The 144179-nt window shown below is 35.7% G+C and overlaps 6 protein-coding genes, 2 long non-coding RNA genes, 1 other non-coding gene and 2 pseudogenes across 13 annotated transcripts; 8 read left to right on the forward strand and 3 right to left on the reverse strand.

Moving 5' to 3' along the window:
- Positions 1-3229: 3229 nt before the first annotated feature.
- Positions 3230-5003, reverse strand: LOC107604868 (uncharacterized). Of its 3 annotated transcripts, none has more exons than XR_015885821.1 (2): positions 4605-5003; positions 3230-3681 (listed from the first exon to the last, which is right to left on the reverse strand). It is a non-coding gene; the product is annotated as an uncharacterized LOC107604868 (long non-coding RNA). The 3 variants fall into 3 exon arrangements; XR_015885822.1 differs by having other exon boundaries at positions 3260-3675; XR_001612413.3 differs by having other exon boundaries at positions 3260-3709.
- A 5187-nt stretch (positions 5004-10190) lies between these two features.
- On the reverse strand, positions 10191-13525 carry LOC110263505 (uncharacterized). The gene is made up of 3 exons (XR_002349283.2): positions 12842-13525; positions 12180-12569; positions 10191-10325 (listed from the first exon to the last, which is right to left on the reverse strand). It is a non-coding gene; the product is annotated as an uncharacterized LOC110263505 (long non-coding RNA).
- A 16594-nt stretch (positions 13526-30119) lies between these two features.
- Positions 30120-35076, forward strand: LOC107604867 (centromere protein C). Of its 3 annotated transcripts, none has more exons than XR_015885968.1 (11): positions 30120-30389; positions 30754-30962; positions 31048-31136; positions 31223-31334; positions 31442-31602; positions 31749-32716; positions 32797-32869; positions 33471-33556; positions 33947-34055; positions 34137-34605; positions 34691-35076. XR_015885968.1 is itself a non-coding variant. In XM_021104856.2 (11 exons), exons 1-11 carry the CDS (start codon positions 30387-30389, stop codon positions 34813-34815), a joined length of 2082 nt encoding a protein of 693 aa, XP_020960515.1. In that variant the 5' UTR covers positions 30120-30386; the 3' UTR covers positions 34816-35076. The 3 variants fall into 3 exon arrangements, 2 of the variants coding, with proteins under 2 accessions (XP_020960515.1, XP_016162059.1); XM_021104856.2 differs by having other exon boundaries at positions 34137-34283; XM_016306573.3 differs by having other exon boundaries at positions 34137-34244.
- A 3695-nt stretch (positions 35077-38771) lies between these two features.
- Positions 38772-39575, forward strand: LOC148562756 (uncharacterized). Its single transcript, XM_088490985.1, has one exon. The coding sequence runs from the start codon at positions 38772-38774 to the stop codon at positions 39573-39575; it is 804 nt and encodes a 267-aa protein (XP_088347111.1).
- A 577-nt stretch (positions 39576-40152) lies between these two features.
- On the forward strand, positions 40153-41379 carry LOC107647312 (uncharacterized). The gene has a single exon (XM_016351397.1). It carries the CDS (start codon positions 40153-40155, stop codon positions 41377-41379), a length of 1227 nt encoding a protein of 408 aa, XP_016206883.1.
- An 8749-nt stretch (positions 41380-50128) lies between these two features.
- Positions 50129-51016, forward strand: LOC148562757 (uncharacterized). The gene has a single exon (XM_088489624.1). The coding sequence runs from the start codon at positions 50129-50131 to the stop codon at positions 51014-51016; it is 888 nt and encodes a 295-aa protein (XP_088345750.1).
- A 578-nt stretch (positions 51017-51594) lies between these two features.
- Positions 51595-52246, forward strand: LOC148562758 (uncharacterized). Its single transcript, XM_088489625.1, has 2 exons — positions 51595-51768; positions 51851-52246. The coding sequence occupies exons 1-2, from the start codon at positions 51679-51681 to the stop codon at positions 52244-52246; spliced, it is 486 nt and encodes a 161-aa protein (XP_088345751.1). The 5' UTR covers positions 51595-51678.
- Positions 52247-55872: 3626 nt separating this feature from the next.
- Positions 55873-61011, forward strand: LOC107604866 (U4/U6 small nuclear ribonucleoprotein Prp31 homolog). The gene is made up of 8 exons (XM_016306571.3): positions 55873-56079; positions 56191-56256; positions 56365-56502; positions 56815-57707; positions 57812-57882; positions 58668-58770; positions 58915-58990; positions 60512-61011. The coding sequence occupies exons 1-8, from the start codon at positions 56077-56079 to the stop codon at positions 60617-60619; spliced, it is 1458 nt and encodes a 485-aa protein (XP_016162057.1). The 5' UTR covers positions 55873-56076; the 3' UTR covers positions 60620-61011.
- A 26421-nt stretch (positions 61012-87432) lies between these two features.
- On the forward strand, positions 87433-90187 carry LOC148562759 (uncharacterized; annotated as a pseudogene).
- A 10967-nt stretch (positions 90188-101154) lies between these two features.
- Positions 101155-101755, forward strand: LOC107647306 (N-alpha-acetyltransferase MAK3 pseudogene; annotated as a pseudogene).
- Positions 101756-107399: 5644 nt separating this feature from the next.
- Positions 107400-107507, reverse strand: LOC148562760 (small nucleolar RNA R71). Its single transcript, XR_015886829.1, has one exon. It is a non-coding gene; the product is annotated as a small nucleolar RNA R71 (small nucleolar RNA).
- Positions 107508-144179: the final 36672 nt, after the last annotated feature.

Genomic DNA, 144179 nt, shown 5'->3' on the forward strand with positions numbered 1-144179 from the left:
AAAGCCCACTAATTCCTCAAGCTAATTTGACCTTAAAACATCAAAATAACTAAAACACCCAACACATAGAAGTCCTTTGCAGGTACCATTCCCATCCTCACTCAAAGACATTGGACGGCCTTGTCACACTAGAGGAGACATCGGACCCAACACCTTAAGGAGTCTGTACCTCACATTCAGACCCAAATTAGCAGTTTCAGGTTACCCCTGAAACAATAATTTATACAAATTCTCTTCTTTTTTAACTGTGTGACACTCAACTTTTTTCAAATAGCTCTTACAGTTGGTTTAATTAGTATATTTTAAATAGTAATTCTTTGAAAAGATACCACAACCCGCTCATAGCCCCATCGGCATAGCCATCAAGACTATAAATTGGGCCTAGTCTATCGTCCCCTTCGATATTGCCATCACAGTCGAAAAGCTAGAAAGTAAAATATTATTAATAAACAAATTATTAATTACAATCAAATCTACAATTTTCTGTTGTCGCATATTTCTACATTATTTTTTATAAACCTAGCTAAGTCATCTATTAAGCTATTATAATGCCATGAAATCAAAGAAAACTAGCTAATAATTAATTCAAACTAAATATATTATCCTACTATATATTCAACCTAAAAAAAATCTTCAATCCATTTAAGTGTTCGTCTTGCTCGATAGTCTCGTTTAAGCAAATCTTCCGTCTATTAAAAAACTCAAATGACGGCACAATTCTTACATAAAAAAATAATTATAATAGTGTAATTACCGTGCATAAATAATTTAAAGAGTTTAAAATAATCAATTATATATTTTCTAATTTGCTGGAGATTGAATTATACTAACTAATTAAGAGTGATAAGATGACTTACTATGATCTATCATAAATATTTTTTTTCTGTTTCCTTCGGCTAATTTCTTTAGATATTTTTGTGCATGGCTAGCAACTTGTCTAGTCATTCTTGTTTTGACATAATCTTTCGAAATTCTTTACTACTTGGGTTTATAACCTAATTCTTTATGCCCTTTAAGAAATAACCCGTCAAGACACATTTTTTAAAATAATTATTAACAAAATTTATTAAAAAAAATTACAATTGTATATAATATTTTTAGATATCAAATAACTTTTTTTTATTTATGTTTTTTAGTTTTTCAATCCAACAAGAAACATTACGTCAACCCTTGTTAAAATAAAATATAAATTTAGTAATCAACAAAATTACTCCCCATTCACAATTACTCTAAAGCTCTCTCAAATGTGTTGTGGAGTTATTAATCCATTTTTTACTGTATTAAGCAACTGAAAAGGTAATTAATTTTAGAATGATGTTACATGTACAAGTCTTTTTGGCAACCAAGTCCAATAAAATTGGCCCAATTACAATAAAAACCACTCTCAAAATAAAACGCGTGACACGCGCTCCAGTGCTCCACTAGCGCACAAATCAAAGAGCTTGCACTACATGTATAAACCTTTCTACACTTTCTGCAGCACATAAATTTCGAAGCATAACACACAAATTTTTGAAGTATAGCACATAAAAATTGGAACGTAACACAAATTTATCGATATAGCACATAATTTTTTGCACATAATACACAAATTTTTGAAGCACATTATACAAATTTTGCTACACCAAAATTTATGTGTATATTCTTTTATTGAGTTCATTACATCATACCACATCACATGTGTAAATCAAACAAAGAGAAACAACACACACCTCTCATTTTCATAGCACACAAGTAATCAAAGCTAATAACTTTGGTAGCTCACACTAATTTGACAGATAGTATTAAATAAATTCTGATTTATCATAGCACACAAATATTTAAGCATAGCACACATTTTTATTTAACATAACACACAAATTCACACATATAGCACACAAATATTGAGCATAGAAAAACAATATAAAAGGCATTCATGCCTTTTCAATTTCACTCAATAAAAGGTATTCCGCTTTTTCTCTCTCACGGACCTGGTATCCTCTATCAATTTACCTTATTTGCTTGTTAATTTTGTGAAGTTCAAAGTTGATTATTCGGTATAGCATTTGTGAATCCCTTATTTTCTGATTTGTGAATCCCTCATTTTCTAATTTGGCCTCATATGGATGAAAATATGTAAATCCCTCATTTTCTGATTTGTAATTTGCCCTGATTTGCTTAAAATTGCTGATTTGTGATTCATCAATTGTTGAAAATTTCTGAAGTTGTGATTGCTGATTTCTAATTTGCCCTCATTTGCTTTATATTTCTTATTTTTGTTTCATCTTTCTTTTTAAGATTTGTGAATTTGTGATTGCTGATTTCATCATTCGTTAGCTTTGTGATTGTTAATTTTATAAATTTATTTTTTATCATTACTATATAGAAAAACAAAGAAGAAGACTTGAGAACTATTTATCATAATTATGTTCTTATTATCACTCTTTTTCCTTATCACCACATATTCTTTTGAACAAAAAACAGTATAAGTTATAAATAGAAATAGGATATAGACCTAATTAGTGCACACTTATTATGGTATGTTATCTTGAATTATTGGGGTTGTATACTTTTCTCATACACCTATGAATTATGGGGTTGTATACTTTTCTCATACACTTATCTTGATCGCTGTTTTGATTTTTGCTTACTCTTAATTATATAGCAACCTAGTTAACAATGGCTTCTACAAATAGAAGATATACAAGTGGTTCATACGGCAACGGTAGTTCTAACGTAATGGGCGAACGATTTTGCGTGTCCTATAAGACGGTGTATTGCCAACCCGGGTAGAAAGTATATGCGTGTCCTGGAACGTGTCCTAGAAGACGATGCTGATGGTTTAGATGGGCAGGTCCGTCTAATCAATGTCCAACTATCCGACATTCTGAAAAAGTTTTTGATGATTGCTCTCGCGATTTTAGTTCTAATTTGAAGTTGATCGAACGAGTTGAAAAAAAACTACAGAATGAAATTTTATTTCTGAAATTGTTAGCGTTCTTTCAAATTTTGTTTTGTAGTTTGTATTGTTCTGATCATAGTATTATTTTTTTAAGTTCTAGTATATAATTTGGATTGAAACATGCATATGGACAAATTGTATAAATTAGTTTTGCTTCAATGAAATGCTCTTTCCTTCTTACTATTGCAAATTTCATCATCCTATTTAGCATAGAAGTAGGATAGCAATTCATGAAATAGCCACAAGAATTAGGAAACTGTCACAGAGTTATAAAAAATATAACCCAAATCATGAAACAGCCAGACTAATTCTCACCCCTTTTCCAATACACAAGCAACTGAATTAATGTAATAATTTTCATGCACATATAATACAAACTAAAACAGTTTTGACACCATAGAAGGAAAGAAAGATCATTAACAAAGCCCCCTTAAATTGAAATATTTTTTGCTAAATAACACGAATAGTACCATACATATTGTATTAAGCATTACATCACCTACTCAATACATGCCAAAAGACAAGCAACGATAGCATCAGCAAGTAGTTTGGCATTCTTCCTTTGCTCAGATGAGGATTGCTGGATATGGTCAGTCATCCTCTCTAAAACATCAAATTGCTACCTCTTCTTCCCATAACGCCTTGTGCTTCCTCCACTTGCACCGGCTTCAGAGTGCGAGGCATGTCCTTTCGCTGTTTGACCTCCACTTGCATTATGGAGCAAAAGTGAAGAACTGAAGCTTAATTTTGATGAATCCAAATCAAAGACTAAAACGAGTACAACACGTTAATAATTTAATATATACACAACTTCCAAAGTCATTGAAAATGTGATGACAACAAAAATATAATTTTTATTATGTTAGCAACAAAGGAGTACAGGTTAGTTATGATCTCAAAATAGGGGAGTACTTGGCAATAAAAAAGAAGTACCAAAAAGAAGAATAAACTGAAAAAAAAACATGTCACTTTATTCACTTCTTAAGTCAATTTTAGTTTCAATTGGTTTGACAAAATCAATAAACAAACCGAAATTCAAAACAAATAAATAGCAAAATTGCATAGCAACACAACAAAACCAGAATCATCCCAAACCAAAACAGAAAACGAAAGAGAAAACAACAAAATTTTATGTGTGTATATGTTCTAGAGCATTAGGATTTTAACATTTAACAATTAGTCATAGAAACAAAACGGAATAACAAATTTCTAACTTTTTGTAATTCCTACTTTTTGTAATCTATTTAGAAAAAGATTTTCACAAAATCAATTCTCCAGGGCCTTGGATAATTAAAGTTTATACTAACCACCCTTTCTCCTAATGTCAATGGAAGCACCTAATTAATTGGTTATGATTAGTTCAATTTTTGGGATTAAACCCTGCAAGTGGTATTCTCAGACTTACCTTCCAACAAATAACATAAAAAAAATTGATTTACATCACATTCTTATATTGTTTCTAGTCATTATAGAGGATTTGTAGAAAAAATTGCAGCACTCATCAAATTATTATTAAAAAACGTATGAAACTCACAATCAATCCATAGTTGCAATTGAATTACAAACTAATCTATATATTAGAACAAACAATGAAATCCACAAAAGCTGGGTCACGACTAAAATAAACGAATAAAATCAGTAACAAAATTTGGGTACAACTAACCTACGGCACAGAAGCTATGATGACAACAAGTTGGTGGTTGACTTCGACAGCAACATGGCAGAGGCTGCAGCTGGGTTTCTCGAACATTGCCCTATGTAGGAGAAAATGAGGAGATGAGAACACATGGACTAGGAAGATGAACTTTGACGGCGACTCATCTACCTAGAGGTGGCTACGACAGAGGCGACGAGGTGGTTGTTCGGCACTGGTGATGTAGAGCCTGCAATGAAGTCTTCCATGCTACCTTGAGAAGATGAATAAGTGAGGGCTGCTAACTGAAGCCCTAATTTGATTGATTTGAAGAAAGGGTAAAGTTGAAATTTTATAATTAGAATGGAGGTATTTTAGGTATAAAATGTTAATAAAGTTTCTGTCTCCATCCCCAAAAATTTCTATCTCCAGTGTCCCCACTATTTAGAGGTACTGAAATACTGAAATTTTGGGGACGGAAACGAAAATTTTAGTACTAGTCTCTAGGCCAATGATGCACCACTATTTTATGGTACATCTTGTACTTAATTGAGTAGATTTTATCCACTATTTTCACACTTATTCATAGAAATCGCATGTTATACATTTTTCTTCCTGATTTTGTGCTATGATTGAAAACATGTTTCTTTGGCCTTAAATTTGCTATGTTTAAATCCTCTCTTATTACCATTCGATGTCGTGATATGTGTGTTAAGTGATTTCAAGGATTACAGGATAGGAATGGCTTGGAGAATGGAAAGGAAGCATGCAAAAGTGGAAGGAATACAAGAAGTTGAAGAAATTGCTAAGATGTCCAACCTGACCTACTGGTACTAAATTGACCATAACTTGAGCTACAAAGATTCAAATGAGGCAGTTCCAGTTGCGTTGGAAAGCTAACATTCGGGGCTTCGCAACGATATATAATTTGCCATATCTGCCACGCTGTTAGGCAACGCGCACGCGTGGATGACGCACACGCGTGACCTGGCAAAAATTCAATCCACGCGTACGCGTGGACGACGCGTACGCGTGAGTTTGCCGCATGCTGGACGTATCAGAAATCGCTGGGGGCGATTTCTAGGCTGTTTTTGACCCAGTTTTCGGCCCAGAAAACACATATTAGAGGCTATAAAGTGGGGGAATCGATTCATTCATAGATACAACATTCAAATTCACAATTTTAAGTTTTAGATGTAGTTTCTAGAGAGGGAGGCTCTCTCCTCTCTCTAGGTTTTAGGATTTATGATTTCTCTTAAGGTTAGGATTTCTTCTTCTTCCCAATTCCAGGCTCAATGTTCCTTTAATTTTAAGTTTTCTCTTCTACTTTTATCTATTCTAGTACTTTGGTTTATCTATTTCACTTGTTAATTACTTATTTTTCCAATTTGGTTTATGAACCTTCCAATGTTAGATTTGATTTTATATTTAATACAATTTGAGGTTTTTCAGATTTATATTTTTAATTTAGCTTTTTACATTCTTAGCTTTAATTGATGAATTGAGTAATTGGTGACACTTGAGTTATCAAACGTTGTTGATTGAAAATTGGAATTTACTGATTGATTTTGATCCCTCTAAAGCTAGTCTTTCCATAGGAGTTGACTAGGACTTGAGGAATCCCATTGATTGGTCCACTTGACTTTCCTTTATTTAGTAAGGGTTAACTAAGTGGGAGCAATAAACAATTCTCATCACAATTGATAAGGATAACTAGGATGGAATTTCTTCCAGTTCTCATACCTTGCAATGGTTTTTATGATAATTAATTTACTTTCCTGCCAATTTATTTTCTTGTTTCCTATTTCAAAAACTCAAAAAGATACTTTTCCATAACCAATAATAAATCATACTTCCCTGCAATTCCTTGAGAGACGACCCGAGGTTTAAATACTTCGGTTATAAATTTTATTGGGTTTGCTTTAGTGACAAACAAGTTTTTGTACGAAAGGATTCTTTGTTAGTTTAGAAACTATATTTACAACGAGAATTTATTTGCAAAATTCTTTACTAGCAGAAAAACTGATCGTCAGCCAACAAACATGATACTGCGTTTCAGTCCTCCAGTCTCTGTCCCAGTACAAGAAAACAAACGCTACCTAATATTCAACTAGATAATAAATAAATAAATAAATAAAATGGAAAAAAAGAAGCAATATAATAATAAATACTCATGCTCATGTTTAGTCCAATGAACTGTTTTCCTTTTAGTAATCATAGGTAAATGGTTGTGGTTGATTATGTTGTTGTTGGCAAGTTGGTTTTGTTCTCTTATTTTGTTGTTGGCAAGTTGGTTTTGTTCTCTTATTACTGTTGCCATGGCTGATGATGATAACATAATCTCCATTGGCACTGCCTTGTTCGCTATGGCCGCCACTACTTCCGTCCTACCATAATAAAAAGTAAAATGTATAGTTTCTTATTGTCATTTCAAAATATTTTATTTATTCAGAAATAAATCAAAGGTTCATTATTGTTTATACGTTTGTTCATAAAACTTATGAAAGAAAATTTTTAAAAAAAAATTATGAGAAGATGAAGAGTCATTTTTGTATAAGTTGTATATATCCATAACAGAAAATCATACAAAACATGTAATCAATGTGCTGAAAACTGAACTGATCATTGAACCGCTCTAATTACTGGTTTATTGATCTAACCGGTTCAAACGTGATTGAATTGAAAAAATCATTTTATAATAGAATAATAAATAAATTATAAATAAACACTAAATTATAATTATAATGTAATATAAAATTTAAAATGTCATTCAAAGTAAAAGTACTGCATCAATCAAAATGTTATAACCTCATCTAAGTATAATTTTAAAACTTAAAAGTCAAATAACAAAAAAAAATCAAAATAATATTTGTCATTGAAATATCAAAATATTAAATTTTAATATAATATTTATTAATTTAACGATATTTTTAGTTTTAATTTTTTCTTAACATAAATATTTTTTTAGTATATAAATGCCTTTTTTAGAAGTAAATAAATATTAAAAAAATTTGATGAAGGTTGAAAAAAAAATGCAGCCCAAACACTAGGCCCAATATTAAGTGTGAAGCAAATGTATCTAACCTAATGCACTCATCATGACCAAAAATAAAAAAACCTAATGTACTCATATATAATAATTGGGAAGACACTACATGTGTATTGTATGTGCAGCACATTATCAAATGTGACACAGTGACGGCAGTAAAGAGAAAACAACAACAATCCAAAGACCGTGGGTGACGTAACGGTGAGAAGAATGGCGACTCAACAGACGGACAACAATCTAGACCAGGCAAAGAAGTTTGTGGTGCGATGCGAAGAAGCCGACGAAGAACAACGACACGACGGCGGTGAGAAGAACGGAGGCGGTAATGGAGGCTAAGGTTACCGTTTTCACCTTTTCTCTTTCTTTGAGAGAGGGAGCTTGACACTAAACTTTGAAGGTCAGAGAAGGAGAAAGCAGGTCTCGAGGAGCTTCTTTCTTGTTTTCAGTTTCTGTTTTTTTTTTTTTTTTAATTCAAGCGACACCGTTTCTAGAGAACTAGTCAGGTTCTAGTTCGCTCTAAATGACCGATTCCAGGCCGGTTTAACGGTTTTTCTCCACTTTTTGATCGCCAGTTATTTCTCATTTCTCACAGACCGAACCGTTAATGTCGTCGGTTCCCGATCAGACCGATCGGATCGGTCGGTCCAGTCTAATTTTCAGAACCTTGCATGTAACCCATATATATATATACCGACAAAAAATTAAAAAAAAAAAAAGAGAATAAAAATATTTAGAGTATCGACCTGTGATGTTGATGATCAATCCAATAAAGTGGTGGTGGTGGTGTTGGATAGAGAGTGGATTGTGTTCCAATGTGGTGGCAGGTGCAACCATCATCATGGTCATGTTCTCAGGTGCAGCAAATGCAATGGAGGTGTCATGCACATTCCAAGGAGGATATATGTAATATAAGAGTTATGGATGAGATTGATGTCGTTCATCAGCTTCTGAAAGCGCTCTTGTATCTGCGTGGGGGTCTTCCTGGGGAGACAAGCAGCCACAACTTCCCACCAGTTCTGCAAAGCTTTCGGAAGACATTCAGTAATAACCATCTCAAACTATTTGTTCTCATCCCCAATCTAGACTGGCTGACGCTGAGAGTCATTGATTACCACCCACATTAGCAACAAAAATGTTGTTTTCTCGTCCCTTGTCCAGACCGACTGATGCAAAAGCAGAGAGTGAAACTGAGGTGGTTGATTACTACCTGCGTCGGCGGTAAATAGCTCTGCCTTTGTCAATGGAGGTAGAGATTGAAACTAAAGTGGTTGATTACCACACATGATGTCAGCATACAGCTCTGCCTCTATCAATAGAGGTAGAGACTAAAACTGAGGCGGTTGATTACCACCCACATCGTTGGCAAATAGCTTTGCCTCTGTCAATAAGGCATAGATTAAAATTGAGGTAGTTGATTACCACCCACGTGGTTAAACAGCTCTCTGTCTTAGTCAACTTATATAGAGACTGAGATTGAGGTGGTTGATTAACACACACATTGTTGACAGACAGGTCTATCATCTCTCACGGATTCAAAATTGGGAAAGTATCTGATTCCTCCACACTCATTCTTGAATTATTTACATTGTCTTCTTCACTCATTCTTCTTCTTCTTCTTAGATTCTTGCTTAGTTTCCTATTCTTAAGTGCAGAATTTATATAAGCTTTACTTTCTAGGATAGATTTTTAAGTATAGTTTACATTATGGGTTAATCAAGAAAGATTTCATTTTCAATATTTCATTCTAAGATCTTTGATTTTTCGTAGTATATAAATTTATAAAATATTAAGTAAAACAAAATATTCTCATAACACATAAAAAATTATTTAATTTTGTTGTTTTAAAAACATGTTTTGAATGTACAAACAAAATTTAAAATCCTGAGACATTATTGTGGATGCATGAGGTTGGTATGAATACACTAAAACATAATCTTGAACTCCTAAAACCAAAGCGTGAACATAGACGTAGAAAATCTTGTGTGGTACAAAATCTCAAGAGAAATGAACAACCGTAATAGAAATAGAAACAGTTCCTCAACACAGAAATCCACAACCGTAACAAACTACAAAAACCTGCATTATTGCAATGCAAACAAATAAGATAATATCTTTACAGAATTACAGCCTTACTAGTTCTCATTCTTTTATAAGTACTATTCCTCACATACATTGCACAAATACATATACAAGTAATCAATACAATTTAATAAAATACATAAATACGAGAATTTTATGAAAAAATCAATCACGAATTTAAGAAATTTTCAACATCAAGACAGAAGTAAAAAATAAATTATGTGAGCTTATTTGTCATCACATTCTTGCATATTGTGCGTCCCTGAGCCTTTGTACATGTTCCTTTCAGCTCTGATGAATGTTTTGGTGCCGCATAATTTTTCAGCAAAGAGTTCACCTTCGTAGGTAACTTTGACAGCCACAAAAACCCTCCCCACTCCCTGCTGCACATGCAACCATCTGACCAGAGGTATTTTCTGGCACCATCAACTACGCTTCCGGTTAGCATTCTGGCGTAAAGGTCGCTATTGGGAGCGATTTGACTACACAACTCTAACTGGAGTGTGTGAAGGTGACGTCCAGTGTCACGCGTCATGACTATGACAATGCTTGCGGTGGCCGGTACAGCGGCAGAACTACCACGAGCTCGATAAAGTCATTTCCTTCTTCATTATCTTTTTCATCTAATTTATTCAAAAAACAAATCAAAGGGAAAAAAGGTTCAATATTATTTATATGTTTGTTCATAAAACTTATGAGAAAAAAGAAAAATGGATATTAAAAAAAGAAAAAAGATAGAAAGAAATATTACAAGAAGACAAAAGAGTCATTTTTGTACAAGTTGTAGATATCCATAATAGAAATCATGCAAAACACAAAACCCATATATATGTACCGCCAATAAATCAATAAAGAAATAAAAAGAGAATGAAAATATTTAGGGTAGCGTCCTGTGATGTTGATGATTAGTCCAATAAGGTGGTGGTGGCGGTGTTGTTGTTCCATTGATGATGGGACGGAGAGTGGATTGCATTCCAATGTGGTGGCAAGCGCAGCCATCATCACGGTCATGTTCTTAGGTGCAGCTTCTGGAATATAAGAGTTATCGATGAGATTCATGTCATTCAATTCATTAACTTTTGGATGCATTCCTGTATCTGCGTAGGGGTCTTCCCAGGGAGACAAGCAACCACAGCCTTCCACCGGTTCTGCAAAGCTTCCTGAAGACATTTAGCAATAACCATCTCAAACTGTTTGTTCTCATCCCCGGTCCAAATTAGCCAAGGTTGAGGTTGAGGATGGGGCTGAGGTCATTGATTACCAACCACATTGGCAGTAAAATTGTTGTTTTCATCCCCAGTCTAAACTGAATGATGTAGAGGCAAAGACTAAAACTGATGTGGTTGATTACTAGCCATGTTGGCGGCAAACAGCTCTGCCTCTGTCAATGGAGGCAGAGATTGAAACTGAGGTGGTTGATTACCGCGCACGTGTTCGACAAATAGCTTTACCTCTATCTATGGAGGCAGAGACTAAAACTGAGATAGTTGATTACCACCCACGTTATTGGCAGACAGCTCTGCCTCTGTCAATGGAGGTAGAGATTGAAACTGAAGTAGCTTAGCTTATTACCACCCAAGTGGTCAAATAGATTTGCCTCTGGCAACTGATGCAGAGACTGAGATTGAGGTGGTTGATTACCATACACATTGTTGACAGACAGGTCTATTATCTCCCACGGATTCATCATTGGAAAAGTATATGATTTCTCTTTACTCATTCTTGCATTATTTATGTTTTCTTCACCCATTCTTCTTTTTCTTAGATTCTTGTTTAATTTCATATTCTTAAGTACAGAATTTATATAAGTTTCACTTTCTAGGATAGATTATTCAGTGTAGATTATATTATGGGTAAATCTAAAGAGATTTCATTTTCAATATTTCATTCTACGATCTTCGATTTTTTCGTATTATGTAAATTTAGAAAGTAGTAAGTAAAACAAAATATTCTTGCTGTAACACATAAAAAATTATTTAAATTTGTTGTTTTAAAAATATGTTTTTGAATGTATAAATAAAATTCAAAATCCTGAAACATTATTGTGGATGCATGAGGTTGGTTTGAATGCACTAAAATACAATCTTGAACCCCTAAAACCAAAGCGTGAACTTAGACATAGGAAATCTTGTGTGGATCAAAATCTCAAGAGAAATGCACAACCATAACAGAAATAGAAATAGTTTCTCAACACAGAAATCCACAACCATAACAAACCAACAATTACCAAAACCTACATTGTTACAATGTAAACAAATAAGATAATAGCTTTGCAGAATTACAGCTTTACTAGTTCCCATTCTTTCATAAGTACCTTCCCTCCCTTACATTACACAAATACATATACGAGTAATCAATATGATTTAATATAATACTTAAATATGACAATTTTATGAAAAACTAAATCACGAATTTAAGAAATTTTCAACTTCAAGATAGAAGTAAAAAATGAATCATGTCAGCTTATTTGTCCTTACCTTCTTGCAAATTGTGCGTCCAGGAGCATTTGTACGTGTCCCCAACAGCTCCAACAAATGTTCTGGTGCCGTGCATTTTTTCGGCGAAGAATTCATTATCATAGGTTGCTTTGACGGCCACGAAAACCCTCCTCACTCCCCTCCGCACATGCAACCATCTGACCAGAGGTATTTTTTGGCGCCGTCGACTACACTTCTAGTTAGCGTTCCAACGTAGAGGTCTCCGTCGGGAGTGATCTGACTGCAGAACTCTAACCAAAGTCTATGAAGGTGACGTCAGATGTCATGCGTTGTGACCTGACAAAGCTCGCGGTGCCCGGTACGGCGGCAGAACCATCACGAGCTCTATGACGTCATTTCCTCCTCCTCCTCCTCCTCCTTTTTCTTCTTCTAATTTATTCAAAAAAACAAATCAAATGGTAAAAAGGTTCATTATAGTTTATACGTTTCATAAAATTTATGAGAGAAAAGAAAAATGGAACAAGTAATTTAAAAAAAAGAAAAATAAAGAAAAAAAAGATTTCGAGAAGACGAAGAGTCATTTTTGTACAAGTTGTATATATTCATAATATAAAATTAAGCAAAACATGAAATCTATATATATGTACCGCCAAAAATAAAAAAAGAAATAAAAAGATAATAAAAATATTTAGAGTACCAACCTGTGATGTCAATGATCACTCCAATAAGGTGGTGGCGGTGGTGGTGTTATTCCATTGATTATGGGACAGGGAGTTGGTTGCGTTCTAATGTGCTGGTAGGGTAGCCATTATCACGGTCATGTTTTTAGGTGCAGCTTATCGCATATAACAGTTATTTATGAGAATGATGTTGTTCATCAATTTCTGAAAGTGTTCTTGTATTTGCGTGGGGTTTTCTCGGGAAGACAAGCAGTCACAACCTCCTACCGGTTCTGCAGAGTTTCCGAAAGACATTCAGCAATAACTATCTCAAATTGTTTGTTCTCAACCCCAGTCCAAACTGGCTTATGTTGAGGCTGGGGCTGGGGTTGAGGTTGCTGATTACCACCCATATGATGGCAAAAATGCTGTTTTGGTCCCAAGTCCAGACCGACTAATATAGAGGCAAAGACTAAAACTGAGTTGGTTGATTACCACCCACGTCATCGGCAAACAGCTCTGCCTCTATCAATGGAGGTAGAGATTGAAATTGAGGTGATTGATTACCATATACATGGTCAACAAACAGCTCTACCTCTGTCAATGGAGGCAAAGACTAAAATTGAGGCGGTTGATTACCACCCACGTCGTTGGCAAGCAGCTCTGCGTCTGTCAATGAGGCAGAGATTGAAATTAAGGTAGTTGATTACCACCCACGTGGTCAAACAGCTATGCACCTGTCAACTAATACAAAGACTGAGATTGAGGTGGTTGATTACCACACACATCGTTGATAGACAGGTCTATCATCTCCTGCAGATTTATCATTGGGAAGGTATTTGGTTTCTCTTCACTCATTCTTGCATTATCTGGTTTCTTAGATTCTTGCTTAGTATCCTATTCTTAAGTACAGAATTTATATATGCTTCACTTTCTAAGATAGATTATTCAGTATATATTAGATTATAGGTAAATCCAGAAAGATTTTATTTTCAAGATTTCATGTTAGGATCTTTGATTTTTTGTATTATGTAAATTTAGAAAGTATTAAGTAAAACAAAATATTCTCATAACACATAAAAAATGATTTAAATTTGTTTGGAAAATTTGTTTTTGAATGTACAAAAAAAAATTCAAAAGCCTAAAACAGTATTGTAGATGCATGAGGTTGGTATGAATACATTAAAACACAATCTGCACCCCTAAAAGCAAAGCGTGAACTTAGACGCAGAAAATCTTGTGTGGATCAAAATCTCAAGAGAAATGCACAACCGTAACAGAAATAAAAAAAAATAGCTTCTCAACACAGAAATCCACAATCATAAGAATCCAACAATTACCAAAACCAAATTTTCAACTTCAAGATAGAAGTAAAAAATAAATTATGTGAGCTTATTTGTTCTCACCTTCTTGCAAATTGTGTGTCCATGAGCCTTTGTACGTGTCCTTGTTAGCTCCAGCGAATGTTCCGACGCCGTGCATTTTTCTGACAAGGAACTCACCTCGTAGGTTGCTCTGACGGCCACAAAAACCCTCTCCACACCCCTCCACACATGCAACCATCCGACCGAAGATATTTTCTGGCACTATCGACTACGCTTCCGGTTAGTGTTCCGACGTAAAGGTCACCCTTGGCAGCGATCTGACTACATAATTCTCACCGGAGTCTGTGAAGGTGACGTCCAGTGTCACGTGTCGTGACCCAAGCAGTGCTCACACCGGCGAAACCACCACGAGATTGATGACATCATTTCCTTCTTCATTATCTTCTTCTGATTTATTCAAAAAAATAAATCAAATGAAAAAAGGTTCATTATTATTTATACCTTTGTTCATAAAACTTATCAAAAAAAAAAAAAGAAAAATTGAACAAGTAATTTTAAAAAAATAAAAAATAAAGAAGGAAAGATTACAAGAATATGAAGAGTCATTTTTGTACAAGTTGTATATATCCATAATAGAAAATCATGCAAAACACGAAACCGATATATTTGTATCGCCAAAAAATCAATAAAGAAATAAAAAGAGAATTAAAAAGTATTTAGAGTACTGACCTGTGATGTTGATGATCAGTCCAATAAGGTGGTGGTGGTGTTGTTATTCTATTGATGATGGGACGGAGAGTGGGTTGCATTCTAATATGGTGGCAAGTGCAGCCATCATCACGGTCATGTTCTTGAGTGCAACTTCTCGAATATAAGAGTTATGTATGAGATTGACATCGTTTATAAACTTTTGGAAGCATTCCAGTATCTGTCTGGGGGATTTCCTCGGCGAGACAGGCAGCCATATCCTCCCACCAGTTCTACAGAGCTTTCGGAAGACATTCAGCAGTAACCATTTGAAACTGTTTGTTCTCATCCCCAGTCCAGACTAGCTTATGTTGAAGCTGAGGTTGCGACTGAGGTCGTTGATTATCACCCACATTGGCGGCAAAAATGTTGTTTTCATCCCAAGTCCAGACCAACTGATGCAAAGGCAGAGACTGAAACTGAGGTGGTTGATTACCACTCACGTCGGTGGCAAATAGTTCTGCCTCTGTCAATAGAGGCAGGATTGAAATTGAGGTGGTTGATTACCACATACATAGATGGCAAACAACTTTTCCTCGATCAATGGAGGTAGAGATTGAAACTAAAGCAGTTTGTTACCACCCACGATGCCGGCAAACAACTCTATCTCTGTCAATGGAGGCAGAGATTGAAACTGAGATAATTGATTATCACTCACTTAGTCAAACAGCTATGCCTCTATCAACTGATACAGAGACTGGAATTGAGGTGTTTGATTACCACACACGTCGTTGACAGACAAGCCTATCATGTCCCACAAATTTATTATTAGAAAAGTATATGATTCTTCTTCACTCATTCTTGCACTATTTATGTCATTTTAACTCATTCTTCTTCTTCTTCTTAGATTCTTGCTTAGTTTCCTATTTTTAAGTGCATAATTTATAAAAGCTTCACTTTCTGGGATAAATTATTTAGTGTAGGTTAGATTATGGGTAAATCTAGAAACATTTCATTCTCAAGATTTCATTCTAGGATCTTTGATTTTTTTTGTATTATGTAAATTTAGAAAGTTATAAGTAAAAAAATGTTCTCATAACACATAAAAATTTATTTAAATTTGTTGTATTAAAAATATGTTTTTTGAAAGTACAAACAAAATTCAAAAGCCTGAAACATTATTGTGGACGTATCGGATTGGTATGAATGCACTAAAACACAATCTTGAACCCCTAAAACCAAAGCTTGAAAATAAGATAATATCGTTATAGAATTACATCTTTACCAGTTCTCATTCTTCCATAAGTACTTTCCCTCACCTACATTGCACAAATACATATATGAGTAATCAATATTCAATATAATACTTAAACACAACAATTTTATGAAAAAATTCAATCACGAATTTAAGAAATTTTCAAATTTAAGATAGATGTAAAAAATGAATTATGTGACCTTATTTGTTCTCACCTTCTTGCAAATTGTGCATCCATTAGCCTTTGTATGTGTATCCATCAATTCGAATGAATGTTTCGGTGTCATGCATTTTACTGGTAGAGAACACACCTTCCTAGGTTGCTCCGACGGCCACGAGTGTCCTGCCCACTCCCCATTCCCCACTCCCCCTCCCACACATGCAACTATCTGACTGGAGGAATTTTTTAGCACCGTTGACTACGCTTCTAGTTAGCGTTCTAGCATGGAGGTCACCGTTGCGAGCAATTTGACTATAGAACTCTAACCGGAGCCTGTGAAGATGACATTCGGTGTCACGGATCGTGACACTGGCAATGCTTGCAGTGGCCAGTATGATGGTAGAACCACCAAAAGCTCGATGACAACATTTCCTTCTTTATTATCTTTTTTTTCTTCTTCTAATTTATTCAAAAAAACAAATCAAAGGAAAAAAGGTTCATTATTTATTATATGTTTGTTCATAAAACTTATGAGAAAAAGAAAAATGGAACAAGTAATTTAAAAAAAACAAGAAAAAAAAGAAAGAATGAAAGATTACGAGAAGACGAAGAGTTGTTTTTGTACATGTTGTACATATCCAAAACAAAAAATCATGCAAAACACGAAAGACATATATCTGTACCGACAAACAATCAATAAAGAAATAAAAGAGAATGAAAATATTTAAAGTACCGACCCATGATGTCGATGATTGTCCAATAAGGTGGTGGTAGTGGTGGTGGTGTTGTTCCATTGATGATGGGACGAAGAGTGGGTTGCGTTTCAACGTGGTGGCAAGCGCAACCATCATAATAGTCATATTCTTAGGTGCAGCTTATAGAATATAAGAGTTATGGATGGGATTAATATCGTTCATCAGCTTCTGGAATCGATCCTGAATCTGCGTAGGGGTCTTTCTGGGGAGACAAGCAGCCACAGCCTCCCACCGGTTTTGTATAGCTTCCAAAAGACGTTCAGCAATAACCATCTCAAACTATTTGTTCTCATCCCCAGTCTAGACTGGCTAAGGTTGAGGCTGAGGTTGGGGCTAAGATTGTTGATTACCACCCACATTGGCGGCAAAAATGTTATTTTTGTCCCCGGTCCAGACAGACTGATGCAAAGGCAGATACTGAAACTGAGGTGGTTGATTACCGCACACGTCAACGGCAAACAGCTCTAGCTCTGTCAATGGAGGCAGAGATTGAAACTGAGGTGGTTGATTACCACACACGTGATAGGCAAACAGCTCTACCTCTGTCAACGGAGGCAGAGACTGAAATTGAGGTAGTTGATTACCACCCACGTCGTTGGCAAACAGCTCTGCCTCTATCAATGGAGATAGAGATTGAAACTAATGTAGTTGATTACCACCCACGCTGTCAAACAGCTCTACCTCTGTCAACGGAGGTAGAGATTGAGATTGAGGTGATTGATTACCACACATGTCGTTGACAAAGAGGTCTATCATCTCCCACAGATTCATTATTGGGAAAGTATCTAATTCCTCTTCGCTCATTCTTGCATTATTTACATCTTCTTCACTCTTTTTTCTTCATTTTTTTCTTAGATTGTTGCTTAGTTTTCTTTTTTAAGTGCAAAATTTATATAAGATTTACTTTCTAGGATAAATTATTCAGTATAGATTATATTATGGGTAAATTTAGAAACGTTTCAATTTCAAGATTTCAATATAGGATCTTTGATTTTTTTTTCGTATTTTGTAAATTTAGAAAGTTTTAAGTATACAAGATATTCTCATAACATAAAAAATTAATTTAAATTTGTAGTATTAACAATATGTTTTTAAATGTACAAACAAAATTCAAAATCCTGAAACATTATTGTGGATGCATCAGATTGGTATGAATGCACTAAAATACAATCTTGAACTTTAAAACCAAAGCGTGAACTTAGACGCAGTAAATCTTGTGTAGATCAAAATCTCAAAAAAAAAAAATATATATATATATATATAAACGTAATAGAAATAGAAACAGTTCCTCAACCCAGAAATCCACAACCGTAACAAACCAATAATTACAAAAACCTGCATTATTGTAATGCAAACAAATAAGATAATATCTCTATAAAATCAAAGCTTTAGTAGTTTCCGTTCTTCCATAAGTACCTTCCTTCACCTACATTGCACAAATACATATACAAGTAATCAATACGATTCAATATAATACTTAAATAAAACATTTTATGAAAAAATCAATCATGAATTTATAAAATTTTCAAATTCAAGACGTAAAAAAATGAATTACGTGTGCTTCTTTGTCCTCACCTTATTGCAAATTGTGCATCCATGAGCCTTTGTTCATTTCCTCATCAGCTCCAACAAATGTTCTGGCGCCGTGCATTATTTTAGCGGAGAACTCATCTTCGCATGTTGCTCTGACGGCCACGAGAACCCTCCCCACTCCCCTCTGAAGTTGTAACCATCCAACCGGTGGTATTTTCCAGTGCCGTTGACTACGCTTTCGGTTAGCATTCCATTGTGGAGGTCACCGTTGGGAGTGATCTGACTACAAACTCTAACCGGAGTCTGTGAAGGTGACATCTGGCATCACGTGTCATGACCCTAGCAGTGGTCACGGCAGCCAGTACGAAGGCAAAACCACCATGAATTTGATGACATCATTTCCTTCTTCATTATCTTCTTCTTCTTCTTTCAAAAAACAAATCAAAGGGAAAAAATGTTCATTATTGTTTATACGTTTGATCATAAAACTTATGAGAAAAAAAGAAAAAATGGGACAAGTAATTTTAAAAAAATGATAGAAAGAAAGATTACGAGAAGACGAAGAGTCATTTTTGTACAAGTTGTATATATCCATAATAGAAATTCATGCAAAACACAAAACCCATATATCTGTAACGGCAAAAAATCAATAAAAAAATAAAAGAGAATGAAAATATTTAGAGTACTAACCTATGATGTTGATGATCAGTCCAATAAGGTGGTGGTGTTTCATTGATGATGGGATAGAGAATGGGTTGCGTTCCAATGTGGTGGCAGGCGCAGCCATCATCATAATCATGTTTTTAGGTGCAGCTTCTGGAATATAAGAGTTATGGATGTGATTGATGTTGTTCATCAACTTCTGGAAGCGTTCTTGTATTTGCGTGGGGGTCTTTACGGGGAGACAAGCAACCACAACCTCCCACTAGTTCAGCATAGCTTCTAGAAGATGTTCAGCAATAACCATCTCAAACTGTTTGTTCTCATCCTCAGTCCAGACTAGTTGAGGTTGATTCTGAGGTTGGCGCTGAGGTCGTTGATTACCATCCACATTGGGAGAAAAAATGTTGTTTTCATTCCCAGTCCAGATCAACTGATGCATAGGCAAAGACTAAAACTGATGTGGTTGATTACCGCCCATGTCGGCGGCAAATAGCTCTTGCTTTGTCAATGGAGGCACAGATCAAAACTGAGGTGATTGATTACCACACACATGGTTGGCAAACAGCTCTGCCTCTATCAATAGAGATAGAGACTGAAACTAAGGCAGTTAAATACCACCCACTTGGTCAAACAGCTCTGCCTCTGTTAATTGATACAGAGATTGAGATTAAGGTTGTTGATTACCACACACGTTATTGACAAATGGGTCTATCATCTCCCATAGAGTCATCATTGGGAAAGTATATGATTCCTCTTTACTCATTCTTCTTCTTCATCTTAGATTCTTGCTTAGTTTCCTATTTTTTTAAGTGCAGAATTTATATAAGCTTCACTTTCTAGGATAAATTATTCACTGTAGATTAGATTATGGGTAAATCTAAAAACATTTCATTTTCTAGATTTCATTCTAGGACCTTTGATTTTTTTTTTTTTTTTTTTTTGCATTATGCTCATAACATAAAAAATTGATTTAAATTTATTGTATTAAAAATATGTTTTTGAATGTACAAACAAAATTTAAAAACCTGAAACATTATTCTAATGCATGAGGTTGGTATGAATGCACTAAAACATAATCTTGAACCCCTAAAACCAAAGTGTAAACTTAGACGCAGGAAATCTTGTGTGGATCAAAATTGCAATCGAAATGCACAATCGTAATAGAAACAGAAACAATTCCTCAACACAGAAATCCACAATCGTAACAAACCAACAATTACCAAAATGTGCATTATTGCAAGGCAAACAAGTAACATAATATCTTAACAAAATTACAACTTTACTAGTTCCCATTCTTTCATAAGTACCTTCCCTTACCTACATTGCACAAATACATACACGAGTAATCAATACAATTCAATACAATACTTAAATACTACAATTTTATAAAAAAAAAATCAATCACAAATTTAAGAAATTTTCAAATACAAGATAGACGTAAAAAATGAATTATGTGAGATTCTTTGTCCTCACCTTCTTGCAACTTGTGCATCCATGAACCTTTGTACGTGTCCTCATCAGCTCCAACAAATGTTCCGGTGCCGTGCATCTTTTCGGTGGAGAAGTCACCTTCGTAGGTTGCTTCGATGGCCATGAGAACTCTCCCTATTTCCCTTCGCACATGAAACCATTTGATCAGAGGTATTTTCCGGCGCTATCTATGCTTCTGGTTAGCGTTCTCGCGTAGAGGTCACCGTAACTACAAAACTCTAACCGGAGTCTGTGAAAGTGATGTTTAGTGTAACGCGTCGTGACCCTGGCGGTGCTCGCGATAGCCAGTACGGCGGTAGAACCACCACGAGCTCGATGATGTCATTTCCTTCTCTATTATCTTTTTCTTATTCTGATTTTTTCTTCTCGATAGTATGAAGCTGTTTAGAGTCAGACAAAGTGAGAAGTGTTTCCTGCATTTTCTGTTCTTTTTTTAGTTTCAGATTTCTTCCTTTCTATGTTTGTTTTTTGAGTGTTCACCGGCGTTGGAGTAGGACCGCCACAGATCAAATTGGAGGCAACAATTTCCGGCGGTATTTTCTTTTAAGTAGTGTGTGTATGGGAACAATGATGTTGCTGTTGTTTTTTCTTGTTTTGTTTGTTGTTTTGGCGATATATATATATATATATATACAGAGAGAGAGAGAGAGAGAGAGAAAATGAAAAATAATGCAGATATATCTTCAATCTCACTCGCTCACTCTCACACTCTCACTCTCACTCGTACTCGCACTCACAGTTAGACACTGTCTCTCTTGTTAGGATTTGGTTGAATTAGTCCCACATTGCTTAGGATAGCAAATGGAGTGGGTGGCTTAGGCTATAAATATGAGGCTAAGTTCTCCATTTATTTTTGCACCAGTCAAAAACACTTTAAGCTTGTATCTGATTTTTCTTTTCCTCTGTACTCTTTGATTAGAGAGCGTTGTGAGGTGTAGTTAGATATTTGCTTTGAGAGAGTGTGGGTGTACTGGGGTGCCGGTGTTAGAGAGAAATAAGTCTATGTGTTGTAACAATTTTCACATAGTGATATTCTCTGGTTGTCATTTGACAACGGCCGTGGTTTTTTCTCCGGTAATTGGAGTTTCCACGTTAAATTCTTGTGTTGTGATTGTGTCTATTTTATTTCTCTGTCAAAGGTGTTTTCTCAAGGGGAAATGGTGTCTTATTCCCAACAAGTGGTATCAGAGCTTCGGTTCGGTGGGATTTATTCTTAGTATGCTCTGTGGTTGCAGCCTAGTCTGACCTTCCACATCAGAAAAGAATTTTGTCCTGTGGCTTGAGGTTGATCTTTGGTTGCTGTTGTTGTTGCTGGAAGGCAGTATGACACTGTGAGAGTGCAGTTTGGAAAGGTTCTGGCTAAGGAAAGACCTGGTATTTAAGTGTGTCTATTGTGACCCACCTCTCTTTCCTGGGGACCCTTCCTAGTGCACAGTCTACAGTTGAGTTATACTATTCCAGTATACGGTTGCAACAATGTCAGGATATTCAAGTGCTGTGAAGCTTGAAATAGAGAAATTTGATGGAAGAATCAATTTTGGCTTGTGGCAAATACAAGTCAAGGATGTGTTGATACAATCAGGTTTGCACAAGGCGTTGAAGGAGAAGATCTCTGGTTGCTCTCTCTAAGAGAGAAGATGATGTTCTCTAGAAGACAAGAAGTATCCTCATGGTATTACCGCACTGCCATGGATAAGGATAAGTTGTGGCAATCGGGTCCACAATTGCACACGGGCATTGGTTGGCGTTGAGATGCAAGGTGTGTGGCGGAGTTAGGTCGATGACTGAAAAACTTCCAGGAAAAGCCAATTTGGAAGTTGCACCATGAATTTTCAGTAAGGTTTCGATCTGTACCAAGGCGAAATGATTGGAGTGGTCTAATTCCAAGTGAGTATACTTTCATGGTGGAGTATGATAGTTCTCTGAACTATGATTGTTGGTATAGACAATGGCAGCAAAGAATTGTCGGTGTTGACAATGGAAGCTGAAGATGTGTGACTATTTCAATCAAGGTGGAGATTGTTAGGATTTGGTTGAATTAGTCCCACATTGCTTAGGATAGCAAATGGAGTGGGTGGCCTAGGCTATAAATATGAGGCTAAGTTCTCCATTTGTTTTTGCACCAGTTAGAAACACTTTAAGCTTGTTTCTGATTTTTCTTTTCCTCTGTACTCTTTGATTAGAGAGTGTTGTGAGGTGTAGTTAGATATTTGCTTTGAGAAAGTGTGGGTGTACTGGGGTGCCGGTGTTAGAGAGAAATAAGTCTATGTGCTGTAACAATTTTCACATAGTGATATTCTCTGGTTGTCATTTGACAACGGCCGTGGTTTTTTCTCCGGTAATTGGAGTTTCCACGTTAAATTCTTGTGTTGTGATTGTGTCTATTTTATTTCTCTGTCAAAGGTGTTTTCTCAAGGGGGAATGGTGTCTTATTCCCAACATCTCTCTCTCTCTCTTTCTTTCTTTGTTCAGTGCATACTCCATCCCTCGCTTAGTCCTCGTCACTGTCTTCTTTGTCATTCATCAGCATCTTCTCCTTCTCATTGGTCTTCTCTGTTTGAGTTCGAGTTTGTGTTATGCTTCTCTTCGCCAGCTTTTCTTGGAATCTCTCATAAAAGTTTGAGTTATCTTTCATGACTTGCATCATAGTGTACTAATTTCTGTAACAAACTGTGCTCATTTGATTTAATCTTGTTAGTTATTAGTGTGTTGTGATTGTTTTGCGATGGTTACTGTTGCATTTTGTGGGGTCTTTATTGGTTTGTTTTGACTTGTATATTCCGGAGTCTTAGTTTCTGTTTTGCAGGGTTCCCTAATTGCTTGAAGAGGAGTGCTAGGGGCCAGCAATTTTTGTGTTTTGTAACCATTAATTAGCCATCAATAGTGATTTTAATGGTGTGAGATTACATCCAATGGTAGGAGATCACTCACTTTTCTTTTGATGATTAAGTGCTGGCCACAAAACACAAAAGTTGCTGCCCCCTAAACTTCCTCTTGCCTGAAATAGGGCCTCGTGAGTGGTAACGTATCGAAAAGAACTGCTAATTTGATTTCTTTTTTCCACTTGGTTTCTTATGTATTCTCTATGGTTATGTTGGATGCAAACAAAGTGTTCGATGATTTTTCTCAATGAAGAGATTAAGCTTACGCTTCAAATTATTTATTTAATGTTACTTGATTAATGTTTCTCCTATGTATATTAGTTTTATTTTAAGTTCATGTGGCATCACATACATTACTGATAATTGTATTTTTATTTTAAGCTTATGAAAAATTTGATGACAACATTAATTACACAATTGACAGAGAAACTTATGTTTAATCTTTTGTTCTCCTTGCTTATAGTTTGTGGCCGAAGAACTTGAATTGAATCATGGATGCTTTTTAATGTACTAGTCACCTGTGAATTTAAATTACAAGTGGTTGTTTTAAGTTCTTTTCTTACAAATCATATACTTTTTTTTTTTTTAAGAAATGTAAATGTTGCTGGGTTTGTGTTTATCAAGTGATATTTAATGTTTATTTTAATCTAGTATTTTGAGTATACTAATTGAATTAAACTCTATCTTCTCTGATTTTGTTGTGAAAAATATAATGCAGTTTTCATTAAATTAAAACTATATTTTACGTGTATACATGTACCTGCACCTTTTAGAGTTATTTTTTTTTTGGTGACTGCATTATGAAAATAAAGAATATATCTCCTCTAATGTGAGTTTGCCACAAAAGTTAAAAAAAGTAAGGGTGTATCCACCTTTAAATACAATAGATTTTTTCATGCACTTAAACCACTATTTGATCCTTTTGTTATGATACTCAAATAAAAAAAAAATATTACTGGATTCGTTTCAGATATTCCTAATATGTTTTCTTTTTTTCTTTATTGGTTGCCATTGTTGCCTCTGTGTTTGACTTTTTTTTTTTTTTAACATTGATGTTCATACTTTTTGCTTTATGAGCTTCCTTTATGGTTTTAGTTAATTACCCATTAAATATATATTTGTCATCTTTATCAAGAATTTTCATCTTATAAGCCTTCATATTTATGAGAAATTAATTTGTAAAATGACTCATGGCTTTAATTTTTTTTTGTTTGTGTTAAGCATTTCTTTAGTAAATAATAGAACTTTAGTAGTATAAAAAAAAAAAAGCTAAAAGATCAATATCATGATTTTTTTTGAAGTTTAGTTCCACCGAGGCATGGACGTCCTCTATCTTTACACACATTTTTTTTGTTTGGTAAATGCTACATCAAGTTATTAGCGAATAATATGGCCGTCGTTAGTTGGGTCATGGGTGGTGCTAGCTTTTAGACTTCTGATAATTGAGGTAAAATTTTGTAAAAGATAAATTGATATTTTCATGCATGTGCAGAAGGACCCTGTAATTTGTCCGTCGTTCATGTCTTGATCAATGGCAGAATGGAAGATAACTATAGCATAGCCAACAGCAACAAAAGAGAGTGTATACGTGGGTAGCATTTTATTCTTTATGGTATAGAGGGGGAGTGGAAACATTTTTTTTTTGGACATGAGTGGAAACATTATTAGGAATTTATATATGGAATCATGGGCTAAGTATCCAAGCTTTTTTGGTTTTTTTTTTTTAATTCCATATGGGAGCCCATTGTTTATGTATGTATTCTTCATTTGTTAAATATAAAATTTTTTAATGAACGTAAGTTGATTGAGTGATTAGTTTAATAAGTTGTCTAAATAAATATTAAATATTCGATTTATACTTGGCCATTTTTCTATTATAAATAATTTTACAAAAGTACTAGGTGTTTAAGTCTTTTGAGTAATCAAGTTTAATCAAGTTGTTAAAATTTAAAAATCACCCACGCGTCACATTTTTTCTCCTTTAATGATCATTCTTCCACCTTATTCTTCTTCTTCTTCTTCTTTCTTCAACGTCATCGCGTCGCTGCAGCCACCGTTGTCGCCATCGTTGCTATCGCCACCGCAGTCGTCTTTTTGATGATGATGTTATTGTTATTTTTTTTTCTTTATTTTTTTCTCATCCTCTTTTATTATCATTATCATCATGATCATCATATTCATCATTATCATCTTCTTCTCCTATAAATGTTAGAAGATTAGAACACATAAATTTTGATGCACAATACATAAATTTTGGTGTACAGCACACAAATTTTAGTATACAACACAAAAATTTTTGGAATATATGCTTAAAACATTGACACCCAACCAATGAAATACGAACAATACATTAATTTTGGTGTATAATACATAAATTTTTATGTGTAGCACATAAATTTTGGAGAACTACATATCCAAAACATTGACTCACCTAACAAACGAAATACATTCGCAGCAAAAATTTGTATGTTATAGGTAAAATTTTGTGTTATGTGCAAAAATTTGTGTTATATGCAAAAATTTTGTGTCATAGTGTACTCATAAATGTTATTATGTTATTGTTATTTAATTTTTTTTTCTATTTTTTTTTTACTCATCCTCTTTTATTATCGTTATCATCATCATCATACTCATCATCTTCATCTTCTTCTTCTCCTATAAATGTTCAAAAGACTAGAGCATAGAAATTTTGATGCACAACACATAAATTTTGGTTTACAACACACAAATTTTAATATACAACACACAAAAATTTGAAAGAGCATATGCATAAAACATTGACACCCAACCAATGAAATACACACAATACATTAATTTTGGTGTATAATATAAAAATTTTGGTGCATAAATAAATTTTTATGTGTAACACAGAAATTTTTGAAGAACTACATATTTAGAACATTGACTCACTCAACTAACAAAATATATTCGCAACAAAAATTTTGTATGTTATATATAAAATTTTGTGTGTTATGTACAAAAGTTTGTGTACTATAGGTAAAAATTTGTATACTATATCTAGAGATGTTCAAAAAAATCAGGTTAACTAATTCTTACTTTCTTAGTATAAATGATTAAAAGTCTTGTGTCACATTATACTCATAAATGTACAATTTCAGTATGATCATCAATTCATGACCATATTAGAATGAAAGATTATATAAGGAAGATAATAAATAAGAAATCTTTATATCAAAGTAAAAAAATAAAGATAAAAAAAGAAAAAATAAATTAAAGAAAAGATAAATAATGATAGAGTGAGAAAAAATAGAGGTTGAGAGAGGGGAGAGAGAAGAGAAATGTAGAGAGAGAAAAAAAAGGAAAAATCGATTAAATATGATTTTTTATATATTAAAAACTAGGTTTAGCATATAAATTAGTTTAAATTGGTTTTATTTTTATGAATTGGTTTAAACTGGGGTGTTGCTAGGGGTGGCAAACGGGCTTAAATATGTCAAGCCGGATTAGAAAATTGGGACTGCCAAATAGTAAAAGCTCGCCTAACCCGCATTGCTTAAACCGTGGGATTTGGTGGGGTGGACTTTCTCACCAGACTTAGTATTTTTTTGGCAAGGGGGTATTTTTGTAATTTTTTCGCCAAAACCCAACTTTTCCCAACCCAACTTACAAGATAATAAAGATGAAAATTGAGTGTTTTGGATTATGTTTATTTTGTTTTGGAGACAATATTTATAATTATATTTTGGATGAAAACTTGGTTTATAATTATGTTTATTAGATATTCATAATTACGAAGACTTTAATATTTGTGAATATAAAAAATATAATTTTTTATACCTTTAGAAATTATAAATTTATTAAAATGATTGTGAAATTGTATATATTATTTAATAGTTAATAGTAAAAAAAAAAAGAGAAGATTTGGCGGGCTTAACCCGCCAGCCCGTAGTTAGGCGGGTGGGGTGGGATTTTAGGACCGCCTCACTAGGCAGGGCAGGGCGGCTTCCCCGCTTGCCACCCCTAGGTGTGCTACACATTCAAGTATTTTTTCATCCAAGTTCATTCAAGTAGGGCCAACAAAAACCACTCTCATTAAAAGAGCACGATTATACGCGCAGCTTCTTCTTCTTCTTCTTCTTCTTCTCATGCTCGTTTACGCACAGAGCGTCTTCTGCTTCTTCACCTTCTTCTTCGCGTTCTTCCTCCTCCTCCTCCTCCTTCTTTTTTGCGTTCCTTCTTCTTCACGTGTTTTCTCCTTATCGTCATTCTTTTTTTTATTGTTGCTACTGTATTTTTTTTCTTTTCCTCCTTCTCTCCCTGGTGAAGAAGCAGTAGAATGAAGGTGAGGAGGAAGAGTTTTGAATTGTACAGAACAGAAATGAATCAAAATTATATTTAGAATGAACCAAAATTATATTCAAAATGAACTGAAAATTAAATTCATAATGTAAACTCATTTCAAACACAAGCACAGACTAAATGTACCTTATTTAAATCCAGAATGAATCGAAATTACTTAATGATTGCGACACACAAACTTAATTTGAAAACAAACACACAAATAAAATTGAATCATGAACAAAAACACATCCAAATCCATCAAGTGATTTTGCAGCATTATGTGTTTCTTTTTCTTTATTTGATTAGATGAACAAGATAAGAAAAGAAGAATATGATGAGAAGTTTTCAGGATTTTTTTTCTTCTTATTTCTTCTTTTTTGTTTGATTTTTCTTCTTTTTCCCATCTTCTTCTTTGTTATTGTAATCACCAACAACACCAACATTTTGCTAACAAAAACCAACATTTTGAATTGAATTTGAATTTATATAATGGACAGTGTTCGGTTCATTTATTATTATACAGTGGTTTCGCTTTGATAATATTTTCGGTTCATTCTAGACGCAGATGTTTCTGAATTCGAATTTATATAATGGACAAATATTCGGTTTATTTAGTATTATACAATGGTTTTGCTTTAATAATATTTTCGGTTTATTTGTAGTCCAGGTGCGTTGTTGATGAATAATTTGTCCCAATGGTTGGAATGGCTTTCAAGACAAATTGAATGGAATGGAATAAAATATAATATAATTGAATAAATTGATAATAAATAATTTCATTCTTTTTTGCTTAAAAAAGACTCAATCATTAACAAAAACTCATCGAAATTACTTAAGGAATATAAATTTTGGTCAATACTTATCAGCAACATCAAATAAATCTCAATTAACACACAAATGAACCAAAATAAATTAAGAAATGAACCGAAATTATTTAATGATGGAAACAGAGAAAATCAGAACTAATAAAAAATTAACACACAAATGAACCAAAATAAATTAAGAAATGAACTGAAATTATTTAATGATGGCAGCAGAGAAAATCAGAACTAATAAAGATGTTTGCAAAATGTTGGTATTATTGGTGATGACGATAACGGAGAAGAAGAAGAAGAAGAACGTACGTGAATTTGAAAGAAGAAGAAGAAGCGCGGGGGAGAAAAAACAGAAAAGAGAAGTGCGTGACTCTAAATTATTTGGATAAATTTAGATGCTAAAATTACTTGGATGTGGAGAATAATTCATAAACTGGTGCACTACATTATAAACTGATTTAAAACTAGTTTCTATGTGAAAAATGAACCATGAACATCCCTAATCATATCGATAAGTTTGTGCAAAAATTTGTGTGCTATACTTTAAAAATTTGTGTGCTACATTTCGAAAATTTGTATGTTATGTGAAAAAAATTGTGGGCTATATCAATAAATTTGTATTATGTGCAAAATTTAATGTGCTATGCTTCGAAAATTTGTGTGCTATGCTTTGAAATTTGTGTCCTCTCCAAAAAAAAATTTGCGTGCTGCAGAAAGTAAGAAAAATACAATACACATTCTAATTAGGCGCCAGTGGAGCACATATATACGCTTGTTAGAGTATATTTTATTGTTAATGAGCTAACTTGATTGGACTTAGTTACTAAAATGTCTTGTACATTAAATCTATTTGACGTAATTAAATTTTTAAATTTTTAAACTAGTTTTCTAATCGGTTCATTTACCGGTCTGTTTTTCTTATTCTTGCTCAATAGTCTACTCTTTTGAATTTGAATAAATGGTCAAATTAGTTCCTGAAAGATTTTTTTAATCAAATTCGTCTTTTAAAGATTTTACATTAGTTATATTAATCCTTCTGTCATATTTTTTTGTTAATACGGTCAAAATTTGCTAATGTAACATATTAAGTGACGCCCTAATATATACCTAAGAATCTTAATTGACTATTAAATAAGTTTATGAAATTAAATCAAATCAAAACCTAATTGGAGAGAGAACTTGAGGTATTGGAATCTCTTAGTTTGGAGTTGATTTTATCTAATTTCGTAAACTAATCGTGTTAATAATCAATTAAAATTTTTAAGTGTATTTGGGTGTTACATTCTTATATTAACAAATTTTGACACTATCAATAAATAAATAAATAAAGTGACAGAAAAACTAATATAATTAATTTAAAATTTTTAAAAGACAATTTAATTAAAAAAATTTCAACAACCAATTTAGACCACAAGTAATTTTTCAGACAAATTTGACTCTCTTGAATTTTGTGTGTTTGTGAGTTGTGACAGTGTGTTTCGCGCTAACTTGCTATCCCAAATCGATCAAATTTTGTCTTTATGAAAGGAAAGAATGAATGAAAATGGAGAAAGAAGGTTCCGTGTGTGAAGTGGAGGATCCTGTTGCTAACTATTGGGGTCTCTGAGTCTCTCCCTCTTTCCGCAAACAACGTCATCTTCTACTGTCACTGCTCCTTCCCCTTCGAAGCCCTACGATCCTAATCACGTTCTTGACTCCATCCACAACCACCTCCGATCCATGGTAAAATTCCACTTCAACTCCTTTCAGCTCCTTTTCATGTTTTTTTTTTTTTTTTTTATAATTCTTTTTCGCAAGTTTGGAACTTATTAACTAGGATTGCTTTACTTCCATCTTTTGCTTCTATTGTGTGGTTTTGTTCCAGCTAAGAGTGGCATTTTAGGTGTTTGAGTAAATCCCCAAAGTGCATTGCATGTAGGCAATTTTTTTTGGGCACCTATTTGAAGCATAAATACGGGGTGATGCATAGGCGTCAAATTTTGAGTTCATTGTTTGATTTGAGTCATGTGATAAAAAAAGGAGGGAATTAGAGTAGTTGTAACGGTTTTGCAACAATATTTTTAATTGTTATCCATGCCTCTCACAGGAAATGCAAAATCCTGCTAAACTTGAGGGCAAGTTGGCTGTGATATCTGAAGTTCCTGGACTGTTTGACTCTGAAATCTTGAGTGATATAGCATTTGATGAGGAGAATGACGTTGCTGCTGCTTCTGGAGAGGCTGTAGAGTTTCCTCGAAAACGGAGACCTGCTTTAGGCCTGAAGCGAGCTCGTTTTTCTTTAAAGCCAACTAAAACGTAAATTACCTTTTTCATTCTCCCCCAAATCCTTTTCCTTGCATTTTTTACACTGATTTCTATTTATATATCTTTTTTTTTATAGTCAATCTGTTGAGAGTTTGATTCCAACTCTGGACCTTGATAAACTGAAAGATCCAGTGGAATTCTTCTTGGCCCATGATCGGCTAGAAAGTAAGTCCCCTTATTTCTGTTCCTGTGTACACATTGGATGATGTTTATAAGGTTTGCTCTTATTGGTGTTGCATTTGAATGGATAGATGCGAAAAGAGAGATACAGAAGCAGACAGGTGAGTTTCTTGAGTCAAATCTGTCAGATACTACCACTAAGATGCGACAACGTCGACCAGGACTTTCAGGGAATAATGAGCGGTACAATGCTAATTCTTGAATAATCAGCCTCCATTGCTTTGTTTATGATGTTTGTCATTCTTTTATTTTTCGGTTAGCTAACATTCATCAAATATCATATGGCTCAGGCGGGTCAGATACAAGCATCGTTATCCTAAAGAAACTTTTGACAATAATGATTATGTTCTACCCTCTCAAAAGGCAAGTGAATCTGTCGATCTTGGCCCTGTTGGTGAGAGCACAGATGAAGGTGGAGCTTCTCTTACACCACTGGAAAATGAAGTAACTGGTAAATCAATGATACTCTGTAGGGCACGAGTTGTTTTCTTTTTAATCCCTCTTAAGTTGAGTTTTGGCTTTCCCTCCTAGCAGTAGTCCCTTTCCATTTCTCTTGTTTTCCAGACTTCAGACATTCGTAGATGTATTTTACTGCAGATTCACCTGCTATTGAAGAGAACAAGATCAATGAAATACTGGATGGATTGCTTCAATGCAATTCTGAAGATCTAGAAGGGGATGAAGCAGTGACTCTTTTGCAGGAGAAGTTACATATCAAACCAATTGTTCTGGAGAAATTATCTATTCCTGACTTCCCAAATAATAACCAAGTTATTGGTATGAAATCTTTGCATGGGAACTCGTCAAATCCAAGGAAGTGGAAACCTTTATCCATCCTTGATAATTTGTTGAAAGGATTTAATAGTAGAACACCTATTAGACAGGGCATAGGATGCCAATTGCAGCAATCAGCTTCACCCACCCCACCAAGAAGTCCATTTGCTCCACTATCTTCCTTGCTGCTTCACCTTTCACACCCAAAGCCATCGGTGGATCCATTTGCAGCTGATGGAATTGATCATTTATCCACAAGAAAGAATTCCCCAATTCCTCTGATAAACCAGGAGCACAAACTTGCTGCTTCTGGGAATCCATCAAATGAACCCTCTGCAAATGTAATTGATGATGGTATTGCCATTAATAAGACAAGTTCACCAGGTGACACTGTCAGGAATGGCTCCTATTCTTCTGGAAAATCCAAGGAAGATTTAATTGGAAATAGTGAGACACATTCAGTGGAAGACACAGTCAGAGATTGTGCTTGTACACCCCAAAAGTCTGTGGAGGATAATCCAGGGCAACCTGAGTCTGATGCTAATATTGAGTCAAATGGACCTCGTGTTGTCATGGACGTGAATACTGGAGCCAGTGGGATGGAAGGTATCATTAGAGATTGTGCTTGTACACCCCAAAAGTCTGTGGAGGATAATCCAAGGCTTCCTGAGTTTGATGTTAATATTGAGTCAAATGGTCCTCATATTGACATGGATGTGGATATTGGAGACAGTGGTATGAATGACATAGTAGGGAGGCCAAATATTGTAACAAATAGAGTTGAGAATGAAGTATGTTTATATTTCAATCTTGATCATCTTGAATTGCTGGCAAATTTTGTAGCTCTGAATTAATCTATCTTATGATACAGGCAGAAAATTTGCAGGCACATGCGGCTGTTGGGCCATCAGATGATTCTAATATTAACATGGCGAATCAACCAGGTATGCATGTTTATTCCATCAGGTTCTTGATATGCAAGCACAATGGCTGGTTAATTCTTGGCTGATCCCAAGCTATCTCTATAATGTTTCCCTATTGTTATTTTAGTAAAAGCAATATTTGTGTTGTTATTTTCTTCCGATGAGATCTCTTTGCATTAGTAATTTAATCAATTCACTTTAAATGAATGCACTTTATATTTTCTTTTCAGCAGTTTGGTACACTAAGCCAATTTTATCTTAAATGCATAAACTTCTTTAGTGATCCCTTGTTTGCTGCATAAAAGATTGTTATGCTTCATCACCATTTAACCTGTGCCTTTTTAGTTTCTTTCTTCTAAAGATCCATAGACTTACCTATTGTTGCCAAATTATTGCTTAATTACCTATTTTTAATTAATGGAAGCTATTTTCAATAAAACTGCTGCCGTTGAATTTAATCAACGTAGTTGATCTTAGGGGGGATAAGTTATGACTTTTGATTATTTTTGTTGCTTACACTACCCTGATAAATTGTTTTGATTTGAAATCAAGGGAGGACATCATTTAGTATTACCTTTAGCTTTACTGTTGATAGTGCTAAGTCTATTGTATGGTTTAGCAGATCATTCAGACCCTGCTGGGTTTCAAGCCAATGATCATGATAAAGATTCCAGAAGATCAGACGATGGTCCAGAACAGTGTTTACAGGTTAACAACTTCGCTGCTTTCCATTTAGTTCCCCTGAAGTCTTAGTATTTGAATCTCATTTTAATTATCCTTTATATCAGGTATTAGCAAGGGTAGATAGTAGCCAGTATTCAAACAGTTTCTTGTCTTGAACTAATAATAGGTTGGGCTTTTTTTTTTCATTTCCTTGCAAAGCCAAATTGTACTATACAATGAAGACTGTTAATAGACGGTGTGAAATTGAAAAATAATTGCAAAAGTTATGGTTTTGAATTGGTTCCCAAGTTAGCATTTGTTGAAAATTAGAATGTACTAGTAGCACTTTTTCTTCATTTTGTTTTGGATTAGGCATAATCTGCATCTTTGTGCGGCTGGCTGCTTGTGGAACTGAATGTCTGTCCCTGTTTACAGGAAATGACAGATGGTAATTCTGTTTTGCCTGATTATGGACAAAGGAGAGTTAGGCGATCGAAAAGACAACATAAAGATAAAAGTCTTTCTCGGAGGCAGAGCCTTGCAGGTTTCTACTACTTGTTGAACTCATCCATTCATTTGCTATAATATTTTGTTATAGTTAATAACTTACGTTTTATCTTCCCAGCTGCCGGTACATCATGGGAGGCTGGACTAAGGAGGAGCACCAGGATCAGGACAAGGCCTTTGGAATTTTGGAGAGGGGAAAAAATGGTGTATGGTCGTGTACATGATAGTGAGTACAATACTAATACTTATCACGGGAACACACTAGGTGAAATTATAATAAAAGCTTCATCCTTTGTTTATTGACGGTGGAAATGTTGCTGTTTTCTGCCGTTACTATTTTGCATTCAAGCCAACAACGTAGTACTCTAAAAATATTTTTCAGTTACAAATGTAACCACTGAACTGGATTGTTTGCTCACTTTCAAACATCTATTTTAAAATTAATGTAAAATGGCATATTGCTTAACATTTTAGTATGCTACTAAATATAGTGATTAGTGATGAGCAAATGGGTCAAAGATTCTGCAGCTAAATATAAGTGAAGAGCTGAGAACTTATTGGATCTATCAATTAGCTTTGATTGTGAGGTGAAGTTGTGAAAATTAGTGTTATATATGTTCTTGACATGTCCTTGCCATTGTACATTGGGTTGACAGGAATTTCTCTTTGCAGGTTTGGCCACTGTCATTGGTATTAAGTGCATTTCACCGGGAACTGATGGGAAACCCACTATGAAGGTGAAATCTTATGTATCCGATGAATACAAAGAGCTTTTGGAGCTGGCATCTCTATGTTGAAAGTATATGAGTTTAACCCATTTATGTTCTTGAACTTCCTAATTTTGCTGTGCTTTTGGAACAAAGTGGAGCATGTATACTAAATTTACCCTGCTATTGAAAGAAAGACTTCCCCTTCTCAGGTTCCCCCGCCCCTTCCTTCCCCCTATTAAAACACTCACTGGGAAAACGGTGTGGTTGCTTTAACGAGTGTACATGTATAAATGGATCTAAACTTTTTCTTTCATTGTGGATATCGTTATTTAACACTTTTCCTCCTTATTCTTCCGTTCGGCAACATAACAACTTAAGCATAATTACTTTTTAGACCACCAAACGGATATGCAGCGTGATCTTGCTGCTTTGTTTTTCTTCGTTTGACAGTGATATATCCATGGCCTTCTTGATACTCCTAACAAGAAGTTATTATAAAGTTGTCTTTATCAATTATCACAATTATTTGTCAAGAATACATGAGCAGCGAATTATTGTGAAAAAGGATTTTTTGATTAAATATATTTACTTTAGAATGAATGAAGGGGAATATTACCTTTTGCAAACCAATCAATATTATAAGATTATGGGTAGAGGAAATTTAAACTGCTATTTTGATGCATTTTTTTAGTTCAGTTATCAAAATTGTGTTTTTGGTTCATGAATGGCTTATCGTTAACTACAATGACTAATTTCTTGTTAGAGTTTCAAATGTGTGTGTGCGATATATATATATATATATATTATGTTTTTTGCACTAAACTCCCGATGAAATTGAAAGCTAAATCAAAAGTGAGTTAGTATTAATGGGATTTATGTTTGGTAATTTTTATTTAAAATGGATTATAGAAAATTAAATATTGTTTAGATTATATTATTCAAAATTACTTTTAGATAAAAAATTATAGAAAAGGACATGAATTTAAATAATTATTTTATTTTAGATATTTAAATAAATTTTAATTTTTTTTAACACTTTCAATACTCTTTAGTACTCTAATAGGATTAATAGAATCATAATACAAAGCAAAAAAATATTTCACAAAAAAAAAAACAATATCAGTAAAAAAAATCATATAAAGAAAAAATAATAAGTCACAAAAAAAAAAACAAAAAATAATAGAAGTTTTATAAAAAATAATAATATGCATAAGAGAGTATTGAAAAAAAATATTATAAAAAAAACAACAAATAAATGAATAATAAAGGACACAATTGGTATATAGAAAATAAATTTCAGCACGTACAACGGGAAAGAGTGAACGCAAAAGTTAGTAATTTTTAGTAAATGTGAGTTGAAGGGTAGAAAGCGTTTAAGAGACTCAAACGCGCTTCTCTCTTCCCCCAAGACAAAACCAAACCCACCCTTCTTCATGAGATAAAAGTTATCACATCTATAATTTCGCCTATGTTAGATAGTTGGTTCTAAGTTAGGACAAAGACCAAGGATTGTGTTAGACCCTTGACTGTTAGCATAAATTTTTGTCAAATCCTTTTGGAATAGACCAAATACGGCACTAAAGTTAGGTCATTGTCCAGAAACAACAAGCTATATTACTCGAGCATAGTGTTAAATGAGCAAAAATCGATGCATCAGTGTTTGAATGTAGTACAAAATAAGCAAAGATTTTCACGTTTTTGTGAATAGACAAGGATAAATAAATTAATTATTGCTTAAGAAAAGATAAATGTAAATACATCAGCAACAAAAAGTTCCGGTTTGGAATATGAAAACATAGGAAAATCTATAAAAGTGTTGGATATCATACCATGAGAAAGAAAGAATAAAATTTGTATGCAAGAAACAAAGTGATGAGAGGTGAAGGTTGTATCAAATTGAATTTTACAACTTGATTTTGATTAAAAGTTGTTACGGCCTGGTCCAGACAGAACGCGGATCGACCCGACCCGCAAGCCACCCGACCCGAACGGTCGGGTGCAAGCAGCCCAACCACCGACCCGGACACGCGTCCTTGACGGCTCTCCACTGCAGCTGTATGAGGAAGCTTCGAGGAAGGTTGGTCTGCTCTTGTGAGATCCACTACTGACACAGTATATATGGGAAGGGTCCTACCCCTCCCCCAAGGTACGTCACACATCATTCTCCCACTTTTCGCCTGCACACTTGACTGACTAGAGCGTCGGAGTGTCTTTGCAGGTGACACCCCCCTTTTCCACACGAAGAGCTCGGGAAGTCGGCTACACCTCCTCCGATCCAGCAACCCAAGACTAGGCGACTCCCCCCCCCTTTTTTTACCAACCAGAGTATCAACCCGAACCGTCCGGTACCCGACCTACTGAACATTGCCGCTGTCTGTGGGACGCCTGAATGGACGTTGTACTGGACCCAGGAGGAACAGGCCGTGAGACCGACCGCAGAGGAGAAGCCTCTGTGGCTTCCTCCCGGGAGCGCACGAGGTTCCCTCCACGACGAACCTCACGATCTCAAGAAAGGCGCCCCTTCGGGGGAACTGGCGACAACAGCGCCAGAATAATGCAGGAACTGCGTCACAGGATGCAGGACCTGGAGCGCCGGTTGGCAGATCGGGAACATCGCCAACAAACTCCCGAATCAAGCTACTCCCGTTCCCCTCTGAGAAGCCACTTCCGGAAAACTGCTAGCCCACGATCTGAGCCCGAGAGCGCCAGGGAGGAAGGACGCACAAGGAGGCACCGTGACCCCATCATCTACACCAGGCGCGAAAGGAGACGCACCACAGATAGAGACCGGGAAGACGCTCGACGGGAAGACGGCGAGGAAAGAACAAGGAGAACGTGGGGACCAGTGATAATAGGCGCAACCCCATTTTATCGTTCCATCCTCGAAGTCCGGCTGCCAAAGCACTTTGACAAGCTAACAGACATGAGGTACGATGGAACCCAAGACCCGCAGGAGCACCTTACGGCCTTCGAGTCCAGGATGAACCTGGAGGGAGTGGGAGACGAAGTAAGGTGCCGCGCTTTCCCGGTAACTCTCGCGGGACCTGCAATACGGTGGTTTAATAGCCTCCCGACGGGCTCGGTGGCTAGGTTTTTGGATATTAGCCATGCGTTCCTAGCCCAATTTACTACCAGAATCGCAAAGGCAAAGCACCCGATCAATCTGCTCGGGGTGACGCAGAGGTCTGGCGAACCGACCAGGAAATATCTAGACGGTTCAACGACGAGTGCTTGGAGATCGACGGGCTGACTGATTCGGTTGCTAGCCTATGCCTGACGAATGGACTTCTAAACGAGGACTTCAGAAAGCACCTCACCACGAAGCCGGTGTGGACAAAGCAGGAGATCCAAAGTGTAGCCAGGGAATACATTAACGATGAAGAAGTCAGCCAGGTCGTAGCTGCCAACAAATGGGAAATGGCAGCCCTTCTACAATCAGACATGGCAGCACGGAAGCGGAGAAAGACAGAAGGAACACGCCAGAGACGGCGGTCCGAGCAAGACACCCAGGCCGTTTCCTCGAGTCGGGAAGTTCACCAAATACACCCCCTCACCGTCCCCATCATAGAAGTTTATCAACAGATAGCAGAGAAGGGAATTTTGTCGAAGCTCCGACCTCTGAAGGACCGGACCGGGGGAAACAAGAGCCTCTATTGTGATTATCACAAAGACTATGGACACAAGACACAGGATTGCTTCGACTTGAAGGACGCGTTGGAACAAGCAATCCGGGACGGGAAACTGGCTGAATTCTCTCATCTCATCAGGGAGCCCAGAAGACGAGATCGCGACCGAGAGGCAGAGGACAAAACTCGCATGGCAAAGTGACGTCACGACCAGGGCGACAGCGAACAAGGTCTCACCATAGTGAACGTCGTGACGGCGAGAGACGCACCCCCAAGGTCGAAGTCGGCACACAAGAAAGACGCCAAAGTCCTGGCGATTTCTTCATCATCTGCACAAAACCCCGAGAGGTCGAGGTCGCCATCCATCTCATTCGGCCTGGAGGACCAGTGGTTTGATGAGGTCGCGAAAAGCCCCCAATGGTCATCACGGCCAGAGTGGGAACTGGCCTCATCAAGCGCATCCTCATAGACACCGGTGCTGACTCAAATATCATGTTCCGCAATGTGTTCGATGCTTTAGGACTATGGGATGCCGACCTGAAAACCCACCAGCACGGTGTTGTAAGGTTAGGTGACTACTTCATCAAGCTAGACGGGATAATCGCCCTGCCGATATCAGTAGGACACGGGCAGGGACGAGGCTCGACAATAGCCGAGTTCGTGGTTCTGCGCGACTCCACAGCCTACAATATCATCCTGGGGAGGAAGACCATCAACGATCTCGGGGCAGTAATCAGCACAAAAATGCTGGTAATGAAATTCGTGGCTGACGACGGGTCCGTGGGATCCATAAAAGGAGATTTGGAAACGGTAGTCGCCTGCGACAATGCCAGTCTCTCCTTAAGGAAGAAGTCCAAGGAAGCAGCGGGAGTGTTCCTTTCCGACCTAGACGCTAGAGTCGAAGACAAACCCAGACCCGAGCCGGAAGGGAACTTGGAGAAATTCAGAGTCGGCGACACAGAGGAGAAGTTCACCTTCGTGAACAGAAACCTACCACACGACCTGAAGGGGCCCCTAATAGAAATGATCAGGGCTAACGGCGACCTATTTACATGGACGCCAACCGACATGCCGGGAATAGACCCCCAACTCATGTCACATCACTTGGCCGTGATGGCGGAGGCCAGACCGGTAGCTCAAAGAAGGAGGAAAATATCGCAAGAGCGAGCGGAGGAGGTGTCCAGGCAGACGGCTAGCCTCCTCGAAGCAGGATTTATTTGAGAACTTGACTACTCGACATGGCTGTCGAATGTAGTTTTAGTGAAAAAGCACAATGGGAAATGGAGGATGTGTGTGGATTACTCTGATCTCAACAAAGCATGCCCCAAGGACTGCTTCCCCTGCCCAACATTGATGCACTCGTCGACGCTGCGGCGGGATATCGGTAGCTAAGCTTTATGGGCGCCTACTCTGGTTATAACCAGATACCGATGCACCGGCCTGACGAAGAGAAAACGGCGTTCATAACGCCAAGAGGGATATATTGCTACAAGGTAATACCGTTCGGCCTGAAGAACGCTGGGGCCACGTACCAGAGGATAATGAACAAGATATTCAATGATCTCATAGGCAAAACGGTGGAGGTGTATGTAGATGATATCCTTGCGAAGACCACCCGACCCGAGGACCTCATAAGTGACCTGGGAAATGTGTTCGCCTCCCTCCGAAAACACGGCATGAGGCTCAACCCACTCAAATGTGCCTTTGCTATGGAGGCAGGAAAGTTCCTAGGGTTCATGATAACCCAAAAGGGGGGGGGGTCGAGGCCAACCCGGAAAAGTGCCAAGCAATGCTCCAAATGAAGAGTCCGGGCTGCATCAAGGATGTTCAGAGGTTATCAGGTAGACTCACCGCCCTATCCCGTTTCCTCGGGGCATCGGCCGTTAGGGCGCTGCCATTTTTCAATATTATGAAAAAAGGAATAGTGTTTGAATGGACCCCAGCGTGTGAGGAAGCATTTAAACATTTCAAAGAGATCCTCGCCAAACCACCCGTGCTCGAGAAGCCCAAAGTCGGAGAACTGCTCTACCTATACCTGGCCATAACGGATGAAGCGCTGTCAGCAGTTTTGGTACGGGAAGAAGGGAAAGTTCAACAACCAATTTACTTCGTGAATAGAGCACTGCAAGGAGCAGAATTGAGATACAGCAAACTAGAGAAGCTGGCCCTAGCACTGCTAACCTCCTCCCGAAGACTACGACAGTACTTCCAGGGTCACCAAGTGGTCGTGAGAACGGATCAGGGAATCCGCCAAGTGCTCCAAAAACCTGACTTAGCGGGAAGAATGATGACTTGGGCCATCGAGCTATCTCAGTATGATTTGCGATACGAGCCCCGACATGCGATCAAGGCACAAGCAATGGCAGACTTCTTGGTAGAAGTAGCGGGGGACCCGACCGAGGAAGCGGGCATACGGTGGAGGCTCCATGTGGACGGAGCCTTCAACCAAACGTCCGGGGGTGCCGGGATCATCTTGGAAAGTTCTGCCGGGGTCATATACGAACAATCAATCAGGTTCGAGTTTCCCGTATCAAACAACCAAGCAGAATATGAGGACCTTCTAGGCGGCTTAATCTTAGCTCGGGAAGTCGGGGCTACGAGTCTGGAAGTATGCAGCGACTCACAGGTTGTGACCTCGCAAGTAAATGGAAGCTACCAAGCCAGAGACTCGCTATTACAAAAGTACTTGGAGAAGGTCAAAGAGCTGAGCAAACAGTTTGAGGAGGTCACGGTCCAACACGTTCCAAGGGAAAGGAACACACGTGCGTACCTCCTATCCAAGCTAGCGAGTACGAAACCAGGAGCCGGCAACCGGTCCCTCATTCAAGGCATGACAAAAGAACCAGCAGTTGCCCTCCACCTGACAAAGATAAGTCCCTCCTGGATGGACCCCATCACTGATTACTTAGAAAACGGCAAACTCCCTGAAGATGAGAAGAAAGCTAAAATGTTGAGAGGGAGGCAGCCAAATATGCGATCATACAAGGCCAACTGTTCAAAAAGGGACTCAGCCAGCCCTTGCTGAAATGCCTGCATCCCGACCAAACGGACTACGTACTCAGGGAAGTCCACGAGGGGTGTTGTGGTCACCACATCGGGGACAAAGCCCTAGCAAGAAAGCTCATCCGAGCTGGATATTACTGGCCATCGATGATGGAGGACTCCAAAGAATTCGTGAAGAAGTGTGTCAAGTGCCAAGAGAATGCCAACTTCCACAAAGCACCGGCTACCGAACCGAGCTTACTAACGTCCTCCTGACCTTTCGCACAGTGGGGGGTCGACCTCTTGGGACCTTTTCCGGTTGGTCCGGGGCAAGTCAAATATCTCATAGTTGCCTTCGACTACTACATCAAATGGATAGAGGCTGAACCGCTGGCCAGTATATCCTCATCCAATTGTCAAAAGTTCATGTGGAGACAGGTGATAACCCGATACGGCATCCCGGAAGTCGTTATCTCGGATAACGGGACGCAGTTCACCGATAAAAAGTTTGTGGAGTTCCTCACCGGTCTGGGCATAAAACAGAAATTCTCTTCGGTGGAGCATCCCCAGACGAACGGGCAAGTCGAGGCTGCAAATAAGGTCATCTTGCTGGGCCTCAAGAAGTTGCTGGATAATAAAAAAGGTGCATGGGCCGACGAACTCGCCTCAGTCCTCTGGTCTTACCGTACAACCAAGCAGTCCTCCACGGGAGAAACCCTTTCCGCCTGACGTACGGGGTGGACGCAATGATACCCATAGAGATCGGCGAGCCGAGCCCACGACTACTTCTGAACAGAGTGGAAGAAGCTGTAGAGAAGGACCTAGTAGACGAGGCAAGGGAGATGGCCCATTTGTCAGAAGTAGCACTAATGCAAAGAATGGCCCTACGCTATAACACCAAAGTGCTCAGGAGAGAGTTTGAACAAAACGACCTCGTCCTACGGCGCAATGACATCGGTCTCCCGACTCAGGAGGAAGGCAAGCTCGCGGCAAACTGGGAAGGCCTCTACAAGGTCAAAGAGGTAATTGGCAAAGGCGTCTACAAGTTGGAGAAGCTCAACGGCAAGGAAATCCCGAGAACCTGGAATGCAGGTAACCTAAGAAGGTTCTATTCTTAGCTCAAACACGCCGACTAGGCAATCTGACGAGCTCAGTAATTTACTTTCTTGAATACTTGTCATGGCAATAAACTTGTTTACCTGTCGACTAATGTTTACTTGTCAAAATTAATGTTTATTCGTCAAAATTACTTTCCCATCTACTTTTGCCCATTTATGCATCCCACGACAACATGTTCCTTATAATGCATGGTAAACGGGACAACGACACGGTGCCCCGGGACTGATCACCCCGGGAGCCAACTATGTTAAAGCCATAACAAACGGCTATAGCAATAACAAAGCCACGACCTGGCTTTGCCGAGTTACCAACATAACGGTAAACGAACACGAGTGACAAGCCTACACCGGCAAAACAGTAACAAAAAAAATGAAAATGCTACCAGATAAGCGAAGAAAAATGATAATCACAAGTCGACCGAGCGACTATTAGAGTATAACAAAAGTAAGTTCCACAAAGTTCTACAACATAATCACAAATCCATACAATAAGTACAAAGAGATCACATTTTGGGCATGTCGACAATCTTGCCATCCTTGATTGTTTTAAATACCCCAATCGCCGACGTGTCGAAATCAGGAGCCACGATCTTCACCTGGGCCTTAAGAGCCTCCTCGGTCATCAGGATCGCGCTCTTTCCCTGTTTCACGGTCTCTTTATGTTAAGCCCTTCAACCTCAGCTTGAGCAGCCTCAGCCGACGAGACGGCCACATCACGTTCCTTCTCCAATGCGACCACCCGACCTTGCGCGGCATTGAGTAGGCTCTCCAAAGTCATCTCCCGCTCGGTTAGACGGGACACGGTGGCATCAGAAGTCTTCAGCAGACTCGGCCTTCTCCTCGGCAGCTTTAAGCTTCTCCTCCGTCTTGGACAGTTGCTCCTGAAGCATCTCAACTTGAGTCTTGAATTCATTATTGGTCTTGACAGCAGATTCGAGCTTCCTGCGCAGCGACTGCATCCCCGACAACTCGAATTCAGCCTTCCGAGCTATTGCAGCACCGCGGAAAAGGGTACGGTACATCCACCTTGCCTGCCCCGCAAGCTCGGTGCCAAGGAAGTGATCCTCAGTGCCGGGAAGCAACTGCGAGTCTATGAAGGTCCTGACGTCGAAGTTCCACTCCATCACGGTGAGAACTCCTTCAGGGCTGGAGGATGCCCTCTGCCTTTTGGGGGTGGGGATAAGCTTCAAATCATCATCCTCTTGCTGAGCGGAGGACGAGTGCCCGGTGCCGGCTGTCTCTTCACGAATAGGAGAAACGCGCGTCCCGTCAGAGTTTTTGTCCGACATCTCGGTGTCACGGGGTGACGGCACCGCCTGATCCTTTTTGTCCTCAGGAGGGTTCTCCGGCTTTCCGTCAGCCTTCTCGTCAGCCTTCTCCTCATCGCTGTCCGCCAAGAAAGTCTTGAACAAACCCTCAAGCCCTGTCATTGAAGCAGACATCTCCACTGCAACAAATAAGTAAACAAGTTAGTCGTGAAATCGGCATGACCAATCAAAGCAACAATAATACAGGAAGCATCAAAATTACTCACAAATATAATTTCTGGCGACCTCCCGGTCACCCATCAAAAGGTGGGGATTCACATGATTCCTCCCAAAAATAGCCAACAACACGTCGGCAACCTTTCTGTCCACAACGGACATCCCCTTATAAGTCACCTTAATAAAAGTATTAGATCCCTCCCCGAAGCTCCAGTACGTCGGGATGAGGCATTCCCCTTCTAACGACAGCCAGAAGGGATGATGACCTTTGACTGGACGCACCTTAAAATATTTATCCTTGTACCCATGATAAGAGTATTCAAACAAGCCAAAAATCCTTCGACCCTGGGCAGATCGGAAGGACATGAACCCTTTCCTCGCTTTCCCTTCCTTGGAAGGATTCGTGAGGTTGTAAAAATAAAGAAAAATGTCTACGGACACCGGCAGCTCCAGGTATTCACACACCATCTCAAAACAGTGGATGGAGGCCCAACTGTTCGGATGCAGCTGCGACGGTGCCACGGAGATCCGGTTGAGGAGCGCCATTTGAAAGGCAGAAAAAGGAATACGGACCCCTACTTGGGTAAACATGGACTTATAAAACCAAATCCAATCGGGAACCCGGGGGGAGTGGAAGTTGAGCTTGTATAGCCACTCATTGGGGGCAGGGACGAAAACGTCATAGTTGGCCTCCTCGTCGGTTCCCCCGCACAAGTACTCGGCCTGGCGGAACTCGGTAAGCTCCTCCTCGCCCATCTGGTTCAGGGATTCTTTCACATCGAAAGTCACCCAAGCGTACGGGTCGTAACCCACGGTGGAGGACGAAGCTCATGAGACGATGCGAGGTATACCTACAGTGGGGGTACCACTCGGTTAGTCTATGAGGTCGGGAGCTCGGAAAAATCCCAGAAACTACGTTAAGCCGCTTCAGTAACTAGAATTAAACATGGCTAAAGCAGAATCCAAGCAAAAGCCTAAAAAGCTAATACCCTGGAATGGTAACCCCCCCTAACACACCTATTCAACACTAAGGTCACCTAGCATACAATTCAGACAAGCAGCATACATACAAAAGAACTAATGATGAAGGTAAGATGAACATGAAGAAGGGAGCAAGGGAATGAATGCTTACCTGGAATAATTGCAAAAATTCGAAAGAAGGGAAAAGAGTGACGGCACTGAGATGCAGAAATGAAGCTCTGGGAAATTCAAGGGAGAAGAAGATGGAGATAGAAGGAGTGAAGAAATGAGATGAAAACCAAAAGCAAAACTGGTTAAAACTGCCAGACTCGAGAAGCGCGAAAGACCAAGGGGTAAAATAGTCTTTACGCACGGGATTTTGAAATAACCCATTATGATCATTTAATGCTCAGCGCGAGGAACGAGGCGACAAACGGTTATCCCCAGCAACGAACAAACACGCGCTTAAGAGGCACGTCCTCTCCACGAGCGGCCGACCTGGCGACAACGCACGAAAGAAGAGATAACACGCCACTAACGACCCTCCCGATCGTCACTGGCGCGTTGGGACACTGTTACGGCCTGGCCCAGACAGAACGTGGGCCGACCCGACCCGCAAGCCACCCGACCCGAACGGTCGGGTGCAAGCAGCCCAACCACCGACCCAGACACGCACCATTGACAGCTCTCCACTGCAGCTGTATGAGGAAGCTTCGAGGAAGGTTGGTCTGCTCTTGTGGGACTCACTACTGACACAGTATATATGGGGAGGGTCCTACCCCTCCCCCAAGGTACATCACACATCATTCTCCCACTTTTCGCCTGCACACTTGACTGACTAGAGCGTCGGAGTGTCTTTGCAGGTGACACCTCTCTTTTCCAGACGAAAAGCTCGGGAAGTCGGTTACACCTCCTCCGATCCAGCAACCCAAGACTAGGCGACTCCCCCCCCCCCCCTTTTTTACCAACCAGAGTATCAACCTGAACCATCCGATACCCGACCTACCGAACAAAAGTGAATTGGTGTTAACGTGATTTATTTTTGACAGTTTTATATAAAAATAAATTGTAGTAAAATGAATGTTGTTTGGATTATATTATTCAAAATTATGTTTAGATAAAAATTATTAGAAAAACATGAATTTATATTACTCAAAATCACACTTTTTTCAATACTCTTTTGGTTATAATTTTTTTTGAAAAAATTTAAATTTATGTGTTGAAATTTAATACTCTTTTGGTCATAATTTTTCAGTATTTTTTATTTAATTTAGTCTTCTTAATAAAGTCAATGATTTATATTATAAAAAAATAACAATAGTAAACAAAATACATATTAATTCAAGAATTCGCACTGAAAATTATACAAAGCCAAACAAAAAAAAAAAACAAAGAAAACAATAAGTACTAAAAATTTTATAAAAAAAATTATGCATAAGCAGAAAAGAAATCAATTTTTTAATTACTTCTTCAATCACAACAATTGAATGCAACCATTTGTTAGCTTTTAGTGAATGGGAGTTAGAACATAGAATTCCATTTGCGTTTAGAGAAAAAAAATAGCCAAACAAAAGCTAAGACATTTAAGCAGATTGAACCTGTTTTCTGTTATTCAAATGCTAAACCAAACATACTCTTAATCTTTGGTATACAAAAAAGATGAAGAATAAAAATTAGATAGCTATTGTTACGGATAAGTAGTGGAAGACAAATGTAATAAATATCAATGGACAATTAAATCATGCTATTAAACTCGTGGTATGATGGAGTAATTTTTTGTGGTAGAGATTTAAATCGTGTATGTAAGAAAATAGACAAAGTACTCATGAAAATGAAGTCGCTCACAAGAGTATCTATGAATGAAGAAAATAACCCACATATCCACACAAAATCAATTTTGTGTACAAAAATAAACAAACGTGATCCAGTCTTAATTGAGTGTCTTACGTAGAGAAGGCAAATATTTTGAATGGAAGATGTTATTATGGTGGAAATGTTGTGTTGTTAGAGTTTTTGACAGTTATCAACCCAAGAAGATGGTTCATTCGCTGCCGGTTCTAGAACGTATGGAACTTAAGCTACAAGTTTCATAGTCAGGGTTTACAGGTCTTTTCCAACTCTAATTCTTCTTTTTTTTTGTTTCTATAGAATTGAGACTGCAATTATCTTGTATGGGTTGATGAAATTGATGGTGGGTGGTAAGATTTGACAAGGGGTTTGATCAGAAGACTCAATGAACATAAATGTAGTGCTTCTAATAAGAATTTGAAGAATGTTCTAGGATACAACATAAAAAAAATATATAAACATAGTTATGAATATTAAGAAGATTGAAGATGAAACCAAAGTTATGGGAGTCTGGCTTGTAGCTCTGTCATTAGAGTTGTTGCTGTAATTTACATTTCTTTTGTGTGTTTATAATGGTGATATATAGGGGAGTAGTAGTTTGAGTGTAGGATTTAGGCATAGGTTGGATGCAAATTGAGACATTATATGCTAGTGAACATTAATGTAATAATAAAGCTCTACATCCAAGCAAAATACTTAACTAAGTCTAACCAAGTTGTAACCTCCTCTTCTTTTCCTTCTCCTCCTCCTCCTTCTCCTTCTAAATTCGCGCACGCAGGTTCTTCTTCTTCTTCTTCTCCAATGTTGCACCTTCTTTTTTTCTTTTTCTTTTTCTTTTTCTTTTTCTTTTTCGTTATCATCATCACCAATAACACTAACATTTTGCAATCATCTTTATTAGTTTTGATTTTCTCTGCTGCCATCATTAAATAATTTCGATTCATTTCTTAATTTATTTCAGTTCATTTGTGTGTTAATTGATGTTCACTTGATGCTATTGATGAGTATTGACCAAATTTTTTATTCCTTAATTAATTTCGGTTTATTTCTTAGTTTAATTGAGGTTCATTTGGATCCATAAATGAATTCGATGTGTTTTTATTAATGATTGAGTCTTTTTGACTGATTATTCAAATCTAAACTAATTTCGGTTCATTTGTGTGCTAATTGAGGTTCACTTGATGCAGCTGATAAGTATTGACCAAATTTTTTATTTCTTAAGTAATTTCGGTTCATTTCTTAGTTTAATTGAGGTTCATTTGGATCCAAAAATGAATTTGATATGTTTTTGTTGATGATTGAGTTTTTTTACTGTTTGTTCAAATCTGAACTAATTGAATGGAATAGAGTGGAATCTAATGCAATTGAATAAAGTGATAGTGAATAGTTTCATTCTTCTTTACTAAAAAAATTGGTCAATACTTATCAACAGCATCAAGTGAACCTCAATTAACACAAACACATCGAATTCATTTCTAGATCCAAATGAACCTCAAATAAACTAAAAAAGAACCGAAATTACTTAAGGAATAAAAAATTTTGTCAATACTTATCAGCAGTATCAGGTGAACCTCAATTAACATACAAATAAACTGAAATTAATTCACAAATGAACCGAAGTAAACTAAAAAATGAATCGAAATTATAATGATGGCACTAGAGAAAATCAGAACCAATAAAGATATTAGTAAAATGTTGGTATTGTTGGTGATGACGATAACGAAAGAGAAAGAACATGCGTGCGCGAAGAAGAAGAAGGAGGAGGAAAGAAAAAGAACTTACGTGCGTGAATTTGAAAGAAGGAGGAGGAGAAGGAGAAGGAGGAAACGGAGAAGGAGAAAGAGAAGATGAAGATGAAGAAGGATATGTTTTGCGTTATTGGAACGCGCGTGTGTACACACTAGTGTGCTAAACGAGGTTTTTGATGAGTTTTGACCAACTTAGTTGAATTTAGTTGCAAAAAAGATTTAAATGTGTAGTTAGACTGTTAATATAAATAATGTTCAAATGGAATGAATTGTTAACATATTATTTCATCTTTATTTAATCTAATTATGAATAATTGCTATATTTGGTTATCAAATTAAGCACCCGAGCTCCCAATTCAAACTCAATACACATTAGCTTAGCAATATGTGGAAGAAAATTGTCCACGTAAGACACTCCGTTAAGGCTAGATTACATGGGTACTCTTGTCAACGATTCCATCTTTTATGAGTATTTTTTGTGGTTTTGTCCAAAAATATCTTTCGAGAAGAACTAAAAAAATTAATACAAGATATGTTCAGACCTTTGGCAGAAATTTAAATCGTTAAAAAAGTAAATGCTAATATAGTACAAAATTATCTCAAACCTTTGTCAATTTTTCATTTTCTTAGGGTAAACTATAAAAAATGCACTCGAATAATTTTGTTGCTGACAAAAATGCACTCGAATTTTCTTATCGATAAAAATACCCTCAAATAATTTAAAAACACGACAAAAATACACAACACTAAATATGTATTCTCAAAAAACACTTTAGAGATTGAATTTTATTGTAGTTTTTTGCAAGCATTATTACAAAAATCAGATATTTTTATCCTTAAAATTTGGTGATTTTTCGTTAAATATATATTTTTTTTGTATTTTTTTGTCAACAACCAATAATACTTTTAAAAAATAAAAAAAGAATAATTGACCATTTGTACCCATGATAGTTTAGAACGCTGACAAATGTACTCATCGTAGAAGGAAACTGACTTTGTAACCATGAGAGATGGGCTCCGTGTGACAAAAATAGCCTGGCTTGGGTTGGCACCTGCTTCGGATTTGTATAGTCCTACATGGCAATCCAAACCTCCCAAAGCCCAATCCACGTGGAATTTAACATTAAACAATTTAACATTGAAGAGAAATTCGCGGGACGTTGACTATGCCCTAGCAGAGAACGTCCTTTTGTTTCCTAGCCGGAGAAGACGTCGGGAACACTCCGAAACCATCACCCTGAAGCTACGGCTTTCAACGTTGTCATTCGGAAGTTGGAAAAGGCATTTGGAGCAGTACAGAGCCATCAAAACGAGAACGTGGTAGAGAAACTTGCAAGGAATAGGCAGCGGAGCTCGAACCCTGGGATTTCGTCGCCGACGGTGTAGAGGTCACCCCCTTTGCTCGGCAGAGAGCTGAGGTATGTCATTGCCAGTGTTAATTTATTTCAAATGTCACTGAGACTAGTTGGACAGATTACATTACCATATGAAATCGTGGCTGAGAGTTGCTAAATTAGTTGATTAATTGATTTAGGGTTTCTGTTAGGTGCTGAAGTAGTTGATTTATGGTTTGTGTTAGGTGTAGTAACATGCACTGTTATCTTAGAATGTGTTGGTTTATTTCAGTTTCAGGAATGGCCACCATCCATATAACACTGTGTATTAATCATAGAGGACGGTTTGAGAGAGGGCCGTCTGGGAAGCTTACTTATGTTGATGGTGAAGTTACAGAGATAGAGAGGGTTAATGTTGATACCTTGAATGGTTTTTTCGTATATGATTTGGTGAAGGACATAAGATATACATTTGTTTCTAAATTTTTTTGGCTGGAACCTGGGAAAGGGCTTGATGATGGGTTGAGGGACCTCAAGGTTGACATGGATATAGTTAGGATGTATGAGGCAGCTGTGAAGAACAGTAACAGAGTAAATGTATATACAGAGCATCCGGTGGATGAGCCCGTGTTAGTAGAGAAGAACAACATGACTCCATCAAAGAGGAGAGTAAAGCGGTGTGCTAAAAGGGTTCCAACTCCGAAAAAGAGTCCCAAAAGGAGGTTGATAGTAGTGGAAGATGAGGATGATGCTAATATTGTAAGTAATCTGCAAGTTGGGATGGATGACCGAAAAAGGAGTGAGGCCCAGAACAGGGAAGGGGCCTATGAAGCACATACACAGGCTGGTTTGGATGCCCAAAAAGAGGACAATATCACTATGGAAGAGGAGACAGCAGACCCACAACTCTCAGGATCTGTTGAGGCAGGACAGGTTTCTCAGCCTCCCCCAACGCCTGGCATACCAGATAAACCACCATCAAGTCAGTCCCAACCTTTCCAGCCACCTATTGAACAAGATCAGCAACCAACACACACTGCTTGTTCAGAATCAGTCCCTGCTTCTGAACCCAATGTCTCTACACCTCTTGAACCAGAACAACTAACCCAATACACCCCTCATCCATATGGGAATCCACTCTCACAATCAATCCCTCAGACAGTCCCACCCTCTGACACCAATAGATGACGCAGGGAAAAGCGAGAGAGCAACAAATGGATGCCTCTGCCTAATGGAGATGACGCAGGGAATGTGTATGAGGTGCATTGTTTGCCAACGAAGGTAAATGTGGATCTTGGCAAAGGTACATGCAGCTGTCGACTATGGCAAATCACAGGTTTACCATATAGACATGCCTGTGCTGTACTGGCTTACCAGAACAGGAGGCCAGAAGAATATGCCCACAACTGGCTCACCATGGGTGCATACAACGCAACCTATTAGATTACTATGCGTCCAGTTCCAAGCCAGGAGTACTGGAAGCATGATGTTGATACCCTCCCCATTCTGCCACCACGGTATAGAAAACCAATTGGTCGACCTACACTTAAGAGAGACAAGAGAAATGATGGCCCTAAGGAGAAGAGTGACCCTCATAGAACATCGAGGAGGATTGGGATTATTATCTGCAAGTATTGCCTCCAGGTATGGTTAACCAATTATAGTTGAGATTCTGTCCTGTTCTATAGTTATTGATAAATGTGATTACTAGTTCAAATTATGACTAATACGTTTATCATTAGGCTGGTCACAATAAGAGAAGTTGTAAAAAGCAGAAGGAAGCTGCAGGTGAAGGGAGTTCTGCCCCACAAGCACCAGCAGATGATGAGGATGAGGATTTACTGGCTGAAATGTACTATGAAGAGACCTTAGAATCTGCACAGGCTGAACAGGAGGCCACTGAAGAAGGAAACGAATCTGCAAGAACCAACACTCAACAAGTAAGTGCATTGTTTTAATCATTTAAATAAGCTGCCTAGCAAACCTTGTGTGATAATAACTGACTTGTTCTATGGTTTGCAGCAGCCTCACCCAATGCCTCCCCCACCAACTGCACAACCACAGCCACAGCCAACCAATGCAACAACCAGAAAACAGGTTACAAGGAGAAGTGTTAAACGCCCGCCTCCGACCGGACAAAGACAGCAGCCAAGTACACCAGCTACCAACCAGCCAGCAACAACTCCCTCCACACACAACTCTCAAACTACACCACATCCACTGCAAGGTGCTAGTGCAGGAACAAGCACCCGGTTCATGCTGTTCATGCCCACACCTGGAGTTGTGACTCCAACAGCTACAGGAGGCACATCTGATAGAGCGAGAGGTCAAGGTAGAGGTCGAGGCAGGATACGGGGATCAAGCGGAGGAAAAAATGGTTTATCAAGCGGGAGCAGTAACTCGACCCCAATATCATAGACTAATACTGCAAAATTTGGAATCTGGCTTTTTGTTGTTTTTAGGTTACACTTGTGAGATACATAACTCTTATGTTTTCTGATGGATTTTCATCCTATTGCTTAGTTCTGACTTAGTAAGGCTTTTTTTGAGGGTGTAAATTCAGTGGCCAGTACTTGACTTTTTTTTTCTAATATCAGAATGTTTGAAACCTCCAGCATCCATATATATATAATGAACAATTTACTTGTTAAGGCAATTATATACTTGCCATCTTTTGCCTCTTTTTGATATCACTATTGTTATTGTTACAACATTTTCGTCTTCTAATTTGTTCCTTACTCATATATTGAACAGCAAAATTATCAGGTTGCTAATTTCCAGCTTACTGTTTGATCCTTAATGTTATCAGAATCATTTTAGATTGCAGCAACAAGTTCAAACATTGTGTATCTACATCAATGTATCACATGAAAAGCAAACCAGTATAGATTAGGAACAATCCATATCATTCAAAAATTTTAACTATGACAGAACAAAGACCTCTCTTTTTACAAGTCTTATGATTTCATAACCAAATACAACTCACAAAACAGACAAAATGCTACCCCCAGTGCAACAGTAATAATCATCACTCTAATTCCCCTAATTTCACCCCTAATTTCAACCCTAAATTTGTCTATCTTCTTAGCCATAATTGAGGATGTTTGCAGATTTTCCCCCCTGAATTCAGAGTCAATCCATCATCAGGCGTTGCATAACAATGCTCGAACTTCCTCTTGGCTAAACATCTTGCCACGCCCTCCCATCCTTGTTCGAGTTCATCCATCCAAACAAAGTATCTGCAATCTCTTGTCTAAGAGAAAAAAAAAATCCCAAATTTGTCAACTAAAACTCAGAAATCATTGTCTAACCTCAACAACAACAGCAGCTGTCCCTTACCGCCCATAGAGGACATCTGATGAACCATCTGTTAGGGTTCGTAATCGTTCCAGACTCCATCAACACAACATCTCTCCCACAGAAACATTTGCCGTCGAGCTTCTTCTCCTTCATCTTCTTCGAACTTGAAGAACTGCTGCGAGTTCCAAAATTTCCATCTGAGTTAAATATGCATGATGACATCGCTGGGGTTCTGAGATCACTCTGGGTTATGGTTCGAATTGCAACAAAATTTCAGATTTGGGGTTATGGTTGAATTGGGGAAGAGAGCTTGCTAGGGTTTTCATTTCAACCATTACCTACGTATACAACGTTCAGATCCACGTGGATTGGGCTTTGGGAGGTTCGGATTGCCATGTAGGACTATACAAACCCGAAGCAGGTGCCAACCCAAGCCAGGCTATTTTTGTCACACGGAGCCCATCTCTCATGGTTACAAAGTCAGTTTCCTTCTACGATGGGTACATTTGTCAGCGTTCTGAACTATCATGGGTACAAATGGTCAATTATTCAATAAAAAAAATATTGAGATCAATTTTTTATCTGCTTTTTTGTGTGTATTTTTTAAATAGTTATTTAAATATTCCTATAAAATTTTGGATCAAATACATAAACAACTTGTCAAATACAAAAGTTATTTGTCACTTAAAAAATAATATTATTTTTGGACATTTTTGTCGAATTTTTAAATTATTTGAAGATATTTTTGTCAATAACAAAGTTTAGGTGAATTTTTGTCGACGATAAAATTATTCAAGTGTATGTTTGGTGGCTCATTTTTTTTATATTGTAATAAATTGTGAGATGTGCTTTAATATTTTAATGCATGTGAATTTTACATTGTTATGGGATATTTTTTACTTTTTAAAAAAGTACAAAACGTTGCCTACGTTTTCTATGTAAAAATATATTTTAAATTTGTTAAATACAAAACGGCAATGCCGTTTTCATTAAAAAAATAATTAAAAACTTTTTTCTTCACAAAACGGCAGGACCGTTTTCATGTGATAATTTTTTTTTAAAATTTAGAAAAGGAAAAAGTTAATAAAGTTTTGAGGGTTTTTTATTTTTTTATTTAAAAAACTAAAACCTAACAGTATATATATATATATATATATTAATAATTAATTAATAATTCAATTTTATTATTAAAAACTAAATAAACTACAAGTATAAATTAACTAAAAAAATATAAACTAATAATAATTAAAACTTCTAATATTTTATGTAAACATACAAAAATTCTAAAAATAAATTTTAGTCATTAAATAATAATTAAGACTAATAATTTTTAGTAAAATAAAAATTATTTTACTAAAAATTATTCGTCTTAATTATTATTTAATGACTAGAATTTATTTTATTTTACTAAAAATTATTAGCCTTAATTATTATTTAATGACTAGAATTTATTTTTAAAATTTTTTTATGTTTACATAAAATATTAGAAGTTTCCATTATTATTAGTTTATAATTTTTTTGGTTAATTTATACTTGTAGTTAATTTAGTTTTTAATAATAAAATTGAATTATTATTAATATATACTGTTAGGTTTTATTTTGTTCAAATAAAAAATAAAAAACCCTCAAAACGTTATTAGGGTTTTCCTTCTTTGAATTAAAAAAAAATTATCCTATGAAAACGGCTCTGCCGTTTTGTGAAGAAAAAGTATTTTAATTATTTTTTTAATAAACGGCACTGCCGTTTTGTATTTAATGAATTTAAAAATTATTTTTACACACAAAACGTAGGTGACGTTTTGTACCTTCTGAAAAATTAAAAATATCCCATAGCAATGTAAAATTCAGGTACACTAAAATATTACAGTACATCACATAATTTATTATAATATAAAAAAAATTAGTGTATGTTTAGTAGTTTACCCAATTAAAAATACTTACTTTAATTTAAAAAGAGATTGACGGCATTATAACTTATTTGAGTGGTGCAAAGAGGTCTTATCATACAAATTTTGTTTTTAGAACTTTTATTTTTTAAAAAGAGTTAATACTAAATTAGTACACCAAAGATTTTGGTATTGACAAAATAGTTCCTGAAAAATTTTAGAATTTGACAAGATCATCCAACTGTGGAAAGAATGACGAAATGAAAAATACTGGCTGTCAGAAAAGAACTCCGATGATGGAAGAGAACTCTAGCGACGTTTTCAACGACTGTCTTCATCTTCGTGATCGCTGTTTCTTCTTCTTCAACAGGTCGCTGCATCCCCTTCCGCCATGGCAGCTGAAGAAGAAGACTGTCATGGCATGCTGCTGCGTTCCCTTCCGCCACAGGAGTAACTTGTTGCATTTTCGTGTCACCGCTTCTTCTTCTTCAACACGTCGTTGCGTCTCTTCCGCGTCCCTTGTGCCATGGCAGCACCTCGTCGCTACATCCCCTTCTACCATGACAGCACCTTACCGCTGCATCCCCTTCTGCCATGACGAAGAAGAAGACCGGAAATGTCGCCAGAGCTCTCTGCGATCATCAGAGCTCTCTTCCGACTACCAATCAGCGTTTTCTGTTCAATGTGACGTCATTCTTTTATAGTTGGATGATTTTGTCAAATTTTAAAATTTGTCGGGAGTTATTTTATCAATAACAAAAGTCAGGTACCATTTTATCAGCACTAAAATCTTTCCGTACCGATTTAGTATTTATCTCTTTTAAAAATAATAAATTGTATTTTATTTTATAAATATATATTATTGAAAACTAACATTATTTTAATCGTAAGTAGCAATCATCAAGAAAATTCTTGAATGAGAGAGCTGAGGAAACTGCGACAGCTTCAAGAGGAGAGGCTGGCTTATTATTAAAAACCAGATCATTTCTAGCAATCCAAATTCTCCATTGAAGGAAGCTAGAGAAACAAGACTGTGTTCATCCGTTGCTGCTTCCAACCACAATGGTTTGTTCCCTTCTTTCTGTTCCTTTTTCTAAAGCAATTTAGTTTTTTTTTTACTTTGAACACAGTACTAAGATGGCAAATTTAGGTTTTTTCTTTCTCGATTGGTTGCAGGCTACCCTTGCCGATTCTTTTCTTGCTGACCTCGATGAACTCTCTGATAACGAGGCTGAAATTCCGGTGAGTACAACATTCTATTTCTTATCTATCTGAAATAATTTTATTTTATTTTTTTATTTTTAAAATTTAAGGATTGATGAACTAGGTGGTGTATCTTCTGTCTTTCAGGAGGATAATGAGGTCGATGCAGCAGATATGGAAGAAGATATTGATGGGGACCTGGCTGACCTAGAGAATCTCAACTATGATGACTTGGATAGTGTTTCCAAGTTGCAGAAAACCCAGAGATACATTGATATTATGCAGGTTAGTTTGTATTCTATAGTTTCTATTATTCTGCAGTTGCCGAATTGCGCCGAATTGGGATATACATTACTACCTTTATATAGTTGGCATTGAATTGTTGATTCTTCTAAGCTTTTTGCGAATTGCAGCTGAAGCTATTGACTTCATCATCCCCCCCAAAAAAATTGTTGTATATGCAATATTGTTGTTTTATTCTCTCCGTTTTCGCCTCCTATCCTTCAGTGCCTATTACTTTACACCATCATCTCAGTTTTCCCCCTGATTAAGTATATAAGGCTTGTAACTCGGGTTAACATTATTCTATCGTGGCAGAAAGTGGAAGAAGCCCTTCAAAAGGGTACAGAAGTGTCAATTCAAGGAGTAGATCTAGAAGATGATCCTGAATACCAATTGATTGTTGAATGCAATGCCCTGTCGGTAGACATTGAGAATGAAATTGTGATTATCCACAATTTTATTCGTGATAAGTATCGCTTGAAATTTCCAGAGCTTGAGTCACTGGTTCATCACCCAATTGACTATGCTCGTGTTGTTAAGAAGATAGGAAATGAAATGGATCTTACTCTTGTTGATCTAGAAGGGCTTTTGCCTTCCGCAATTATCATGGTTGTCTCAGTTACAGCGTCAACTACAACTGGCAAGCCTCTACCAGAAGATGTCCTCAGTAAGACAATTGAAGCATGTGATCGAGCTCTTGCTCTTGATTCAGCAAAGAAAAAAGTTCTTGACTTTGTCGAGAGTAGAATGGGGTACATTGCACCTAATCTTTCTACTATAGTTGGGAGTGCTGTTGCAGCTAAACTCATGGGGACAGCTGGTGGTCTAGTAGCTCTAGCAAAGATGCCTGCCTGCAACGTTCAGCTTCTAGGTGCCAAGAAAAAGAATCTTGCTGGGTTTTCCACTGCAACATCCCAGTTTCGCATAGGATACATTGAGCAAACAGAAATATTTCAGACTACTCCTCCTCCTCTTAGGATGCGAGCGTGCCGACTCCTGGCTGCAAAGTCTACACTTGCAGCACGAGTAGATTCAATACGTGGGGATCCATCTGGGAAAACTGGGAGGCTCTTCAAGGACGAGATCCACAAAAAAATTGAGAAGTGGCAGGAGCCCCCTCCTGCCAAGCAACCCAAACCGCTCCCTGTTCCTGATTCCGAGCCTAAAAAGAAGAGAGGTGGTCGCCGCCTTAGGAAGATGAAAGAAAGGTTATCATAGTTTTAAAGTTGCCTATACTGAATTTTCAGGTTGCTGTGTTTTTAATTTTTTCCCCTTTTATATTGGATTCATGACCCTGCAATTCTTATGACAGGTATGCAGTAACAGACATGAGAAAGTTGGCCAACAGGATGCAGTTTGGTGTTCCTGAAGAGAGCTCTTTAGGTAATTTTTACAAAATTTCACATACACAGACAGCACAGTAATCCCGATGTGATTTTTTTGCAATGCAGTATATTTGTTATTTGATGAAAATCTATCTGTCTATTATGCTGCATAAGTTTCTATAGTGATTGGACAGAGAGAATAAAAAGAGAATTAATCCAGGTTTAATTCCAAGTATAGTAGAAGTTTGAAATGAATACTGCTCTAGCCAAATAGCCCAGGAAATGTGACTAGAGCCATAATTAGTTAATTACTAACACAACCTAACCAATTAAGCATAATTACCATTTACACGTATATATGTAGCGAATTCTATGATGGCTGTTATTATGGTGGTTGTGGTGGCTATGAAATTTTGGCAACACTTAATTCTATGATGGCTATTATTAAGGTCGTATTTTTTTACCATTTGGCAACACTTTTTAATTTGAAAATAAAGAAAAAAGTAAACGTCGTGATCAAATTAAAAAGTGTAATTTAATTTTAGCTACATTTTTTAAGAGTAGTTAAATTTTTTATAGCCACCATATCTATCATAATACTATGGTGAAGAGGCCTTTTGGGTGACTAGAATGCAGAGTGGTGATTTTGTGGTGCACAATCTGCCACATTGTTATTTTTAATGACAACACTTTTTAATCTACAATTATTAGAAGCGTTACCTATATATACATATATAGTACAGAATGTAGTATAAAAGTCTCTGGAAATTTAGTTTTGTCTGTTTATTTTGTTCTCCAAGTATTTTGACCTTTTGAAAATGATTTGTTGCTTTTGCATTATAGGGGATGGTCTAGGTGAGGGTTACGGAATGCTTGGTCAGGCTGGCAGTGGCAAGCTTCGTGTGTCAGTTGGGCCTAGCAAACTTGCTGCAAAAGTTGCTAAGAGGTTAGCCCTGTTAGATCCTTCAATTTTATGCATGTAGTTATGTTTTAGTTATTTGATTGTTTTTTGTCACTAGACACTGCATCATCATTCTATTTATCTAACTGATCAACTATGTTTCTGATGGACTGTTTTTTTATTTATTAGATTCAAGGAAAAGAATTATGGCAGCAGTGGTGCTACATCTGGTTTGACCTCAAGTTTGGCCTTTACACCAGTTCAGGTTAGTGATTTTAGAAAAATATCGAGGTAAACTTATTGCATGAGACGAGTATTTCTAATCTCCTTAAGATATGGAAACAAAACATTTAGGGGCCAATTGGTTTGATCATTTTCATTTCTATTTTCAATAAAAATGAAAATATGATTGGTTACATATTTTAAAAAATGCAACACAACTGAAAATGGCATTTTCTTGTTTCTGGAATTTTCCCTTGTAAGAGTTGAAAATGTTTTCAACTCAAAAGGAGGTGATTTCATTCTTTCAATGATCATGTGCACTGTTTGAACCTTCGTTACTGCATAGGTGTTCCTTTTTTCTTTTTGTTTTAATCCCTCTGTACTACGTTCTCTATTCTCTCATCAAATGTCAAATCCCTCTTCTTTTTTTTTTTTTTTTTACATCAGGCATATTTTCAACCTTTATTTTGTTTTTATTTGAGGGACTTAACTACTGCACATTGTCTTTAAAAAAAATTCTAATTGACAATTTAGTCATCATTCATCAATTAGAAAAAATAGACATTTTATAAAATTAATTGTTAACTTAAAAAAAATAAATTGATTAACTAAATTGTACACTTAATAAAAATATAATACATTAACTGAAAATCTTTTATTCTTTAGTAATAAATATAATTTTTAATTTTAATGATAAAAAAGATCAATCAAACATATTTCATTATTTTTCTATTTGGAAATAAAATTCATTTTAGCCAACCAATTTCATTTTCAAAAATCTAAGAATCTGAAAATGAAAACGATTTTCAGAAAATGAAAATAGCAAATAAAAATAGAAAATATTTCACAAACCAATCAGCTTCTTATTTTCCTTTAGAATACTTAGCATCACTTATCACTGTTCCTGTTGATTTTATCCCCTTTTTTTTCATAACTAGCTGCAACATTGTAAATTGCATGAAATGGATACGGAAAGTTATATCCAGCAGAATAGGGCCTACTTAGTAGTTAGTAGTAGTAATTCAGTTTGCCTGTCAACAAGTATTCTCTTGGTATTGCTACAGTTGTTACTCTTTAGGTTATTCTTAATACCTAATATATTGGTTTTGAATAGATTTTGTGGTAGTTTGGTCAATGAACTTTAGCAAAAGTGTCAGGACTGTTGTCCTTTTGAGTTTCATTTATGGTTGCCTAGCTTTTTTTTTAAGAAATATCCTGAAAGATTGAGTAATGAGGCCATTATGTGATTTTGCTTTGCCTTCATTATTAGCATATTCTATTATCATGCATGTATTTGATGTTGGTTGAAGTGAAGGATTCTTAGACACATGCAAATAAATAACACACCTAATCTCTGTAAAATTGAGTCTGAAAGTACTGCACTCTTGTTTAGGCCTCCTGCTTGAAAGAAATACCTTTTTCTAATATAATATATTTACATATATCTGGCCACTATTTAGCTTATGGATGATGGATTATTTGATCTTAAACAGCTTCTTAATCCAAATAACTCGAATATAGTTCAATAATCTTTCTTTAAATTCATGTTCAATATTATTTGCAGGGGATTGAGCTGACAAATCCACAGGCTCACGCACACCACCTTGGTAGTGGAACTCAAAGCACTTACTTCTCTGAAACCGGAACCTTCTCGAAGATCAAGAGGACTTGAAACCCTGCACCAGTACAAACTCTTGCTGTGTCTCTAAATTGTTGCTGCTACACATAACTAGGAGCTTATTGATCCTGATGGATGTTAACTAGTTAGTTTCATGTCCAAGCCCAGTTGGGAGAGTTACCATGAATATGAGATGGAATTTGGCTAAATATGGGAAATTTGAATTTTTCTCCCATGCCTAAGGATGTTGCTTCAGTTTTGGGTTTGGAAGGTCATCACTAGAGTAGCATTAGGTCTCTGAAGTACATCATCGAAGCGTTTTAGTTAAAAGGTTTAGAATGCTGATAAAATTATTTATGAAAAAACAAAATTAATATTGTATCCATAAAAAATGGTTTGATTGACAAAAATATTAAAATATTAAATTTTTGTTGACTTCATTAAAATTTAACGTTGAGTTTTCAAATACATTTTTTATATCATCTATCAAGTAGCAGTGTAGCATATTTATCTCTATTTCTCTGAGATTCACGCTATTAATCGAATTTTCTTTAATCGAATTTTTGTGTTGTGTGCTTCATTAATTTCTCAATTAACGCTATTCCCGCATGAATATGATCAAATCTAGGGTTTTAGCTCTAATTTGTATTTTTCGTTGCTATTCTTATTTGTTTCTTTGTGGTTTATTATGTGTTTGTCAATTCGAAGTGAAGCTGCTAAAAAATTATATAAACATATGAATCTAAGAGTTTAATTTTAATACATTCATAATATAAATTTTTTACTAAGTTCTCTAGTTATATTTCATTTATGGAGACGTAAAATGTAGTTCTTTTTTGTGATATGATGTTATATAATTAGATGTATGTATAAAATTATTTTATGCTACTTGTATATCAAAATTAAATTCATGAATCTAATTATATGTCAATATAAAATTATTTACTCTTTATCAAAATTAAACTATTTTTAAGAGTTTAATTTTGATGTACTAACAGTATAAAATATTTTACACAGTAGTGTAATTATAAGCGTTATCTTAGATGATCATTCACGCGATTAATATAAAAGTAGTTATTTTTACTAACATAACGTTATGTGATTAGATACATATATAAAATAATTTTACATTGATAATGTATTAAAATTAAATTTATTTTTTAATTCTAAAAAAAACTGAAGAACCAAAACAAGGTGGTTTTATGTCCTTAGGTAATATAAAGAAAATGGTTAAAATGAAAAAGCTGAAAATTTGGAACTCTACTAGAATTGGACTAATTTTGTAGTAATGGATATGGAAGAAGATGGTCTACAATACAGTATAAGCCCATAATTAGGCCAATGCTACGGTGAGGAAAGTGATTTTTTTTCCTCACCTACTAAAATATGTTGGAGGAAGAAAAAAAGAAACACGTGAAATGTTGGTTCGTCATTGTCCGGCAAATGCTGTGGCAAAGTGATATGAAATGTGGGTCAGATTTAAGTTATAGAAGCTAATTTTTTTCTTTCTTTGTGAATGTGTGGGGCAAAAAAAATTAATGATAAGAATTATTATAAAAACACTATGAATAATAATAATAATAATAATAATAATAATTTCAAACGTTCTCTCATCGTTTTTCTAAATTTTTTTCAAATAAGCTTTTGACACGGCTAAATTATTCTCATTAGGTATATTTCATTCTTTATATATATTTTTTATATTATTCAGTTAGTGTGAGTAGTAAAAAATATTATATTTTTATTGTTGATTATTCAATTTCTTATGTTAAATATAATTAAAAGTCTATATGTTTAATTTTAAATATTTTATTGTTATTGTTAACGTAACAGAAATTTTTTTTGTATTTTTTAAATTAAAATAATTGGTTGGTGTTATTAATAAATATATTGAGTTGTTAAGTTGATATTATTGTTGTTGCTGATGCTAATAAGAACAATTTTATTTTTGCATATAATAATAATCAAATTATTTTAGTCTATTTAATATTATAATTTTATAAATAATAATAATAATAATAATAATAATAATTTTTGTTTTAATATTACAATGTTTTAATATTATAATTTTTGTTTTAATAATAATAAACAAGTAAGAATGTTCCTAGTTTTACTAAAATTGAATATAATAGTAATTCTTAAGCTCATTTTTTTTGTTGAATAAAAAATTCTCATATTTTTTATTGATTATTTTTGTTGTTCTATTTATTATTATAATAAGTCCCATAAAGTTTTGAAGCAAACACCATTTTTTGGGCAAATCACAATAATAAGCCAAGGGTAGTAATATTTTACACGAATCAGCCAAAACGAAAACTGTTTCATGAATCCACCAATGCACGTGTATATGTAGTTCGAACTAGCTAAATTCGAACTCTATTTCTACATAATTCGAACCAACTGGGTTCGAATTATACACAAACACACGCACACACTAATTCGAACCAACTTGGTTCGAATTATACACAAACACACGCACACACTAATTCGAACCAGCTTATTTCGAATTACACACACAGTAATTCATGGTATAATTCGAATTATGCTATTAAAAAATTAATAATTTATTAAAAAAAATTTATTAAAAAATTTATTAAAAAATTAATAATTTAAAAATTAAAAAATATATATTTTATTTCATACCTTAAAAAAAGCTAACAAAATATTTAATTACGAGACTTCTTTAAAATATTAATGAGCTATCAATTCGAATTCCATACGTCACGAAAAAAATTCGAATTCCATACAATACTTTTCTGTCCATTTTTAATAACTCATGAATATTTTTTAATAAATTTTTTAATAAATTTATTTAAATTATACTACAAAAATTTTTTTATCCTATGCAAAACAATTTTTAAAAAATGGCTTAAAAATGTTAGGAGTACTATAAAAATTTGTAATGTTCTAATAACTTAGGTAAATACATGCATGTACTCAAATTTTAAATAAAATATTCTACATAGTCAATAATAATTTAGAAATAAAAGAAAATATTTTATTCCATATAAAATAATTAAAAAATATATTTTATTCTATACAAAATAATTTTAAAAAATGGCTTAAAAGATGTTATGAGTACTATAAAAGTTTGTAATATTCTAGTGATTTAGGTAAATATATGATAAAAATATTTTTTCTTTAATTTCTAAATTATTAGTGACTATGTAGAATATTTCTTTAATGTCTTAAGCCATTAGGACATTACAAATTTTTATAGTACTTCTAACACTTTTTAAGCCATTTTTTAAATTATTTTGCATAGAATAAAATATTTTTTTGTGGTATAATTTAAATAAATTTATTAAAAAATATTCATGAGCTATCAAGAATGGACAGAAGAGTATTGTATAGAATTCGAATTGCTCACCATATAATTTTTTTTTGATGACTGAAATAAACTAAACAAAGAAAAACAAAACAAATAAAACAAGGAACTGCTTAAATAGAGGGACAGTCCCATTTAAGACTACTCTTAAATTCCTCCCAAGGTAAAAGAAGCTCCACATGTGAAAGTTGTAACTTCATCGTCATCTTTGCCATAGTATCTGCCACCGTGTTTGCATCTCTCATAATCAAACGAAAGTCAACACGCCAATTCCAATGCATGATATCTCTTATTTTGAGCACCAATAGATCAATAAGCCCAAAACCATCTTGAGTAACAAGATTAAATGCTTCCACACAATCTGTCTCACAAATAACATCTCGTTGACCCACATCTCAAGCTAAGAGATATCCTCTCCAAATGGCAAATAATTCTCCTTGAATAATACTATTACTCTCAATCATTCCCAAACACCCCTTTTGCCAACTCCCATTACAATCTCTAATAACACAAGCAAAACCAACACTATCACCCGAACCAAAATAACTAGCATCACAATTAATCTTAAAAGTACCAATGGATGGGGGATTCCAAAAACCATTTAGAGTAGAGGGAAGAGACATACGTTGTAATTCAAAAATATTCCTAAGCTCCTTTTCTGAAGATAATGCCAGACAAATCACTTTTTTCGGAGGCCAAGTTTCATGAGGATTAAAGATGTCATTATTCCTTGCTCACCATATCCACCAAAGTCCCGAAAAGAACTTGAACGTATGCTCTCTGCTATGATACAAGAACCAGTTCTTCAAATCCAAAGGATGACAAGAAATATCCAACCTATGTCAGACAAGCTGAGCTTTTGGACAATCCTGAATACAATGTAAAACCGATTCCTGGCTAGAAAGACATCTTGGACACCTATCTGATGACGACATCCCTCTTCTAAAGCGAAAACTTGCAGTAGAAAGAGCCTCCTTAAGACACAACCAAGCCAAAAACTTATGCTTTTCCAGAACAAGCTGACGCCAAAGCCAAAGCCAATTCTCCCGCTCCTCCCAACCAAATAGCTGCTTACACAACCAAAAGTAACCATTGCGTGAGTCATAGACTTTGGCAGGAGACCCACACCAATACCAACCCACTTCCGGACCTGCTTGTTCATCTGGATTGTAAGAGAGAATATTACCTTTTAGATTTTGAGATAAAGGAGAATAAGGAGTATCCAAATGGCACCTACCAACCGACCAAATATCCTGTATCCGGAGATTCGAATCAGAAATGTGAACATAGTCCATCTCATTAGATAACCGTCCTTCTCTCCTCCAGCTAGAAAACCAAAAATTCTGGTTCAAATCTCCAATACACCAAGCAAATCCATCCTTCAACACTTCCCAAACCTTGCAAAGACACCTCCAAATGGGAGAGTCATTGTTCTTAGGATAACTAAAACAGTCATATAGAGATGATCGGTATTTGGCATCCAACAATTGGACCCATAGCTTGTTTGGCTGCTGGAAAAAAGTCCAAACTAGCTTCCCAAGAAGAGCAATATTTACACAATAAGGATCTCTAACCCCCAAACCTCCATATTTTTTTGGAGTAACCAGTACCTTCCAACTAACGAGATTCAATCATCTTCCATCAACTTGTCCTTTCCAAAGAAAATTCCTCATCATAGACTCCAATTTACTAATGATTCCTTTGAAAAAATAGAGACCTGCATCTGGTACGTGGGAATAGCGGCTGCAACAGAATTAACCAAGCAGAGTCTACCAGCTCGATTGAGTAAATTCCCTTTCCAGCTTGCTAGCCTACTCCAAATCTTATCCAGGACACCATTGAAAGCTGAACGAGTCACCCTAGAATGGCTAAGGGTAACTCCAAGATACCTGCCCAAATCTTGGACAAATCTGATAGAGGATACCCCAGTGAAAATCTCTTTCCTTGTTGCAGAGACATTCTTGGAGCAAAGCGCTTTAGACTTTTCCACATTAATCTTCATCCCAGATGCTTTGCAAAAAGTCTCTAAAACCAACATCACATTTTGCACTTGTCTCTTTGTAGCTTTACAGAACAGAAGCAAGTCATCTGCAAACATTAAGTGGGATATTCTTGGTCCCCCTCTAGAAATAGCAACCGGCTTCCACAAGCCTAAATCAACCTGATGACTAATAAAGCATGCCAATCGCTCCATACATAGCACAAAAAGATAGGGTGACATAGGGTCTCCTTATCTAAGACCTCGACTAGGAGTAAAGTCATTCAGACAATTTCCATTCCAAATAATAGATAAGGAAGAAGCAATGACACAATTCATAATCAAATAAATTGTAGGAATAGGAAAACCAAAGCTCTTTAGGGTATGAGCTAAAAACCTCCAATCAACTCTGTCATAAGCTTTTTCCAGATCAATCTTAAAGACCAGTGTGCCTTTCTTTGATTTAGTCTTCTTCATAAAGTGGAGAACTTCTTGAGCAATAATGATGTTGTCAGGAGTTCCTTGTCCCGGAATAAATCCTCCTTGAAGCGGGCCAACAATCTCCGCAAGATGAGGACAAAGCCTATTAACAAGGACCTTCGTGATGATCTTGTAAACTACATTGCAGAGACTAATCGGTCTGAAATCTTTCATAGATACCGGTGATTCAACCTTTGGAATAAGAACCAGTAAAGTCTCCAACATTCTCGGATCAAGAGTAACACCGGAGAATGCCTGCTTAACCATCTTCCAAACATCAAGACCAATGATCTCCCAATATTCTTTGAAGAAGAAAGCTTGAAACCCATCAGGACCCGGAGCTTTAAAAGAGTTTATGTGAAAAACAGCTGTTCTGACTTTCTCCATAGTAACTGGTGCCGTAAGATTATTGCAAGCTTCCACATTCAGAGAAGGAAGAGGCACATCACCAAGGCAACCCAAATCAACATCATCCAAATGACAGAATAAACTTTTATAGAAAGACTCTGCTTCTTGACTCAGAACTTCTGGATTAGTTTTCCACACTCCATCCTTGAGAAAAAGGCCATGAATCTTATTATGCTTCCTTCGCGCAAGAGTTTGAATATGAAAGAATCTTGTATTCCTATCCCCGAACCTTACCCACTGCTCTCTGGACTTTTGGAACCAGAGGAGCTCTTCTTGCACTAGAGTATTATTATAATCATCAAGTAACTGTTGTTCTTTTTGACACAAATAAATACTATCCACCATTTTCAACCGCTTTTGTAAATAATTAATCTGCAGCTCTAATTCACATTTCTTAACAAAAATGTTACCAAATACCTTCGAGTTAAACTCTAGTGAATTATTCTGTACTTCCGAAAGCTTGCCATGAATCCCTCTATTACCAGACCACCATGACTGATTCACAATATCCATATACCCAGGACGAGTAGCCCAAGCAGCAACAAATCGGAAAGGTCGATTCCCTTTAGGCTGAGGACGACCTTTACAATGCACCAGAATAGGGCAATGATCAGATTGAAACCTATTTAAAACTTCTGCATAAGCCTCTGAAAAGATAGATAACCAACTACTATTTATACAGACTCGATCAAGCTTTTTTGCCACGTCAACATAATTTTTTACCCTTCTGTACCAAGAAAATTGCCTCCCAATAGTCTTCAGATCAAACAAACCACTATCCCCTAATGAAGTAGCAAACATGTCTGCTCTTTGATGAGAAAATTGACAGCCCTTAGATTCATGAGAAAATTTGACTTCATTAAAATCACCAAGAACAATCCAAGGTCCTTGAAAACCCATGGATTGTGCAATAAGATAATTCCAAAGGAGAACCCTTTTATTAAATTGAGGACTACCATAAATACCACTACACCTCCAAATTAAATTATCAAATTGAACCTCAACAGTAACACCCTGATTAAAAGCATCAATGAACTTACAACAAACACCCTTCATAGAGGATAGAAACCAAATACCTCCCTTATGCCCCTCTGCTTCTACTATACCAACAGAGTGATACCCCAACCTTTTCCAAAACAATTTTAAATGCTGAAAAGGGGAGTGAGTTTCAACCACAATAAAGAAAACATGTTTAAATTTTCTAACAAGTTCCTTACAATGCACCCGGGCTAACTTATTAGAAGCACCCCTAATATTCCAAACAATCATATTTAAACTATCCATAAATAATAGGGACAGAATAAATAAGAATATAAACTCTAAACAGAATTACCAACCTCAATAGGTGGTTTGTCCTGCGATACTGGCACACTCTGATCCTCAATAATTGCCACCTTTGGACCCCCTAACACTGCACCTGCCATACTTTCATCTACTAAGGTTTTCTCCGTTGTACCACCATTTTTATCAACTGGCGAGTTCTGCAGGGAGGAAGGCCGATGACGCTTCCGTAGAGAAATTCCACGATGTGCAGGAGTTCTGCACGATGGAGATGGCACAATTTCATGTTTTTCTCGCTTCCCCATCTTAATGCCAATTGATTTACCTCCATCACCATGCAAATTGGGCCTTGGAACCCTTCTCGAACCATACTTGTGCTGCTTTTCATCTTGGTCCTTCAAACCTGATGACTGGCCCATTGTGAATTTTTCCTTATGCAGCACTTGTTGCCAGCCCTCTCCATCATCCATGCATGCCTCATTAACATGACCATCAGGCAGTGAGGAGCCAATGATTTCGTAACCACATCCTTCCCTTTAACAACTCGTAATTTCTCACCCAAATTACGAGAATTCTCACCCAAATCACGAGCTTCTGATCCAGCCTCTTTATGAAGCTCATGATTGTTGAGTGGCACTAGTGTCGGAGCTTCATTATTTTTTCCATCACCAAAGGAATTTCTGTTTCCTTCCAAGGACTCTTTCTCCATGCACAACGATTTATCATGCCCATACCGTGCACAAGTAGCACAAATCAACTCTAAACTCTCGTACTCCACTTCATGAGTCACACCCTCCACTATAATATGTTTGATTACAGACAACTCAAGATTAATTTGAACACAAGCTCGGGCATATTTTCCTCTTTCTGCAAGCTTAGTGGCCAAATCTACTTTCACCGGAACCCCTATTGCAGAAGCAATTCGCAGCATTGCTTGTTCCTGGTAGCACCAAATTGGAAGTCCCGAGATTCGAATCCATACCAGCGTTGATCCAAAGAATTTTTTGCATGGCCTAAAATCCACATCCCATGGCTTTACTACAACATAGTGACCGTCTATCAACCACGGGCCACCAAGAATGACTTTCTCACGATCCGCAGCAACATCAAATTTAACCAAAAAATACCCAAACCCCACATCCAACAAATCAAACCCTCCTTTGATGTGCCATACTATCCGAAGCTTATACATGAGAGCCGTGTAGCCATAATTCTTATCCAGCACCTTGATCACGATAGCTTCCTTATAAGGTTCAGCTAGACAGCTCTTTGTCTCCTTAGTAAAACTGATACTTGGTGGGCGAGAATCACCTGCTTACCTGTCACCGTCGCGATACCATCCCCAGATAAAGACCCTACTAATGCAAAGGCCTTAGACTTTTCTGCACCAATGACCTTATGCTCACCATATAATTTGAATCAGAGTGATTCAAACTTCTCCATGCGTAATTCGAATCATGTAATATCTCACCATATAATTTAAATAATTTTATTAAAAAATTATCATGAATATTTTTATTCTAAACAAAATAATTTAAAAAATGGCTTAAAAAATATTAGAAGTACTATAAAAATTTGTAATATTCTAATGACTTAGGACATTAAAGAAATACTCCACATAGTCACTAATAATTTAGAAATTAAAGAAAAAATATTTTTATCATGTATTTACCTAAATCACTAGAATATTACAAATTTTTATAGTACTCATAACATCTTTTAAGCCATTTTTTAAAATTATTTTGTATAGAATAAAATATATTTTTTAATTATTTAGTATGAAATAAAATATTTTCTTCCATTTCTAAATTATTATTGACTATGTAGAATATTTTATTTAAAATTTGAGTACATGCATGTATTTATCTAAGTTATTAGAACATTACAAATTTTTATAGTACTCCTAATATTTTTTAAGCCATTTTTTTAAATTATTTTGCATAGGATAAAATATTTTTTGTAGTATAATTTAAAAAAAATTATTAAAAAAATTTATTAAAAAATATTCATGAGCTATTAAAAATGGATAGAAAAATATTATATGGAATTCGAATTGATAGTTCATTAATATTTTAAAGAAGTCTTGTAATTAAATATTTTGTTAGCTTTTTTTTAACGTATGAAATAAAATATATATTTTTTTAATTTTTAAATTATTAATTTTTTTAATAAATTTTTAATAAAATTTTTTTAATAAATTATTAATTTTTTTAACAGCATAATTCGAATTATACCATGAATTACTGTGTGTAATTCGAACCAAGCTGGTTTGAATTAGTGTGTGCATGTGTTTGTATATAATTCGAACCCAACTGGTTCGAATTATGTAGAAATGGAGTTCGAATTTAGCTGGTTCGAACTACATATAAACGTGCATTGGTGGATTCATGAAGCAGTTTTCGTTTTGGCTGATTCACGTAAATTATTTTCTCACTTGACTTATTTCTATTTTTTGCCCCCATTTTTTATTCAAAAAACAGCTCAAGAATTAGGATTTAGATTTTCTAAATTTTGAAACTTATTTTAGAGAGTAAAGTATGATTTTTCACCATTTATTTCATAGGTGGGACCAAGAGAAAACATGAAAGAAAAAATATTCAATGATGAGAGATTTAACTTTATCCTCTAAAATTAAAATCTAAAATTTAGAGGATCTAAATTCTAAAAATTATTATTATATGCAAAACTAACTCTAATTAATAAACTATAGTCTTGCGTACATTTCATATCACTCTACAAATACTATAGCACCTGCCGGACAAAAAAAAAATATTCCACCTATTTTTTTCTCCTTTCTCCAACACATTTCAACAAGGTGAGAAAAAAAAATCACTTTCCTCACCGTAGCATTACCCAATTAATTAAATAGTGTGTTTTTTTTATATGAAATTTTTTTTTGAACATGGTTTCTGAAAAACGGACCGGATTGCCGGGGTCGGATGAACGAAAACCAAAAGTTTTGCGATTCAGTCCAACAAATAAAACCGCCAAGTTAGAAACTGCTTAAAACCGTTGAACTGGCCGGCAGGACTGAACCGTGTTTTCCGAAAACGACGTCGTTTGTTAGAAAAAGAAAGGGAAAAGTCCTCAGTCCTCTCATCACTCTCGGTTTCTCTTCACTTCACGTCTTCACCCTCAAAAAGAAGAGCTCTTCCTCTTTCCCCCAAAAAAACTCCTAGTCTCCTCCACGGCCGCTGCCGTCCGTCGCGCCCAAAAGCTTCGTCTGTTCGTCGTGCTCCAGCCCCTCTCCTCATTCCCCTGTTCCTCGTCCGTTCTTCTCGCTGCTCAGTCGCTCTTTGCCCGCCGTCTCTCGTTGTGCTCGTCGCCTGGTTGCCGTCGTCCGTCGTGCTCGTCCCTCGAAGGTAATGGCTTCTTGTCCGTCGTGCTCGTCGAAGCTTCTTCGTTTTTTTTTTCATTTTTTTCAGAAATCATATTGAAATACTGAATGATTAGCTTTAGCTCTGCACACTGCTGTAGTTCTTCGTTTTTTTTTTTTAATTTTTTGTTTAGAAATCATATTAACAATCCTCAATGCTCACTGCTCACTGGTCAGTGGTCACTCCTCATTCCTCAATGTTCAGAAATCATTTTTTGTTCTTCGTTTTGAATTTTTAATGGCTACTCTGAGTTTGTTTTGTTCAGAAGCCAATTTTTTGTGCTCAATGCTCATGCTCTTAAGTATTGTTCTGTTTTTGTTTTTAAGGCCGTGCTTGGAAGAGGTGATTGATTTTTTACTCTGATTGCATGTCAATTGAACTCTACGCTATGAGAAAGGTGTGTTTGTTTATTAAAACTTAAAAAGGAGAATGGGACTTGTGATTGTAATAATCTTAAGGAGAGCAACGAGAAGTTTTTATTTTGCAATGTAAAGGGTCTCTATGCATTTGGTATCTTTGATGGCCATAGAGGTATTCAATAGCAATCCACGATCTATCTATATTTTGTTTGATCTAAATTCCAGAATAAATTATTACTATTTGAGCATGCAAATACTTCATTTTAATTACTGAGACTTCCTTTTATGATTTACGTTGGCAACTTTGTTGAAGTAAGACAAATGCAATGCCTTGGGTGTTGAAAAGTTGTAGAAAATTGTAAAAATTTCCAATAGTAATATAACAAGTAACTAATGAAACCTTTGCACATTAAAAAAATGTTAAACTTTGCAATAGAATATGCTTATGAACTAATGGCAATTGATGCACTTCTTTTATTGTGCTGCATGGTTGTGACTTGGGAGCTCTTTGATGTTATCTCTATTCGTAGGAATTTGCATTATATGTAAAGATAAGTTATTGGAGGAGAATCCTATTCTCATTTTCTTGATTCAGTTCATCTCAAAGATAAGTTACTGCACTCGTAGTCAAGAATAAACTATTTGTTTTCAACATAGGTGATTGTAGGGCAATATTATATAGTGTTGGTAATCCCATTGATGCAGTGCTTTAAATTTGGATAATATTTTAAGGTTTATATTAGATTATAATTATGTTTTAGTGTGTTTATCTATATTTTATTTATAATTTTTTTATAAAAGAGTTATTATGGTTGAACTGGTTAAATCAGTAAACCAGGAGCTCATTTAAAGATTTGTCATTGGCCAATAGGTCTGCATGCACAAGGTGAAATTCGAATTTCGGACACTTGCTTAAGCGAATGAGTGAACTGACTACTCGACCAATTCAAGTTGGTTGACTGGTCTGATTTTTAAAACCTTGGATTTGATGAATAATAAAATTTATAGAAAAATCTAAGGGTTAGATTTTATGGTGCATAAATCGGACATTCTTATTTGTATTATAATAATTTTTTTTTATTTGTACAGCAAATCAGCACATTTATTTTATTTTTTTCAAATTTGTATGTTTAAAAAAATTTAAAATAAAAAAGAATCTGACCTTTAGATTTGCATGATAAAAAAAATTTTGAAAGTCACAAATTTGTGATTTCTACATTAAAAAAACACACCAAGTTGTTCAACCAAAAAAAAAAAAAAAACACTTAACATTGGTGGAAAATACTAGTGGAAGGGCAACACCAGATTTAAAAAGTGCCAGAATTGCTGCTCCCTTGATCAGTTCTCCACTTCTTACTCAGACCCTCATTTCTCTCTAGTCTTCAGAATTCAGATCCGTGCTCTTCAGCGAACTCTCAATCTACTTCATCCTTTTCTCTTCTGTTCTGTTGTTCTTCCTTTCTTCCCTTCTCTCTGCCTGCCGCCACGACCCGTCATTCCGCCTACTTACGTGTCCCCTCACTCCGCCGCTGCCTCCCTTCCGCTCACTTGTTCGTATTCCTAACTTATCTCCTTCGCTCTTTCTTTTTCCTGCCTTGCGAGTTGCTTGTGTTCTTACCTTGCTTCTGTAATTTTTCATTATTGTTTCAGACTATCTGTTGCTTAATTGCTTCGATCTTTTTGTTGCTTCTGTAAACTTAAACACTTAATCTGTAATTTTGTAATTTTCTTTTTCTTCTTTTGCTTCTGTTAGTGGCATGATTTGGCATGTTAACTTGTTCTTGTTGTTGCTCTTACGATATGATATTATTGAGACTTGTGATATTTTATCTTATATTTGTATTTGTTTTTGAGATCTGTGCTACATCTTATGAGACCATGAGAGAATGATACTTTGGTTGATGGTGTTGAAGCTTTAATTTTTGTGTATTTTTGGATTTACATGAGACTAAATATTGAATTGAATGCAAACACTCAACCATCCTTCTCCGTCTTTTACGATTGGGGGATTTTGGAATTCTCATTGTCAACAATAAACCAACAATAGTATCATCCATGACTTTCACTTGCCTTATGAATTTTTTATTTATATGTTTTCTTTTCCTTTAAATTTAAGTTGGACTAGCTAAGACTTTAAAAAACTTAATACAGAGGCTCAAGAGGCAAAAAGCACTGCAGAAACAAAAAGGAAAACGATAATCCCTAGCAAGTCGGAAGAAGAAACAGGTTGTGCGGAAAAGTGTGATGAATCGGAAATTAGGAGGAGGAAGGCAGCCCACAGGAACTCCATCGCTGGCTTGGTCCTGTCTTGTCGTTGTTTGCTCTCTTCTTGGTGGTGCCTCTATTGTCCATAATATCTACAAACCCAATCTTGTAAGCTTCATTCTTCACTTTAACAATCTATGTATGTTTTCATTTGTGAATGCTTCATCTTTGTCATAATGCATAAGGACTTTGTTTACTTGCTTGAAACCTATACTAAATAAAAATATCTATCCACATTTTAGACCACGGCTGACTAACCAATTTACTATAACAACAACAAAGCCTTATTCCACTAGATAGGGTTGAGTACGTGGATCAAATGAGCTACTGTGCGCCATCTGCCTATCATATATCATGTTTACAGTCAAATGTGCTAACCATTGATGGAATAACGCTCTTTACAAGATATACATACTATATATATAGATATCCTTTGATTTATTTACTATCCAAAGTACAGGAGGGTGAATTTTAGAGGATCTAGATCTATTTGTTATAGTGTTGTTAAATCTTCCTTTTTTATCCCTATGTAGACATTACCTCCGGTTGATGAAATTGGTGGGACCAAGCAGAAACTAGATGAGAAAGAATGATCATCTCTCTCTGTCGATTCTGTTATATTGGTATGAAGATGACCAAAATTTTTGGGCCCAAAGTTGCTTTCTGTGCCAGTAAGCCTGAGATACAATTGTTCTCTTTATATTGTTTCTTTTTTTTTTATTGTATTAGTTTGATGGAGAAGTTTCATTTATCTTAATCTTGTTTCTAAGGAGCGTGGATTAATGTGTTAAGGATGAGCACTGCTCTGCCCTGACCATAAAGCAAGGAAGTTTACAGGAGCATTACAATGTATTTTAGATATTTTAGAGCCTGATCTATTTTTAAAAAGAAATAAGCATTCTTCTTGTTTTGATATTTTAGAGCCTGATCTATTTTTAAAAAGAAATAAGCATTCTTCTTGTTTTGATTCTTTTGAATTCTTCTCTCTGTATGTATTGAGAATTAGGTTTCTGTGGAGTGTTTCTAATTTTGTATCTCCATCTTTGCCACATATATCTAAATAAAGAAAAAGAAGGATATATAAATAGCATAATACTGTTGCAATTTCATACTTTACATATAGAGTGGATACCCCACATGTAGAGTCTATCCGAAATGGACAATAGGAATCTTTAATTTCGTTCCATGAATTGAGTTCTAACAGAGAATAGCTCCAAATAGGTTACAGCACACCATTTATAGAGACCTTACTCCCTGCAGTGACTATGTAGTCATCATTGCACACGTCATACCTTAAACAACCAGCATGAAGTTGTAGCGGCTCCTAATCGCCTCTCCGAGGAGAACTTGAGAGAACAATAGGATATGATAAGGTATTCTCAGCACCGGTTGTTGGATTCCACAAGATGAAGATGAGAGGTGTGCTTTTTTCATCATGAAGTTTAAAAAATAATATGAAGTCCCTGCATGAACATGGAATCTTAGTCTAGGCATGTTGATAAGGTAGAGGAAGCTGATGATGAGTAATTCATGTGTTTACATCTACCCATTTCCCTCATGGTTATGGGTGATTGTAGCTAGATCAAAATCTGCATGAGACTCGGGTGTTTGAGATAAGAGATTTAGCAGAGAGCATTGCAGGTTCTTATTGTTCTCCAAAATAGTAGCCAAAGACTCTCTGGCACTATTTTGGCCCTTTATATGTTACCACTAACTTTGCATGTGATGGATTTTATGATTGGTTTTATAATGGAGTGGGGATGGTAATCTTACTCGTTTTATAGGGGGTCAAGCATCCTTAATACTATTTTTATATATATTGTTCTTCTTCTAGGTAGTTTCACCATTACCACGATTTGCTGCGGTTTAATTCCATCACTGACTGAGAACAAGAGATTGTGCAAAATGAAGGAATCCCAGAAATGGGGTTCCGCTGCATTGCATATTTTATTTTCAAAACATAAGAACCCATTTTAAGGGTAAATTTCGTAGATAAATAAATTGAGAGAAAAAATTACATAGATGTCTTAAATTAATTGGATTCGAATTAACAGGAGCAGTACTACATCGAAATGAGTAGATTCAATTTCGTAAGAAACATGTCTGAACTCATGCAGTCCATAATAAATCGAAGCAAAATGATTCCATTTATGGGATAAGCTAGACAGTAGTAAATCGATATAATATGTTTGATTTACTATAGAGAGTGCTTCAAATAAATCGAATCTATTTGATTCGAATTACTATCATTAAGTGTTTATTTTTTTGTGGAATTACTATTTAAATAGTGCTTCAAATAAATCATATTGTGGTATACAAAATTAATAAATTAATTTATTTAATTTAAATTAAAAATACAAATATACTCAAATTTTTTCTCTCAATCCATTTATCTATGAAATTTGCTCCAATTTTAAATTAGTAAACTTTAGCATTTAGGTTTATGATTTAAGATTTAGAATTAAAAGCTTATGATTTAGAATCTAAAATTTAAGATAAACAAAATAATTTTTAAAAAGATTAAAATTGGATGAAAAAAATTAGTTATCTAATATTATTTTTTATTATTACTAGAAGCTAAACATGTACTAATCTGTTCAGCTGCTTTTCTATTATTTTTAAAAAAATAATTTTTATATTTTAATATTAAAAAATATTTATCTGACATTAATAATTAAGAAAATCAAATAATAAATTATTTAAAAATAAAAATAAAATATTATTTAACATATAAAATATATAAAATAAATAAATTTGAATTAAATTAAGTAAAATTCAAAATTAATATGTTGCTATTACATATAACAAAATCAAGATGAGAATTTATAAATATTATTTACAAAGTAGTTATTTATAAATGTTATTAATTTTATTTATTTTTTTTAATTTTATTTAATTTGAAGCAAATTTAAAAAATTTTAAATCCAAAACTTTCTAGCTCTATGAATAATTCTCGGCAGAAACTCACCTGCAGTCGACTTCACATGAAGTTGTTTTTGGATGGATGACACGTGTTATCATTTGATTTAAAAAAAACGGTTTATTTTATACAAATGATTTAATTAAAAAACAATTGATATAGCTATGATGCTAAATTTTACACCGTATTTTATTTTAAAAACAAATTGATGAATTTAAATTGAGAAATTGTAGTTAATTGTTTACTATATAATTTTTTTAACCAAAAATATAATTAAAAATTATTAAAAAAACAAAATTATCTAATATATTAGACCAGCTCAATGTTAATCAGGTTTTTTTCTATTATAAAATATAAAAAAAATTAATTCTAAAAAAAATCTTGTTATTTTTTAGGATTTAATTTTTTTATTGTGTTTTCGTAAAGTTTGCACAAAATTCACCTATCAGATTGACTAAACTTATTTATTTACGTAAAATTTGTTTATGGACTCAACAAATTTATTTACATTTTAATATGATTTGAATTGTATTAGTATATTTTTATTTTTTAATCAATTTAATTTTATTTAAATAATTAGAATTTTAAATTATAAAATTTGTATTAGTTTGTAATTTAAAATTTAAATAGATATAATTTAAATTAATGATTTATAAAATTGTATGTATTCATATTATTGTACATTTGTACTCATATGATTAATTATATTTATTCGATTTAAAAAAATAATGGTTGTTAATTTTTTTATTTAAATATATTCATATTATTTTTAAATTAAAAGAATATACTTATTTAAAATAATATGAGTACGTTTATTTAAATTTAAAAAATTTTAAAATAACAAGAGTATATTTATTTAAAATAATACGAATATATTTATTTAAATTAAAAAAATAAAATAATAAGAATAAATTTATTTAAAAAATTTTAATTTAAAAATAATATAAGTGTATTTATTTGTTAGTTAAAAATTAACAACCGTTATTTTAAAAAAAAATCAAATAAATATAATTAATCATATGAGTACAATAATACGAATACATATAATTTTATAAATTATTAATTTAAATGATATCTATTTAAAATTTAAATTATAAAATAATACAAATTTTATAATTTAAAATTATAATTATTTAGATAAAATTAAATTGATTAAAAAATAAAAATATACTAACACAATTTAAATCGTATTAAAACCTAAACAAATTTTACGTAAATAAATAAGTTTAGTGAATGTGATAGGTGAATTTTGTACAAACTTTATGAAAACACAATAAAAAAAATTAAATCCTAAAAAATAACATAATTTTTTTTAGAATTAAATTTTTTATATTTTATAATAAAAATAAAAAATATGATAACATTGAATTGGTCCAATATACTAGATAATTTTATTTTTTTAATGATTTTTAATTATAATTTTGGTTAAAAAGAATTATATAGTAAATAATTAACTACAATTTTTCAATATAAATTAATCAATTTATTTTTAAAATAAAATACAATGAAAAATCTAATCTCATAATTATATCAATTAGTTTTTTAATTAAATCATTTGTTTAAAATAAATCGATTTTTTTTAAACCAAATGATAACACGTGTCATCTATTCAAAAACAACTTCATGAAAGTCGACTGCGGCGAGTTTCCATCATAATTCTCATTATTAAAGTTGTTGTTGTTGTTGTTAGTAGGATGCTAGCAAATTGGGGTTAATGGATGTTAACTAATTAGTTTCATCTCCAAGTCCAATTGAGAGAGTTATCATGTATACGAAGCAAGTTAAAAAATTTGCAGACAAACTGTTTATTTTCTGCATCTACTTTTTTAGGAAGAACAAACAAATAACTCAATAAAATAAGTATCTTCTAAGAGAAATATGGTAAGCAAATATAAAAATTTATTGACCATAAATATAGAAACTTTGTGTTGATAAACATCAAAATTTTTTAGACAAAATTATATTTACAAAGTTTTTAAGAAAAATATAGGAAGCAAAAATAGAAATTTTATAATAATAGACAAATAACTTATGTGTTATTCAAATTATGTTTTAGCATTATTCAATACGGATTTTTGTGTTTTTTAACTAAAGTTTCTATGTCATAATTAAAAATTTTATACAATTCGTAAATTTTAACTAAAATTTATGTATTTTTTTTACTAACGATAAATTTGAAAGAAATAGAATTAAAAGAGAGGAAGCTTTGAAAAGAATAGGAGAATTTGGAAGTAAGAGATTAAAAAAAAAAATCAACAAAGAGTGAAGAATTAGGGAAAAAATGACAAGAGAAGAAAAGCATCAGAGAAAATGATGCGGAAAAAGAGAAAAGAAAAATGACCCTTGATTTTATAGTGTCCCCAAAAAAAACTAATTATCCTCCTCAATTTAATTTCAAATTTTAATAAAATTTGAAATTCAAAGTCAAATAAAACGGGACAGAATCTACTCAAAATAGAAAGAATCAGAGATATGCAACAAACAAGGCACCTAGTTTTTTTGGATTTTTTATTTTAATAAATAAATTTATTATAATAATTACCGAAATAAATAATTTAAAAAATATTTACCGAAATAAATATTTTTTTTATCTATTTATACTGTAAACGAAATAATTTTGCATGTATTTATTGTGTAAACGAGATAAGACAGATGGACGCAAAACATATATATATCGTTTACAGTGTAAACGAGATACATGTATTTTTTTTAAAAAAAAAATTTGAAAATAATAAAAAATTATCAATAATCCAAATTTTTAGTATGTAATTAGTACATAAAAAAGTTTATAGACGAGATTAAAATGGATATGTATGATCAATTAGTACTAAAAAAGGTTAATGGAATAGTGGGAAGAGAATTGAGAGGGTTATCTTTCATTATCTCCCATTATCCACGTGAGAGATAACCGTTTCAATTCTCTCCCCATTATCCATCAATCTTTCCTAACAATTAGCAAACGGTTATTTTTATTTTAGCAAATAAATAATGGACATAAAATGTACATTTTTTCGGATATATATACCCCTTCTTTTTTACGTATTCTTTTTTTTGTGACTAAATAGAAAAGACAGAAAAAAAAAGAGACAAAACCAAATTAATTGGCTAGGGTCATATCTAAATCTATTAGATATTGAAGCTCACTCCATGGTTGGCTCCAATTCGAGTGAATGTTCGCGACAGAAGCAGCTGCTTTAGCCATACAATCTGCAACCTTTTTGAGAAAATTAAATTAACTATATGCGGGTGTCCAGTAGGTTTACCAAATGGAGAGCCGGTGATAGCGTGCAAGCAAGGAATAGTGATACTTGAAGGATGACTTGAATTGAAAAATGTTCTTTATGTATCTCAACTAAAATGAAACAACAGATGAAGAACACTGTCTAGTACAATTCACTGATAAATTTTGTGTCATACAGGACCATACTTCGAGGACGCTGATTGGAGTGGGTGAGCAGAAGGATGGACTTTATTGGTATCGTGAGGCACACAAGATTCAAGATTGTCATGCCAGAACAGAGAATCAACTAGTGCTTTAGCATAAGAGACTAGGGCATCCATTATTTAAAATTATGCAAATGCTCTGTAATGTAAGTGAGAAATATACAAGCAATGAGATTTGTGAAATTTGTGAAAAATCCAAACAAACAAGAGATAAGTTTTCTTTAAGTGATTATCAAGCTTTCAATATTTTTTATTTAATTCATCGTGACTTGTCTGCCCTATAGAACTCCCTCCTTGTGTGGTACTTCATATTTCTTAACTATTGTGGATGATTGTTCACGAGCGGTTTGGATATATTTGTTAAAAGAAAAGGCGGATGTATCAATTACATTGAAAAAAATTTTCACTTTGGTTGAACGCTAATATAACAAGTACGTTAAAATGGTTCGATCTGATAATGGAACGGAATTCATGTGTTTAAAACAATACTTCCTACAACAAGGCATTATTCACCAATCGTCATATGTCAATACACCACAACAAAATGGACGAGTGGAGTGCAAACATCGACATATTCTTAATGTTGCTAGATCATTACGTTTTTAAGGCAATCTTCCTATTCAGTTTTGGAGAGAATGTGTCTTAACTACTGGCTATTTAATTAATCGTACGCCATCCTCAATACTAAAGGGCAGGACTCCGTATGAGGTTTTTCATGGAACAATTCCATGTTATGAGCACTTGCGGGTTTTTAGCTTTTTGTGTTATACTTAAAATCAGAATAGGCAATGGGACAAATTTGCCAGCCGTAGTCGAAAATGTGTGTTTATCGGGTATCCTTTTGGGAAAAAAGGATGAAAACTATTTGACTTGGAAAAAGAATTTTTCTTTGTCTATCGTGACATCCATTTTGTTGAAGATATATATGTTCCCATTTAAAATGGATCAAGCTTTGGAACCAAGGAATGAAGATATTGGATCTCTTGTGACAGAAACAATTGTTGAAGAAGACACACACAACGGGCCAAGTTCAACACCCACACTTGGGCCCAGTACTCCACACTTAAATGACTGTGCTGGAGATTCCCTCATTGAAGCACCTATTGACAAACAAGGGGGACATGAGCTTAATGAAGAGATTAAAGAGTACATCGTTGACGATACATCGGAACCAAGTGCAGCAAAAACAACGCCAACTTCTGATCTGCCACTGGTCACGATGGATGTTCCACTTAGTCGGGGTCACCGCATGAAGACACCCTCAGTTAGGTTGCGCAATTTTATCTCTACTGTCAGGATACCAATCAGCCCTACCGACCAACCTCCCTTTCCATCAAAATCCTCAGGTGTGTCCTATCTTATACAAAATTTTGTGAATTATAATTCATTTTCAAACAACACCGTAGTTTTCTTGCCTCTCTCTAAACAGAATAGGAGCCTCTATTTTTCTCTCAAGCAGTTAGAGATGAGCGTTGGCGTGAAGCGATGTCCCAAGAAATTCGTGCACTTCAACTCAATGACACTTGGAAGCTCACAACCCTTACCCCAGGAAAGAAAGCACATGGGTGTAAGTGGGTTTATAAAATTAAATACAATTTTGATGGAACAATAGAGAGGTTCAAAGAAAGACGGGTAATTTTGGGAAATAATCAAGTGAAAGGCTTGGATTACAATGAAACGTTTTCCCTAGTGGTAAAGATGGTAACAATTCGCACAATACTCGCAGTGGTAGTAGCCCAGGATTGGGAACTCCACCAGATGGATGTCCACAATGCATTTTTTTATGGAGAACTTGATGAAGATGTTTACATAAAGCTTCTCCCTGGTTTTCAAGTGCCTCAACAAGGACTGGTCTGTAAACTTCAGAAATCTCTCTACAGACTACGGCAGGCTCTATGCTGCTGGTTTGCAAAATTTTCATCTGTCCTCCTTCGATATGGTTTTAAGCAATCCCTAAAGAACCATTCCTTGTTTAGCCTTAGACACAATAGCATGCAATTGTTATTCTTGGTATATGTTGATGACCTTGTAATTGCAGAAAATAATGGTGCTGCAATTCAACGTTTCAAAGAGTATTTACACACATGTTTTCACATGAAAGATTTAGGCCGATTGAAATACTTCTTGGGAGTTGAGGTTGCCAAATCTCCGACTGAAATCTTTCTTTGCCAAAGAAAATATGCTTTGGACATAATCACCGAAACAAGACTTCTAGGTGCTAAGCCTGTAGCAACATCGTGCGAAGAGAATCATCGATTGGGGTCAGCGACAGGTTCTCTTTTATCCGATCCTAGCATATATCGTCGGCTTGTTGGAACTTAGAAGACTGATTTATTTATGTTTTACTCGGCCTAATCTAGCCTAGAGTGTTCACATGTTATCCCGGTTCATACAAAATTCACGCATCGAACACTGGCAAGCTGCTTTACATGTTGTACGCTATTTAAAGGGATACCCTTGCCAAGGAATTCTTCTCCCACGAGAGAACAATTTGTAGCTCTATAGATGGTGTGACTCCGATTGGGCTAGTTGTCCACTCACTTGCAAGTTGGGTGGTTCATCCAACTTGGTCACTCACCAATATCTTGGAAAATTCAGAAACAACAGATAGTGTCTGCCTCCTTTACTGAAGCTGAATATCGTTCAATGGCTTAGACAACAAAAGAATTGAAGTGGATTAAAGATATACTCTCCTCTCTATACGTGCATCATCATGTCCCCATTTGTCTCTATTGCGACAGTCAAGCAGCTCTTCACATTGCTAATAATCCAGTTTTTCATGAACGCACGAAACACATTGAAGTAAACTGTCATCTTGTTCGAGATGAGATCGTGCACCAACGCCTCCTTCCATCTTATGTTTCCGCTCACACTCAGTTGGCCGACCTTTTTACTAAAGCTCTTGGTGCCAAAAAATTTGAGGCAATATTGGTCAAGTTGGGCATTGAAGATTTGCATGCTCCAACTTGAGCGGGGTATTAATGGAAATATTATATCAATAATATTTCTATAATTAAGTATAGATACAATACTTAAGGAGGGTTGAGTACTCCTGTGTATATTTCTTTCTAGGATAGGAAATTATGCATTCTAATTTATTAGGATCGTTTAAGATAGGAAAGATTTGATATAATTTTATATTAAAAGATGTATATATACGTGTTCATAACTAATGAAAAAGCAAGTTGAAATAACTTATTTTCTACAATTAATCTAATTAAAAAGGACGTAAAAAAATTAAAAAGATGAAAAGAACGGTGAAGATGTTAACACAAGATGTAAGCTAAATAAAATTGAACTAAAAAGAAAACTCAAATTTTATGGGAAAATTGGATAAATCAAAAGAAATACAGAAAAAGTCTTAACCCTGACCTTAAGACTATATTTTGTTATGAAAATAAAATAACACAACACAAGACATTGAAAATAAAATATATAAATTAGAAACACAATAATTATTATTCTTATATTTTATTTGGTGATAATAATTTAAATATCAAAAACAATAAATTATTAAACTTTAATTTACTCTTTTTTTTTCATACAAAAAATAAAAAATATATAATAATAAAAATATTATTATAAAAATTAATAAAAAATAAATAAATTATATATTTTATTAATATCTCTATATCCTATTTTAAAAAAAAACACTAATTTAATACAAATATAATTTCATATTTCTATATCGTATAATAATGTTACGTGCTTGTATATAAACGCAACTTATATACACTAGTTCTCTGGCCTTGGATGATCCATATGACTAACCTCACCGAATATAGTAATGATTATTCATAGTATTTAGGCGGATACTCGCATCAAATTGCTTTAAAACACTTTTTTTAAGGATGTTTAGGTGTCAAACTGTGTTTGGATGTATTTAATAAATCGATTTGATAGTTTGAAGATTAAAAACTAGAAAAAAATTAATTTTTTATAATAACAGTAATAAACCCAATTGTTTAGACCATAATTATTAGATTTGGTTCGATCTGGTTCATTTATATAATCGGACCGGGTCATATTTTTGTTTTTTTTTTTTACTTCTAAAAACGATGTCGTTCAGAAATTTTAGTCTCTTCCCTCAACCTCACTCTTTCATTGAAACTCGAGCTCTATCATATCTTTCACTGTGGCTCATCACTGCTCTGGCGCCCAAACTCTCTGTCTCTCTCAGCTCCGGTCTCTCTCACTGCCTTCGGTGTAGTACTTAAGCTCGTCGTCGCTTTCTCGAGTTCAATATCTCTCATCGTCTCCGGTCTAGCACTTAGTCGTGCTCGCACGCCTTTTCTGCCCTCGTTGTAGCCGGCAGCAAAAGCACCAGGTCCCATGATCAGTCCTCTTCGTCGCTCCCTGTCACGTCACCGTCTCGCACTTAGTTATTTGATCAATTAGTACAAATGTGCTACCAAACTTAAGTCCAAGAATGCATTTTCCGTCACTAAGATTTCTAATATAAATAGGTCCTGTGTATTAAAACAATCAAGCAACATGATCCAACAGTGGCAAATTTTTGAGTTATATCCTCCCTTGAAAGCGCTATAATTTGGTTCTCCATGGCATGTACTGCTTGAGTCATCTTCTCTTCATTGATTATTCACTCTCTTAAAATGTTATCTGCTCATAAAATAAAATTACCCCAAAACAAAATAGAAAACACAAGAACAACAACCAAATGAAAATAAATAATCACTTATTATTAAATTACTCTTCCACCTTAACTCACGACAACAATAAAGAGGTCTCACAGTCCATAAATTCAGCCCAATCAAATACAGAAATTTAATTATAATTTTAGTTTTTATCTTATCCTATCTTTATCCTTGTTTTTATCTTTTTCTTATCTTTATTTGCTTTTATCTTTTATAGGCCAATGCTTTATATATAGTTAGTTTTACCTTTATAGTTTACAATTTTCAATCAATCAATAATTAATAAAATTTCTTCATCTTTTCTTTTCCTTCATTATTCTTTCACAATTTTATTATCTTTGCGTACTCTTTACGTACTCTTTCCATTTTATTATGATATCTTGATGTCCTTGGATAAATCAACAAATTCATATCTTAAAATCCCTTCAACCTCTCCTCCCACTATGAATAATCAACCTTCCTACTCTGTCCTAGATCAAGGATAAAAGACACACCAATATTAGTACAAATGTGCATAGGAGTAGGGAGGTTGATTATTCATAATGGGAGGAGAGGTTGAAGGGATTTTAAGATGTGAATTTATTGATTTACTCATGAATATCAACAGAGCTTAAGAGGAGTCAAGAGGAGCTCTGATATCATAATAAAACGGAAAGAGTACATAAAGAGTACGCAAAGATAATAAAATTGTGAAAGAATAATGAAGAAAAAGAAAAGATGAAGAAATTTTATTAATTGTTGATTGATTGAAAATCGTAAACTATAAAGGTAAAACTAATTATATATAAAGCATTGGCCTATAAAAGATAAAAGCAAATAAAGATAAGATAAAGATAAAAATAAGGATAAGATAAAGACTAAAATTATAATTGAATTTGTGTATTCTATTGGGCTGAATTTGTGGATTGTGAGACGTCTTTATTGTTGTCATGAGTTAAGGTGGAAGAGTGATTTAACAATAAATGATTATTTATTTTCATTTGGTTGTTGTTCTTGTGTTTTCTATCTTGTTTTGGGGTGATTTTATTTTATGAGCAGATAACATTTTAAGAGAGCGAATAATCGATAAAGAGAAGATGACTCAAGCAATACATGCCATGGAGAACCAAATTATAGCGCTTTCAAGGGAGGATATAACTCAAAAGTTTGTCACTGTTGGATCATGTTGCTTGATTGTTTTAATACACAGGACCTATGTACTTTATATTAGAAATATTAGTGACGAAAATGCGTTCTTGAACGTAAGTTTGGTAGCACATTTGTACTAATTGATCAAATAACTATTTGGACACCCGCATATAGTTAATTTAATTCTTATATGCTCTCCAACTTATTACTCAATTCTTTTTGAGTACTAATTAATCAAATATATTCATTTTAAAAAATTTTAAATTAAATTACGATTCAATTGGATTAATTTAAATTTAAAAAATAAAAATAACCATTTGCCAATTGTTAGGAGAAATTTATGGGATAATGGGGAGAGAATTTAAACGGTTATCTCTTACGTGATCGTCTCAATTCTCTTCCCACTCTTCCATTAATCTTTTTTAGTACTAATTGATCAAATATATTCATTTTAATCTCTTCTACCAACATTTTTATATACTAATTACATGCTAAAAATTTAGATTATTGATAATATTAATGTTTTTTATTTTCAATATTTTAAAAAAATACATGTATCTAGCTTACATTGTAAATCAGATATACACATTTCGTATTCATCTGTCTTATCTCATTTATAATATACATGCAAAATTATCTCGTTCACACTGTAAACGAGACAAGAGAAGAATATTTATTTCGGTAAATATTTTTTAAATTATTTATTTCGATAATTATTATAATTAATTTATTTATTAAAATAAAAAATCCAGTTTCATTAGGTATTATTCAATTATTAGAAAAAAAATTAATAAATTTTTTATTTTTAGTGTATTTAACAAAATTTTAGTAAAAAAAAATACTAACAAAATAAAAAAATATTTTTAAAAAATTACAATTCATATTTTTTAAAAGATTTTTTATTTAAAAATATATTTTTAACATAATAAATTAAAAAAATATTTTTATATCAGATATTTAAATATAAAATAATTTTTCTTTAAAGATTAAAAATTATTAGAAAAAATTATATTTGTAGAAGCTCAAACAAATCCTATATATAAGTAATAAACACAGCGAACTGCAAACAAATCCTGGGTTCTGCAGTTTGTTTTTCACCTGATATCTGAGAATAACATAGCTTGAGTCTGAGATATGGGTGACATTGATGGATGGGCAAACATTCATCATGACATCTTGAAGGAAATTGCGGAGCACATGTATTCGTACGATGATTTCATCCAACTTAGTTTAGTTTGCAAGCAATGGAGCTTGAAACTTCCAGAGTTCTACAGCCAGATTTTGTGGCTGGGCTACTGATACCTGAAGAATCTTCCAGTACTCATATTTACGAAGATGAGGAGATCTACCATGTCATGCAGTTACCTATTGCTGATGAAATGCTACTTGATATTCAGTCTCTTGATGAAGACAAGATCCACCATCTCAAGCTACCAGAGATGCAGAACAAATTGATCGTCCTAGATATATACCAAGGTTCAATGTATATGTTAAATGCATTTACAAAGGTCTATTTAGATCTTCTTCCAATATATATCATATATATTATATATTAATAAAATTGAGTGTTCTTATTTTGTAACCATGAAGATACTTTATTAAATTAAGGTGTTTATTTGTAGAACATATTTGGGATAAGTATTATTTTGATTTCTAACTTTTAGAATTAGAATTGAAATGGTCTCTCATATAATTTTTTATTTAGAATCGTTCCAAACATTTTATGTCGTATTAAAATCGTCCATTAAAAAAGAAAAGAACGCAAGGGGGAAAAAGGAAAAGGGGAAAGGGGAAGGGGAAGGGGGGGGGAGGGGGGCCGCCGGCGCCGTCGGGAATCAGAGCTCGCGAGGGAGAGAGGAGATTCAAGCCAGGGAGAGAGCTCGTCGTCGCGCTCCGCCACTGTCGCCGCTGCACCTCGCCGCCTCACCTCTTCGCCTCGCCGCTGCGCCTCCCCGTTTCTGCTTCTGCTTCTTGCCTCGGCCTCTGCTTTCTGCTTCTTTTTCTGCTTCTTGCTTCAGCCTCTGCTTTCTGCTTCTTCTTGCTTCAGCTTCTGCTTCTGTTTTTTGCTTTTGCTTCTGCTTGAGCTTCTACTTCTTTTTCTTCTGCTTTTGTGTCTGCTTCTGTTTCTGTTTTTGCTTCAAACTTTTCCGGATATAATTGACTACAATCCTAACAATTATGGCTTTGAATATACTATTCGGGAATTGGATTTGGATGATTACCGGGATTCGAGCAGTTCCATAAATAGGATCCATGTTTGGAAGGTTATTATAAATTCATGTCCTAACAATGACAATGAAGATTTTATGGCAGTGGCTATATATGAACCTCGTTGTACATTAGCCTTTTATAAACCAAATGATAACAGATGGTTAGATCTTTCAACTGGAAAACCGTCGTTTCGTGATGTCATATTTTTTGGAGAGAAGATATATGCAGTAGAACAATATGGCCAGCTATACGAATTTGTACAAACACAAAGTCAGGGCCTGTAGGTGGTATTCATGAAGCCAAACCTCCCTCTGATGCTGCGGTGGGTCCTTTCCAGATTAAATATTTGGTTGGGTGTGCTAATGGAAGTTTATTGATGCTGGTGAGACATTTTACTCCTGAATTATTTCCTCGTACTTACAAATTTGATATATATGAATTGAAGAATGAAAAAGAATGGTCCAGACTAGATAGTTTGGAAAATTACGTACTGATGATTGGACTCAACTCTTCTGTTCAAATGCTTCCTGCAAGTATTCAAACCAAAGGAAATCAAATCTACTTTACAGATAACCTATTAGAATTGAAAGCAGTGGACTATGCCGAACATCAAGATATTGGCATCTTCGACTTGGGGACGATGGAAGTTGTCAAAGACTATTATCCGATGTAAAGTTCATGTGTCCTCCTGTCTGGTGTCATTCTGGCTCATTTCTTTAGTTTTTTCCTTGGAACTTTTTTTTTTAAAGATTATTTGCAAAGTGTTTGTTCTTCCTTATAGTAAATTTTTTATGAAAACATTTTTATTTCCATTTTGTTATTATTCAGTACTGCTATTTGGACTTGAAAACAACCGATTTCTCAACAACCAAAATTTGTCTCAACAACTCAATTGGCCCTTCACAAAAAATATTAACACACAGCAAATTGTCTCTTGACTAGCTTGTATCACCAAAAGGATAAAGAAATTAGGGATAAAGAAAGATGCTACTTCTAGAGAAGATGACACAGAATGGTTGGTCTAAATTTATGATTATGAATGTAGATATTGGAACTTTGTTGTGTTATTTAAATCCAAGAAAGGATTAAAACAATTAATCATGACAAGGTTTTGATCTGTTAGGGAGCAGCAACAATATGCTATTTGGCATTGCATCCGGAAGTGAGTGGAATAAGTGGAGAGTTTTTTATGGATGGTTATGTGGCCAAAGCATTCTCACAAGGAAGGGATATTGATTTGGCCAAGAAACTCTGGGATTATAGCATGAATTTGAGAGTACATAGTTTCTCAAGTGCAATTAACCAATTCTTCAGAACAGCATGGTCTAAATATTGGTGGCAAAAGGCAAGAAAAAAAAGAAAATAAACACGAGAGGGAATTTCCAATGTTGGAGTTTATATCAAGGTGAGAATGCATTGCGGAAGAACCGGAGAAGAGAAGCATTTCCTTGTGTATTGGTATTTTTATGACAAAGATATGGTGGATTCTATATTTATTATCTATTGTGTGGATTTTTGTTTTTGTTACTGTGGACAATAGAACTCAGCCAGTAGTGAGAGGAGTTGACTGGTTAGTTATGATGAAACTAGCTGTTGGTTCACTTAGTTTGTTGCAGCTAGATATTTAAGAGTTAGAGTTAATTAGCTTAACTTGAGTTAGAAGTTAACCAGAGTTTGCTAACCACAGTTAGATGTTAGTTGCTGATTTTGGTTCTGTATATAAACACCTTTGTGTAACTGAGTCAGTTGAGGTTCATCATTAATTCCATTATTCTCTCATCTTCTGATTTTTTCATGCTCTAACCGTTTCTCTCTCAACTCTGCTCTATCACCATCATCAACTCTGCACTTAGAACATGAGTTTTCACAGTTACAGTGGATCTGGATTATTTTGTTGGTGCTGTTGTGGATGCAATTTTTTGTTATTTGTGTGTATAGATTTTGCTCTTCAATATAGATATGTTGGTTTCTTTATTAGTATTTTATGACGGGGGATTGTTATGGTACTCTAAACATGGTGTCTAATTTGTTAAAAAAATATTAAATAGTTAATATTTAATAAGTATTGAATATTTAATTTTTTACTCTATAAAATAATTTTGGCAACTAAGGCACCAAAAAATAAAAGACACTAGAGAATTTAGTCTTTATGATGGTGTTATACATGATATTTTGATATATTTACAAGTTGTGGGATGTTGCCTTTGATTTGGTTATAAATATGGCTTTGTTAGATGTTGTTGTTGATTGCATCAGACGGTTTTGTTAGAGATTTTGGCTATGGTATTTCATTTTGCTAGATGATTCTTTTCTACTATATTTGGGGATTAGTAATGAGATCATGGCTTTTGAATGACATTCAAATTGTGGTATTTCATATTCCAAAACATGAACTTGAGCTATGTTTGGGTATCACTAAACTCAGCCCCTGTTGGCTATGAATAGCAATATGAACTTGAGATGTTTGTGTGTGTAACCATTGTGTGATCCTAGTTTACTTGTTTAATTAATATTTTTTTCCTGTTCTAAATATGATAAATATGTCCAATTAACTCTTAGGCAATTGTTTAGGGGAATATTATAATGGATTATATTGTGCACATATGAATGTTTGTTGATTTCAATAGTTGAGGGAAAGTGGTGATAGCATGACTAGTATTTTAATTCATTTGAACATTCACTTAGGTAAGAATTTATATTAGATTTGCATTCCTTAGGTAGATACAGTAAGTGAATGGAGGAATCAAAAGCTTCTCTCCACTTAGATATTGAGCATTTTATAAATGAGAAGATTATACATGCTTACAAGGTGATAGTTAAGCATGCGGTCACAAAAATAAGAGATGGTGATGTTCTTCTTGCTTATGGATTGTCATTGGCTGTTGAAATGATACTGTTACATGCACATAAATAAGGAAAACATACACAAGTTATAGGAAAAATTTTGCTTCGGAGGTTGGCGGAGAAAGGTCTTAACTGTACATACACATTTTTTTAATTATTAAATATTGGGTGATTTTTTCATTCATGCAACATGTTTCTGACACTCAAAAAAGTTTATACTTTTAGTCATTTATTTGAAAAAGTTTATACTTTTGGTCATTTATTTGAATAACAGATTTCTGTTTGCACTTTTTTTTAATGCGATTTTGGGAGTTAAGTAACAAAAAGGATTAGAGTTGGTTTAATTTTGTTTGCTTATCTATGCTAAGGTTAAGTAAGTGTGGTTGTAGTCGATGTGATTTACCCTTACTAAATTGTTGGATGTTGTTAAATTGCTGTAACTAGAGATTGGATGTTACTGAAATTAGGGACTGAAAGATGATGTTATTAGGAGTTAGATTTTGCTGAATTGCATGTAGTTTGGGATTTTCGAAAAAGAGGAAGTTAGTTATAAGTTAGTTTATTTCTTTTTTTTTCAACTTTAAATTTGGTCTGAATGGGATTATTTAAAATTGCAGTATCAAAACATGATTTTTTTGGACAAATTTGATGGAGGTTTAAGTACATCTATTGGTATCTATGATTTGATTATCTTGTTGGACAACTGTATGGTTATTGTATTATAGATTGGAGGCCTTTTTTTAAATCATGGATTGGATGATTTATTCATTTATGCAACATGGCCATCGCATTGAAAAAGTTTGTACTTTTGGTCTTTTGTTTGGATAGCCTGAATTCTGTTTGCGCCTTTTTTTATTTTGCAGTTTGGGAGTTAGGTAATAAAAAGACCATACTTGATTTAATTTTGATTGCTTATCTATGCTAAGGTTCCGTTACTGTTGTTGTAGTCGATGTGATTTACTCTTACTAAATTGTTGGATGTTGTTGAATTGCTGTAACTAGGGATTAGATGTTTCTGAAATTGGAGAGCGAATGATGCTGTTATTAGGAGTCGGATTTTGAATGTTGTTGGTCTCTTAATAGTGGTTTGGAATTTGGATGATGAAATTATATTAAATTTAGTCCAATTTTGGTCGAACTTAATTTTGGTCCCTAGTCGTGCTCCACGAGTCAATTTATATGGAACTCTGAAATCGTTTCTACTACCCTTCTTGTAGCTTACTACTTGTTAAATCATGTTTCCTATATGCAAATTTACCTGTTTGCTTTCCAACTCTTTATACCCCGGAACCCACACTTGATGCAATCTGTGTAAATTAAGAACCTCTATAGACGGTTTTCTCTTCATGTTGAACATCTACTCTAATTTTGCATGTGTTTAAAAATGAACCTCGTGCAATTTGATATATACTGCTTCTAATGTTAGTTTAATATGGTATTAATTGATATGAGTTTCGTTAGCATCATCAACAATGTTTAATTGAGAACTCTTTTGATGTTGCCTCTGATCTTTGTATGCAGTTTCCATTAAAAGATTCGGGGCTGTTTCTTGTGAAACCGCAGCAGAATTGTTTTGCAGAAAAGCCCACCAATATGAGGAAAAAGGTAAAATGATGTCTACCATTCTCATTTTAACATTCCACATGCTCCTATGTGTGACTTATAGCTAATGTTATAATTAACAGAAATTGTTAGAGCGATGTTCGCCCAGCTACATACATGATATGATGAGCAGCACACTATCTAAAAACAACTCTGTTGAGAAGATTGCAGAGATTGATGATATCGGATTTAGATTCTTGAGGCTTGTTCCAAATTGGTCGGTGAAGCAAGCCATCATGGTTCACCTGGCCGAGTCGTATCAAGTTAAGCCAAGAACTTTTATACTCGACATTGGCAACATCCGCCTCAATGCCGAGTTAATCGGGAGGGTTTTCGGCATTCCGTCTCGAAGTAAGTTCTACTACCTTAATTACCTAGTGTGGCGTAGGCGTATTGGCGCAAATATCTTTGGGTATAGATATATCATCATGCACTAACACATGAATATGTTCCTGGATGACAATAATCTGTGCCACGTGGCCATCAAAAAGAGGTTCCATAGACAAACAACAACTGAACTCCGGAATTTAATTTACAGCTGTCCAATGGCAACAGAATCAGATAGGATGGAGTTCAGGAGATATTTTCTACTGGTGGTAATGAAAATGTTCCTGTGCCCCACCACTCAATAGGTAATTTTGCCATGACACATCTATCCCGTCTTAGATGTTTCTGATCCACGAAGATTCAACTGGCCGTTGCAAACTCTAAAGTGGTTCGACAAGGCAGTCGAAAAGTATAAGCTAAAAGGGAACAAAACTTGTAAAGGTTGCATGTTCGTCATGCTGGTAGGACGCAATGACTATTAGTAAATTCAGTATGTTGTTTTTTTATGTAGAACATAACTTGTAGAAAATTTATTTATGGTTGAAAATATTATTTCTGTTTGTACATGTAGCTGTGATTTTGGTGTATACGTGAATTTTCAACCATAAAATATTATTTTCTACAAGTTGTGTTCTACATAAAAAATGGCATATTGAATTTACTAATAGTCATTGCGTCCTAACAACATGACGACAAGCAGGCTTCACAAGTTTTGTTCCCTTTCAGCTTATACTTCTCGACTGCCTTGTCGAACCACTTTAGAGTTTGCAACGGCCAGTTGAATCTTCGTGGATCAGAAACATCTAAGACGGGATAGATGTGCTATGGCGAAATTACCTGTTGAGTGGTGGGGCACAGGAAAATTTTCATTACCAATAGTAGGAAATATCTCCTGAGCTCCATCCTATCTGATTCTGTTGCCATTAGACAGCTGTAAACTAAATCCCAGAGTTCAGTTGTTGTCCGTCTATGAAACCTCTTTTTGATTGCCACGTGGCACGGATTACTGTCATCCAGGGCTGGGAATGGATCCCCTACAACATGTTCATGTGTTAGTGCATGGTGATATATCTATACCCAAAGATATTTGTGCCAATACGCCTACGCCACACTAGGGAATTAAGATAGCAGAACTTACCTCGAGACAGAATGCCGACGACCCTCCCGATTAACTCGGCATTGAGGCGGATGTTGCCAATGTCAAGTATAAAAGTTCTTGGCTTAACTTGATACGACTCAGCCAGGTGAACCATGATGGCTTGCTTCACCGACCAATTTGGAACAAGCCTCAAGAATTCGAATCCGATCTCATCAATCTCCGCAAGCTTCTCAACGGAGTTGTTTTTAGATAATGTGCTCATCATGTCATGTATGTAGATGGGCGAGCATCGCGACTATAACAATTTTTGTTAATTGTAACACTAGCTGTAAGTCACACATAGGAGCATGTGGAATGTTAAAATGAGAATGGTAGACATCATTTTACCTTTTTCCCCATGTTGGTGGACTTTTCTGCAAAACAATCCTGCTGCAGTTTCACAAGAAATAGCCCAAAATCCTTTAATGGAAACTGCATACAAAGATTAGAGACAACATCAAAAGAGTTCTCAATTAAACATTGTTGATCATGCTATACGAAACCCATATCAATTAATAACATATTAAACCAACATTAGACGCAGTATATATCAAATTGCATGAAGTTCATTTTTAAATACATGAAAAATTAAAGTAGATGTTCAACATGAAAAGAAAACCTCCAGAAGAGGTTCTTAATTTACACAAATTACATCAAGTGTAGGTTCCGGGGTATAAAGGGTTGGAAAGAAAACAGATAAATTTGCATATAGGAAACATGATTTAACAAGTAGTAAACTACAAGAAGGGTAGTAGAAACGATTTCAGAGTTCCATATAAATTGACTCGTGGACCACGACTATGGACGAAAATTAAGTTCGACCAAAATTAGACTAAATTTAATATAATTTCATCATCCAAATTCCAAACCACTATTAAGAGACCAGCAACATTCAAAATCCGACTCCTATTAACAGCATCATTCGCTCTCCAATTTCAGAAACATCTAATCTCTAATTACAACAATTCAATAACATCCAACAATTTAGAAAGGGTAAATCACATCGACTACAACAACAGTAACTGAACCTTAGCATAGATAAGCAAACAAAATTAAACCAAGTATTGTCTTTTTATTGCTTAACTCCCAAACCGCAAAAAAAAAAAAAAAAAAAGACTCAAACACAATTCAGGCTATCCAAACAAAAGACCAAAAGTCCAAACTTTTTGAATGCGATGGCCATGTTGCATAAATGAATAAATCATCCAATCCATGATTTAAAAAAAAAAAAAAGCCTTCAATCTATAATACAATAACCATATAGTTGTCCAACAAGATAATCAAATCATAGATACCAATAGATGTACTTAAACCTCCATCAAATCTGTCCAAAAAAATCACATTTTAATACTGCAATTTTAAATAATTCCATTCAGACCAAATTTAAAGTTGAAAAAAAAAAAGAAATAAACTAACTTATAACTAACTTTCTCTTTTTCGAAAATCCCAAACCACATGCAATTCAGCAAAATCCAACTCCTAATAACATCATCTTTCAGTCCCTAATTTCAGTAACATCCAATCTCTAGTTACAGCAATTTAACAACATCCAACAATTTAGCAAGGGTTTCACATCGACTACAACCACACTTCCTTAACCTTAGCATAGATAAGCAAACAAAATTAAACCAACTCTAATCCTTTTTGTTACTTAACTCCCAAAACCGCATTAAAAAAAAAGTGCAAACAGAAATCAATTATTCAAATAAATGACCAAAAGTATAAACTTTTTTGAATGCCAGAGACATGTTGCATGAATGGAAAAATCACCCAATGTTTAATAATTAAAAAAATGTTTATGTACAGTTAAGACCTTTCTCCACCAACCTCCGAAGCAAAATTTTTCCTATAACCTATGTATGTTTTCCTTATTTATGTGCATGTAAGAGTATCATTTCAACGGCCAATGACAATCCATAAGCAAGAAGAACATCACCATCTCTTATTTTTGTGACCGCATGCTTAACTATCACCTTGTAAGCATGTATAATCTTCTCATTTATAAAATGCTAAATATCTGAGTGGAGAGAAGCTTTTGATTCCTCCATTCACTTACCGTATCTACTAAAGAATGCAAATCTAATATAAATTCTTACCTAAGTGAATGTTCAAATGAATTAAAATACTAGTCATGCTATGTAAATCACCGTCTTTCCTCAACTACTTAAATCAACAAACATTCATATGTGCACAATATAATCAATTACAATATTCCCCTAAACAATTGCCTAAGAGTTAATTGGACATATTTATCATATTTAGAACAGAAAAAAAAATATTAATTAAACAAGCAAGCTAGGATCACACAATGGCTACACACACAAACATCTCAAGTTCATATTGCTATTCATAGCTAATAGGGGCTGAGTTTAGTGATACCCAAACATAGCTCAAGTTCATGTTTTGGGATATGAAATACCACAATTTGAATGTCATTCAAAAGCCATGATCTCATTACTAATCCCCAAATATAGTAAAAAAGAATCATCTAGCAAAATGAAACACTATAGCCAAAACTACTAACAAAATCGTCTGATGCAATCAACAGCAACATCTAACAAAGCCATATTTATAACCAAATCAAAGGCAATATCCCACAACTTGTAAACCGTGGTATTCAAAAACAGATATCAATCAACTCCAAATACTAAACACTCACCAATTAGTTCTCGCAAGGGATGTTTTGAGGCTGGGGCAGGGACGTTCTGTCGTTCGTGGTAGCAGGGAAGAGATGCTTCAATGGCGCCGCCTACACCGACATGCAGCAGCAATGGCGCACTCTTTGCGACAAGCAGAACCGCCTTCTTCCTCGCAACTGGGTGGCACGACGTCGTTGCGGCGGAGATGGGCGTGATTCTGACTGACGCGCCAATGACCAAGTCGACGAGAGAGAACCTTTGCGGCGTTCTGTAGCTAGCTATGGAGAATTGATGTTGCCCGCACGATGTGGACCGAGGCACAGCGGCTGTCGATGGCAGAGGAGAACGCCACGCGATGAGGCTGGTTGTGTGGCACAGCCGTGTATGGTAATGGAGGTCTAATACGGTAAAAGGGTGAAAGGAAAAGAGAAGAGATGGTTCAGTTAGGTTAATTATGTTTAGCTAAGTTAATTTGGGATGTTGCTGAAGTGGACTGGGCTTCATGTTCTAAACCCAACAAAAGTTGGCAGGTTTTTGGCTAAAAGTATATATTATATCCTAACTAGTCACAAAAAAAATATCCTAACTCAAATATGAATTAAAGATATCTTTATTTGAAAATCATGGCTATAAAATAAAAATTTTATTTTTATTCTAAATTATGGTTATTACATATTAGGATGATAATTATATCATTGGTGGCGGGTGATGGTGTGCCAATAGTTTTATTTAGTTAAAAATTTAACCTAATTTAGTTTATGAAAAAAAATATGAGCTAACTAACATGTAGAATATTTAAAAAATTAATTTTGGTCATGGGCTCAGCCCAGCAAAAAGAGAACCCAATCCGTCCAGAAACCCGCCCCTGAACCCGACCCACCCATACTCTCCTACGGTTCTACCCCGCTCACATACCAGTGTACCACCCCTTCTGAGCAAATCCTTCTCCGACCAATGCCGCCAAACAGGTGCCGTCACCCACCACCGGCGTCAAAACATCGCCAGACCACCACCGCCGTAACCATCGCTCTGAAGCACACGACATCTCCACTCCCTTCTTCAATCAGATTCCTTTTTTGCTATCACCAAACCTTCGTCGCCGATGCATGTGAGATCGCCAGCTGCCACTCCCCACCTAAGAGTACGATTGAAGCCCTTTTTCTTCGGGGATTGAAGTTCTGCCCCCTTGCCTCTTGTTCGATTTGGCAGAGATCTCGCTTTTCCACCCCAAATCCGGTTCTGCTAGCTGCATTACAGATCATTAGTTGCTTAACGCTGCCGTCGCTGCGCCAAGGAGGACGACCTTGAACTTCCGTCGCCGTCATCGTCTTCTGAACGATATGCCCATTCAGTTTCTGCCTCTGGAAGCTGGCTTCCTCTGCCGCGCCCTCCACGCGTTGCTTAAAAAATTAGAAGTAAGAAAAGCGTTTTTTTGTCGAATGGGTCTTTTTTGGTTTGCATAAGTGGGCCAGCCCATGAACCATGTAACTTTTTTTTTGTCAGCTCTTACAGTTTATCTCCCTCAAGTGCCTGCAAGGTTCGGAAAATCGAACCGGTCATCGAACCGCTCTAGTCATTGATTTATTGGTATAATCGGTTTAATCGTGGTTCAACTGAAAAAATTATTTTAGAATAAAATAATAAATAAATTATAAATATACATCCTAAAATATAATTATAGTCTAATATAAATCTTAAAATATCTTCTACCATATAATCTTATCAAAATACAAACTCAAATTTTTTTTAAAACACTCTTAAAACATGTTTTCGAGCACTTTTGTCATCATCATCTTCAGCTTTACACTCATCACTCAGTTAAACAATTCACAACCATAATCCTCTATGATTTCTTTTGGAAAAATAAAATTCCGTTCAAGAAGAAAACCATAGCAGTAAGTAATTGAGAATATTTGTCAGACTTAGCACCAAGACATAACACAAGTATACATATAGGACATTACCAAACAATTCAATTCTCAATTTCATGAATCATAAACAAAAGGGTGTCTAAAATATCCACATAATCAATCAAATTCAACATTAAAAAATATCAAAAAATAAATTTTGCTATTGAAAAAAATGAAGTAAAGATAGGATTTTATACTAACAAATTCCCCTTAATCTTGAACCATGTCTCAGCACATACTTTGTGGGCAGCAGCAAGATCATCTTTACAAGCACAACCCAATTCAATTGGAATATCAAACTCAGAACTATCACTCTCCAAACCCATGTGACAAATTCTACAATTCCTCTTCACTTTGTGATTAGTATTACTAATAATATTATTAATAATATTAACATTGCCAACTAATTAGTGGATATTGGAACTTTAAACACTCTTTAACTACAAGCTGTAACATGACCCAAATAACAAATTAACCAATTTAATTAATACACAACTCCAAACACAGCAAGTAATCTGCTTCATACACACCTCAAAAGTGGTCCCGAATCATTTGCAATAACAGTGAATTATGCTTCATAAACAACTCAAATTGTCGAAATCAGAAACATGAAGCACACTATTTAGAATCTACAGAGTCATACCAATTTCAAGAAATACATAATTGGCACAATTTATCAAGCATGGAAAAACTAAGTTCTCATAGAAAAAATTTAATTGAAAACAAAAACACAGCACCACAGTCAATAGAGCACAGCAGCAAAGAAGACACAAAAACAATACAGTACATAACAATAGAACAATAGCAGTGAACAGAGCTAATCAGTAATCAATTAATCATTCAATAATCCATATAATTGCTGAACAAAAAATAAAACAAAAAAAAAGAACAAGCACTAGCAGTGAGTAGAGAAGCCATTGCCTTCTTCGATCTGAGCAATCTGGGCAGAGTATGAGAGAAAGTGGTTAAGCATGATGGACGATGGTGACTAAGCAACAAGCACGACGATGGACGGCAGCAGAAGCGCGGATGAGCAGAGGTAGACCAGACGACGAACGCTAAGCTCGACAAAGAAGCTACGCTTGGAGTGAATAGGGGTTGGAGAGCTTAAGAACGACGACGGCGCGACGGACGGCGACACTGTCTCCCTCCTTGCCGCGGCAGTGGAGGCTACTGTAAACTAGGGTTTCTTTTTGGGAGAAGAGAGCTTCATTTGAGAGAGTGAAAGTTGAGAGGCGTTGGAGTAAACAGGAGTTGGAGAGCTCAAAAATGACGACGGCAGTGTCTCCCTCTTTGCGGCGGCGGTGGAGGCTACTGCTAGTCTGCTAGGATTTTTGTCTTGGGGGAAGAGAGCTGCTTGAGAGAGTGAGAGTAAGAGTTGAGAGGAGGCACTGAACGTCTGAAGGCATCCCATTTTTTCTTTTATCCAAAACGCGAAATGACACCGTTTTAGGAAAACCGGCCGGCTCCCGGTTCGGTCCAATCAACCGGTTCTCGGCCGGTTCAGCAGTTTCTAAACGGTTTTATAACTGACGGTTTTATAGGTTAAACCAAACCGTAAAAGCATTCGGTTCACAGTTAAACCGGTCGGACCGGCCAGTCCGGTCCAGTTTTCAGAACATTGAGTGACTAACTGCCTGCACTGCACACCCCTCCCTTGCTTCAGAGACCTCGCATCTCGCACGTTGCCTCATCGCCGATCACCGTAGTGGTTTCTTCGCTGATAATCGGTTGTTGATCCACATATAACATCGTTGCTTCTTCCTTCGTTGATTTGTCCAAGTTTTTTTTCTTAATTTTTCATTTTTGCTTCTCTGTATGGTACTTCAAATCTTCATTATTGAAATTTGTTCAATTTTAGTTGATTTTATTTTTAGTTCCAATTTCAGCTGGATTTTAGGTAGCTCTAATCTTTCTTTGAGAACTGGTTTACTTCTACTGCTTGTATCATGAAACGTATATCCATCATTGAAGTCTTGTTATATGATTTATTGTGTGGCATATTGTTTGTGATTTATTATTGGATCTTTTATGCTTCATTTGATTTTAATAAAAAATCGATGCTATTAATTGTTTGAAAAATTTCATGATAAGCTTGTTAGTTAACGTCAACCTTAAAAGAATTTGTTCAAAGATGTTTGGATTCTTTTAAACAAAACTTAATCTTTTGATTACTAGATTGATGTCATGGATCTTGAATAAAATCGATGTTTCACACCTTTGAAGAGTTAATTCAAGGTTTTAGCTCTAAATGTTACAATTGTCTTCCAATGCAAGAAGAATATCAAAGCAATAGGCAAGACGAAAACAAGGAGGACAAAGAAGAGACATCATGGAAACAAGCACCAAAGAAGACTTAGAAATAAAGAAAGTGGATTGTGATGCATCGGAGATCGAGTATGTTAGTTATGGTGGCGAGCACCACCTCCCCCTTATCATGAACCTAGTCGACCAAGAACTCAGTGAGCCTTACTCTATATTCACGTATCGTTACTTTGTCTATCTCTGGCCTCATCTCTCTTTCTTGGCATTCCACAAGGGTAAATGTGTCAGCACGGTGGTTTGTAAGATGGGCGACCATCGAAACGTTTCCAAGAGGATACATTGCCATGTTGGTTGTGATAAAGCCCTAGGAAAAGGCATTGCTACAGAACTTGGTACTAGGTCTATTAAGGTGATGATGGAATCTGGTTGTGAAGAAGTTACTCTGGAATCAGAAGTTACAAACAAAGGAGCATTGGCACTCTATGGTCGCCTTGGCTTTATTAGGGCTAAGAGGCTCTTTCATTATTATTTGAATGGGGTCGACGCTTTCTGGCTCAAACTGCGATTCCCTCGGCCGGAGCTGCACCTATCCTCTGCCTGTGATGGCACCCATCTCTGCATTGTTATTTAGGTGTTTGAGTCTCCTCATGCTGGGCCTCCTCCTCATCAGAGCGCTCTGAAGGTGTGTCAGGCTCAGAGGGGATGTCGGTACGCCCGAAAGTCATAATCAACTTTAGATGTGCGATCTATACGCTCGAAGAGGCGCTGCACAAGAAGGTATGTCAGCTGTGAAGCGAATGATGGAGCTGCTGGTGTAGGAGGTGCTAAAGGTGTTGTTGAGGATGTGGCCGTCTCTGTGGAAATAATAGCAGGTGCTCTACGCCTAGGGGTCCAAACCGCTTGCCGTGTGGAATAACGGTCGGCAATCGATGAGGCTCCCAAGACACCTCAGCCCGGTGAGCCATCTGAGTGATTAAACATGGGAATGCCAAGGTGCCTCTAACATGTACTCTGGACATATACCTCCTGATGATTCTTGAAAGGTACAGGTCCTTTCCTTCTAAGACCCACCAAACAAGAATAATCATGTTTGCTGGTACCTCCAACTCGTGAGTGCTAGGCATGACGTAGTTGCTCCATATCTGTTGCCACAATCTAGTCTCATCATTCAGATAATCAATCCTGAGGCCCCGTGGAGTCGGCTTCGACTTCCCTAATACCCATGAAACATCGGGATGGATAGTTACAGTATGACGGACGGTATTCCAATCAAAATTCATAAATCTGATAACCTCCTCAGTCTTCTGAAAACCATCTTTATCCTCTGTTTTCGGCCAGAAATAGAAGATCTCTTCTATCGCTTCCTCTGTGACCAGAATCTGTTTGCCCGAAGCTGAACTACATCAAGGATCGTTCGATAATAGTTGGAATAAAACTCTCGACCCATGATGGTTCACTTCTACCAGCTCTCTATCCAGAAACACACAACCGCGTTGTTCAATTTGGGTGTTTTTGGACAGAGAGCTGGTAGAAGTGAACACATAATGGGTTCGAAGTTTTATTCCAACTATTATCGGACGACCCTTGATGCAGTTCAGCTTCGGGGCAAACAGGTCACAGAAGAAGCGATAGAAGAGATCCTCCATTTCCGGATAAAGATGGTTTTCAGAAGGCTGAGGAGGCTATCAGATTTATGGATTTTGATTGGAATGCCATCCGTCGTACTGTAGTTATCCATCCTGGCGTTCCGTGGGTATTCGGGAAGTCGAAGCCGACTCCACGGGGATTCAGGATTGATTATCTGAATGATAAGGCAAGGTTGTGGCAACAGATATTGAGCAACTACGTCATGCCTAGCACTCACAAGTCAGAGGTACCAGCAGACATGATTATTCGTATTTGGTGTGTCTTGGAAGGAAAGGACCGTACCTTCCAAGACTCATCAGGAGGTATATGTCCAGAGTACATGTCAGAGGCACCTTGGCATTCCCATGTTTGATGGCTCACCGGGCTGAGGTGCCTTGGGAGCCCCAGGATGAGAGACCACCAATTGCCGACCGCAAGAAGATTATTCCGCATGGCAAGCGGTTTAGGCCTCTAGGCCGCAGAGCACCCGCTATTACTTTCACAGAGGCCACATCCTTAGCAACACCGCCTACACCAACAACTCCATCATTCACTTCACAGCCGACATACCTTCTTGTTGTTGCGAGTGATGAGCGGATAATTTATACGCTTTTTGGCATTGTTTTTAGTATGTTTTTAGTAGGATCTAGTTACTTTTAGGGATGTTTTTATTAGTTTTTATGTTAAATTAATATTTTTGGACTTTACTATGAGTTTGTGTGTTTTTCTGTGATTTCAGGTATTTTCTTGCTGAAATTGAGGGACTTGAGCAAAAATCAGATTCAGAGGTTGAAGAAGGACTGCTGATGCTGTTGGATTCTGACCTCCCTGCACTCAAAGTGGATTTTCTGGAGCTACAGAACTCAAAATGGCGCGTTTCCAATTGCGTTGGAAAGTAGACATCTAGGGCTTTCCAGAAATATATAATACTCCATACTTTGGCCGAGTTTAAATGACGCAAAAGAGCGTTGAATGCCAGTTCTACGCTGCAGTCTGGAGTTAAACGCCAGAAACACGTCACGAACCAGAGTTGAACGCCAAAAACACGTTACAACTTGGCGTTCAACTTCAAAAGAAGCCTCTTCACGTGTAAATTTCAAGCTCAGTCCAAACACACACCAAGTGGGCCCCGGAAGTGGATTTATGCATCAATTACTTACTTCTGTAAACCCTAGTAGCTAGTTTAGTATAAATAGGACTTTTTACTATTATATTTAGAAGATCTTATGGTTTTTAGTTAATCTTTGGATCATATTGATCACGTTTGGGGGCTGGCCATTCGGCCATGCCTGGACCTTAATCACTTATGTATTTTCAACGGTAGAATTTCTACACTCCATAGATTAAGGTGTGGAGCTCTGCTGTTCCTCATGATTTAATGCAAAGTACTACTGTTTTCTATTCAATTCAACTTATTCCGCTTCTAAGATATCCATTCGCACTCAAGAACATGATGAATGTGATGATTATGTGACGCTCATAATCATTCTCACTTATGAACGCGTGCCTGACAAACACTTCCGTTCTACATGCAAACAAGCTAGAATGAGTATCTCTTAGATATCTAATACAGAGGACCGAGTCTGAGATATTAGAATCTTCGTGGTATAAGTTAGAACCCATGGATGGCCATTCCTGAGATCCGAGAAGTCTAAACCTTGTCTGTGGTATTCCGAGTAGGATCTGGGAAGGGATGGCTGTGACGAACTTCAAACTCGCGAGTGCTGGACGTAGTGACAGACGCAAAAGGAGGGTGAACCCTATTCCAGTATGATTGAGAACCTCCAGATGATTAGCCGTGCCGTGACAGAGCATTTGGACCTTTTTCACAGAGAGGATGGGATGTAGCCATTGACAACGGTGATGCCCTTACAGAAAGCTTGCCATAGAAAGGAGTAGGAATGATTGGATGAAGACAGCAGGAAAGCAGAGGTTCAGAGGAACGAAAGCATCTCTATACACTTATCTGAAATTCTCACTAATGAATTACATAAGTATTTCTATCTTTATTTTCTGTTTGTTTATTATTATTCGAAAACTCCATAACCATTTGATATCCGCCTGACTGAGATTTACAAGGTGACCATAGCTTGCTTCAAGCCGACAATCTCCGTGGGATCGACCCTTACTCACGTAAGGTTTTATTACTTGGACGACCCAGTGCACTTGCTGGTTAGTTGTACGAAATTGTGAAACTGATATAAGATCATGAACGTGCGTATTGAGTTTTTAGCGCCGTTACCAAGGAATGGAATGATCACGATTTCACACACCAAGTTTTTGGCGCCGTTGCCGGGGATTGTTCGAGTTTGGACAACTGACGGTTCATCGTGTTGCTCAGATTGGGTAATTTTCTTCTTATTTTATTTTCAAAAAGTTTTCAAAAATTTTTCAAAAGTATTTTCTTCTTTTTTTCGTTTTTCCCAATTAATATTCGAAAAAAAAATATTTTTTTCTTTTGTTTTCGAAAATTATTTCAGAATTTTTAAGAATGAATTCTAGTGTTTCCTGATGATTTGTTGAATCCTGGCTGGCTGTAAAGCCATGTCCAAATTCCTTTGGACTGAGGATTCAACTAATCACTTCAATGCATGTAATAGCATACTAAAGCTTGGCTAGTTATTAAGCCATGTCTAACCCTCAGATTGGAGCTTTAGACTAAAGAGCACAAGATTCCTGGAATTCATATTAAAAATTTTGAAATCTTTATTTTTCTTCTTCAAATAATTTTCAAAAAAAATAAAAATATACAAAAATCCAAAAAAATTAATAAAATCATAAAATCCCAATTTTTAAGTTTGGTATCAATTGCATTTTTTCTAAAAAAAAAATTTTTATGCATTTTTCGAAAGTTCATGCATTCATAGTGTTCTTCATGATCTTCAAGTTGTTCTTAGCCAGTCTTCTTGTTTGATCTTCATCTTTTCTTGTTTTGTGTCTTTTCTTATTTTTCATATGCATTCTTGCATTCATAGTGTCTATACATGAAAAATTTCTAAGTTTGGTGTCTTGCATGTTTTCTTTTCTTGAAAATTTTTCAAAAATAAGTTCTTGATGTTCATCTTGACATTCAAAGTGTTCTTGGTGTTCAACTTGACATTCATGGTGTTCTTGCATGTATCACATGTTTAGATCCAAAATTTTCATGCATTACATCATTTTCATGTTTTTCTCTTTCATCATTAAAAATTCAAAATTCAAAAAATATCTTTCCCTTTTTCACTCATAAATTTCGAAAATTTGGATTGACTTTTTCAAAAATTTTTAAAATCTAGTTGTTTTTATGAGTCAAATCAAATTTTCAATTTAAAAATCTTATCTTTTTCAAAATCTTTTTCAAAAATCAAATCTTTTTCATTTCTCTTATTTATTTTCGAAAATTTAAAAAAAAAATTTTCAAAATTTTTTTCTTAATTTTATTTCATAATTTTCGAAAATATCATCAAAAATTAATGTTTTGATTCAAAAATTTCAAGTTTGTTACTTGCTTGTTAAGAAAGATTCAAACATTAAGTTCTAGAATCATATCTTGTGATTACTTGTGAGTCAAGTCATTAATTTTGATTTTTAAAATCAAATCTTTTTCAAAACTAATTTCAATCATATCTTTTCAAAAATATCTTTTTATCCTATCTTTTTCAAATATCTTTTCTAACTTCATATCTTCTTATCTTTTCAAAATTGAATTTCAAATCTTTTTCAACTAATTAATTGACTTTTTGTTTGTTTCTTATCTTTTTCAAAACTACCTAACTAACTATCCCTCTCTAATTTTCAAAAATACCTCCCTCTTTTTCAAAAATTCTTTTAATTAATTAATTGTTTCAATTTTTAATTTTAATTTTAATTTTATCTTAATTTTCGAAAATCATCAACTCCTTTTAAAAAAAAATTATTTTCGAAATTCTCTTCTCCCTCACCCTCTTCTATTTATTTAATTACTTACTAACAATTCTCTTCATCTCATATCTCTGCTCTCCTCACCCTTGTGTTTGGATTCTCCTCCCTTCTCTTTTCTTACATTACATTATTTGCTTCTTCTACTCACATAAAAGAATCTCTATACTGTGACATAGAGGATTTCATATTTTCTTTGTTATTCCCTTCTTTGTCATATGAGCAGGAGTAAGGACAAGAACATTCTTGTTGAAGCAGATCCTGAACCTGAAAGGACTCTGAAAAAGAAACTAAGAGAAGCTAAAATACAACAATCCAGAGACAACCTTACAGGAATTTTCTAACAGGAAGAGGAGATGGCAGCCAAAAATAATAATAATGCAAGGAGGATGCTTGGTGACTTTACTGCACCAAATTCCAACTTACATGGAAGAAGCATCTCCATCCCTACCATTGGAGCAAACAATTTTGAGCTTAAGCCTCAATTAGTTTCTCTGATGCAACAAAACTACAAGTTTCATGGACTTCCATATGAAGATCCTTTTCAGTTCTTAACTGAATTCTTGTAGATATGTGATACTGTTAAGACTAATGGAGTAGATCCTGAAGTCTACAGGCTCATGCTTTTCCCGTTTGCTGTAAGAGACAAAGCTAGAGTGTGGTTGGATTCTCAACCCAAAGATAGCCTGAACTCTTGGGATAAGCTGGTCAAGGCTTTCTTAGTCAAGTTCTTTCCTCCTCAAAAGCTGAGTAAGCTTAGAGTGGATGTTCAAACCTTCAGACAGAAAGAAGGTGAATCCCTCTATGAAGCTTAGGAGAGATACAAGGAACTGACCAAAAAGTGTCCTTCTGACATGCTTTCAGAATGGACCATCCTGGATATATTCTATGATGGTCTGTCTGAATTAGCTAAGATGTCATTGGATACTTCTGCAGGTGGATCCATTCACCTAAAGAAAACGCCTGCAGAAGCTCAAGAACTTATTGACATGGTTGCTAATAACCAGTTTATGTACACTTCTGAGAGGAATCCTGTGAGTAATGGGACGCCTCAGAAGAAGGGAGTTCTTGAAATTGATACTCTGAATGCCATATTGGCTCAGAATAAAATATTAACACAGCAAGTCAATATGATTTCTCAGAGTCTGAATGGAATCCAAGCTGCATCCAACAGTACTCAAGAGGCATCTTCTGAAGAAGAAGCTTAAGATCCTGAAAACCCTGCAATAGTAGAGGTGAATTACATGGGTGAACCATATGGAAACACCTATAATCCCTCATGGAGAAATCACCCAAATCTCTCATGGAAGGATCAACAAAAGCCTCAACAAGGCTTTAATAATGGTGGAAGAAACAGGTTTAGCAATAGTAAGCCTTTTCCATCATCCACTCAGCAACAGACAGAGAACTCTGAACAAAATACCTCTAATTTAGCAAACTTAGTCTCTGATCTATCTAAGGCCACTGTGAGTTTCATGAATGAAACAAGATCCTCCATTAGAAATTTGGAGGCACAAGTGGGCCAGCTGAGTAAGAAGATCACTAAAACCCCTCCTAATGCTCTCCCAAGCAATACAGAAGAAAATCCAAAAGGAGAGTGCAAGGCCATTGATATAACCATCATGGCCGAATCCAAGAAGGAAGGGGAGGACGTGAATCCCAAGAAGGAAGACCTCCTGAGACGTCCAGTGATCAACAAGGAGTTTCCCTTTGAGGAACCAAAGGACTCTGAGGCTCATCTAGAGACCATAGAGATTCCATTAAACCTCCTTACGCCCTTCATGAGCTCTGATGAGTATTCCTCTTCTGAAGAGAATGAAGATGTTACTGAAGAGCAAGTTGCCAAGTTCCTTGGTGCAATCATGAAGCTGAATGCCAATTTATTTGGTAATGAGACTTGGGGAGATGAACCTCCCCTGTTCACCAATGAACTAAATGCATTGGATCAACTGAGATTGCCTCAGAAGAAACAGGATCCTGGAAAGTTCCTAATACCTTGTACCATAGGCACCATAACCTTTGAGAAGGCTCTATATGACCTTGGGTCAGGAATAAACCTCATGCCATTCTCTGTAATGGAGAAACTGGGAATCTTTGAGGTGCAAGCTGCCAGAATCTCATTAGAGATGGCAGACAACTCAAGAAAAGAGGCTTATGGACAAGTAGAGGACGTGTTAGTAAAGGTTGAAGGCCTTTACATCCCTGCTGATTTTATAATCCTGGATACTGGGAAGGATGAGGATGAATTCATCATTCTTGGAAGACCCTTCCTAGCCACAGCAAGAGCTGTGATTGATGTAGACAGAGGTGAACTAGTCCTTCAATTGAATGAGGACTCCCTTGTGTTTAAAACTCAAGGTCATCCTTCTGTAAACATGGAAAAGAGGCACAATAAGCTTCTCTTAAAACAGAGTCATACAGAGCCCCCACAATCAAACTCTAAGTTTGGTGTTGGGAGGCCACAACCAAACTCTAAGTTTGGTGTTGAACTCCCATATCCAAACTCTAAGTTTGGTGTTGGAAAGTCTCAACAATGCTTTGAACATCTGTGAGGCTCCATGAGAGCCCACTGTCAAGCTATTGACATTAAAGAAGCGCTTGTTGGGAGGCAATCCAATTTTTATTTATCTAATTTTATTTTTGTTTTATTGTTCTTTCATGTTTTATTAGGTTCATGATCATTTGGAGTCACAAAATAAATAGAAAAATCAAAAACAAAATCAAAAACAGCAGAAGAAAAATCACACCCTGGAGGAAGGACTTACTGGCGTTTAAACGCCAGTAAGGAGCATCTGGCTGGCGTTCAATGCCAGAACAGAGCATGGATCTGGCGTTGAACGCCCAAAACAAGCAGCATCCTGGCGTTCAGACGCTAGGAATGCACACTGAGGAAAGCTGGCGCTGAATGCCAGAAACAAGCATAGAACTGGCGTTCAACGCCAGAAACATGCTGCATCTGGGCGCTGAACGCCCAGAACAAGCACCAATTCGGCGTTTAAACGCCAGAATTGCATGCAAAGGCATTTTACATGCCTAATTGGTGCAGGGATGCAATTCCTTGACACCTCAGGATCTGTGGACCCCACAGGACCATCTCAGCATTTGTGGACCCCACAGGATCCCCACCTACCTCCACTCATACTCTTCCCTCTTCTCAATGTTCATCCTTTCTTCCCAATAAACACCTTTCCCCAAAACCCTTCACCAATCACATCAAGCTCTCTTCCCTACTACCCCTTCACCACTCACATCCATCCACTCTTCCCCATAAACCTACCTCATAAACCCCACCTACCTTCAAAATTCAAAATCACTTTCCCACCCAAACCTACCCCATATGGCCGAACCTTAACCCCTCTCCCTCCACTATATAAACCTCTCCATTCTTCTTCATTCTCACACAACACAACCCTCTCATCCCCTTCTTGGCCGAAACACAACCCTCTCTCCCTCTCTTCCATATCTTCTTCTTCTTCTTCTTCTTTTCTTTCTTCTCTTGCTCGAGGGCGAGCAATATTCTAAGTTTGGTGTGGTAAAAGCATAAGCTTTTTGTTTTTCCATTACCATTGATGGCACCTAAGACCGGAGAATCCTCTAGAAAAGGGAAAGGGAAGACAAAAGCTTCCACCTCTGAGTCATGGGAGATGGAAAGATTCGTCTCTAAAGCCCATCAAGACCACTTCTATGATGTTGTGGCCAAGAAAAAGGTGATCCCTGAGGTCCCTTTTAAACTCAAGAGAAATGAGTATCCGAAAATCCGACATGAAATCCAAAGAAGAGGTTGGGAAGTTCTAACAAAACCCATCCAACAAGTCGGAATTCTAATGGATCAAGAGTTCTATGCTAATGCATGGATCACCAGGAACCATGATCAAAGTAAGAACCCGAACCCAAAGAATTATCTTACCATGGTCCGGGGGAACTACTTAGATTTCAGTCCGGAAAATGTGAGGTTGGCGTTCAACTTGCCAATGATGGAAGAAAACACACGCCCCTACACAAGAAGAGTCAACTTTGATCAAAGGTTGGACCAAGTCCTCATGGACATATGTGTGGAAGGAGCTCAATGGAAGATTGACTCAAAAGGCAAACCGGTTCAACTAAGAAGATTGGACCTTAAGCCTGTAGCTAGAGGATGGTTGGAGTTCATTCAACGCTCAATCATTCCCACTAGCAACCGGTCTGAAGTTACTATAGACTGGGGCATCATGATCCATAGCATCATGATTGGAGAAGAGGTGGAGGTTCATGAGATTATACCTCAAGAACTCTACAAGGTGGCTAACAAGTCCTCCACTATGGCAAGGTTAGCTCTTCCTCACCTCATTTGCCATCTATGCAATTCGGCTGAGATTGACATAGAGGGAGATATCCTCATTGATGAGGACAAGCCCATCACTAAGAAAAGGATGGAGCCAACAAGAGAGCCTATTCATGGATCTCAAGGGACGCATGAAGAAGCTCATCACCAAGAAATCCCTGAGATGCCTCAAGGGATGCACTTTCCTCCACAGAATTTTTGGGAGCAAATCAACACCTCCCTAGGAGAATTAAGTTCCAACATGGGACAATTAAGGGTGGAACATCAAGAGCACTCCATCATCCTTCATGAAATTAGAGAAGATCAAAGAGCAATGAGGGAGGAGCAACAAAGACAAGGAAGAGACATAGAAGAGCTCAAGGACATCATTGGTTCCTCAAGAAGGAAACGTCACCATCACTAAGGTGGACTCATTCCTTGTTCTCAAATTTTCTGTTTTTCGTTTTCTTTACATTAAGTGCTTATCTATGTTAGTGTCTTATTACATGATCATTAGTATTTAGTAACTTTGTCTTAAAGTTATGAATGTCCTATGAATCCATCACCTCTCTTAAAGGAAAAATGTTTTTAATTCAAAAGAACAAGAAGTACATGAGTTTCGAATTTATCCTTGAACTTAGTTTAATTATATTGATGTGGTGACAATACTTTTTGTTTTCTGAATGAATGCTTGAACGGTGCATATGTCTTTTGAAGTTGTTGTTTATGAATGTTAAATATGTTGGCTCTTGAAAGAATGATGACAAGGAGACATGTTATTTGATAATCTGAAAAATCATAAAAATGATTCTTGAAGCAAGAAAAAGCAGTGAATACAAATAGCTTGCAGAAAAAAAAAAGAAAAAAAATGGCGAAAAAAAAATAGAAAGAAAAAGAAAAAGCAAGCAGAAAAAGCCAAAAGCTCTTAAAACCAAAAGGCAAGAGCAAAAAGCCAATAACCCTTAAAACCAAAAGGCAAGGGTAAATAAAAAGGATCCTAAGGCTTTGAGCATCAGTAGATAGGAGGGCCTAAAGGAATAAAATCCTAGCCTAAGCGGCTAAACCAAGCTGTCCCTAACCATGTGCTTGTGGCGTGAAGGTGTCAAGTGAAAACTTGAGACTGAGCGGTTAAAGTCAAGGTCCAAAGCAAAAAAAGAGTGTGCTTAAGAACCCTAGACACCTCTAATTAGGGACTTTAGCAAAGCTGAGTCACAATCTGAAAAGGTTCACCCAATTATGTGTCTGTGGCATTTATGTATCCGGTGGTAATACTGGAAAACAAAGTGCTTAGAGCCACGGCCAAGACTCATAAAGTAGCTGTGTTCAAGAATCAACATATTGAACTAGGAGAATCAATAACACTATCTGAACTCTGAGTTCCTATAGATGCCAATCATTCTGAACCTCAATGGATAAAGTGAGATGCCAAAACTATTCAAGAGGCAAAAAGCTACAAGTCCCGCTCATCTGATTGGAGCTATGTTTCATTGATAGTTTGGAATTTATAGTATATTCTCTTCTTTTTATCCTATTTTATTTTCAGTTGCTTGGGGACAAGCAACAATTTAAGTTTGGTGTTGTGATGAGCGGATAATTTATACGCTTTTTGGCATTATTTTTAGTATGTTTTTAGTAGGATCTAGTTACTTTTAGGGATGTTTTTATTAGTTTTTATGTTAAATTCATATTTTTGGACTTTACTATGAGTTTGTGTGTTTTTCTGTGATTTTAGGTATTTTCTGGCTGAAATTGAGGGACTTGAGCAAAAATCAGATTCAGAGGTTGAAGAAGGACTGCTGATGCTGTTGGATTCTGACCTCTCTGCACTCAAAGTGGATTTTCTGGAGCTGTAAAGCTCAAAATGGTGCGCTTCCAATTGCGTTGGAAAGTAGACATCTAGGGATTTCTAGCAATATATAATAGTCCATACTTTGGCCGAGTTTAAATGACGCAAAAGGGCATTGAACGCCAATTCTACGCTGCAGTCTGGAGTTAAACGCCAGAAACACGTCACGAACCAGAGTTGAACGCCAAAAACACGTTACAACTTGGCGTTCAACTCCAAAAGAAGCCTCTACACGTGTAAACTTCAAGCTCAGCCCAAACACACACCAAGTGGGCCCCGGAAGTGGATTTATGCATCAATTACTTACTTCTGTAAACCCTAGTAGCTAGTTTAGTATAAATAGGACTTTTTACTATTATATTTAGAAGATCTTATGGTTTTTAGTTAATCTTTGGATCATATTGATCATGTTTGGGGGCTGGCCATTCGGCCATGCCTGGACCTTAATCACTTATGTATTTTCAACGGTAGAGTTTCTGCACTCCATAGATTAAGGTGTGGAGCTCTGTTGTTCCTCATGATTTAATGCAAAGTACTACTGTTTTCTATTCAATTCAACTTATTCTGCTTCTAAGATATCCATTCGCACTCAAGAACATGATGAATGTGATGATTATGTGACGCTCATCATCATTCTCACTTATGAACGCGTGCCTGACAAACACTTCCGTTCTACATGCAAACAAGCTAGAATGAGTATCTCTTAGATATCTAATACAGAGGACCGAGTCCGAGATATTAGAATCTTCGTGGTATAAGTTAGAACCCGTGGATGGCCATTCCTGAGATTCGGAAAGTCTAAACCTTGTCTGTGGTATTCCGAGTAGGATCTGGGAAGGGATGGCTGTGACGAACTTTAAACTCGCGAGTGCTGGGCGTAGTGACAGACGCAAAAGGAGGGTGAACCCTATTCCAGTATGATCGAGAACCTCCAGATGATTAGCCGTGTCGTGACAGAGCATTTGGACCTTTTTCACAGAGAGGATGGGATGTAGCCATTGACAACGGTGATGCCCTTACAGAAAGCTTGCCATGGAAAGGAGTAGGAATGATTGGATGAAGACAGCAGGAAAGCAGAGGTTCAGAGGAACGAAAGCATCTCTATACACTTATCTGAAATTCTCACCAATGAATTACATAAGTATTTCTATCTTTATTTTCTATTTATTTATTATTATTATTCGAAAACTCCATAACCATTTGATATCCGCCTGACTGAGATTTACAAGGTGACCATAGCTTGCTTCAAGCCGACAATCTCCGTAGGATCGACCCTTACTCACGTAAGGTTTTATTACTTGGACGACCCAGTGCACTTGCTGGTTAGTTGTACGAAATTGTGAAACAGATATAAGATCATGAACGTGCGTATTGAGTTTTTAACGCCGTTACCAAGGAATTGAATGATCACGATTTCGCACACCATGACGCTATGCACATCTGAAGTTGATTATGACTTCTGGGCGTACCGACATTCTCTCTAAGCCTGACACACCTTCGGAGCACTCTGATGAGGAGGATGCCCAGCATGAGGAGACTCGGACACTTGCAGCTGATAGTGGAGTAGTTGGCGATGATCCTTCTCACCCGGTTTGATTGAGTAGCATCGAGGACAATGCTAACATTTAAGTGTGGGGAGGTTGCCTTCGTCGGCAAAGTTATTTTGGTAAACCATTCCATTCCAGACACTTCTACTTTTATTTTTTTTATTTTCAATACTGCATTCTGACTTTATTGCACTTTTGGATTCTTGTATATATTAGTTGTTTTGGATACTTTTTAGTTTGTTGCATTTTGTACTTTTGTTTGTATGTACCTTAGATTTTTAGTTTAATATGCACTTTTCAGTTTGATAGTATATATATATATATAGTTATTTTGGTTTATTAGTTGTGATTGGAAAAAATGCGCATAATTGAGCTTAGTTTATTCCGTTGTATATGAGAAATTGAATTGGTTGAAAATAGGAAAAAACTAAGGATTTTTTAACTTTTCACAATCACACCATATTATTTAGGGTATATATAATAAATGTTGGTCAATTTGGTGAAATTTTCAAGAAATTCTTTTTTCTTTAAAAGGGCATTAAGATTCAAATTGATTTGAGTTAAAACTTTTTGAAACTTGCATGATGTATATATATATAGTTTGGAATATGGTTTTGAGCTAAGAACACACAACTTGTGAGTTTTTTAGCCTAATTATATGGTTATATTGTAACACCCTAATTACCCTCAGCCTTACCTCGCGTCGTAAAGCAAAGGTTACTCAGAGCTTACGACAGTTCTAAAGCTCTTACGTATAATATATAGAAGAAATAATATTATCTAGAAGCCCGATGAAAGATGTAGCTCAAAAATAGGATTTCAAAAGTGCAAAACGTACTAACGAAGCTACTATCTTAAGGCACAAGAAACAGATAAGATACAACAAAATATAGGTATATAATATCATAAGAAACTAGTCTCGACTTGCGGAGTTTAAGCCAGCTAGCCATATACAGATGTACAAAACCATACAAAAACCTGACAGTTTAAAAAATAGCTTATACAAGTTTGTTCTCTCAAATACAAGCCTCTAGGCTAAACAAAATACAAAAGATAGATGTATAAACAAGATAAACTAAAAAGAATCCAAAAGAATCCAAGATCCTCCGCTTCTGTCACCATCCAAAGCAACTCACCGAGGTGGGTTGCGACCTGCATCTGAAAAACACAACAAAGATATGGTATGAGAACCAGAGGTTCTCAGAATGGTAACAGTGCCCAGTGATATAGGATATAAGACCCCGGGACGCCAAAGGCAATCCTAAGCTCCATATCCTTCACAAAATTCAACTTGAAAGCATTCTAAAACAAAATAAGCATAATATACCAACTTGACTTAAATAATCCAGGTTATCTATCTTAGGGGATTTCTACTCTAACTAAACACTATTGTCCCACAGCCTTCACCATCCGATCCTCCATGCGATCCTATCGCCACCTACTTACGAACCTCCGCAATCCCAGTAGAAAACATAGGTAATATACAAGGCAAGTAAAGCACAAGTAGAAGCATATCAGATAGCAAGTAAGCATGTTATTCATTTAGGTAAGCCATTACAAGTAAGCAAAGCATACAAACAGATAGAAAATGCATATGATGAATGCCTGCCCTACTGGCTGTGATATCATATTGTCGGTTCAACTACCAACCCGACACATCTCCATGGAGACGTCGCCCTTCGGATTTTTCATGTGGGAACCCCCGAGATATAGTGCCTGGATCACTGTCCAAGTACCGGCGCCTGCTCGCCCTATAGATCCGAAGGGATGCGAGCGGGATACTCTTGCCTCAGACCTCACATCTCAACATAAGCGGGATTAACCACCGTCCTTACGCCGCCGCCGCTACCTCGACAGGCGGGATTAACCACCGTCCCTGCCGGGCACATAGCGTCTCATATTCTCAGTAAAACATTATTTCAGTGGTTTTTAGAAAACATTTCCAGTGTACAGAGATTCATCTACTCAATCCGAGTCCTCGACTCACCCCCAACCATTGTCCATTCATAACTCAGTTTCCAATGTCAAAAGTTCATCATTTCTTATGTCATATATCAATCATCCTCCACCCAACGTCAAATCATTCTCAGCACGCCAGAAACCTAGGCCTCCATTTTCTAATTTATCATGAAACCGTGTACTAGGACTCTTAAGTTATATCCCATGTTCAAATACTCAAAACTAGGCCCAAAAGTCTTAAAATGGTGTTAAATAAGCTTACAACCTTGTTGGGAAGGTAGAATAGTTGAAAACAAATAAAATTTTGAGAAACAGGACGTGTGCGGCCGCACAGGGGTGTATGCGTGCACGCGTCCAGGAAATTTTTAAGAGTGTGCATACGCACAGGGGTGTGCGTACGTACAGGTGTCAAAACTCAAATTGGTCTGTTCACTCGCACGACCTGTGCCAGCGCCCCCAACAAACTGACCTTCGCAACGTGTGCGTCCGCACAGGTTGAAGTTTTTCCTTGGATATGTGCGTGCACAAGCTGTGCTAGCGCTGCAAACAGAACGCACTTCCCTGCCTGTGTGTGCACACAGGTGTGTGCGTCTGCACAGGTCAAAATATTTGCAGGGTGTGCGCCCGCACATATCAGAAATCATGAAATTCTGCAACTTTGAAGAATTTCAGATTTTTAACACCAACTTTGCCAGATCATAACTTCCTCCACAAAATTCCAATTTTTCACAAACTTTATATCGATTTAAAAGGTTTTCAAAGATATTTAATTATAAACAAATTTCAATCAATTTCGAAAACTGAGGCAAATGTTATGATCGAACAAAGTTTACCAAAAACCCAATTTTTACCAAACTTCACAATTTCCAAAATTTATTACCATTCCCATACCAAATCACATCAAGCCATTCAAAACACCACTTTTCATCAAAATGTACTAGTTATACCATAATACACCAACCTTACCACATTCTCCTTCTCATTTCATTACTCATAAGTCCTAATTCCAACATCCACTATATAACACTTATGATTAAAATCACCATCAAACCCACCATTTCATAAATCATAACACTACAATTATGATAAGGAACCAACTTTCAATCCCTACAATCATTCAACATCATCACATCATTAAAATTCATCACAATCAACCCAACATTCATCAATTTTATCAATATTTAACACACCAACCATCATTTAGTTCAACCTATCTTATTGGTCACTAGCCTATGTGTCCATGAATATTATATACTACATAGAGGAAACCAAAACCATACATTGGCCGATTCCTTTTATGCACCAAAACTTCAATTTAGCCCAAACAAGCTCCCAACTACAAACCAAGCTTTCACTTCCACTCCAATAAGCACAAATAAGTTCCAAGAGCTCCCAAAGCCACAATAATCAAACTATATACATATAAATCACCTCAAATCAACCTAGGGTTCCAATTAAACATAAATTCACAAGGGTTTAGTGGCTCTTACCTTCTCCAACAGATTTACTAGCGAGAATCCAAGGCTAAGCAAGGATTAGAGCAAACCTAAACATCCAAAATCACAAAAACTCATTTAATAAAAAATTCTATGAACCCGAAATTTTGAGGAGAGAAAATGAGAGGGATTCGAGCTTTCCTTACCAGTTTATTATATGGTTCTTATAGAGCTCTTCACAAGGAATGCGTAGCCGCTGACGGCACGCAAATCGGAGCACCATAGCTCGAGATATCGCAAAGAGAAGAGATGGGTGAATAGTGCTCTTGGGGTTTCTTTTCTTCTTCTTCTCTTCAGCAATGTGTGGGTGTGTTTGAGTGTTATGAGTGATTGGGTTTACTAATGAACCCTTTTATATGTTGGGCTTGGGCCCAACTTGGGCCCGGTCCAACTGTTAGCGTTTTTAGTCCGTTTGATCCAACTTCGGGCCAAACCTTTAAAATTAACGCCCGGTTTTCCATTTCTAACATTTTCCCAAGGTTTTTTACTGTTTTCACTTTTTCTCATACGGTACCGAGCAGACTTAAACCGGTTCAACCAGTTCAATTGCCGGTTTACGGTTTTTCACGATTTTTTACAGAAAGCACATTTTCTGACTTAGAAAGACCTACTGAGTCCAAAAATTACCGTTAAATCCTCAAATTCTCTCTCTAACTTTTTGGAATCTACTTTGGGCAATTAATCACTTAATTAACCGGTTGATTAGTTGCGGTTCTTGCATATATCATTTAACCATGATTTTGATTTTTGTGTGGTTTCTTCTCTATGATTGCAATCTTTGGTTTGTTCCATTCTATATTTCCATTATTTAGTGTATATTCATGCATTTATGTGATTGAGGCCATCATTTGATTATAACTCACTTATTCGAAATAGTCTACCATTTTATTTGCCTTTGTTTGCCACTTTGAGCCTGTTTAATTCCTTTTTGTTCCTTATATTACCACATCACTAGCATTAAGCGGAAAAACAATTAATTTTCCTATTTGAATCTTTGGTTAGCTTAAAATAGTGAGTGTGTGTGCTAATTAAGTGTGGGAAATGTAGGAACTTTAGTTGATGAGAATGTGTTTTGTTTTTATTGAGAAAGTATTGAGAATTTGGGTGTATACTCATGTGAAAGTATAGAAATCATATGCATTGATGTCCTTTCTATATATTATGCTTTCATACATATAAAAAAAAGAAAAGAAAAGAAAAGAAAAGAAAAGAAAAGAAAAAATAAATAAATAAATAAATAAATAGGGGACAAAATTACACCAATGTGAAGTTCAATAAAAAGATCAATGCATATGTGTTGAGATTGGAATTGACACATGAGTATATGTATATATGTAAAAGTGAGATCTTGGGTAGCTAAGTTTGATTTTAGAATTGTATAGAGTGTATGTATGAGGTGAGAACTTACGTTAGTCAAATATTCAAATAATAGTTCACTTGGCCATACATGTATCCTCACCCTTACCTTAGCCCCATTACAACCTTCAAAAGCTCTCATGATATTTGCATATGTACACTAAATATTTGTTGATTGGTTAGATGAAGAACAAACTCTAGAAAGCATAATTAGAGGAGATTTGAGCGGATTAACCCTAAACACTTGAGCGACTAGAGTGCATATATACATCCGGTGAGGGTTCAATTGCTCTATTCCATATTTCTATCTTTTATCATTGCTTATCTTGCAAGTTTGTTAACTCTTTTGAATAACTCAATTTAATTGTGAATTTGGTTTTGGTATGATTATTTTAGGCTTTTAGCCCTTGATTGTACATACATGATTTTTTGGAAATTTGACCCACTTTGACCACATATATGCTCATATATATATATATATATATATATAGTAATTAGAATAGCTAGATGCATGTAGCTAGGTAGCTTGCATTTAGATAGTTGCATTGAATAAATGTTATTACCCCTTTCTTGTCTTTCTTGGTTTAGCATGAGGACATGCTTAGTTTAAGTGTGGGGAGATTTGATAAACCTCAATTTTGTGGTTTATCTTGTGTTAAATTTAGAGGATTTTATCAACTTATCCCACATTTATTCAATGAAATAGCATGGTTTCATGAATTTCTCCTAATTGTGCTTAATGGTTAAAAACATACTTTTTAGGCCTTTAATTAGTTAAATTTGATTCCACTCGATGCCTTGATATGTTTGTTAGTGATTTCAAGTTTAAGGGGTAAGGAATGGATCAAAGAAGTGAAGAGAAAAGCATGCAAGATGGAGAATTCATGGAAAATAAGGATTTGGAAGATTCAAGGCGACGCGTACGCGTGACTGACGCGTACGCGTGACTGACGCGTACACATGAAGAAGAAACTCGTCAAGGCGACGCGTACGCGTGACCCATGCATACGCGTGACAAGCGGCACGTGACCTCATTAAAGGCAAAGCGATGGGGGCGATTTCTGAGCCATCTAAGCCCAAATCCAACTCATTTTCTGAAGTATTTGAGGCAGAAATCAAGAAGGAGAAAAGGGGAGCAATTAGGTAGTGTAGGAAACATGCTTTAGGTTAGTTCTAGAGAGAGAAGCTCCCTCTTCTCTCTAGAAATTAGGGTTCTTAGTTTAATTGTCTCTTAGATTTATGTTTAATTACTTGTTTTGATTTAGTTTCCTTTACTTTTCCTTGTTGATTTGCTTCAATCTTCTTAGTTTCTCTTGTTAATTTCTCCTTTATGCCTCTTTTTAGTTTATGAATACTTTTGTTAATTTCACTTTCACTTAATGCAATTTGATGTTTTATGTTCTTTTCTTGCTTGTTTGAGTTATTGTTATTGATTTCTTGCATTGGATAGTTTTAGATTTTATATTTCTTGTAATTTTACCATACTTTTCTTTTATGTCTTCTAAGTGTTTGACAAAATATTTGGTTGAGCTTTAGAGTAGATTTTGTGTATTTTTGGCTTGGAAAGAGAAATTAGGTGCTCTTAAGTCATTAATACCCAATTTAGATTGGTGGTCTAGAGTTATTGGTTGGTCTTGTGTCCATTAACATTACTTATGGATTGGGATTAACTGGGCTTATTTGACTTTCTCCTGATGTTGGAGATGACGAAATAGGATTAACTCTTGATAACTATTATATTATAATTAATGACTAGGATAGAAAGCCTTGATTCTTAATTCTTACCATGAATGCCTCTTTTTATTAATTGTTATCTTTAGTTGTTGATTTACTTTATTGTCTACTTTAACTTTTTTGTCATTTAGATTATAATCTTCTTATATGCAAACCACCCCATGAATCTCATAACCAATGATACGCATACCTCATTGCAATTCCTTTGAGAGACAACTCAAGATCTAATACACTCGATATTTTTTTTTGTTTGCACTTGTGACAAACAAAACTAAACTTTGATTGAGGGTTGTTTGTCAGTTTGGAACTATACTTGCAACGAAGCGATTTCTTTTATAGAGAAGAAATTCCAAACCGACGATTTTCTTTTTTCAAATTTTTGGCATCGTTGTCGAGAAATTACAATGGTGTTGCATTTTTATTGGTCAGAGATGGGCATCCTCATGCTGGGCACCCCTGAGATGCTGGGCATCCATGAGATGCTGGTAGTAGTCATATACGAAGTGATCATGATAATTCAGCATTTGAACAATGATTTGATTCCTTCATTGCCTGTATGAGTGTTTGTAAAGAATCATAAACCCTTCTTGTGCATATTGATGTACAGTTAATTAAATACCAAGATTTTTTATTGACTCAACTCTACTTATATTACCATGTAATGATTAATATAATGCAATTAATATTAGTGATTATACAATATATGAATATGGTAAAAGAAAAAACTATAGAATTATGTTATATTCTGTTAAATAATACGCGGTCGGATGCCTTTTGTTGTGAAACTTAAAACAAATTGATTATCAAAACCTTGATTTTCTGCATTGAATATAGGGATTTACCACTTCAACGATGCACTCATGCGAAGTTTAGTATCAATCTCACTCGAAGTATACATCATGTTCTACCGCTTGATTTTGTATTAAGCAACTATTTAAGAGAACATATATATTGAACTAAAATATATATTTTGCAAGGGCAATAATATACGTAGATGTTTGAGAGTGTTATCCAACAGCAACAAATAAATTAAATAAGTGTTTGCAGATGTTATCTCTTTTAGTTGAAGGCCAAGGACAGAATCCTTTGGTTTGTAATTTGTATTGATCACAATGTTCCTTAATTACCTACCAAATTTTGAAAGAATAAATTTTTCCTCATCCATCCAACACCTACATTAAGCTTTGTTACCTATGTTTATAACGTCGTGGAAAGTTGCATCAAGTCATGCTTTATCTTCTAAGAAAAATATCGTTAAAGGGAATGTCTTTAGCGGGGGAAAGAATAATGGATTCTTAAAGAACCATGCAACAAGATGTCAAATGAATGGCTTAGATGGTTGCCGTACCTAACTTGTTGAAAATACTAAATTTGCTATAAAATTGAATGTATTTTGCGAACCGGCTGGTTCCAACATGGTTCAATTGGACCAACTTTATACATACCGGTTTTTTTTTTGGAGGAATTGATTTTCGTTTTTTTTTTTTGGACTTTACTACATGGGCCAAACCTACAACCCACTTAAACACAATTTATAGAAACCCTTACCCCAAAGACAAAGTTCAATTCCTATCCACTATCCAATAACATTATCCGTTCTCACTAGAACTTCATCTTCTCAGTTATGGCAGCTTCTATCTTCTCTTTGCCTACAAAAAACAAAGTCTGCAACAACACCACATTACTATTGGTCTTTGGAACCATCATGTTCATCTGCTCAAAGCTTCTCTCACTCTGCCACCTAATCATGTTATGTGTTAATGGTGAAATCCAACCAAAAATTCTCCTCAATGCTTCTCTCCACTCTCCAGCAAGAATAGGATCACAAGCAAAGATTCCAACACCTTTCAATAACATACAATTAGACTCAAAAAAGTCACCTCACCCCAAATCACCATTTCCATCAAACTTCAGACTTTTGAATGGCCTAGAAACATGAATAGCATAATTTTTACTATTGGGATTTTGATCCAAGGGAAAAACAGTGGCTGAAGCGGATAAACTACGAGACAAATAAGGAACATAATGCACAATTCCAAACACAACTTTAATCCTTGCTAACGCAGTGAAAACAAACCTAACAAGCAACAAAACAACGCCATCGAAACCTTTGTTCCACAAAGATTTTTTCTTTAACTCCTTAACCTAGTGCTTCTGCCAGAAAATCTTTTGCTGAAGATCACAGAGTTTCTGATGATCCTTATTATTAACTGAACAAGGTTCAGCTTCACCATGTTGTTATTACTATGGTTAAGTACTTTTCTCAACGCACTTTCTAGAACCGAAAGCTCTTCCCAAATTCTAATTTTTTTTCCAAACTTTTCTCAACCGTTACTTTGCTTTATTTGTAAACTAGCCCATGTATTCTTGATTATTTGAGTTTACAACATGGTCCTTCAAGGTCCATAATATACTTTTTTTCACCGAAAAAAGCTCCTTATTATTTAAAAACTTTAATTTGATTGTGTTACAGAAATTGCTTGATTGTATAATAATATTAAAAATTAATAGTTACTTACGCTAAAATATAGTAGAGTAAAATATCGTTTTTATCCCCAACATTTGAGGTAAGTCTAAAGTTGTCCCTAACGTTTTAATCGTCCTATTTAAATCCCTAACGTTTCAAAATTGACTCAATGTTTAAGGATCCGTTAACAGAATTGACAGCAGGACAAAATTGAGACGATTTTAAAACGTTAGAAACTTAAATAGGACGAAAACGTTGGGGACAAAAATGATACATAGAAATAAATTTTAATTTTATCCTTCAATAATATTAATTTTTTACTATACATAGTATTCAATTATTTTTTTTAATCACATCTAAGTAAATTACACTTAATCATATTACTTTCATTTTAAATAAATTAATTTTTTTTATAATTTTACTCTTAAAAGATTTTTAGTTATCATGAAATGTTTATAGAATGACTAGTATATAAACTTACAGAAAAAAAATAATATATATATATATATAATAAAATATAAATTATAACTTTTGTCTCTAATGTATCAAAATTCTTTAAAATTATAAAAAAATAAATTTATTTAAAATGAAAGTAATGTGATTAAGTATAATTTATTTAGATGTAATTAAAAATAATTGAATACTATGTACAGTAAAAAAATTAATATTATTGAAAGATAAAATTAAATTAAAATTTAATTTTATATATTGTTTTTGTCCCTAACGTTTTCGTCCTATTTAAGTCCATAACGTTTCAAAATCGTCTCAACTTTGTCCCGCCGTCAATTCTGTTAACGGATCCCTAACAGCAGGACAACATTGAGTTAATTTTGAAACGTTTGGGACTTAAATAGGATGATTGAAACGTTAGGGACAACTTTGGGGACAAAAATGATACTTTACTCAATATAGTATTAAATATTCGTACAAAATTGTGTTATGATGAGCGAGTAATTTATACCCTTTTTGGCATTGTTTTTACATAGTTTTTAGTATGTTTTAGTTACTTTTTATTATATTTTTATTAGATTTTATTCAAAAATCATATTTCTGGACTTTTCTATGAGTTTGTGTGTTTTTCTATGATTTCAGGTATTTTCTGACTGAAATTGAGGGACCTGAGCAAAAATCTTATTCAGAGGCTGAAAAAGGACTGCAGATGCTGTTGGATTCTGACCTTCCTGTACTCGAAGTGGATTTTCTAGAGCTACAGAAGCCCAATTGGCGCGCTCTCAATTGTGTTGGAAAGTAGACATCTTGGGCTTTCCAGAAATATATAATAGTTCATACTTTGCCCGAGATTTGATGGCCCAAATTGGCGCTAAAAGCCAGCCAAAAACTTTCTGGCGTAAAACGCCAGAATTGGCACCAAAACTGGAGTTAAATGCCCAAACTGGCACCCAATAGCTGGCGTTTAACTCCAAGAACAACCTATGCAGGTGTAAAGCTCAATGCTCAGCCCAAGCACACACCAAGTAGGCCCCGGAATTAGATTTCTGCACTATCTACACTTAGTTACTTATTTTCTGTAAACCCTAGTAACTAGTTTAGTATAAATAGCACTTTATCATACTTTTGATCAATCTTTGATCATTTTATCATCTTGGAACACGTTTGGAGGTTGGCCATTTGGCCATGCCTATACCTTTTTCTCTTATGTATTTTCTATGGTGGAGTTTCTACACCTCATAGATTAAGGTGTGGAGTTCTGCTGTTCTTCATGAATTAATGCAAGTACTATTGTTTTTCTTTCAATTCACGCCTACTTCTTCTCCAAGATATACTCTCGTACTTAATTCAGTTAAGTCAGAATGAAGGGGTGACCCGTGACAATCACCCAATCTTCGTTACTCGCTTAGCCAAGATCCGCGTGCCTGACAACCACAAGCGAGAAATCCGACAGTTGATTAGCCGTGCAGAGATCGTACCTGGTATTTTTCATCCGAGAGGATCATACAGCTTGCCATGGAAGGGAGCACGCATGATTGGAAGAAGGCAATAGGAAAGCAGAGGTTCAGAAGCAACAAAGCATCTCCAAACGCTTATCTGAAATTCCAACCAATGAATTACATAAGTATCTCTATCTTATTCTATATTTTATTTATCTTTTAATTATCAAAACCTCATAACCATTTGAATCCGCCTGACTGAGATTTACAAGATGACCATAGCTTGCTTCAAGCCGACAATCTCCGTGGGATCGACCCTTACTCACGTAAGGTTTATTACTTGGACGACCCAGTGCACTTGCTGGTTAGTTGTGCGGAGTTGTGAAAAGTGTGAATCACAATTTCGTGCACCAAGTTTTTGGCACTGTTGCCGGGGATTGTTCGAGTTTGGACAATTGACGGTTCATCTTGTTGCTTAGATTAGGTAATTTTATTTTATGTTTAAGCTTTTCATTTTAATTTTTGAAAAATTCAAAAAAAATTTTATATATCTTTAGTTTTCGAAAATTAAAAAAAAATGTGTTCTTCAGAATTTTTAAGAATGAATTCTAGAGCTTCATGAGATATGTTGGAACCTGGCTGGCTATTAAGCCATGTCTAATCTTTTGGACTGAGGTTTCCACTTTCCATTATAAAGAGGACATGCTTGTATGTGTTATGTTAATTTGGACCGGAGCTTTAGAATAACATTGCATGAGCCTTTGGATTCTCAATTAAAATTCTGTGCTGAAGCTTGGCTGGCCATTGGCCATGTCTAATCTTTTGGACCGAAACTTTAGACTAACATTGCACGAATCCTGGAATTCTTATTAAAAATTTTGAATTTCTTTAAATTATTTTTCCAAAATAATTTTCGAAAAAAATACAAAAAAATTTAATAAAATCATAAAAACCAAAAATTTTGTGTTTCTTGTTTGAGTCTTGTGTCAAATTTTAAGTTTGGTGTCAATTGCATGTTTTAATTTTTCTTTAATTTTCGAAAACTCATGCATTATGTTCTTCATTGATCTTCAAGTTGTTCTTGATGATATTCCTTGTTTGATCTTTAAATTTTATTGTTTTGTGTATTTTCTTGTTTTTCTTGTGCATTTTCGAATTCATAGTATCTCAACATTAAAAATTTCTAAGTTTGGTGTCTTGCATGTGTCTCTTTTCTTAAAAATTTTCAAAAATATGTTCTTGATGTTCATCATGATATTCAAAGTGTTCTTGGTGTTCATCTTGACATTCAAAGTGGTCTTGCATGCATTATTTGTTTTAATCTTAAATTCTTATGTCTTGTTTCATTTTGTTGTTTAATGAAGAAAGAGAAAAATAACAAAATAATATTTCTTGATTAATTCAAAAAAATTAAAAATAATATCTTTCCCTTGTTTTACTCATAAATTTCGAAATTTTGGGTTGATTGGGTCAAAAATTTTTAAAATTTAGTTGTTTCTTGTTAGTTAAGTCAAAATTTAAATTTAAAAATTCTATCTTTTCAAATCTTTTTCAAAAATCAAATCTTTTTCATTTTTCTTCTTAATATTTTCGAAAATTTTAAAATTGATTTTCAAAATCTTTTTCTTAATTTTATTTCATATTTTCGAAATTATTGCTAACATTTAATATTTTGATTCAAAAATTTCAAGTTTGTTATTTTCTTGTTAAGAAATGTTCAATCTTTAAATTCTAGAATCATATCTTTTAGTTTCTTGTTAGTCAAGTCATCAACTTTAATTTTCAAAATCAAATCTTTCTAAATTTCTTTTTCAAAACTTAATTTCAAAATCTTTTTCTAACTTCTTATCTTTTCAAAATTTATTTTCAAATCTTTTTCAATTAATCACTTGACTTGTTTGTTTTACTTTTAAAAGTTTATTATTTCTTATCTTTTTCGAAACCACCTAACTACTTTTATCTCTCTAATTTTCAAAAATTACTAACCACTTTTTCAAAATTCTTTTTAATTAACTATATGTTTTTAATTCTAATTTTATTTTATTTTCCTTCTTAAATTTTGAATTCTAACTCATAATTAAAATAAAAACAAAAATATTTTTCTTTTCTTTTAATTAAAAATTCGAATACTCTCTCCCTCTCATCTATTTCTATTTATTTTATTTATTCACTAACATCCATCTTCTTAAAATTCGAACCATCTCCCTCTCTCTGTGTTCCAATTCTTCTTATTCCCTCTCTACCTCATTCTTCTATTCTTCCATTCTTCTACTCATATAAAGGAATCTCTATACTGTGACATAGAGGATTTCTTTTCTTTTCTGTTCTCTTCTTTTTCATATGAGCAAGAACAAGGATAAAGACATTCTTGTTGAAGTTGATCCTGAACCTGAAAGGACTCTGAAGAGGAAGCTAAGAGAAGCTAAAGCACAACACTCTGGAGAGGACCTTACAGAAATTTTCGAAAAAGAAGAGGACATGACAGCCGAAAATAACAACAATGGTGGAGATGCAAGGAAGATGCTTGGTGACTTTACTGCACCAACTTCTGACTTCTATGGAAGAAGCATCTCAATTCCTGCAATTGGAGCAAACAACTTTAAGCTGAAGCCTCAATTAGTTTCTCTAATGCAGCAGAATTGCAAGTTTTATGGACTTCCATTAGAAGATCCTCATCAGTTCTTAGCTGGATTCTTGCAAATCTGTGACACTGTTAAGACCAATGGGGTTGATCCCGAGGTCTACAGACTTATGCTTTTCCCTTTTGCTGTAAGCGACAGAGCTAGGACATGGTTGGACTCACAACCTAAAGAAAGCCTGAACTCTTGGGAAAAGTTGGTCAATGCTTTCTTGGCCAAATTCTTTTCACCTCAAAAGTTGAGCAACCTTAGAGTGGAAGTCCAAACCTTCAGACAGAAGGAAGGTGAATCCCTCTATGAAGCTTGGAAAAGATACAAGCAATTGATCAAAAGGTGTCCTTCTGACATGCTTTCAGAATGGAGCATCCTATGTATATTCTATGATGGTCTGTCTGAATTGTCCAAGATGTCATTGGATCACTCTGCTGGTGGATCTCTTCATCTGAAGAAGATGCCTGCAGAAGCCCAGGAACTCATTGAGATAGTTGCAAATAACCAGTTCATGTATACTTCTGAACAAAATCCTGTGAATACTGGGATGACTCAGAAGAAAGGAGTTCTTGAGATTGATACTCTGAATGACATATTGGCTCAGAATAAAATATTGACTCAGCAAGTCAATATAATTTCTCAAAATCTGACTGGAATGCAAGCTGCATCTGGCAGTACTAAAGAAGCTTCCTCTAAAGGAGAAGCTTATGACCCTGAGAATCCTGCAATGGAAGAGGTGAATTACATGCGAGAATCCTATGGAAACACCTATAATCCTTCATGGAGGAATCATCCTAATTTCTCATGGAAGGATCAGCAGAAGCCTAATCAAGGCTTCAATAATAATAATGGTGGGAGAAATAGGTTTGGCAATAGCAAGCCTTTTTCATCATCTTCTGAGCAACAGATAGAGAATTCTAAGCAGAGCCTCTCTGACTTAGTAACCATAGTCTCTGATCTATCTAAGACCACTCTCAGTTTCATGACTGAAACAAGATCCTCCATCAGAAATTTGGAGGCACAAGTGGGTCAACTGAGTAAAAGAGTTACTGAACTTCCTCCTAGTACTCTCCCAAACAAAACAGAAGAGAATCCAAAGAGAGAGTGCAAGGCCATCAATATACCCAACATGGACGAACCTGGAGAGGAGGAAGAGGCAGTGGTTTCCAATGAGGAAGATCTCAATGGACGTCCACTGGCCACTAAAGAGTTTCCCAATGAGGAACCAAAAGAATATGAGGCTCATACAGAGACCATAGAGATTCCACTGAACTTACTGTTGTCATTCATGAGCTCTGAGGAGTATTCTTCCTCTGAAGAAGATGAAGATATTGTTGAAGAGCAAGTTGCTCAGTATCTAGGGGCAATCATGAAGCTGAATGCCAAGTTATTTGGTAATGAGACTTGGGAGGATGAACCTCCATTGCTCATCAATGAACTGACTGCCTTGGTTCAACTGAAATTACCTCAGAAGAAACCGGATCCCGGAAAATTCTTAATACCCTGTACCATAGGCACTATGACCTTTAAGAAGGCTCTGTGTAACTTGGGGTCAGGAATAAACCTCATGCCACTCTCTGTAATGGAGAAACTAGGGATCTTTGAGGTACAAGCTGCAAGAATCTCACTAGAGATGGCAGACAAATCAAGGAAACAGGCTTATGGACTTGTGTCTTAGTAAAGGTTGAAGGCCTATACATCCCTGCTAATTTCATAATCCTAGACACTGGGAAGGATGAAGATGAATCCATCATCCTTGGAAGACCCTTCCTAGCCACAGCAAGAGCTGTGATTGATGTGGACAGAGGAGAGTTAGTCCTTCAATTGAATGAGGACTACCTTGTGTTTAAGGCTCAAGGATCTTCTTCTGTAACCATGGAGAAGAAGCATGAAAAGCTTCTCTCAATACAAAGTCAAATAGAGTCCCCACACTTAACTTCTAAGTTTGGTGTTGGGAGGCCACCATTAAGCTCTGAGTCTCTGTGAAGCTCTCTAAGAGCTCACTGTCAAGCTATTGACATTAAAGAAGCGCTTATTGGGAGGCAACCCAATGTTATTTAATTATATTTATCTTTGTTTTCCATTGTTATTTTATGGTTTTTTTAGGTTGATGATCATGTGAAGTCATAAAAATAACTGCAGAATTAAAGCGGAATAAAAAACAGCACACCCTGGAGGACAGGCTTACTGGCGTTTAAACGCCAGTAAGGATAGCAGAGTGGGCGTTTAACGCCCAGTCTGGCAGCATTCTGGGTGTTAAACGCCAGAAATGGTAGGCAGACTGGCGTTTAACGCCAGAAAAGGGTGTCTGGCTGGCGTTAAACGCCAGAAAGGGGCAGCAGACTGGCGTTTAATGCCAGGAAAGGTAGCAGAGCTGGCGTTAAATGCCAGAATTTGCACACAGAAGGCATTTACATGCCAGAATGGTGCAGGGAGCAGAATTCCTTGACACCTCAGGATCTGTGGACCCCACAGGATCCCCACCTACCCCACCTCTTTGTCTATCCTCTTCACACCTTTTCATAACACTCTTCCCCAAATACCCTTGACCAATCACATTAATACCTCTTCCCCAAACACCATTCACTATCAAATCCTACCCTCTTCTCCATATTCTCTTCACCACTCACTTCCATCCATCATAAAACCCCACCTACCTCACCATTCAAATTCAAACCATTTCCCTCCCAAACCCACTCCTTCATAACTGAATTTCCTCTCTCTCTTATCCTATAAATACCCCTCCTTACAACCTTCAACTTCACACCTCATACACACTTACCCCCCTTGGCCGAATTCACTACTCCCCTCCATCTCCTCCATTTCTTCTTCTTCTACTCCTTTCTTTTTTCTTTTGCTCGAGGACGAGCAAAAAAACTTCTAAGTTTGGTGTGGGAAAAAGTTCTGCTTTTTGTTTTCCATAACCATCAATGGCACCTAAGGCCGGAGAAACCTCTAGAAAGAGGAAAGGGAAGGCAATTGCTTCCACCTCCGAGTCATGGGAGATGGAGAGATTTATCTCAAAAGTGCATCAAGACCACTTCTATGAAGTTGTGGCCAAGAAAAAGGTGATCCTCGAGGCCCCCTTTATGCTCAAAAAGAGTGAATATCCGGAGATCCGACGTGGGATTCGAAGAAGAGGTTGGGAAACTCTCACCAACCCCATCCAACAAGTCGGAATCTTAATGGTTCAAGAGTTCTATGCTAATGCATGGATCACTAGGAACCATGACCAAAGTGTGAACCCGAACCCAAAGAACTGGCTTACAATGGTTCGGGGAAAATACTTGGATTTCAGTCCGAAAACTGTAAGGTTGGCATTCAACTTGCCAATAATGAGAGGTGATCCTCATCCTTTCACTAGAACAGTCAACATTGATCAAAGGTTGAACCAAGTCCTCATAGTCATCTGTGTAGAAGGAGCTCAATGGAAGAGAGACTCAAGAGGCAAGCCGGTTCAATTAAGAAGGCCTGACTTCAAACCCGTGGCTAGGGGATGGTTGGAGTTCATCCAACACTCTATCATTCCTACTAGAAACCGGTCTAAAGTTACTGTGGACCGGGCTATCATGATCCATAATATCATGAATGGAGAGGAAGTAGAAGTTCATGAGATCATATCTCTAGAACTATACAAGGTGGCTGACAAGCCTTCCACTTTGGCAAGGTTAGCCTTTCCTCATCTCATCTGTCACCTACGCAATTCAGCTGGAGTTGTCATAGAGGAAGACACCCTCATTGAAGAGGACAAGCCCATTACTAAAAAGAGGATGGAGCAAACAAGAGAGCCCACTCATGGACCTCAACAAGAGCATGAGGAAATTCCTCATCAAGAAATCCCTGAGATGCCTCAAGGGATGTAATTTCTTCCACAAAACTATTGGGAGCAACTCAACACCTTTTTAGGAGAATTGAATTCCAACATGGAACAACTAAGAATGGAGCACCAAGAGCACTCCATCATCCTCCATGAAATCAGAGAGGACCAAAAGGCCATGAGAGAGGAGCAACAAAGGCAAGGAAGAGACATAGAGGAGCTCAAGCACTCCATAAGATCTTCAAGAGGAAGAACTAGCCGCCATTACTAAGGTAGACCCGTTCTTTAATTTCCTTGTTCTTATTTTTCTGTTTTTCGGTTCCTATGCTTTATGTTTTGTCTATGTTTGTGTCTTTATTACATGATCATTAGTGTCTAGTGTCTATGTCTTAAAGCTATGAATGTCCTATGAATCCTTCACCTTTCTTAAATAAAAAATGTTTTTAATTGCAAAAGAACAAGAAGTACATGAATTTTGAATTCTATCTTGAAAATGGTTTAATTATTTTGATGTGGTGGCAATACTTTTTGTTTTCTGAACGAATGCTTGAACAGTGCATATTTTTTATAGTGGAGTTTATGAATGTTAAAATTGTTGGCTCTTGAAAGAATAATGAAAAAGAAGAAATGTTATTGATAATCTGAAAAATCATAAAATTGATTCTTGAAGTAAGAAAAAGCAGTGAAAAGCAAAAGCTTGAGAAAAAAAAGAGAAAAAAAAGTGGCGAAAAAAATGAAGGAAAAAAAAGAGAAAGAAAAAGAAAAAGCAAGCAGAAAAAGCCAATAACCCTTTAAACCAAAAGGCAAGGGTAAAAAGGATCCAAGGCTTTGAGCATTAATGGATAGGAGGGCCCAAAGGAATAAAATCTTGGCCTAAGCAGCTAAATCAAGCTGTCCCTAACCATGTACTTGTGGCGTGAAGGTGTCAAGTGAAAAGCTTGAGACTAAGCGGTTAAAGTCGTGGTCCAAAGCAAAAAGAGTGTGCTTAAGAGCTCTGGGCACCTCTAACTGGGGACTCTAGCAAAGCTGAGTCACAATCTGAAAGAGTTCACCCAGTTATGTGTTTGTGGCATTTATGTATCCGGTGGTAATATTGGAAAATAAAATGCTTAGGGTCACGGCCAAGACTCATAAAGTAGTTGTGTTCAAGAATCAACATACTGAACTAAGAGAATCAATAACACTATTTGAATTCTAAGTTCCTATGGAAGCCAATCATTCTGAACTTCAAAGGATAAAGTGAGATGCCAAAACTGTTCAGAGGAAAAAAGCTACTAGTCCCGCTCATCTAATTGGAACTAAGTTCATTGATATTTTTGGAATTTATTGTATATTCTCTTCTTTTTATCCTATTTTGTTTTTAGTTGCTTGGGGACAAGCAACAATTTAAGTTTGGTGTTGTGATGAGCGGATAATTTATACTCTTTTGGCATTATTTTTACAAAGTTTTTAGTATATTTTAGTTACTTTTGATTATATTTTTATTAGTTTTTATTCAAAATTCACATTTCTAGACTTTACTATGAGTTTATGTGTTTTTCTGTACTTTCAGGTATTTTCTGGCTGAAATTGAGGGACCTGAGCAAAAATCTGATTCAGAGGCTGAAAAAGGACTGCAGATGCTGTTGGATTCTGACCCTTCTGCACTCAAAGTGGATTTTCTGGAGTTACAGAAGCCCAATTGGCGTGCTCTTAATTGCGTTGGAAATTAGACATCTTGGGATTTCCAGCAATATATAATAGTTCATACTTTTCCCGAGATTTGATGGCCCAAACTGGCGATAAAAGCCAGCCAAAAACTTTCTGGCGTAAAACGCCAGAACTGGCACCAAAACTGGAGTTAAACGCCCAAACTGGCACCCAAGCTGGCGTTTAACTCCAAGAACAGCCTATGCACATGTAAAGCTCAATGCTCAACCCAAGCACACACCAAGTGGGCCCCGGAAGTGGATTTCTACACTATCTGCGCTTAGTTACTTATTTTCTGTAAACCCTAGTAACTAGTTTAGTATAAATAGCACTTTATCATACTTTTCATCAATCTTTGATCAGTTTATCATCTTGGAACACATTTGGAGGCTGGCCATTAGGCCATGCCTAGACCTTTTTCTCTTATGTATTTTCTACGGTGGAGTTTCTACACCTCATAGATTAAGGTGTGGAGCTCTGCTGTTCTTCATGAATTAATACAAGTACTATTATTTTTCTTTCAATTCACGCCTACTTCTTCTCCAACATATACTCTCGTACTTAATTCAGTTAAGTCAGAATGAAGGGGTGACCCGTGACAATCACCCAATCTTCGTTACTCACTTAGCCAAGATCCGCGTGCCTGACAACCACAAGCAGTTTACATGATGTTCAACGTAGTCATTGGACGACAGTTGGAGTATATTCTCTTGGATATCTAATACACGGACCGAGTCCGTGAGATTAGTATCTTCGTGGTATAGGCTAGAACCATTGGCAGCGTTCCTGAGATCCGGAAAGTCTAAACCTTGTCTGTGGTATTCCGAGTAGGATCTGGGAAGGGATAACTGTGACGAACTTCAAACTTGCGAATGTTGGGCGCAGTGACAGTGTGCAAAAGGATAAGGGTCCTATTCCGACGCTAGCGAGAACCGACAGATGATTAGCCGTGCGGTAGCTGTACTTGGTATTTTTCATTCGAGACGAGAAATCTGACAATTGATTAGCCGTGTAGAGATCGTACCTGGTATTTTTCATCCAAGAGGATCATACAGCTTGCCATGGAAAGGAGCACACATGATTGGAAGAAGGTAATAGGAAAGCAGAGGTTCAGAAGCAACAAAGCATCTCCAAACGCTTATCTGAAATTCCAACCAATGAATTACGTAAGTATCTCTATCTTATTCTATATTTTATTTATCTTTTAATTATCAAAACCTCATAACCATTTGAATCTGCCTGACTGAGATTTACAAGATGACCATAGCTTGCTTCAAGCCGACAATCTCCGTGGGATCGACCCTTACTCACGTAAGGTTTATTACTTGGACGACCCAATGCACTTGCTGGTTAGTTGTGCGGAGTTGTGAAAAGTGTGAATCACAATTTCGTGCACCATGTTACATAGTGTAAAATATTAAAACTATTTTCCCTGCTTCCTTTTATTTATTTACTAGTGTTAAATTCGTGTGATGCACGAATTTATATTTTAATTTGAGATAATAAATTAAAAATAATATTTTATAATTATAATTTTTTCGAGTTTAGTATAACACCCTCATTGTTATTATATAATAAACGTATTGAATATGCTATTTTATCTTTATTAAAAGTAAAATACAAATTAAATTATTTGAACTTTGAAGTCTATAATAGTATTAAACTATACAAAAAAATCTGAAAAAATAAGAACATATATTACTGTAACAGTATTATGTTAATTTTACACTAAACTTTATATCAAATGACTAATGAAAAATTTATCAAAAATCTAGTATTTTACTAATCTCATTAGAAAAGCAATTAGCATATGATATTGTGTTTTTTTTTTACACATTTCATTTCAAGTCTGAAAATAAAGTTATAGATAAATTAGTTATATCAACAGTAAATATTTGATCAAAAGTATAAATCATAACATATTAAAATAAAAATATTATTTTTCTTACCTAAATATTATTAAAAACTTCTTTAAACACAACATTTGTTGTTGATAATTTTTGGATTTTCGTCCAGAATTAGAACCTTGAGGTCAATGCGACTCTTAACTCTTGACAAAACAACGTAAAATTGTCCATGGATGAACACTGATTTTGACAAGTAAAATCCTATATGTAATAATGATTAACCCTGACTCTTGTTGATGGTTATTGCAAAACACATTGTTAATGAAAATTGTCTCCGTTGAAATTTAAATGGCAATTCTAAATTTAAAGGGATCAAATTTATCCTTAAAATGTACATTTTGTCGCCGATATTTTTACCGATCATTACCGTTGCTTAATTTATATTGTTGTCAAGTTCGATAACTATTAACCTTGTCCCATTGCATAAACCTGAAGTGTGGTTTATGTTTAATAAAAAAATAACAAATGACCAAAAATATATTAACTAAGAAGACATGAGATAAAATATACTATATTAAATGTTAGTTAATCTAATTAAAAATAATATTATATAAATATGAGCTTCCTAATACATCATTTGTTATTTTTTATTAATAATATTCGCTTATAGTAATTTTTTTCATATTATTTTATTAGTTACACAAATTTTCTAATATAGAATATTTTAATTAAATTTGTTATTGACCAAATTAATTCATTTTTAATTTTTTTAATTATCAAATTAGTTCAGTTTTTTAGGAACAACAATATAAATAAAATTAAGTAATGTATATTAAATTTTTTAATGAAATAAAAAAATTAATTTTTATTAAAAATTAAATTCATACGTCTTTAAACAAAGAGATTATAAATCTCTTAATTCGGCGAGATTTTAAATATAAAAAATATATAAATAAATAAAATAAACAAATAAAAGTAATCTATGAATAAATAAAAATATAAATAATCTTACTAAAATTAAGTATAGAAGAACGTATAATAATGAAATAAAATTCATATATCTTTAAATGAAAAGACTGAAAATAAATAGTTTGTAATTAAAAAGAAAGAGGAAGAGTATTTCTATTATGCAGAGACAATCTAAAAAATTAACAATATAAATTGAATAAAGAGAAATTTATAGATGTAACAAATAAAAAAGTTTAATTTTAAAAATTAAAACTTCCAAGAAGTCTCTTAATTAGAGATTCGTGTTAGAATTTTAAATTTTAAAATTTTAAATAGGGTTCCCTAGTTATCAAATAGAAATTAGAATTAGAATTAGAACACAACAAAAAAAAAAACGCTAAGTACCGTCGAATTTATCGTTAAAAAAAACGAATATAATTCGACGGTAATTATCATCAGAAATTGCGACGGATTATCAGCTTGAAAAACCACTTGATTAATCCAATGGTATTGTTGGCACCAAAAATATTGTTTCGCCCACTGTAACCATTGGATTTTGCCGACGGTTTATCCGACTGTAATCTCAATTTTTTATTTTTTTTAAATTTGAAATAAATGGCCAAATTTAAAATTTTTCACACAATTAGTGGTTGATTCATAAATAATCAAAAACTGTTATTTAATTACAATAAATAATGCACTGTTCAAATGTATTAAAAGTCAACTACATCAAATATGTATAATGAAACAATGAAACGGAAAATAAATAATTACAAATCTAGGTAGTCGTCGTCGTTGGCGGCGTAGAAGGCGGTGATGTCTACCGCCCATTACCAGGACCGCTGCCACCTGCAGCAGGATCACTGCCATCAGCAAAGTTGATGCCAGCGGCGCGCATCTGGGCCTAGTACACCTCCATCTGAGCCTCCATACATTACATCCGCTCCACTGACTCCCAGAACTCCAGCCTGAGCTCATCAGTAGACGTCACGCGGGTGAGAATCTCTTGATACCTCGCGATTCAACGACTTCGACTACACATGTTGATTGAAACAGTATGATTAGGATGCCTAGTATTGATATGCAGAAGAATATAACTAAGTTGTTAACAAAATTAAAGTCACTTTACATACCAGCCTGGCCTTTGTCTTCATGAAGGTCGTTGAGCCGCCAGTATACTTGGACGATCTTTCCGAGGCCCTGTTAGCTTTGTTAGGGATGGTTGTACATCAGCTTAATGATATTGGTCATCTTTCTGAGTACAGGCATTGTTGTTCAACGCAAATCTAACAACAACCTACAAACAAAAACAACAACCAAATCAACCTAAATCTACTAAACAGGAATCATAATCAATGAAACTTAAAACAAGAACCAGACAACCATAAACAAGAAATACATGTGACTGGACGTGATGCTTACTCCGTGCCGCCATTAGGCCAAATGCACAACAGTATGATAGGAGGTGGTGGAGGGGTATCAGTTGCTGCCTTACTTTCGTGGCTAGACTCCGGGGCTGCGGCATCCATCCTTGGAGGTGGCAGCGTCGTGGATGTGGGCTGCTGACCGGTAGGAGGCGACGACGTCACCGTAGGCGGAAGCATGTAGTTTGGGTTAGGGACCATAGTGAACGGATGGTTCGCTAAACCTGCAACCTATGGCATCACCGATGTAGTCGAAGTAGAGGGAGAGGATTCAGAAGTCCTGGGGATACCGGAAGAAATCCTCCCTCTACCCCGACCACGGCTACGACCATGACCAACAGTCTGATCTGCAGCACCTCTGCCTGTCTAATGTCTGCAAATATCAAATTATCAAACCATCTCAGTAACAATTAACACAATTAGACAATTCAAAACACTTCAACAATTCAAAACCTAATGTATTGAATCTAACCTAACTTAATCAACCTAAATCCACTAAGTTTAGAAAACTAACCCTGAACTAACTTTGAAACTGATTCAAAATTGAAATTGAAATTCTATTCAAACCTAAACTAAACTAAAATTAAATAATTAGCAAACAATCTTAGCAAAATAGTCATCAATACAAGAAATAACAAAATTAGAAAATTCCAAACACTTCAATAATTCAAAACCTGATGTATTGAAGCTAACCTAAATTAATTAACCTAAATCCACTAAGATTAGAAAACTAAACTGAACTAACTTTAAAACTGATTCAAAATTAAAATTGAATTTCTACTCAAACCTAAACTAAATTAACCTAAAATTAAAGAAATTAGAAAAGAGTTGCTCAAGAACCTATAATGTAATGCAGAACCATGTATGATTAAATTGCATGGTGTTAATTAAAAGGTGGTGTTAAAATTTTAATTGAATGGTGAAACTAATATTTTAAACTACAAAATGATTATTCGAAATAATGAGTTAACTAATCTATTGTGGATCCCACAAAATTGAGCATTAGATTACAGTGTTCAGCAGAATATCAGTCAATAAATCTTAAACAAATTCAAATTACAAACCCAAGAATCACAATAGCATGCTTAATTACCTATGAACCAAGAGAAATCCTAATAAAAAAATTCTAATTTTACTCTAAATCAACCTAATAACAAAAAGTAGTTTAATTAAACCAAATTATTAACGAAAATTTAAATCTAATTAAACCATAATAAAATTAAAACAGAGAAGATTAAATTGAAAATTGACAAAATCCCAAAACCAATCTCAGAACAAAAAGAGTGGAGCAACGGTAGAGGTGGAGGTTACGGCAGTGGAGGTGGCTCGCCGGAGTGCGCCTCGGTGGAGAGAGTGGTGGACGTCGCGGTGGTGGAGGCTTGGCTCGTGGTGGAGTTTCTGCTTCCCCAAATCCACGTGGAGCATTGAGTAGGGGTGGCAGTGGGGCGGGTTTTTGCCCTACTCGACTCCGCCCTGCCCTCCTTTGCCCTACTACTACCCACCCCCGCCCCTACTCGCGGGTAGTAAACTGCTCTACCCTAACCCGTCTTGCCCTTACTTGCCCCTATAAAAATTAAATAATATTTTAATTTTTACATATTCGTATATAAATTAAGATAAAAATTTAAAATTCACACTTAAATTAAAATACAAATATAAGATGGGAAATTATAATGTACAGATTCCTAATCTTTAAAGATTTACAGATTTTGGATGGGAAAAAGGCAACGACAACACGTGTCCATGAGCCATGCAAGTGGGTGCAGCGTGGAATTTTTTTTTTTTGGACCTGGTGAAGGCCGGACACCCGGCTCACACACAAAAAGAACAGAGACCCAGACCCGCCCGCCTAATTATCCTAATTCAAACAACAGATTACCTCTCTCTCTCTCTCAACCAACCACTCTCACCTAAAGCACTAAACCAGAAGAAGCTAAGTACCAGAGGTAACATCTTGAGAAAAAGAGGATGTCTCTGAATCAGGTTGACAAAAGGCGGAGACCCAGTTCGCTCCAGCTCTCCAGAGAAGAAGAAAGACGGAGGCCACTACCCTGCTCCTACACTTCTAGGCGGTTAGTCTTTGAGGAGCGCTACTCCGACTCACTAATGCTAGGCTGCTGGAAGCTGCTTGCGAAACAACAGCTCCGATAGTAATGATGCCTTAACAAGTGGCACTTCTCTAGCTTAGGAGGAATCTGATAGGATCACTACCAATTTGAAAGGTTGGTACCTCTCTGCGGCAATGGTGCCTTCCCTTTTCAAATGCTCCAATCCTCAATCCCCTTAACCTGCCAATTGACTTTTTTTTAATAATAATAATAATAATAAAGATATATATATATATATATATATATATATATATATATATATATATTAATTAGTATGATTAAGACCCAATACTCTATAGGGGGATCTTAATTTCAAAATATTCTTAAATTTCTTTTTTTATTTTTTTCTCTTTTTTTATAATTTTTTAAAATTAATTTTTTTAAACGATTATATATATATATATATATATATATATATATATATATATATATATGAAAGAAAAAATAATTTAATTATATATAACATAGATCAGGCCATGCTTGCGAGGTGAGCTCTATTGACTGCTCTACTATGCCTTCAGGTTTGCTGATGAGGATTCCGGAGAAGCAGTCCAATTCATTCCCTTCTGATGATCTCTGCAATTTGAGGCGGCGGAGTTGTTGGCCAAATAGCAAGAAGTTGATTTTTGAGTTTCAGAGCTGCTAATGAATGGGCCAGTCTGTTTCCTTCTCGAGGTGTCCAGGTGAAACCATAGTTTGAAAGTCTTTTTTGAATAGAAATTATGTCTTGAATGATTGGGTCTATTTCCCAAATTGTAACCCCTGATTTGAGAGTCTGAACAATCTGCAGACTATATGTTTCAATGATGGCTCTTTGAATATTTAAATTTTCCACTAGAACTACAGCTTCCCTTAATGCTTGTGCTTCTACTGATAGGCTTGAGTTTGCTTGAATCACTGTTGCAGATCCCCCAGGATTTTTCCTGTATGGTCCCTGATCACTGAAGCTGTTGCCCCTGACTTGGTACCAATGGAAAAGGCAGCATCAGAGTTTACCTTGAGCCAGCTATGAGGAGGGGGTTTCCAAATGACAGGTAATGGCCTCCCTTTGTTGTCTTCTCTGACTTTGGAGATGTTTTCTTTTATTAGGCTATTGTACTCTTTCTCTATTATTCTTACATGATTAATGGTAGACTCTGGGTTAGGCTCTATGTTATTGTACACGTGGTTGTTCCTAGCTTTCCATATTGTCCACATAGTGATGCCAATTCTACTTCAATTCTGGTCCGCTTCCGCTCTGCTTGCTTCTTTACACTTCCTGTACATTTGTTGTAGCCATTGTCCACTGATCTGACGTTTTGGTTTGTTGGTGTACATTGTGACTGCAAGCCAAACCACACTGCTCTAGTACATTCGCAGAGCAATAGAGTATGTTCGCTGGTCTCTTCCTCTTGCAAACAGATCGGACAAACACTATTAGTCAATAATATCTTTTTTTTTAAAATTTGCTCTTACCGGAATGATGTTGTGTGCGGCCTTCCATAGGAACATTTTGATTTTTTGGGGTGCCTTTATGTTCCAAATCCCTTCCCATAGTTCTTCGAACACTGAGCTTGATGATGGGCTGTTGTAACGACTTCTTTCATCTTCTTCTTTTTTTGCCACATGGTACCCTGTTCTGGTTGTGAATTCTCCATCCTTCCTGAAGGGCCACAATAACCTGTCCTCCTTAGAGATCCTGCTTACTGGAGTTTGGATTATTTTTTCTGCTACAACTGGGGGGAAACTCCTTTGGATTTTCGCTCTATCCCATTATCTAGAGGATGTTAGTAGTTCTTCTACTCTTTGATTGTCAATACCTCCTCTATTGAGTGGCTCGTTGAACCCATGAATCCAGTTATCACCCCATACCTTCACTCCACTTCCTTTGCATATGCTCCATTTTTCTTTACTTTTTATAAGCTCCCTCCCTTGCAGTAAGCTGTTCCATATCCATGTGCCCTTTTAATGCTTTGACACTTCCCAAAAATCACAATCTGGAAAATATAGGGCCTTGAGCACTTGTACCCATTTTGCTTTTGGGTTCCTGATCACTCTCCAAGCCTGTTTGGCTAATTGCGCCGTATTCTGGTGGTGAAACTCCTTAAAACCGAGTCCTCCTTCTTTCTTACTCTTGCAAATCTTCGGCCAAGCCTTCCAATGGATCCCTCTTTCTTTTCCTTGACTTCTCCACCAAAACTTAGCGATTTTGGCATTTAATTTATTGCAAAAGGATTTGGGGAACCTTAGAATGCTCATGGCGTATGTTGAAATTGCTTGTGTGACTGCTTTTATAAGAACCTCCTTACCAGCTTGATTTAATAGGCTTTCTTTCCATCCTTCTATTTTTTCTTCCACTTTTTCCATGATCCACTCTAGAGCCTTGCCTTTCACCCTTCTCCAATGAGCCAGGAGTCCCAGGTATCTCCCTGAGCTGTCCCAAGTTGGAATGTTGAGAATGTCTTCTATGTTGACTCTGGTTTGGATCGGAATCTAGTTACCAAAGATTATTCCTGATTTTTTTAAATTGATCACTTGTCCAGAGGCCGAGGTATATTGGTTCAGGATCTGTACTAGTTGATAGATTTCCTCCTCTTCTGCCCCTGAAAATATGATACAATCATCAGCAAACAGTAAGTGAGTGATAATTGGTGCTTTAGGTGCTAGCTTAACTCCTGTGATAATCTTTCTGTTTAGGGCATTGTCCATTAAAATGGTAAAAATCTCAAAAGCTAAAATAAAAAGATAAGGGTAAAGGGGGGTCTCTCTGTCTTAGTCCTTTTTGTGGGATGATTTCCTTGGTTAGAGCTCCATTGATCTTAAACTTATATGTCACGCTTTCGATGCACTTCATTATGAGCTTCACCCATTCTTGATGGAACCCGAAGCCCTTTAACGCTTCTTCTATGAACTTCCACTCCATCCTATCATAAACTTTATTCATATCGAGCTTGATGGCTAAGTCCTTTGTGGAGAATGATTTGTGCCCACCACAGAGTCGAGCTTCTTATGTTGAGGCAGGGAAAGGCTCCGTTTGGTTTAAATTTTTTTTTTTGGACAAGCTTCACATGCATAAGTGGACCAATGCAAGCCTTTGCAATGAATGGGTCCGGAGACATAAAAAAAAAAATAATTAAATGATGTTATATGAAGAACATATAATTAAAGGGTTTCTGACCCAAATAGAAAAAATAAATAAATAAATAAATAAATATATATATATATATATAATTATTAATTTAATATAATAAATGTGAGTTAAACAATATTTAATATGTGATTGGGCACTGTTATATTAAAAATAGATGTATGACATAGTCAATTTTGCCAAAAAAATTGTAATGAAGAATCCTTTTAAAGGTAATATACTTTAGATTTTAAAATTTAGAGGGTAGGGTTTGGATTTTGGGAATTAGTGTGAACAAAATTAGCAGTAGGATTGAGAGTTTAGGGTTTAGGAACAAAAATTAATTTAATATTTTATGTATTACTTTTTGCACCGTAGTATAAATTTATCGGTATTCGTCACCAGTTTGTGGTATAATTACTTAATGCAAAACTTTTAGTCCAATGTGCAGTGTTACGATGACTTATTTTTTCTTTCTAAGTATTAATATTAATTAAAAGAAGGCAAAAAAAAAGTGAGCTTGGTTAGTATGGATGTGGCTATGCCTCCGATGTGAAAATAAAATTGTTGACGCATAAAATGTAAAATAAGAAAACAGTCAGTTTTCAATGTATTCTATGTGGAGGTGATGAAATAGTGGTAGTTATGAAATAGTGGAAGAAGTAAGGACGAGACAAAATGAAGATAAGATTTATGATTAACGCAGACGAGTTGTTAATTCGTTGTGGTGAAAATAAAATGTCACATTAAACCGCAAATAGGAGAGCATAAACACTCAACCATAAACTTGAGTCCAGAAACTTCAACCATGAGCCTTGAACCCCAAACAGGAAAAACTAAAAGAACGGAACTCATATCCCTACTCTACAAAACACTATTCGTATACCTGTGAAAGACGAAATGATGTATACAAATTCTTAGAAGACGAATCCTGAACCGTAAAAAGTCAATTGATTTGCTTATTTATTTTGGGGACAGTACACGGCAAGACTAATTCTGCTAGCTGAACCCCGCATCCTTACCGCAAAAATGGTGAGCCATCGGCGGAGAGCCCAAGAACCAAATTCTATAAACACCATATCCAAAATCGTAAATCGCAGTTGATTTGTGTATCTCGTTTGGTGAAATAACACCGTAACACTGTATGCTGGATGTGAACCCTAAACCATGTAGGATGAGATGTGAATCTTGAATTTGAATCTGTAAACCGGAATTCATATTCCGAAGTCTGTTAGCCTTAAACGATGATCCGATAAACCGGTCAATAGAGTGGGTTGAATCATAGTTAAAAGAATCAAACCAAAAAAAGTATTGATTCATTATTTATTTTGTTAACCAATAAATTATTGGTTGAACTGATAAAATCGGT

The sequence above is a fragment of the Arachis ipaensis genome, chromosome B6 (genome assembly GCF_059453495.1).
Source record: "Arachis ipaensis isolate K30076 ecotype BB chromosome B6, ASM5945349v1, whole genome shotgun sequence".
Lineage (NCBI taxonomy): Eukaryota > Viridiplantae > Streptophyta > Magnoliopsida > Fabales > Fabaceae > Arachis > Arachis ipaensis.

Coding starts and splice junctions, on each gene's coding strand:
- LOC107604867 (XM_021104856.2), top strand. Junction 30,963..31,047: donor TCTTTAAAGCCAACTAAAAC/GTAAATTACCTT, acceptor TTTTTTTTATAG/TCAATCTGTTGAGAGTTTGA. Junction 33,557..33,946: donor GTCCAGAACAGTGTTTACAG/GTTAACAACTTC, acceptor CCCTGTTTACAG/GAAATGACAGATGGTAATTC.
- LOC148562756 (XM_088490985.1), top strand. CDS start 38,772: ATGGTCATCACGGCCAGAGTGGGAACTGGCCTCATCAAGCGCATCCTC.
- LOC107647312 (XM_016351397.1), top strand. CDS start 40,153: ATGAAGAGTCCGGGCTGCATCAAGGATGTTCAGAGGTTATCAGGTAGA.
- LOC148562757 (XM_088489624.1), top strand. CDS start 50,129: ATGGCCACCATCCATATAACACTGTGTATTAATCATAGAGGACGGTTT.
- LOC148562758 (XM_088489625.1), top strand. CDS start 51,679: ATGTACTATGAAGAGACCTTAGAATCTGCACAGGCTGAACAGGAGGCC. Junction 51,769..51,850: donor CAAGAACCAACACTCAACAA/GTAAGTGCATTG, acceptor TATGGTTTGCAG/CAGCCTCACCCAATGCCTCC.
- LOC107604866 (XM_016306571.3), top strand. Junction 56,257..56,364: donor ATAACGAGGCTGAAATTCCG/GTGAGTACAACA, acceptor TCTGTCTTTCAG/GAGGATAATGAGGTCGATGC. Junction 57,708..57,811: donor CTTAGGAAGATGAAAGAAAG/GTTATCATAGTT, acceptor TTCTTATGACAG/GTATGCAGTAACAGACATGA.